The 144,179-nt window shown below is 48.0% G+C and overlaps 1 protein-coding gene across 3 annotated transcripts; it reads left to right on the top strand.

Moving 5' to 3' along the window:
• The first annotated feature begins 65,402 nt into the window (after window positions 1–65,402).
• On the top strand, window positions 65,403–122,788 carry Zfp64 (ZFP64 zinc finger protein). 3 transcript variants are annotated; one of them, XM_052184399.1, is made up of 9 exons: window positions 65,403–65,841; window positions 66,664–66,897; window positions 77,401–77,562; window positions 78,263–78,325; window positions 82,313–82,564; window positions 108,485–108,634; window positions 109,902–109,964; window positions 115,325–115,576; window positions 121,675–122,788. In XM_052184399.1, the coding sequence occupies exons 1-9, from the start codon at window positions 65,796–65,798 to the stop codon at window positions 122,370–122,372; spliced, it is 1,920 nt and encodes a 639-aa protein (XP_052040359.1). In that variant the 5' UTR covers window positions 65,403–65,795; the 3' UTR covers window positions 122,373–122,788. The 3 variants fall into 3 exon arrangements, with proteins under 3 accessions (XP_052040359.1, XP_052040358.1, XP_052040360.1); XM_052184398.1 differs by lacking the exons at window positions 108,485–108,634; window positions 109,902–109,964; window positions 115,325–115,576; window positions 121,675–122,788 and adding an exon at window positions 89,984–91,509 and having other exon boundaries at window positions 65,404–65,841; XM_052184400.1 differs by lacking the exons at window positions 65,403–65,841; window positions 66,664–66,897; window positions 77,401–77,562; window positions 78,263–78,325; window positions 82,313–82,564 and adding an exon at window positions 103,498–103,729.
• The last annotated feature ends 21,391 nt before the right edge of the window (window positions 122,789–144,179 follow it).

Raw genomic sequence — 144,179 nt, 5'->3', positions numbered from 1 at the left:
GGCAGGCTGCAAGCAGAGTGAATTCATAGCACCTGATGGAAGACAAATTGATAGGTGTCAGCAGTCTCCGGCGTCCACGCGTCCGCGGAACATGTGGATTCCGTGTGATATATTATTTATCCACCCCAACGCCTTCCACCTCATTAATAGCCCTGTACATTGGAGTCACACAATACTGATGATTCGTTTGGGACAGTTCAAAGGAACATGGTGTTTGTCTACTCTGATTCCATTATTTTCCTCATTTCCCCTTGCATCTTCCCATAAATTATTAAGCCTTGGACTGTTTATTTAAGGCTCTCATTTTAGTGCGTGTGTCCGGCTGAATTCTGTTTTTCTCCTCTAATGAAGGGAAAATAGTATGAGAATTTCCAATGGAGGTGGAGGGGGGCCAAATTTTAGATCCCCCATGCACGAGGCAATCCATAAAGGCCAGTGTGCCTTCCAACTGCACAGCAAGGCCATTTGATGAGTCTTAAAATCCATCTGAGTTACGCACCACATCACGCCAACAAATTAAAATGCAGCTACTAGGTCAAATCAAACACGATTTGCATGCGCCTACGGAGAACTAGATGAGAGAAGGAAGGACCAATACAAGTTACCCAGTAGGGAATACCGTCTCCAAAGGAAGGGAGCAGATTGGAGGTCAGTCCCGAGGAACCGTGAGTGAGTGACGGCCAGTTTTCAAGTCTGGTGAAGTGTACAGTTTAGAATCCATCCATGGCATAACCAGAGAATAGACACAAGGCCTACTGGGCTCGCACACAGAGATGAGCTTAAATATAAAATCAACTCCGTTTTTCTAAAGATGAACCCAAAGGCTCACATTTTTTAATAGATTAAAAGACATTTTAAATAATCTAGAGATGTTTCCCTAGGGAGTTTGCTGGTGTGTGTGTGTGCACGCATGGGTGTTTCAAGGCTTCGCTCTAATACTATAAGGAGAAGTAGATAATGAGTCCTGGCACAACTGGGATTTTTCAGCATGAAATTTTATAGAAGGTTTTATCAAAAAAAAAAAAAACTATTATTTTCTAAACATTACCATCACAAACTCAGACAGCAGGTCATGGCCCTCGCTGACAGTCTTCCTGGGAGATCGTTGAATCTTTCCTTGAGATTTCCACCTCTCTCTCTCTCTCTCTCTCTTTCTCTCTCTCTCTCTCTCTCTCTCTCTCTCTCTCTCTTTTTCTCTCTCTCCCCCCCCTCCCCTCTTTCTTTCCTCTCTCTCTCCCCTCTCTCTCCCCCTCCCCCTCGTTCAGTTCCCTCTTCTCCTGGCTCCTGTGAGACAGGAAATGGGAGAGATAGCACTCCTTCCCCGTGGCTGTGATAAACGATCACGACCAAGGTAACATGCAGCCCATGGTTCCAGAGTGTTAAAACCACTGTGGCAGGAGGCATGGCCAGGAGCTGCAGGCCTGGCAGGAGCTAGAAGCCGGGTGCTCACACCCTGAAATGCAAGCAGGAAGCAGAGAAAACAGACCACAGACGGGAAGTGAGGGAAGGACAGTCCCGCCCTCAGTGAAGTACTTCCTCCAACGTGGCTGCACCGCTTAAACCTAAACAGTGCCACCAATTGGTGACCAAGTGTTCAACACCAGAGCCTTTGAGAGACATTATCATTCAAACCACCACAGACCCCAAAAGGCTCATGACCCTTGCCCCGGGAAGTGACGACACTGGTGAACTTCAACCGTGGGATGTGCTCATCAGAAGCCTCAATGAAAGACTTCAAAGACAGTTCAGCCAAGGTGCACAGTCGGGGCTGCAGATCAGAGACAGAAGAGAAAACAAGAGCTCCACTGAAACGGGTAGAAGGCTCGCCAAACGGTCTCCACTGAGAAACGACAGCCTGAACTCCCCTCGCTCACCCCAATAACATAGCCATAAAGAGGGGAGAGGGGGATGGGCTCACACATGCTTGTAATCCCCAAACTGGGGAGGTGGAGAAAGGGGGCTCCGGGGTCTCACTAGCTAGTTTAGCCTCACCAGTGAGCTCCAGGCCAATCGGAGACCCTTTCTCAAAGGAGGTGGATGACGAACCAGAGGCTCACACACCACATTGTAACATTAAATAGCAAGTCATCCTGGTGGCCGGGTTTTGCCCGCCCCAATGGTTTATGTTCCTGTACTGAAGACACACGCTCATCTTTATATGTTAATATGCCTTAAACAGCATAAGAGCTGAGCCGCTGCCTAACCTCCATGCTGTTAGGATCCACCTCCAGCAGTAATTTCGAGTTACTACTTACTGAATTCTATGGTCTATCTTGGCTGCTCTAGACCCTGTTGGGCAGCCCTCGGGGCGGCGCTCTCCTGCCCTGCAATAATCTCAGGCAAGGCATCTCTCCACTCTTTCACACTCTCGCAGCATGGCGGAATCTCCTTCTTCCCCACTCTGCACACATTCATGATTATATGCATGAAAAGACATTCACAGAGTGAGAAATCGTGGGTCCACATCCGCCCCGCCACTGGGGTATGGAGCACTCCGCTTGGGCAGGCATCTGTGGAGGAGCCAGATGTGGGTCTGTGCTCTGTACCATTGCTGGGTGCTGGGCAGCGCCACCACAGGGGAGGTCAACTCTAAGCACGTGCTAAACTGCATTTACCCTGCTGCTGCCTCGGATCCTAGGCATTAGGGAAGCGCCTAGACACCACTCGGGGTGAGAAAACGCAGCCTAAGATATGGGAGGCCAGAACTGGGGTTCCCTGACTCCCATGCATCTAGTTGCGACTGGAAAACCACACAGAGAAGTTGGGAATGGAGTACTGGGGTCCACAGACCTGCAATGAGGCCGGGACCGGATGTTCCCAAACTCCGGGGCGTTGCTGCGTCCTGAAGAGTTGGGAATGGAATCGTGCGCGGGCTGAGGGCTCATGCCCGTGACTGGGGAAATGGGAGCTCTGGCTTAGCTCATTGGTGATTGATTGTCCCCAGCTTGGTAGCAGTTGTCTGGGAGTGCAGAGAGGCCTTCCGCCACTGCGGTTCTATAGGCAAAGGCCTTCTCCATGCTCCCCACGGTGGTTCTGATGAAAGAGGCAGTCCTTCTTTATCCGTATGGTTTATTGACTATTCATCACGGAAAATGGATGAAGACCTGAGATTAAATACCTTGTACAGGGAGAGATGTCTGGGAAGAGATGCTTATTGGCTGAACCATCGGGGTCTCTAGATACCTCATTAGCTTGGAGAACTCTGTTCTGGGCTATGTGACTGACACGGGGAGTGTGGACATGTGTTCTGGGCCAGGAATCTACTAGGAAGCACAGAGGCGCCTACCATCCCAGGTGGGTGCTGGGATCTCAGACCCACTCAACCTTACCAAGGTTCCTGGCATGCTCCACTGCCCCACAAGAAATAACTTTGGGGAAGTAGAAGATAATGGGATGGGCTAGCAAGATGGCTCAGTGGATAAAGAGACTTGCCACCAAGCTTGAAGGCAAGAGTTCAATCCCAGAATCTACATGGTAGAAGAGAACCTACTCCCACAAGTTGCTCTCTGACCTTTACCCTACTGTCAACACACACACATACACACACACACACACACACACACACACACACACACACACACACGAGAGAGAGAGAAAGAGAGAGAGAGAGGGGAAAGAAAGAAAGAAAGAAAGAAAGAAAGAAGAAAAAGAAAATTTAAAGATATAATACAGCAACTAGAAATTCAAAAGATAGCTTCAGGGGCTAGATACATGGTGTTTATCACAGAACCATGGTTCCTTCCCCAGCAACAGACAAACCAGTAATCCCAACATGGGAGAAGAGGCAAGAGGATCAAAAGTTCAAGGCCATCTTCAGCTACATAGGGAGTTCAAAGCCAGCCTGTGCTACATGAGACCCTGCCACTAAAAAATAAATAAAGTAACTTTTAAAGCTAGCTTGGAAAGCTATTATAAGGATTCTTCCAGACACAAAAGCAGTAGGAAAAGAAACAGAAGCACTAAGAAAATTAAAATTCAACATGAAGCACTCAAGTATTGGGACTTCTAGAAAGCAACAATAAAGAGAAATAAAATATTCAAGCAAACCTCCCAAAACCAGAGGGGAAAAATTCCAAGAACCATCAGTCTCTAAGACCACATGCAGAAAACTTGTTGTCAAGCTCTGTCCTCATAAACACAACTCTAAAGACAGCACAGGAGGGCCCCCCCCCAGAGTGCCCCCTCAGAGTACTCCACCCCCTCAAGGCCACAACAGCCATCCTGGGAACTGGAAAACAAAAAAAGACTCCATATCCAACTAAATTGTGACCTAATATTTAAAATTAGGATAATGTATGTTCAAATCTGACACCTTAGAAACTTAATCCTGTTGGGGTGGTGCACAATTTTAACCACAGCACTCTGGAGGCAGAGGCAGGCAGATCTCTTGAGACCAAGACCAGCAAGGTCTACAGAGCAAGTTCCAGGACAGGCATGGATACACAGAGAAACCCTGTCTTGAAAGGAAGGAAAAAAAGAAAAGAAAAAGGAAGGAAGAAAGGAAGAAAGAGAGAGAGAGAGAGAGAGAACCTTCTAGAACCCACTGATTTTCTGGGGGAATGAAATGTCTTTTCTCCTTCTTTCCCTCTTTATTTCTATCTTTTTTCTCTAGAATAAAAGTGGGCCGGTGCTGGAGAGATGGCTCAGAGGTTAAGAGCACTGACTGCTCTTCTAGAGGTCCTGGGTTCAATTCCCAGCAACCACGTGGTAGCTCACAACCATCTGTCATGAAATCTGATGCCCTTTTCTGGTGTGTCTGAAGACAGCTACGGGGTACTCATATACATTAAATAAATAAATAAAAACATTTTAAAAATGGGCCAATGACTGCACAGAAATGAGGGAGGGTTGCACAGAGGAAAGATGACAAAGGGAAGGAAGGAGGGAGGGAGAGGAAAGGGTTAATGAAACTGAACCTTAGCACCATCACTTGGGCCTGGAAGGAGCCCCTGCAGCCGACCCAACTTGCTGCCTCAGGAAGCCTCTCACAAGCCTCTCACCCTTAAAGTGAATCTGTTGTCTGCCTCTTCCACGGAATCTCCATAAATTGTGTGAAGTGATATTGACCACTCTCTATAATGACTTGGATCTGAAATGTCCCCCAAAGGCTGTCTGTTGACAGCTTGGTCCCTTACTGATGGTTCTATTTGGAGGTGGTGTAATCTTGAAGAAGTGACGCTTTGCTGGGTCATGGTGGTACACACCTTTAATCCCAGCACTCAGGAGGCAGAAGCAGGTAGATCTCTGTGAGTTTGAGGCCATCCTGGTCTACAGAGCTAGTTCCAGAATAGCCAAGGCTACACAGTGAAACTTTGTCTCAAAGAAAAACAAGCATAAAAAGAGGAAGAGGAGGAAGAAAAAGAGGAGGGAGGGGAGGAGGGAGAGTGAGGCCTTGTGAAAGGAAATTGGGTCACTGGAGTGTGGATGTGGGATAAGAGATCCCCAGGCCTGCCTCTCCCTGTCTCTCTTTGCTTCCGGGCCATCATGAGATGGTCAGCTTTGCCCTGACACACCCTGCTGTCAGGATTTGCTGCTCTGAGGCAGAGGCAAAGGCAGACAGGCCAGCCATCACAGACAGTGGAGGGCGGGGCGTCCGTGGGAGTCGCTTCTCTGCTTCTCCCATGTGTCCTGGAGACTGACCGCTGGTCAGTCTTGGGGCTGGAGAGATGGCTCTGCTGTGGACAGCATCTGCTGCTCTTCCAGAAGACCTGAGATAGGCTCTCAGCATCCACATCAACATAACTGCCGGTACCTCCAGCCCCCAGGGATCTGCTGGCTTCAAAGACACTTTAATTTTTTTTAATGTTTCCTTTGTTCACACTTCTTATATTGGAGATTTTACCACAGTGATGGAAATCCATTATTAACATGATCCCCTTCCTGACTTTACCAACCGCCCTAGGTTAGGACAAGAGGCAAGGAGGCCTTTGCACGTCCAAAGTCCTACTGTGCAATAAGTTCCTCTTGTATTTTGAAGCCCGCCCTGGCCCTTCCCACCGGTTTGAAGCTAATGTTGGCTCAGAACATTAAATGTTTTTTTTCTGTTTTTTTCTGGCTTCACGCCTACCTCACATTCAACTGGCCACCACACAGCTTCCCGTCTCCTCCCTGACTCCTCCCACTCCTGTCATGAAGTCCCACAGATCTCCATGCTTTCCCCTTCACTCTAGAGGTCTCCCAGATGGAGACATTTGATTTGGTCTCTTAAAGCCAGCAGCAGGACAAAATCCCACTTCTGACTCAAGGCCCAGCCCCGAGACGACCTGCGTCCTACCTCCGCCTGAAACCACTTCACATTATGTCGTACCACACAACTTCTCAAATGCTGTGCTCAGCCCACCCTACCCCATCTATTACCACCCCCACCCATCAAGTTCCCACACACTTGTAATGCACAAGGGATCCGCCACCCATTCAACCCTACTGTCCCCTCCTCCCTCCTACGTGGCCCCATTCCCTCTGCTGTGGCACTCTCTATCCTGTGACATCCTCCTGCGTGCCAACTTCCCACACTACAGGACCACTTTGTTTCTGTATCCCAAAAAAGACTTCATTGACTCAGGATGTGAAAGGTCTAGAAACGGAGCTTAGCACGGAGCCCAGGACTCCCACGGTGCTGTGAAGACTTGCTTGGCTTTCTTGCTTTCTTCCTTCATTTGCTTCACAATTCTGAGGTTTTCTCATCATGGCTGAATGTTCCAGCTACTTCAGTGCAAAGAGCCCCCTCTCACTTCAGTAGTTTCCCAAATAGTCCTGGGAGACTTTCTCATTGGTCAGCTAGATTGAGCATGCCTGTCTATGAACCAATCATTGCTGTCTTGGAAGACTTGGGCAATACTGAGTAGATGGATGTGAGAGAAATATCCACTCTGGGTGGGGCATGGGTCAGTGCAGCTGTTGCTGAGTCAGGCAGGCTGAGCTCTCGGGTGAACTGGTAAATATTTAACATCGGGATCTAGGGGTTGGGAGCCCTATGCCCATTTGCTAGTCTCCATAAGTATTCCCACCACGGCTGATTTCAAACTATTTACATAACACCAAGAGGCTTCAAAATGTCTTGATAACATACCGGTGGGCTCCAGTGAGCTGGTCAGAGCTGGTTCCATCACACCGTTGGCAGAGACAGAAGGGGAGGTGGTTTTTCTCCTAGCTAACCATCCCTACGGTGTCAGCTTCAAAATAATGGGAAGAAATGTTACTGCATGGTTGCTGGGAGGCAGAGAGAGCTGGGAAGAGCCTGGGCTGAGTTCCTGCTGTCTCCTCCATCCATGAGTAAGGGCCTCCCACAGGGCACAGAGAAGTTTCAGGAGCCTTTGTCATTCCCATAAAAGCAGGTTCTAGCAGGGAATCCACAAACGCTTCACCAAATGGTTGCTGTCCACTAAAGATTTTGGGATACAGAAACAAAGTGGTCCTGTAGTGTGGGAAGTTGACACGCAGGAGCATGTTACAGGATAGAGAGTCCCACAGCAGGAAAAGTTGACTGAGACAACACCAAATACTTTTTGTTTAACTACTAGTGTGGTAAGAAAGAGCATACAGCACAAGATCTCTCCTCCTGGGGCTGCTGTACAGTATTAACTAGAAGTACCATGTGGTAAGACTCATCTCTGGAATGTGGTGGTTACCTTGCTGAACTGACACTCCAGCCCTATTGAACAGTCACTTTCTGCCCCCAAGGGTCCAGGCCCTGTGTGATGCTTTGAACAAGCTTGGCCCAGGGAGTGGCACTATTTGGAGGTGTGGCCCTTAGAGTAGGTGTGGCACTGTGGATGTGGGCTTTAAGACCCTCATCCTAGCTGCCTGGAAGCCAGTCTTCCACTAGCAGCCTTCAGATGAAGATGTAGAACTCTCAGCCCCTCCTGCACCATGCCCGCCTGGATGCTGCAATGCTCCAGCCTTGATGATAATGACTGAACCTCTGTACCTGTAAGCCAGCCCCAATTAAATATTGTCTTTATAAGAGTTGCCTTGGTCATGGTGTCTGTTTACAGCAGCAAAACCTTAACTAAGACCATATGAACAGGCATTTTTTTCCCTTCTCCATTCCCTTGGCAATGGACTATTGAGGTTTTCTTCAGAACCCGGATACTATAAACAATGCCATCAGAAATACACACAAGTAACTGTTTCTTCAAAGTTCTGATTTCAAGTAATTGAAGATAAATGCCTAAAAATGGGATTTCCGGCCCATACAGACATTCTCACTTTTCTATTTTTTTGTAATCATGCCGGCTGACATTGCCACTCAGAATGCACTGGAGCCCCAAGCTCTCCACACAAGAGATACAAACAAGTACAACAGCTTCCTTCTGGCTTTGATTTGCACGCCTTAGATTCTCCTCCAAGTCATTTCAACCACAACCGAGACTCTCAGCAATCAGCCGTTCAGCTGCCTGAACAGGACATTCACCGATCTGTACCCCTAGCCTGTCACCACCTGCCTGGGAGTCAAAACCTGCTGGTACAGTTAGCTCACCTGTCTTCAGCTCCTCCAAGGTAGGCTTCCTCCTCCTAGGACGTAGCATCCTGAGCCCTGATAGTTAACCCTCATTAAAAAAACAAACAAAAAAAAACCTCTCTGAGCATCCCCTGGGGTGGGAGATGGGGAATCACCTCAGGGGAAAATCTAACGTTCTAGTCATCCCTACTGCTGAGAGTCATAGGGAATGTCCAGAAGCCTTCACCCTATTTCCCACCCCCACCAGTGGAGCCAGCAGCTTTGAAACCAAAATCCTTTCCTTCCCTTGAATATTACACAGAAACAGGGAGCTGGGTTTTCTGCTGCTATACTGTGACCATGAGGAGAAGGCCAAGTGGAGCACAGAAACACCAGCCGTGCGAAGGAACAGGGTTCTGTGTACAAGAGCCCTGAGCCAGAAGGATAACTGAGGGGCAGTGAGCATAGTCAGACTTCAGACCCCTTTGGAAGGTAGAATGGCTGAGAGGCCAAAGGGGACTCTATGAGGACGTGAAAGAGGCGGAAGCCGCAGAATCACCGTTGAGGGTCAGGGAGTCGGTTTAATGGGGCTTGGCCTGCAGCAGGCCAGCCTGACAGCCTGAGTTCAATTCCCAGAACCCATGACGTAGAAAGAAAGAATTGACTCTCAGAAGTTATTGTCTGACCTACACACACACACACACACACACACAGTAGGGGAAGACACAAGAAAGATAGACACACACACACAGACAGACAGAGGAGACAGACAGACACAGACAGACACCACAGAGCCAGACATACACACAGAGATAGACAGACACAGACAGACAGATAGAGATGGATGGATAGAGACCAAGTATAACTTGGAATATGAAAGCAGCAATCATGTCTGGACATAATGCCATGAGATTAGACAGATAAGAACCACCTGCCAAGGTGGAGAACAGCAGAAGCAGGGCTTTGGTAGTCATGGTGACAGCAGAAACTATGATGACAGACAGTCCTACTAGCATCACTTTAGTGTGCTCTGGGGCCTTGTGGAAAGTCTCTGTGTAAATTGGTACACTTGCATATTTGTCTGCATGCATGCAGCAGCCAGAAGTTGGTCTCAGGTATCCTTTTCTACCATCCCCACCTTCTGTATTGGGGCAGGGTCTCCTGGTTGGCCCAGACCTCACCAGCTGAGTTGGGCCATCTAGCCAGCTTGGTCCACAGCTCCTCTGTCTCCACCTCCCTCACTGGGATTACAAGCAGCTGCCACACCCACCTAGCTGTTACCTGGTGCTTAGGATCCAACTTTAGCCTTCGCCCTGGCACAGAGAGTGCTTTACCTGCTAAATTAACTTTCCTGAGATAGCCCTGGATGCAAAATACCATTCTTCCCAAGGGGCGACACATGCTCAAACATATCTGTGAACTTTCGGACACCACCCACTTCTCCTGCTGGGGGCTGACTGTTCCCACTCAGCCTCTCCCTCAGAGAGACAGTTTCTGCCAGTACAAGGTGGGGAAGTGTCAAATCCTATTAAAACTTGATTGCTAATTCAAATGCTATTGTGCTTGATACGCCTGTCGTGGAAAGTGCACAATGTAGCTTAATAAAATTGATAGAACTCCCTTTGAAGATATTTTTGTCACAGAGGCACTTGGTAAGAACTGCCTCTACCCGGTTCCTCTGCCTCTTCCACGTTTTTTCTAGTGATGTGGTTTCCATGAGCTCACGGGGCCCAGAAAAGCACACTTTCCAAAGGAGAGGTAGAAGCAGCCTTTCTTTTATTTTGCATAATTAGCCAGACGTCCTCCAGCCGCCTAATGATTCAGTTCACCCCAGTCATCCGGAAAGCGAATCAAAGCCATCCTGCATCTAAGCCCTGTGTGATCAAATAAATAATCCACAGAGGTTACGGAAACCAACTCAGAAGAGCTCATTAGAGATGCCAAGTCCAAAAATCAGTCTGTGCCCAAGTTCAATGAAGAATCTCAGCCCGGGGACCCAGGAGAGTGACAGTCATACTCACCAACAAGATAGGCAAGGCCAGTGACTTTGAGCACAGCCAGGGTAGAACGGAAGCAATTTCCCAGTGTGGATCCTGAGCAGGCTTGAGGGTGCCGGACCTAAGGCAGAAGTACACACAGACTACTGGAGCCTAGATTCTATGTCTGTAAAACAGAAGCCATAGTCTGATGCCATACTGCTGCCGTGAGTGCCAAGACCCTGGGTGGAAAGGGACAAATGCTATCTGAAGTAACTATGCAAGAGAACTTAGCAGACTCCAAAAATATGGAGCACAGAGGCTGGGGAGTGTGGCTCAGTGGGGAGAGCACCCGCCTTACAGGCTGAAGGCCTGGGTTCCAACTCTAGCACTGCGCAAACCAGGAATGGCGGTGCACACCTCTAACCACAGCCCTTAGGGTGTGGAGGCAAGAGAGCCAGGAGTTCAAGGCCATCCTCAACTGCACAGAAATTTCTACGCTCTAGGCCAGCCTGGGCTACTTGAGGCAGTTTCAAAAACAGAAAATAAAAACCAGAAAAATTTAAAAAATATTGAGGCTAGAGCTGTCCTCTAGGACACCTGGACTGCGGAATGTGACCCTCAGCAGGACCCCAAACCCTCGACTCAGCTCTCCCACACGTGAGTTTCATTTTCAGATTCCCAGACTCCCTGCCTCACCTTTTACGCTTTCGGTGAAAGTATACAAGCATCGGCCCGCCATCTTGTGTCCTTCCCGAGAGCAATGAAGCACTGATTGGCACACGCCCATCACACGGTCCTGAGGAAGGAACTGAGGCTTTGGGCAGGAAGAAGAACTGCACACTGGGAAATCAGATGTCATAGGAAGCAGAGTGCCAATCCTGCTGACAAGGGTGGCTGATCCCAGTGACAGGGAGAGAGAAGAAAGACATGGCCGCTATCTGGACACCAGCACACATTCAAGAAAATGACCGAGGTGACAGAAGGAAGAAGAAAGGGAGGGAGGGGGGAAAGGGAGAAAGGAAAGGAAGGAAGGGAGGGTGGGAGGGAATGAAAGAAGGAAGGAAAGAGGGAGGGAAGGGGAGGGAGAGAGGGAGGGAAGGGAGGACACACTGTACGTCGGCTGGTAGAACACAGTGGGTCTTCAGGAAGGGCCATCAGAGAAGAAGTAGCAGCTTTGACATTCAAATTCCGCAAACTATGATGTCCTGCAGCTTACTGAACTTTCAGGGATTGGTTCAAACCAGTTTATTTCCATCTTAAGTATAAATGGACTAAACAGACAAACAGGAAACCAAAAAAGGCAATCTTCCTCTTTTGCCAAATAATTATCTTTTTCCCCTTGTTTTTCTCTACTTTCTTTTTCTTAATTTTCTTTAACTTTTTGAGTATGGCTGACTTGTTTCACAAGCAGTCAGCAAAATCGAGAAGGCAGACCCCCCCCCCCCAGATTTCAGATACACACCTAGGAGTCCCCCAAAGAATAAAGGTCCAGAAATGGCTTTACAGATGTCACCCAATCAGCTCACCCAACCCCTGTTAGGAGGCCAGCTTCTCTGAGAGTTTGGGAGAGTTTTCAGTGAGACCCTAGGAGCCCAGGGGACGCTCTGTCCAGACACAGGGAGAGATCGTGTGCCAGTGATAGTATTCATCTGGAGACTCTGCGACTGTGTCCCTGCTAAACCAATGCTGCATGGTTGTGCACTTACACGAACTAAAAGTATCACTTACAGGAACTAAGTTCACTCAGATTGTGAACAGAATCTTCATTTCCTTTTTTTTTAATTGGAGATTTTCTTCATTTACATTTCAAATGTCTTCCACTTTCCAGGTCTCCCCTTCAGAAACCCCTATCCCATCCCCCTCCCCCTGCCTCTATGAGGGGGCTGCCCCACCTACCCACTCCCGTCCTCCCGACCTGGCCTTCCCCTACAGTGGAGCATCGAACACCCCCAGGCCCAAGGGCCTCTCCTCCCACTGATGTCCAACAAGGCCATCCTCTGCCACATATGCAGCCAGCGCCATGGGTCCCTCCATGTGTACTCTTTGGCTGGTGTTCCTGTAGCTCCCTCCATGGGGCTGCAAACCCCTTCAGCTCCTTCAGTCCCTTCTCCAACTCCTGCATCAGGGACCCCAAGCTTAGTCCAATGGTTGGCTGTGAGCCTCTGTCTTTGTCAGGCTCTGGCAGAGCCTCTCAGGAGACAGCCATATCAGGCTCCTGTCAGCAAGCACTTCCCGGCATCCACAATAGTGTCTGGGTTTGGTGTCTGTATATGGGATGGATCCCCAGGTGGGGCAGTCTTTGGATGGCCTTTCCTTCAGTCTCTGCTCCACACTTTTTCTCCATATTTCCTCCTGTGAGGAAAATGTTCACCCTTCTAAAAAGCTCTGAAGCATCCACCTTTTGGTCTTCCTTCTTCTTAGGCTTCATATGGTCTGTGAGTTGAATCTTGGGTATTCCGAACTTTTGGGCTAATACCCACTTATCAGTGAGTACATACCGTGCTTGTTCCTTTGTGACTGAGTCACCTCACTCAGGATGATATTCTCAAGTTCCATCCATTTGCCTGAGAAGTTCATGCAGTCATTTTTAATAGCTGAGTAGTACTCCATTGTGTCTATATACCACATTTCTCTGTTGAAGGACATCTGGGTTCTTTCCAGCTTCTGGCTATAATAAAAAGGGCTGCTATAAACATAGTGGAGCGTGTGTCCTTGTTATATGTTGGAGTATCTTCTGGGTATATGCCCAAGAGTGGTATAAGCTGGGTCCTCAGATAGTACTAGGCCCAATTTTCTGAGGAACCGCCAGACTGATTTCCAGAGTGGTTGTCCCAGCAATGGAGGAGTGCTACTCTTTCTCTACATCCTCGCCAACATCTGCCATCACCTGAGTTTTTTATCTTAGCCATTCTGACTGGTGTGAGGTGGTATCTCAGGGTCATTTTGATTTGCATTTCCCTGATGACTAAGGATGTTGAACATTTCTTTATGTGCTCCACAGCCATTTGAGTTTCTTTAGTTGAGAACTCTCTGTTTAGCTCTATTCCCCACCACCACCCCCCCCTTTTTTTTTTTTTTTTTTTTTTTTGGTTTTTCGAGACAGGGTTTCTCTGTGTAGCCCTGGCTGACCTGGAACTCACTCTGTAGACCAGGCTGGCCTTGAACTCAGAAATCCGCCTGCCTCTGTCTCCCAAGTGCTGGGATTACAGGCGTGCGCCACCACCGCCCACCTTATTCCCCGTTTTTTAATAGGGTTATTTGGTTCTGTGGAGTCTAACTTCTTGAGTTCTTTGCATATATTGAATATTAGCCCTCTATCAAAGGTAGGATTGATAAAGATCTTTTCCCAATCCATTGGTTGCCATTTTATCCTATTGACACTGTCCTTTGCCTTACAGAAGCTTTGCAGTTTTGAGGTCCCATTTGTCAATTTTTGATCTTAGAGAATTGTCATTTCCTAATGTACATGTGTTTGGATGGTTTTCTATAATAATAATAATAATAATAATAAATTAGTTGCTTTTATGTCAACTTTTTTGTTTTTTGTTTTTTGTTTTTTGTTTTTGTTTTCTTCAAGACAGGGTTTTTCTGTGTAGCCCTGGCTGTCCTGGAACTCAGGCTGTAGACCAGGCTGACCTCAAATTCAGAAATCCACCTGCCTCTGCCTCTCAAGTGCTAGGATTAAAAGCGGGCACGGCCATACCTAGCAAAGTCAAATAATTGTTTTATTTGAATACCTCCCATTGTCTCCAGTCACTAGAAGACTATTCAAACTTGCATGTATCTTCAAATGAAACCGTGGGGCTGGGGAGACGGCTCCATGGTGAAGGGCACTTGCTGTCCTTACAGAGGGCCTGTGTTCAGCTCCCAACATCCACGTTGGGTAGCTCAAAACAACCTGTAACTCCTGCTCCAGGAATCAGATGCCCTTTCCCGCTCTCTATAGGCACCGTCATACACATGTACACACACCCAAAGACACATACAGATGGATGAAAATAAATGTCATTTTAATGGAAATTCATGACAGTGTTAGAGCAGGATATCTCTTCTCTCCTCTCCTCCTCCTCCTCTTCTTCTTCTTCTTCCTCCTCCTCCTTCTCCCCCCCCCCGTCCACTTTCCCTCCCTCCAAAGAAAATCAATTCAAAAAACAGCAGGGATGGCAGTGACAGACGAACTATATGTGTAACAGGAACACTTGTTCTCTGTTCTACATGTTTCCTTATGGAGGGAGCATAATCAAGGAAACACAGCACAAAGGTATGCAGCACTTGATAACGAGCGAAAACTGCCAATCCCAGCTTTCTAGCTAAGAGAAAGGAATGGCCACAACTTGCTCCCTTTCTCACGCTGCACCAGAAACATGGAATCTTTGAAATAAGTATTTGACGGGCGTGACCTTGACCTGGGTGAGCTAAGCCAGGTCTGTGTGGATGCATACATAAGCTATATATTTCAATAAAATGTTTGTGAGGTCTGGAGACAGGGCTCAGTAGTTAAGACCACTAGCTGGTCTTGCAGAGTAGCTAAGTTCAGTTCCCGGCACCCACACCACCATTTGTAATTCCAGGCTCACGACCATTTGTAATTCCAGTCTCGGGGGTTCTGGTGCCCTCTCCTGGCCTCAGTGGGTACTGCACATACATGATACATGTACTCAGACACATACACATAAAATAATCTTTAAAAAAATAAAAACTCATTAGTAAGAGCCTGACATGTCCACATCCATCTGGATGCCTTTTACAATTGTAACTTCACTGACTTATAACTTATATGAAAAAAAAACCCAATAACACTTTATCAAGTCCCTATATAATTCCAGCAAATGCATACCACTTATTAATAATTATGGACACTGTCTCCTTTAGGGTTTTTCTGCTGTGAACAGACACCATGACCAAGACAACTCTTATAAAGGACAACATTTAATTGGGGCTGGCTTACAGGGTCGGAGGTTCAGTCCACTATCACCAAGGTGGGAACAGGGCAGCATCCAGGCAGGCGTGGTGCAGGAGTTGCTGAGAGTTCTACATCTTTATCTGAAGGCTGCTAGCAGAAGACTGACTTCCAGGTAGCTAGGAGGAGGGTCTTAAAGCCCACACCCAGAGTGACACACCCACTCCAACAGGGCCACGCCCTCCAGCAAGGCCACGCCTCCTAATAGTGCCACCCCCTGGGCGGAGCATATACAAACCATCACAGGCACCTTTATATTGATAGTTTAAGACCACTTCCTCCATTTGAATGAATGTCACTAAAGTCCCAACACCATGAGATAATTTTCAGCAGCCAATCCCATTGATGGGCAGCTGAGAACTTTGCTATCCAAGCAATGGGGCAAGGAGCGTCCCCCACACTCCTCTCAGGCCCCTGTGCAAACTTCCCCCACCCCCAAATCCCTGCAGGTGAAGCTGCCGATGGAGGCTCAGGGGAGTGTCGGATTGCTAAGCCCATCCCGAGGTTCTCCCAGCAACTCCACACTGAGGGGACCTCAAGTGTTTCTTTCCTGCCTGCTCGCTGGCACGGACAACTCCATCCCACACGAAAGTGGTACTTAATTTTATTTGAAATTTGTAATTACTGAGCTGCATCATTTTATATGCGTAATAGATTCTATGAATTGCTGGAGGCTATTAAATTTCATTACTTTACCGAGAGTCCATAGGGACATTTGTCGGGTGTCAGATCACATCACAAGTACCTTGTCTGGTCTCTTTCTCCCCATTTTTTTAAACTTAAATTTATATATTTATTTGTGTGTGTGTGTGTGTGTGTGTGCACAGGAAGTGCACATGCAACAGTTCGGGAGCGGAGGTCAGAGGGCAATGTGTGGGAGTTGCCTATTTCCTTCTACCACGTGGGTCCCCCCCAGGCCTTGAACTTGGGCCACCGGGCTTGGTGGCAAGCCCTTTACCCACTGAGCCATCTCACCAGCCTGTCTCACTGCCCTTCCAATCTCCCATTCTATGTTGCATGTAGTTTTATAAACACGATGCCACCTTTGCCCGGGAGCCGCTTCGCTCCTAGCCCACTCCCGGCTCCCTTTTCTTCCACCGGGCTTAGCACCAGGCTCTGCACTGCCAGCCCTGACCCGGCTTCTTTTTCCTACCCGAGGTCGCGTTACCAGCCTACTCCCAAAATCTTAGAATCAGAGGGTAAAGGACACGCAGACAGCGTTATTATAGAACTTTCAGGGCAGGCACAATTAAGGGGAGCAGAATCTCCTGCCTGGAAAGGCGTGACCTCATCAATTACTATCTCTGTTTCTCTGCCTGCCCTAAACTCTATGACCATCATCATCCAGACCCCGCCAATCTCCGAGCCGCCCCAAGGGCTTACATGATTGCAGTGCGCCCCATTTCTCCAAAGCCCCCCCCCTTTCCCCTGTGCCTCCTTTTCCCCCTAGGACACGGAAGTCCCGCCTGTGCCTTCCATCTAGCAATTGGCCACCGATCTTCTTTATTGACAAGTCAAGAACCAATTAGAGAACAAGAACTTAGTCACAGACCCTCCCTTACAATTCTAAAGTCAGCCCTTAGAGCTACAAGGAACACAAACAACCCCGATACTTCAAGTGAGCATTTTGCTTTTTGTTTTTCCCAGACAATCTGTGAGAAGAACAATTTTTTTCCAAAGTTTTTTTTTTTAAATACCTTGCACAGAACGGCTCAAGAGAGTGTCGCCCCTGCAGACTGCATTCACAGATCAGGCTCCCACACTGGGGGTGACACACCACAAAAGCCCCTGCAGTGATAGTCCAGAGCCCCAGGGGACCCCACGCGCTCTTACTGAGGTGCAGCCTGTGTTTCCATACTCAAACCCATCGCCAGCTCCACAGTAAGCGGCCCACGGTGTCTGTGTCCTAGAAAGGTGACACGTTCTGTGGTAGATGGCAAAGACACAGAACATGGAATAACACTCAAGCGTTGGAAAACATTAAAAAAAAAAAGGAAAATTGTAAAAGATTAAAATATAGTTGGTGGACTGGAGAGATGACTCAGCGATTAAGAGCACTGACTGCACTTCCGAAAGTCCTGAGTTCAAATCCCAGCACCCACATGGTGGCTCGCAACCATCCGTAATGGGATCTGATGCCCTCTTCTGGTGTGTCTGAAGACAGCTACAGTGTATGTACATATAATAGTAAATAAATCTTTTTTTAAATACTGTGTTAGTTAATAATAATAATAATAATAATAATAAATATAGTTGGTTAAATTATTTATTCAAAATGTATGGCGGCAGAGGGGCTGGAGAGATGGCTCAGATGGTTAAGAGCACTGACTGCTCTTCCAGAGGTCCTGAATTCAATCCCCAGCAATCACATGGTGGCTCACAACCATCAGTAATGGGATCCGATGCCCTCTTCTGGTGTCTGAAGACAGTGACAGTGTACTCATATACATAAAATAAATAAATAATTTTAAAAAACGTATGGCAGAGTCTGAGGCTTTAAGCGATCTCCAGTTAGAAAACAAATAGTCTATTTGTCCTCTGTATCTTTCTGGATACACTTGGGAAACATTTGGCCCCTGTCTTAATTAGGGTTACTACTGCTAACATCATGACCAAAGCAACTTGGAGAGGGAAGGGGTGTTTGGCATACACTTCCACATTGTGGTCCACCACTGAAAGAAGTCAGGACAGGAACTCAGACGGGGCAGGAACCTGGAGGCAGGAGCTGGCACAGAGGCCATGAAGGGCGCTGCTAGCTGACTTTACACAGTTTGCTCCGCCTGCTTTCCCCCCCACGAGAAAATGAACTAAGCCCGTCCACACCCATCATTAATCAGGAGAAGTCCACACCCATCACTAATCAGGAGAAGTCCACACCCATCACTAATCAGGAGAATGCCCCATGGGCTTGCTGCAGCCTGATTTTACAGAGGCATTTTTCTCAACGGAGGCTCCCCCGTCTCAGACGACCAGCATGTGTCAAGTTGACATAAAACTAGCCAAGACAAGCCCTTATTGTGGGAGGGGGGATGATTTTTACCCAAGATGAACACTGTCAATCAAAGATGACCCCCACCCTCCGGTGCTTAAAACATCAAGGGCTGGTGAGACAGCTCAACAGGTAAGGGTTCTTGCTGCCGGGCCTAAAGATCTGAATTTAACCACCCAAACCTACAGGGTAGAAGGAAAGAACTGACTCCCCAAAACTGTTCCCTAGACCTCCACACATATGCCGTGTGCGGCCAAGTACACACACAAACACGGACACATAAATAAATAAATGCAATGTTTTTTAAAAACTTTAGAGAAACATCAAAAGTAAAAGCAGAAGCTAAATTCTCCCTAAAGAACGAATAGGATTTTTAAAAATGAATAGAAACTTGTAGATCAGAGTCCTTTGGCCCACCCCTCCCATCCTTCTGCACAGAGATAATATCAGAGCTTTGCAAGGGAGAAGCATCTTGTGGTGTTGATTAACTTCTTGACAAATGTAGACAGGTGTGAACATTTCCATGGGGTTTTTTTAAGATTTTATTTCTTTATTTTATATATATATTATGAGTACACTGTCGCTGTCTTCAGACATACTACAAGAGGGCATCGGATCCCATTACAGATGGTTGTGAGCCACCATGTGGTCACTGGAAATTGAACTCAGGACCTCTGGAAGAGCAGTCAGTGCTCTTAACTACTGAGCCACCTCTCCAGCCCCATTTCCATGTTTTGATAAGCATACGTACACTAAATTTGTTAGGACTCTTCTATGGAGACTAGACAAATGTGTACTCTAGAAGAAGAAAGAAAAAAGAAAAGGCATAGCGATGCACACAGCTGTGACCTCAGATACTGGGGAGGCTGAGGCTAGGGGATTTGGGGTTCAAGGCTCCTCTGAGCTACACAATGAGATGTGATAAAGACAGGCAGGCCTGGTACTACATGACTACAGTTTCCCTGTCAGTAATTAGGACTCAGCCAAGCCTGATTTATCTTTCAGGGATAATCAGGCGCTTTTCCAACAGGATGGCAGGAGGAGCCTCAATCCCCACGCTCCTCAGCAAGTCAGTCACACTACAGACTCCGGGTATTGACACATATGGACCCTGCTGGCACACAACACCTATGGAGATAAACAAGAAACCTCAGAAGTGCAGCCCTGGTTCTCTGGGGAGTTCAGATTAATGGGACTTTTCCCGGTGGGGCTGGTTAGTTTTGTTGTGATTTTCCAACTGCTCTACCATGTGCACACACTTCAGTGGAGGTTTTGTTATATGTGTACATGTGCGCATGTAAGTGTACCGCCATGTGGAACGGCCCGTGTGTGCAGGGCAGAGGCCAATCGCAGGTGCTGTTCCTCAGCTGCCATGGAGATGGGTTTGGACGTCCATGCTCTCTCTGGTTTGGAGCGCACGAGTAGGCTGAGCTCTCTTTGGTCAGAAAGCACTAGGTATCCTGCTGTCTCTACTTCTCCAACTCGGATCACAAGCCATGACACCACACCCAATCTTTTTATGTGGGCTCTGGGGACTCGAGCCTCACGCTTATGTTCCAAGCAGTCTCATGACTGAGCCATCTCCTCCGTCCTCAGGGCTTTTATTTTTATCTTTTTGTGTTGTTTGTTTGTTTGTTTGTTTGTTTGTTTGTTTCGAGACAGGGTTTCTCTGTATAGCCCTGGCTGTCCTGGAACTCACTCTGTAGACTTATTTTTATTTCTTAATATTTATTTTATGTGTACAAGTTTGTCTGAACGGTTATATATGTGTGCAGTACCTACTGAGGCCAGAAGACGGCAGCAGAGAGAGACACAGTTTAGCAGGCCAAAAGGATGCTGGGAAGTGAAGGGGTGGGGGTCCTCTGGAAAAGCAGTCAATGTGCCTAACCTCCAAACCGTCTCTCTAGCCCCTCATCTTGCAGTTTTTAACAGTGATCAGTGTTTTTGCTGTGTAAATTTAGTGTAAAAATCAGTGTTTTGTGTAAATTTTGTTTGGTTGGCTAAAAAGAGGAGTCCAATCTACTAGCTTTTGTGACTTGAAATAAAAATAAATCTAAGTTCAGTAGTGTCTGTGCCACAGAGGGGAGTTGCGGGATTCAGAGGATGGAATAAGAATACAAGTCCATTTCCTCCCGGGATAGACAATGGAGGGGCTCAAAGGTCTGCTGTGTGATTGAATTGGGGAGGGGATGGAGGGGGGGGAGGTGCGGCACAGAATGGGGGAAGCTCCAACAACACGAACCTTTATTTTAAAACACCACTGGGGCTGGAGAGATGGCTTGGCTTGGCAGTTGAGAGCACTGGCGGGTCTTGCAGAGATCTCTGCGGGCATTTGTATACCTGTGGTACACATTCACACACTCACATAAATACACACAAATCTTTTTTTTTTTTTTGGTTTTTTCAAGACAGGGTTTCTCTGTGTAGCCCTGGCTGTCCTGGAACGCACTCTGTAGACCAGGCCTCAAACTCAGAAATCCTGCCTGCCTCTGCCTCCCAGAGTGCTGGGATTACAAATGTGCACCACCACCGCCCGGCACAAATCTTTTTTTTTTTTTTTAATGTGTGATGAGGGGCTGAGAAAGAGCTCAGAGGACAAAGTGTCTGCCACACAGGCACGGGGACCTGAGTTCCATTTGCACCACAGCGCTAGGAAGGCAGATACGGGAGCATCCCTAGGCTCACGCACTGCTCCCTAAACTCGCAAGGAAACCAGGTGCCCTGTTCTAACGGGCAAAATGGACAGCTCTGAGGTATGCACCTAAACCCTACACAGTGAATGTATGCACATCCACACACGTTACATACAAAACAGTTCATTGATTAAATGTTTGGTGCTTGAATTTTGTCAAAACATCTGTCCATGTATATTACATGGGTACTTACAAAAACCAAATAATAAATGATTTCGGGAACGATTTCTCAAGCATACTACGATGAAGACTTTTACACAATGCAGAAATCCATTTCTTAATGACTAGGGACCTAAATCTCAAAGGTCTGCCATATCGTTATCATAGGAAACGTGAGCTTTAAACTGTAACAGATTAAATAATGTGGAACTTAGTAAGACAAGTTAAATTATGACAAATTGCCAGGCGGTGGTGGTACAGGACTTTAATCCCAGGCAGAGTTCAAGGCCAGCCTGGTCTACAGAGTGAGTTGCAGGATAGCCAGAAGAGAAAGAAAAGAAAAGAAAAGAAAAAAGAAAGAAGAGAAAGAAAAAGAAAGAAAAGAAAGAAAAAGAAAGGAAGGAAGGAAGGAGGAAAGAAGGGAAGGAAAAAGAACAAAAGAAAAAGAAGAGAGGGTATGCAGAAGGAAGGGAAGGAGGGAGAAGTGGAGAGAGGGAGGGAGGGAGGAAAAGATAGGCCATTGATTTGATTTGAGTCATTTCATTTTCTGACAGTAGGGAGATATCATTTGCTTTTTTGGTGGGGTGGAGATGGAGCGACTTGGTACAGTTTTTTAAACAGTGTCTCATACAGCATGGTCTGAGTTGTGTCTAAAGAGAAAGGCTAAGGAGCTAGACTAATAATCAGTGGGGCTCGGGAGGGGCTCAGAGTTATCGTGCCCGCAGTATGAGCTTCAGACACAGCCCCCTGACAAGCAAATTCAAAGACTGTCCTGGAAACGATTTCAGATGACAAAAGTCCCTGGAAAACTGGACAGAGGCTTGTCCCCAGACCACACAGTCTCTCTTTGTCTCTTCACAAAGGATCTAAGCGGACAAGCAGATAGAATTAATATTTACAATTTATTTCCTTTGAGCGGTAATGTATATAGAGAAGCCCCAGCCCAGAGACCGGTGGGACTGCAGTAATTTAAACTTATGTCTTCTGCCTCTGCTGTGGCCGCACGCCAGCGGGACTTCACACGTACTGACGGATTCCGGGTCATGTTATACTTCTTAAAATGGAATTTCACACATAGAAGCTGAAAAATAAAACAGTGTCTGGGAGGAATTCTCATAACACGTTCAACAAGAATTGTATCAGAATTCATAGCCCGGGCCATCGTCATTTTTATTAGTATTTTTGTAAAAAAAAAAAAAAAAAAAAAAACAGAAAAAGAAAAGAAAGAAAATGTTAAATACACAACTAAAGAGCGCCCTCTAGTGAGGCACACTATGTATACAAAACACTCAGAATTTGACCTATTTCCAGAAAATGCTGTGTCTCGGCTTTGCTGTGGATAAAATCGACTGCGCTGAGAACATAGTCCTTTAAATCAGCGCGCTCTTTGTTAGCGCCGCCACCTCCATCAACCGCTCTCCTTTCCGACTGGAGTGAAATTCCGTGGCTTAGCCTTTTTAAAACATCCTTTTCTTCTTCAAGACTTCAACCGCGGGCGCGCATCACTCTGCTGATTCACCGGTCCCTTTGTTTGGAAATGCCAGCTTGCTACCCTGACTCCAGGGGCATCGATGATGGAGACGCATTTAGGGGCCTCCAACCCTCATCTCCTTCATGCTCAGGGCAGAGCTGCTACGTCATCGTAGGGGCTGCCTGTGACACCGCTAACGACCAAATTTAAAGCCCTCTTTGGGCAGAATGGAGGTGTAGAGCCGAATCCATCGTGTTTCAGCGGAGGGTCCCGGCCTAGCAACTTCCGGGCGGCCATTAATCTTAATCGGAACAACCCGTCAAGGGGAAAAGGTAAAGTATTTGAAGCTGCTGGGTCAATGCACTCTGGAGTAGTCAGAAAAGTCAACCACGGGGGGGGGGTCCCCAAAACAAGGTTCCCAAAGAGCCAGGCGCATGGAACTTTTCTGAGAGGGTTGTCTCCTGGACTTGCGCCCAGGGTCTACCCTTCCGCATCCTGAGCATATGAGCATCTCGTCTGTCTGTTTACGTTCTAACATCTGCCTTTCAGGAGGTCTTTCACTTAAATAGAGGAAGAACAGAATCATTCCCCAAGCACAAACAAACCAAGTAAATCTGATGAAGACCTGCTTGTTAATAGAGCGAGGCTAACATAGGAGAGAGAGGAGGCGGGGTCACAATGATGTCCAGAAAAATACAAATGAGGACAGCTGTTCCTACAGCTATCAGTGGGGAGGCTCCTCCAGGCATTAAAGGTAGATCTACCAGATGGCCCAGGAGGCCCCTCCTGGGCATAAACCCAAAGGACTCCATACGCTCCACAGAGACACTTGGATAGCCAGGGCAGCCGTTGCCCTATTCAGAACATGGAGGAAAAGGACCAACTGGATAGCCATCAACAGACAAGCAGCTATGAAGATGCAATACTACATATACAATGGAATACTACTCAGCTGTCATAGAAAATTAACTCAGGAGATGGAGAGACGGCTCAGCGCTTAAGAGCACTGACTGCTCTCCCAAAGGTCCTGAGGTCAATTCCCAGTGACCCCATGGTGGCTCACAGCCATCTGTAATGGGATTGGATGTCCTCTTCTGGTGTATCTGAAGACAGCTACAGTGTACTCAATATAAATAAAAAAAGAGAAAATGAACTCAGGAAAATGGGCAGATCTAGAAAGCATTAAATGAGGCAGCCCAAATTCAGGATAAAAAAAAAATACACGCTCCCTCATATGCAGGTCTATAATGCACGGGCGTGCATAGGTAAACAATGTGCACAAAGCCTTTACAACTTGGAAAAGAGAACGAAGAGAGGGTAAAACTGGCTAAAGAGGGTAAAAGAGGGAGATGCAGAGTGGGGAAAAGGGCGTAAGGGACACGAAAGGAAGAGCCCAGAAGGGGAGGAGGCACAGGAGACATGAGCCAGAAGGCAGGAGAGACGTGTGGGCCCGAGAGATGGCACGGCGGTAAAACCACTTACTGCCAAGACTCACCACCTGAACCCCATTCCCGGGGCCCAAAGAGAGAGCTGTCCCCTGCAGGCTGTCGTCTGACCTCCACACGTGTGTCATGCCATGCACATGCCTCATGTGCCCCACTCCCTCACACACACACACATACACACAAAATAAATAACAGAGAGCAAGACAGAATCTCACGTGCAGCACCGGCAGGAGCCACTGTCTTCGGACCATGTTCACTGTGCAGCCCAGTGCTGGGGAGAGGCTGACCAGCCTGCGCTGGGAGAATAGGTTACATATCATCGATCTGACAAAACCCTCAGGGCTTAAGGCAGAGAGAAAAGCCTACTTCCACTCGCGGGTTCAGAGATGCGGTTCCTGCGCTCAGCTGGAGCCACGTTAGAACAGAACAGCATGGGGGTGGGGTACTCCAGAGGACACATGCAGCAGGCCTGTTGACCGCATCAGGACCGGGAGGCAGAGGCGGAAGCCAAACACAGGTGTATTCACAGCCACAGCACAGAGAACCCCTCCCCAACCAGGCCCCCACTTGCACCATCTCGCCGTTCTCCCAGGGACTGCTCTCCAGTCACAAACCTACCAGTGCTTCATCTGTTGGGTCATAGCTCTCACGAGGCTCAGGGCAGGCTCAGGGCACAGCTGATGAGTCCCACCAGATGAGGACTAAGCCCTCGACAGTGCCTTGTGGGGGACACTTCATATCCAAACCATCACAGGTAGTTTGCCCACATTACCCCTCAGTGGAATGAGAAAGTTCTGGAATTGATACTTATTAGTTACTTTGATTTTGTTCTGATAAAATACCATGAGCAAAAGCAACTTACTGAAGAAAAGGTTGACCCTGGCTAATGGTTCCAGAGGGCAGAATTCTGAAACAGCAGGGAGGCTTGGAAGGAGGAACTAGAGGCTATCCTAGCAGTCAGGGAGCTGTGGGGGATGGGCCGGGATGACAGGAAGAGGAGTGACTCTATACACCTGTCAAAGCCTGCCCCCAGTGACATACTTCCTTTGGCAAGGTTCCACTCCCTAAAAGTTCCAATAATCACCCTCAAAAGTGCCACTGACTAAGGACGATAAGTTCAAATATATGAATCTATGTGGGGCATTTCCCACTCAAATACCTGTCATGCAAAGACAGCACACTTTGCCCATGCTCGTGAGGGCAAGATGGCTTCAGAAAACATCAGGATGTTGTTACAAGAGGAGGGAATTCTGGGTGAAGAGACAAGCACCAGCGGCCCAGGACAAGGTCATTGGCTCGCAGGACAGTAGGATATACTCAAAAGAAGCATGGTCCTACACAACTCTCTCACGCTTAGCAAATAGCAAAGCTCAGATTCTGAGCTGTGAACAGAACCGCGCTGGGAATCGGGAGGGCAGCGCATCTCGGGTCCGAGGTGCCAGGGGTGAAACTCCAGCCAACTACTGCTCCGGTTGGTGTTTCTCAACATGAAACATATCTGGGACCGTACCTGGGAAGAGCGAACCTCAGCTGAGGAATCACCGCCCTCAGAAGGACCAGTAGAGAAGTCTGTGGGGCCTTTTCTCCATTAAAGATTGATGTGGGGAGGGCGCCGCCCACTGTGGGTGGAGTCACCCCAAGGCAGGTGGGCCTGGCTTGCCTATGAACTCCTGGGCAGAACAAGCCATGGGAAAGCAAGCCAGTAAGCAGCATCCCTCATGGCCCTGGCTTTCACTCCTGCTTTGAGCTTCTGTCCTGACTTCCTTCATGAGGGGCTGTAAACCAGAAGGTAAAATAAACTTTCTCCCTCCAGTCACTTTTGGTCATGGTGTTTGTTTATTACAGGAGGAGAAGATAACTTAGGACAGCGGCTGCCCACCAAGTTACCACAGCACTGTGCCTCTCAGTAGCCACAAACGCAAAAGAAATGAGGGAGCCGACAGAGGCCCCCATCTCCTAGGGGTACCACAAGGGATAAGTCAGCACAGGGCAAGGGCTGAACAGAGTGTAAGGCACCTTGAGAGAAACAGGAACATCCTAAAGTGTCGAAGGAGGGGTTCCACATTTGTAAACTGCCCTCCTCCTCTTGTTACACTTACAGAAGTGATTGAGATGCCCAAGGCCAATGAGGAGCCCAGGAACCCAATGCTTACTGTCCCTTAAGGATGTTCTTCATCCTCTGTCTCATACCTGCAGTCTACTAGATGCCCCAGGGAGCCCCTGACGTCATGCCTGGGGCTGTCCTGATTTTCAGTTCTAGGAGGCCAGCCTGCAAGAAGATAGCTCCCTGCTGCACAGCGCCTTTCACCTGTGGCACTGGTCACGTGGCCAAATGGAGCTAACCACAGGGTTAACATGCCACCCTGCAGAGAAGCTCCCCTAAGGAGAAAGGTGAACTCAAATAGCTCCCGGAAGTCCCTGAAACAGAGCAGATTCACTAGGGGCCTCCCTGGCAGAATAAACAAAGCTGAGAGTTCCTCCCTGAGGAAAAGAAGCTGAAGTGCAGAGAAGACTCCCAGTAGTGAAAAGCTACAAAGTTAGTTGGTTGTCACTAACATTGGACACGAGGCAACATCAAGGTTGCAAATTGCAAATTAAGCCCTGGCACGTGGGCCCATAGCGGTTCTCTCAGTCCATCTATCCATATACCACAACACTCCCTCTGCTGGGAGCAACTGAAGACTGTGGAAGTGGCAACTGATATCTTCACACTGGTGTGAAGGCAGCAGTCCACACACTGGGTGGTCCTCTGCGGTGCCCACGCCTACCTGAAATAAGAGTTTGCAAGACTGTATTATCAACTGGCTTTTCCAGCTGATATCCTCACCTGCCCTGTTACCCAGTCACACTGGCTGGGTATTTCCCTTCCTGGCTGGGTCCCAGGTCTTGTGTGCAGGAGGAACACGCTTCATGCCCTTTTCCCCCCTAGTGAAGATATAAAGCCAGGTGAGTGCGACACGCCAGGAACGTGATGACAACCACCGAGAGAGTCCTAGAGTTGGGAGAGTCCTTCTCCACCTGTGAGCTCATATTCTAAATGACAAATTAACCAAGATCAGAAAACACTCACCTCCTGTGTTCTGCACACCCTGGGTGTGGTGGTTAATCACACTGATTGCCGTCAGAAGCACCTGGACTTCTGGTGTCTCTGAGACTGTCTCAAGGGTCCAGTGGAGCATGGCCACCCCTACGTGAATGGATTCATCCTGACGGACTTGGAATGTGACAGCATCATTGGTCCTTGGTAAAAGGTAAGCCCCGAGGAACCCAGGGGCAGCCTGCGATGAGAGTCTTCCAGTTTCTGTCTGTGGCTGGAGACAGTCCTCTGCCATAGGGCTCTATACCCAGGTGGCACAGGGTGATAGCTAGCCTCCAGGAGTGCATACAGGCCTGTGAGTGAAGGTAGGACCTCCACTGCTGCCAGAGGGACCCGCCCCAGAAGCCTCAGGACACAGGAACCCAGGGGCTGCCTGGGACAGGAGTCTTCTGATTTCCATCTGTGCCCAGAGCTGATCCTGGGTCATAGAGAGAGCTGGTCTCCCAGGAATACCCACACACCTGCGAGCACAGGTAAGGCCACTTCTGCTCAAATTCCTGGCCTAAGAGGGACATGCTCAGAGCAATCAGGACACAAGAACCAAGATCAGCTGGGGACAGGATCCTTCTGGTTTCTGTCTGCACCCCAGGGCTAACCCTGTACCACAGCTCTCCATACCTAAATTCCTCCTGGAGAGAACTGGTCTCCCAGGAGTACTGACTCACAGGCTTGCAGGAAAGACAAGCCATGGTCAGAGACAGCAAGACCAGCTAACACCAGAGATAACCAGATGGTGAAGGGCAAGCACAAGAACATTACCAACAGAAACCAAAGCTACTTGGCATCATCAGAACCCAGCTCTCCTACCACAGTGAGCTTTGGATACCCCCCAACATACCAGAAAAGCAAGACTCTGATTTAAAATCACATCTCATGATGATGATAGAGGACTTTAAGAAGGACATAAATAACTCCCTTAAAGAAATACAAAAGAACACAGGTAAACAGGTAGAAGACCTTAAAGAAGAAACACAAAAATCCCTTAAAGAATTACACGAAAGCACAACCTAACAGGTAAAGGGACTGAAAAAAACCATCCAAGGTATAAAAATGGAAATATAAACAATAAAGAAATCACAAAGGGAAACAACAGTGGAGATAGAAAACCAAGGAAAGAGATCAGGAATCATAGATGCAAACATCACCAACAGATTACACAAGATAAAAGAGAGAATCTCAGATGCAGAAGATACCATGGAAAACATTGATGCAACAGTCAAAGAAATGCAAAATGCAAAAAGTTCCTAACCCAAAACATCCAGGAAATCCAGAACACAATGAGAAGTCCAAGCCTAAGGATTATAGGGACAGAAGAGAGTGAGGATTTCCAAGTTAAATGGCCAGTAAATATCTTCAACAAAATTATAGAAGAAAACTTCCCTAACCTAAAGAAAGAGATGCCCATGAACATACAAGAAGCCTACAGAACTACAAATAGATTGGACCAGAAAAGGAATTCCTCCCATCGCATAATAATCAAAACACCAAATGTACTAAACAAAGAAAGAATATTAAAAGCAGTAAGGGAAAAAGGTCAAGTAGCATATAAAGGCAGCCCTATCAGAATTACACCAGACTTTTCACCAGAGACTTATGAAAGCTAGAAGATCCTGGGGGACCCTAAGAGAACACAAATGCCAGCACAGACTACTATACCCAGCAAAACTCTCAATTATCATAGATGGAGAAACCAAGATATTCCATGACAAAAACAAATTTACACAATATCTTTCCATAAATCCAGCCCTACAAAGGATAATAGATAGAAAACGCCAACACTGCCAGGCGTGGTGGCGCACGCCTGTAATCCCAGCACTAGGGAGGCAGAGGCAGGTGGATTTCTGTGTTCGAGGCCAGCCTGGTCTACAGTGTGAGTTCCAGGACAGCCAGGGCTACACAGAGAAACCCTGTCTCAAAAAAAAGAAAGAAAGAAAGAAAAAGAAAGAAAGAAAACGCCAACACAAGGAGGAAAACTACACCCTTGAAAAAGCAAGAAAGTAATCTTCTTTCAACAAACCCAAAAGAAGATACCCACACAAATATAAAAATAACATAAAAAATTAACAGGAAGCAACAATCACTATTCCTTAATATCTCTTAACATCAATGGACTCAATTCTCTAATAAAAAAACATAGACTAAAAGACTCAATATGGAAACAGGACCTAGCATTTTGCTGCATACAGGAAATGCACCTCAGTGTCAAAGAAAAACACTACCTCAGTGTAAAGGGCTGGAAAACAATTTTCCAAGCAAATGGTCCCAGGAAACAAGCTAGAGTAGTCATTCTAATATCAGATAAAATTGACTTTCAACCAAAAGTCATCAAAAAAGATAAGGAAGGACACTTCATACTCATCAAAGGAAAAATCTACCAAGAACTCTCAATTCTGAACATCTATGTTCCAAATGCAAGGGTACCCACATTCATAAAAGAAAGTTTACTAAAGTTCAAAGTACACATTGCACCTCACACAATAATTGTGGAGGACTTCAACACCTCACTCTCATCAATGGACATATCAGGGAAACACAAAATAAACAGAGGCACAGTGAAACTAACAGAAGTTATGGACAAAATGGATTTAACAGATATCTATAGAACATTTCATCCTAAATCAAAAGGATATACCTTCTTCTCAGCACCTCATGGTACCTTCTCCAAAATTGACCATATAATCGGTCACAAAACAGACCTCAACAGATATAACAAGACTGAAATAATCCCATGCCTCCTATCAGATCACTACGAATTAAGGCTGGTCTTCAATAGCAACAAAAACAACAGAAATCCCTCATACACATGGAAGCTGAACAATGCTCTACTCAATGATAACTTGGTCAAGGAAGATATAAAGAAAGAAATTACAGACTTTTTAGAATTTAATGAAAATGAAGGTACAACATACCCAAACCTATGGGACACAAGGAAAGCAATGCTAAGAGGAGAACTCATATATCTGAGTGCCTCCAAAAAGAAACTGGGAAGAGCATACACTAGCAGCTTAATAGCACACCTGAAACAAAAAGAACTCTAAAACAAAAAGAAGCAAATATACCCAAGAGGAGTAGACTGCAGGAAACAATCAAACTCATGACTGAAATCAACCAAGTAGAAACAAAAAGAACTATACAAAGAATCAACAAAACCAGGAACTGGTTGAGAAAACAAAAAAGAACGATAAAGCCTTAGCTAGACTAACCAGAGGGCACAGAGACAGTACCCAAATCAGCAAAATCAGAAATGAAAGGGAGACATAAAAACAGAAACTGGGGGAATAAAAAAAAAAATCATCAGATCCTACTACAAAAGCCTATACTCAACACAACTGGAAAATGTGGATGAAATGGACAATTTCCTAGACAGATAGCAAATACCAAAGTTAAATCAGGATCAGATAAACCATCTAAACAATCCCATAACCCCTAAAGAAATAGAAGTAGTCATTAAAAGTCTTCCAACCAAAAATAGCCCAGGACCAGATGGTTTTAGTGCAGAATTCTATCAGACCTTCAAAGAAAACCTAATACCAATACTCTTCAAACTATTCCACAAAATAGAAACAGAAGGAATACTACCGAATTCGTTCTATGAAGCCACAATTATGCTGACACCAAAACCACACAAAGATCCAACAAAAAAAAGAGAACTCCAAACCAATTTCCCTTAAGAATATTGATGCAAAAATACTCAATAAAATTCTTGCCAACCGAATCAAGAACACTTCAACGATCACTCACCACAATCAAGTAGACTTTATCCCAAGGATGCATGGATAGTTCAATATACAGAAATCCATCAATGTAATCTACTACATAAACAAACTTAAAGAAAAAAATCACATGGTCATTTCATTAGATGCTGAAAAAAAAACATTTGACAAAATTCAGCTTCCCTTCATGTTAAAAATTTTGAAAAGATCAGGAATTCAGGCCCATACCTAAACTCAGTAAAAGCAATATACAGAAAACCAGTAGCCAACTTCAAACTAAATGGAGAGAAACTTGAAGCAATGTCATTAAAATCAGGGACTAGAGAAGGCTGCCTCTCTCTCCTATCTATTCTATATAGTTCTCAAAGTTCTAGATAGAACAATTAAACAAAAAGAGGTCAAAGAGATACAAATTGGAAAGAAGTCAAACTATCACTATTTGCAGATGATATGATAGTATACTTAAGTGACCCCAAAAACACAACCAAAGAACTCTACAGCTGATGAACAACTTCTGCAAAGTGGCCAGATATAAAACTAGCCTTCTTTTTTTTTTTTTTTTTTTTTTTTGGTGTTTTGAGACAGGGTTTCTCTGTGTAGTCCTGGCTGTCCTGGAACTCACTTTGTAGACCAGGCTAGCCTCGAACTCAGAAATCCTCCTGCCTCTGCCTCCCAAGTGCTGGGATTAAAGGCGTGCACGCCGCCGCCGCTGCTACCACCCAACAATCAGTAGCCTTCTTTTACTCAAAGGATAAACAGGCTGAAAAGGAAATTATGGAAACAACACCATTCACAATAGTCACAAACAATATAAAGTGTCTTGGTGTGACTCTAACTAAACAAGTGAAAGATCTGTATGACAAAAACTTCAAGTCTCTGAAGAAAGAAATTAAAGAAGATCTCAGAAGAGGGAAAGATAGCTCATAGATTGGCAGGATTAATATAGTAAAAATGGCCACCTTGCCAAAAGCAATATACAGATTCAATGCAATCCCCATCAAAATAGCAACTCAATTCTTCATAGAGTTAAAAAGAGCAATTCTCAAATTTATCTGGTATAACAAAAAACCCAGGATAGCTAAAATTATTCTCAACAATAAAGGAATTTCTGGGGGAATCAACATCCTAGACCTCAAGCTGTACTACAGAGCAATAGTGATAAAAACTGCATGGTCCTGGTAGAGAGAGGCAGGTAGATCAATGGAATAGAACTAAAGACCCAGAAATGAATCCACACATCTATGGTCACTTGATCTTTGACAAAGGAGCTAAAACTATCCAGTGGAAAAAAGATAGCCCTTTCAACAAATGGTGCTGGTTCAACTGGTGGTTAGCATGCAGAGGAATGCAAATTGATCCATTCTTATCTCCTTATACAAAGGATCAAGTAGATCGAGGACCTCCACGTAAAACCAGATACACTGAAACTAACAGAAAAGAAAGTGGGGAAGAGCCTTCAGCACATGGGCACAGGGTAAATTTTACTGAACAGAATACCAATAGCTATGCTCTAAAGTCAAGAATTGACAAATGGGACCTCATAAAATTACAAAGCTTCTATAAGGCAAAGGACGCTGTCAATAGGACAAAACAGCAACTAACAAATTGGGAAAAGATCTTTACCAATCCTACATCCAACAGAGGGCTAATATCCAATAAAAACAAAGAACTCAAGAAGCCAGACTCCAGAGAACCAAAAATAGGGTACAGAGCTAAACAAAGAATTCTCAACTGAGGAATACTGAATGGCTGAGAAGTACCTAAAGAAATGTTCGACATCCTTAGTCATCAGGAAAATGAAAATCAAAACAACCCTGAGATTTCACCTCACACCAGTCAGAATAGCTAAGATCAAAAATTAGGTGACAGCAGGTGCTGGCGAGAATGTGGAGAAAGAGGAACACTCCTCCACTGATGCTGGGATTGCAAGGTGGTACAACCACTGTGGAAATCAGGTTGGTGGATCCTCAGAAAATTGGACATAGTATTATCGGAGGACCCACCTATACCACTCCTGGGCATATACCCAGAAGATGCTCCAACATGTAATAAGGACACATGCTCCACTATGTTCATAGCAGCCTTATTTATAATAGCCAGAAGCTGGAAAGAACCCAGATGTCCCTCAACAAAGGAATGGATGCAGAAAATGTGGTACATTTACACAACGGAATACTACTCAGCTATTAAAAACAATGCATTTATGAAATTCTTAGACAAATGGATGGAACTAGAAAATATCATCCTGAGAGAGGTAACCCAATCACAAAAGAACACACATGATATGCACTCACTGACAAGTGGATATTAGCCCAGAAGCTCCAAATACCCAAGATACAATCCACAGACCAAACGAAGCTCAAGAAGAAGGAAGACCAAAGTATGGATACTTTGGTCCTTCTTAGAAGAGGGAACAAAATACCCATGGGAGGAGATACAGAGACAAAGTGTGGGGCAGAGACTGAAGTAAAGACCAACCAGAGACTGCCCCACTTGGGGATCCATCCCATATACAGTCACCAAACCCAGACACTATTGTGGATGCCAACAAGTGCTTGCTGACAGGAGCCTGATATAGCTGTCACCTGAGAGGCTCTGCCAGTATCTGACCAATACAGAGGTGGATACTCTCAGCCAACCATTTGACTGAGCACAAGGTTCCCATGGAGGAGCTAGAGAAAGGACTGAAGGAGCTGAAGGAGCTTTCAGCCCCATAGGAGGAACAATATGAACCAAGTCTGTGGAAACCATTTCTTCTTCTTCTTCTTCTTCTTCTTCTTCTTCTTCTTCTTCTTCTTCTTCTTCTTCTTCTTCTTCTTCTTCTTCCTCTTCCTCTTCCTCTTCCTCCTCCTCCTCCTCCTCCTCCTCCTCCTCCTCTTCTCCTTCCTCCTCCTCCTATCCCTCCTATTACTTCCTCCTCCTCTTCCTCCTCTTCTCCTTCCTCCTCCTCCTATCCCTCCTCCTCCTATTACTTTCTTCCTCCTTCTCTTCCTCTTCCTCTTCTTCCTGTCCCTCCTCCTCTTCTTCTTCTCCTTCTTCCTCCTCCTCCTATTCCTCTTCTTTCTTCTCTTCTTCCTGTCCCTCCTCCTCCTCTTCTTCCTCATCTTCCTCCTCCTATTCCTCTTCTTTCTTCTTCCTTTTCCTCCTCTTTCTCTTCTTCCTGTCCCTCCTCCTCCTCTCCCTCTTCTTCTTCCTCTTCTCCTTCTTCCTCCTCCTCCTATTCCTCCTCCTCCTATTCCTCTTTCTTCCTTCTTCTCCTCCTCTTCCTCTTCTTTCTGTCCCTCCTCCTCCTTCTTGTCCTCTTCCTCTTTCTCTTCTTCCTTTTTCTTGATTCCTTCCCTTTGGGGGACTTGGGGAATGGGGGTTGTCTTAGAGTTACCATTGCTGTGAACAGACACCATGACCAAGGCAACTATTATAAGGACAACATTTAATTGGGGCTTGCAGGTTCAGAGGTTCAGTCTATTATCATCATGGCAGAAAGCAGGGCAGTGTCCAGGCAGACATGGTGCTGTAGGAGCTGACTTCTACATCCTCATCCAAGGGAAGCCTGGAGCAGACTTTCTCTCCCACCCTGGGTGGAGCTTCAAAGCCCACGTCCTCCAACAAGTCCACACCTACCCCCAACAGGGCCACATGTCCCAATAGTGCCATTCCCTGGGCTGAGCATATTCAATCCACCACAAGGTAAGTTCTGGCCTGCAGACATTCAAAACCAGCTGGCACAGGCACTTTTATAAATGGTTTCGTTTTGCATGAAGTCAGAGCGCAGGAAAAGATACTAGAACAGATGTTGACTTAATGATGCAAAACTCTTATGATGAGCTAGTAATCTGACTATCAAAGAGTATGAAATCAGTATGTCAGAGAGAGATTTGCACACCAGGTTCATCCTGTTCACCCACAAGATGAGCTATGGCATTGTGACATAATGCCCGACATACTAACTAAAAAGTCAAAGTGTCACGTAGTAGTTTTGTCCACCATGATAGTGAAGGCATAACTGAGCAGTTCACAGGGAAGCAAGGTAAGAGAACTGAGAAGAGGCACCACGTCCTCTGAGGACCCACTCTTGGTGACTGTTTTTTCCAGGTCTGTTCCATCCTCTATGCTTCCTGAATACCTGCAAATAACACCAGCTATTTTCGGATGCAGCATTCAAATGAGGACCCTGTGAGGGGTGTTCCAGAGTCAAGTGATAGCAGGTATCATCCTGAGAGGCCGCCGACAGATAAGCAATAAGAAGCAAGAAATGAGCCCATTTATATCCACATGGCAAACATGTAAATAGGCAGATATAAGCACGAGAAAGCTGTGGGCTTTGTGACTTATGTAAATGCTACCCCAGACATCAAAACACAATCATGGCCTGGAGAGACAGTCACCCAAGCATGCCTGCCTCAGTGTGATGCCCACAGCCCATCTTAAAGTCGGGGATGGGACATGAGGGTGGGACAGCTGAGTGCCGAGACCCCTGAAGGAGGTCAGGAGACTGAAAGATGCGGACTACCAGGAACTGTTTCTCCGGTTCTGATGGCTCCTGCCAGAGGTGTCTAACCAGGCCTGAGTCTGCCTCAATCCTGAGTATTCCAGAGGCCTCACCTAAACAGCCTTCCTGCCGCAGCTCCCATCTCCGGATGGCCAGACAGGAATCAGAGACCAGTGTTGTTTGCAGGACACTGACACAGCAGTCAGGTTTATTGGTGCTGAGGCCACCACAGTGGGTATGGCTGGATTGAGGGCTGACATTGGAACAGTGTTTGATTGACTATCAGTTTTCCAGGGAGCAACTCTTCTCCTATGCTACTGTGGGCTTTGCCCTGCCGGAGGCCATGGGGTGCTTCTGTTTGATGGCCGCCTTCCTCATCCTCTCTGCCATGTGATGCCCCATTGGGCCCTGCTGCCTCAACTCTTAGCACTAGGTAGATGACACAGCAACACCTGGCCTTAAGGGACCTGCATACTTGTGCACATGAGCCCGCCAGATACATACACATCCACAAACCCAAAATTCCCAGACTGAGCAACTATACCTCTGTAAGGGAAAAGCAGTTGATCGTAGAGCTGGAATGAGCAGGGCTGGGAGGCACAGTCGTTTAACTGAGAAATGGAAGGGTCTTCTGTAGGCTCCAAACAGAACGAATCCTGGCCTGAAGACCAGAAACATAATTTTCACCATCCCCATTCACAAGACAGGACTATTGAAACCTAGGTCGTTATGTAAACAAACAAACAAAGCAAGCCCAGGTGCTCTCTCCTGAGGAAATACTTCAGGCATTCATATAAATAATGCTTTCAAGTTTGAAAAATGAAACCAGGAAAGCAAGAGTTATACTCACAACACTTGACTTTAAAAAAAAAAAAATCCATTCCAGAAAAAAAAAAAAAGTATTCTCTTGGGTGCAAACACAAAGGTTAAGAAATATTAGCTGACTATTTATATATATGGCTTTCATATTTCTACCATAACACAAACAAAAAAGATGTTGCATAAATTAAAAATTAAAAATGACCATTCTTCCCCCTGAAGTATGTATTAAAACATGCCTGAGAGAAATAATGTTTTTAAAGAAGTAATGATATTAACAGAGCCAGCCTCTCTGGTCTGTGATTTGTTAAAGGGGGGGAGGGAGGGGGGGAGACCACTGCAAAATTTATGATACTGAAAGAATAACTTTCTATACTCAAAACATCTTACCTAGGGCTGGTGAGATGGCTCAGCTGCCAAGTCTGATTCCTGGGCCGCATACGGTGGAAGCAGAGAAGCGACTCCCACAGCTGTGCTCTGACCTCCACACATATACCATAGCTATGTGTATGCATGGTACACACATATATACACACACAGATAGACAAATTTAAATTTTTACACTTGGTTTGTTATAAATATTAAAATCAAACTGTTGCTAAATCACTTCCGACACAGTAGATGTTTGATTGGTAGTGCTTGAATTCGTTCCTTACCACGCCAGTTGGGCTGCCGAACAACTTGGCATTGCAGGAGTGGAACATCCGGGCCTGAGGGTAGCCAAGGTTTCCGGCTCACCTTCCTCTACACTGCCAGGGAATAGTAACATTTAAGAAGCACTGGAATGCATTTTTTAGTAGTTTTATTTTTATTCTTTTAAGATTATTTTTATTTGTATTTATGTGAACATGCACATATATATGCATACATGCCTACAGGGGCCCTGGAGGCCAGAAGAGGGCGTTAGATGATCGCCCGGAGCTGGGCTCACGGGAAGTCGCGAGCATCCTGACATAGGTGCTGGGGACTGAACTCAGGTCCTCTGGCAGATGTCTCCGGCATCTCCCTAAGCTGCATCTCTTCCCTTGTTATGTTTTCTGCTCTAATGTGGTAGCTGCCTGGCCATCTCCACGCCCAGATTACAGAAATGCAAATACATTCCCCAAATCTTACCCATGATTCAAAGTACCAAGAAGAACTTCCTCCGGGTGAGTTTTCATCCTTCCTCCCATCCTAATTTTAAGAGTCTGTTACTTATTTTCCTAGACACAGTCAAGAAGTAAGCAACTTGAGGAAGGGAGGAGGGAGGGAGGAAGCAAGAGGAGGAGGGAGGGAAGGGAGGGAGGGACGACTGACTTAGACTCATGGTTGAGAGTGCACAGTCTATCACAGGGAAGGAATGGAGGGGTAGAAATGGCTGAATGCTGGGGCAACAATACTGCAAGGCAGCTAGTTAGGTCACAAGGTGACTAAGCGGAAGGCTCACTTCTTACTCTATCCAATTCAGCCCACCCTCCCCAATGATGCACTTCCTCCAGCAGGGTGCAGCCCACCCTCCCAGTGACGTACTTCCTCCAGCAGGGAGCAGCCCACCCTCCCAGTGATGCACTTCCTCCAGCAGAGAGCAGCCCACCCTCCCAGTGACGCACTTCCTCCAGTAGGGTGCAACCCACCATCCCATAATACACTTCCTCCAGTAGGGTGCAAGCCACCACCCCATAATGCACTTCCTACAGCGGGGTAAGCCCCACCCTCCCCAGTGACGCACTAGCTGCTAAAGGTTCAACAATCTCCCAAATAGCCATACCGATTAAGGATTCAGTGTTCAAACACGTAGGCGCTTGGCCTACGCCACATTCAAACCACAGCAAATAATGGGTCACTAGTGACAAACTGGCCAAGGTAAGCAGAGACAGGAGGGGCCCCTGCAAGAGTCTCCCGGGAAGTCTGAAAACCCAGGAGCAAATGAGCAGTCAGGTTCTGAATCACAGCTGAGCACCCAGAAGCTAGATTGGTTCCTTCTTCAGGGATGTCAGTGCTAAATGATGACGTGCGCATCTCCTTCTGGGGTCCCATCACTCATAAAGCGCTCCGGGGCTACTGAGCTACAATAGTTCCACTCTGGGCAGCAGAGCAGGCGACAGACACTCCCAGGAGAGGTAGGAGTGTCTGCTGGTCTTTTCGTTCATTTCCCAACCAACAAGGTGATTCAAATAAATCTGATTCAGTCCTAAATCTGAGCGACAGCTTCTGAATCCGCCATGGCTTCCGATGCCACACCCCTGCCCAGTACCTCTGATGATGACCTAAGTTGGAATCAATTTGAAAACAAAAAGAAAAGAAAACTATTTTTATCATGGGATGAATCCTCCAGATAACCATGCACTTATAGCCTTGATCTAAAAGAACCAATGATTTTTTTAAGGTGGCTTAGGATACAGCTTAAAAAGTGCACAGCAAAGGCAAACATAAAAAAATTAAAAAATTAAACCAGGACAAGAACACAATTAGTGTATGTGATACAAAACTAGACAAGGTTGGATTTTTTTGTTATTGATACTACGTTATTTTTATTATTTTTAAAGGAGTGTGCAAGTGCGCGAGTCTGTGTGTGAGCATGTGCAAGCACTGGTGCAGTTACCTACAGAGGCCAGAAGAGGGCAGTGGAGTCCCGTAGAGCAGAAGTTATGGTCGTACTGTGCTGTCTGACACAAGTACTTGGAACCAAGCCCAGTTCCTGAATAAGAACAATCTTCATCACTAAGCCATCTCTCCAACTCCAATTCTTTATTTTTAATTTAAAATGTTTGTACTGGAGCTGGAGAGGTGGTTCAGGAGTTAAGAAAACTGGTTGTAGCCGGGTAGTGGTGGCACATGTCTTTAATCCCAGCACTCGGGAGACAGAGGCAGGCAGATTTCTGAGTTCAAGGCCAGCCTGGTCTACAGAGTGAGTTCCAGGACAGCCAGGGCTACACAGAGAAACCCTGACTCAAAAAAAAAAGAAAAAGAAAGAAAGAAAGAAAGAAAGAAAGAAAGAAAGAAAGAAAGAAAGAAAGAAAGAAAGAAAGAAAGAAAACTGGTTGTTCCTGCGGAGGACCCAGATTCAATTCCCAGAACCCATGTGGCAGTAGGATATAGCCACTTGCAGGCAAAATTCCCATGCACATAAAAAAATAAATAAATTTGTTTAAATGTTTGTGCTAAAATGCTTTAGGCAAGTGTCTCAAAACTGTTTTCTTTTTGAGACAGAGTCTCATATAGCCCAGGCTACCCTCTAGCTCTATATGTAGCCAGAAATGAACCCCTGAGCCCCCATCTCTACATCTCAGATACTTGGATCAGGCCTGTGACATCAAAGCCAGTTTATGGGAAATTATAGGTACTGGGAACTGACCAGGGTCTCTACTAACTGAGCTACGTCCACAACTCTTGCCTCAAACCTGAACTTTTCCTCCTTTGTTTATTGTGGACACCAGTTTTTTCAAACTACTCACCCAGACTGATGAAACGGCTTGGCTGGTAAGCGTGCTTGCCGCTCAAACCTGGAGACCTGGTTCAAATCCCGGATCCCACAGAGGAGCAAGAGAACTGATTTCCTGAAACTTGTCACCACCCGCCTTCCACATCCCTGTTGTCCACACACGTGAGCTTACACACACACACACACACAATAGCAGTAATTAACAATAATAAAATTACCCCAATTCTACACTGAGACACTGACCTGTTGTGGGAAATATTAAAAAGAACAGACTCATTCCCGCGAGTGTGCCTCCTCTGCCCCGGTGGTTACACATAGATATAAGCATATCAAATTATAATAACAAGCTATAGAGAGTTGCCATCTGTAGGGAATGGCTACTATTATTTATTAGGGCCATAGACTCAGGGAGTGCAGTGTTTGGTTGGGAGTCATCCTAGCAGACTCGCCATTCTGACATGGAAGTTTATATCCTTGGCCCGGAATGGGAGGCGCATTCTCAGGGTAACTACGCATCTGCAGATGTATTTGAGCATTGCTTGCTTTTTTGGAAGCAGATCATTTTTGCAGGAAGCCCCAGGGGGGAAGGGAGCAGGCAGGCACTGCGGTGTTGAGGACGAGCGAAGTTCTCTTCACTCTTCTGGACCAATCCTTATGTTTCTTTGTAGTTACTCTTTTTAAATTCAGATACGAAGTAACAGTTTTCACTATGTCACTTGCATACTTACATACTTCCCTTAAATTTGTTGTTCTGAGATAGTCTTGTGTAGCCCTGGCTGGCCTCCAACTAACTACGTAGCCAAGGATAACCTAATTCTCTTCCTCAACCTACTGAGTGCCAGGATTCTAGCCATGTGCCAGCACCTGGGGTCTGTGTGGTGAGAGGATAGAGTCCAAGTCTTGTTAGCTAAGCCACGCCCCTGGCCACCATGGTTCATTTCTGTTGGTCTTCCGCCCTATACTCCGCCCTCTCCCGTTACCCTCTTCCTTCCAGCCCCTCTCCTTTACTCTCTGGTCCCTTTTCTTTCTAGCCACAGACCCTCCAAAGCCTTTCTCCTTTCTCCTGCTTCCCCTCACCATCCCGCTCTCTTCCCTTCCCCCTCTCAGGGTTCCTTTCACAGTTGCATGACGCACCATGCGCGCGCGCACACACACACCCCACACACATACACACTACACATACACAAATTAAAATGTGCCCCGGTGTCACATAAAATTTGATATGCAAACACTGAGGAGGCAGGGCAGGAGGATCAGAAGCTCAAAGTCATTCTTGGCTGTGTGGTGAGTTGGAGCCCACAAGAGACTCTGTCTTAAAAAGATAGATGTGTGTGTATGTGTGTGTGTGTGTGTGTGAGAGAGAGAGAGAGAGAGAGAGAGAGAGAGAGAGCGCAGAGAACATAACTGTTACAGCATGATCCTCCAATGCACATGCAGACAGAGAGCTTCATAAATTTAGCATACATTCCTTTTATGATCAAATTAATATGGAGGTTTTTAATATGAGCATCATGAGTAAAATAAACAAGAGAAAGAAGAAAAGAAACAAATTACATGTTACAAAATAAGATCTCAAATTCTGGGATGGCAAATCTTCATAACCACAGACCTCTGAACTTAGTATTCTCACCTGCCTCTAGTTGAGTGGTGATCTCTGTCCTCCTCCCCTCAAAAGTGGGCAGCAGATAAAATGAAAATATATAGAGACATTTCTGGGGACCGTCTCAAGCTGAGAGCCCGGAATAACCACGATATCCACAGTACACTCGCAAGCATTTTCCAAAATTCTCAACACTAGGACTCAGGGGACATGTCCCCCAAGGTCCCTTGAACCTTGGTCTCTGAACTTCAAGCTCAGACCCATTACTGTGTCTCTCATCCAGGGACAGTTCTCATCCCGGTGGCTCCCTGAGCCCAGCAGTGCCTCTGTCTGGAGCTGAGGAATCCCAGAGCTCCACACTGAGCCACCCTTGGCTCAGGTACATATTGTCAGGGGCTGGGCCACACTGGTTCTGAATACTGTCTCCAGTTGGTCGAGCAGCATGGCAGATTCATGGAATGTACCTTACACACCGTGTACAGATATTGTGCATACGTATACATTAAAAGATTAGAAAATAGATGAGAAGCGGGGCGGTGGTGGTGCACGCCTGTAATCCCAGCACTCTGGGAGGCAGAGGCAGGCAGATTTCTGAGTTCAATGCCAGCCTGGTCTACAGAGTGAGTTCCAGGACAGCCAGGGCTACACAGAGAAACCCTGTCTCGAAAAAAAACAAATCCACAAAAACAAAAAAGAAAGAAAATAGATGAGAGGGAAAAAAACAGACAACGGATCCATCGTTGCAGCCGCTAGAACCCACGAAGCTGGTTTGCTTACTGAGACATGAGGCCTCTCTTAGAGGTGAGGTCTATGCTAACTACCACTGGGTTACAATCAGAACTTGTGGTAAATGCATGGCTTTGAGAAGTCCTTCACACACCAGCTAGCCAAAGTGCTGACAGGGACTGTGAGTGCTCAGGGCTGAGTGTGTCCTCTACTCACAACAGCTCCCCTCACCAAGAGCGATTTAAAGAATGTGTCATTGGAGCCGGAGGGTAGAGTATGGCTGCTAAACGCTGCCTCTGGACACTGCTCTTGCCCTCAGGAACTCACAGTTACCATGGTTTCTGTCACATGACCTAAAGGACAGTAAGACAGTCAACATTCCAGAACTAGAAGGAAGGGGCTCACAGAGCCCCCGCCTCCTGCGGAGGAGGATCAGTCGGTGGGAGCTAAGAAAGGAAGAGTTGGGCTTCTTCAGGGGTGTGGCTAGTGCCAGAGTGACCATGCCCACCCAGTGACTGGGCCACACCCAATCATGCACTTACAGCCAGCACTGACTGGACTCAGTAGGTCACAAGGGAGGGGGCAAGGAAGGGAAGGAGGAAGGGAGAGAGGGAGGGAAGGAAGGAAGGGGAAGTTGGAGGGGGTGGGGTGAATATGATTAAAATATACTATATACATATGTGAAATTTTCCAAAAACAAAGTTGGTTTTTGCCTTTTTTTTTTAATGTTCAGCCTTGGGGCTTTAGATAGAGCTCAGCAGTTAAGAGAGAGCACTTGTCACTCTTTCAGAGGACCCAGGTTCAGTTCCCAGCACCCTCATAGAGTTCAGAACTTTCTGTAACTCCAGATCCAAGGGATACGTGTTCTCTTCTGGTCTCCGAGGGTACTGCATGCACACAGTACACACATACATACACAGAAGCAAATCATACCACATGAATAAACCTAAAACTAAATAAATAGCCGTGGCGCTTCAGAGATAACTCAGGAAAGTTCTTGCCACATGAGATCGAGGTCCAAGTTTGAGCCGCAGAACCTACATAAAGAACCAAGCGTAGTGACCAGGGCTAATTACCTCATCATCTGGGGACAGGAGGATGTCTGAGGCTCACTGGCCGACCAGCCTAACAGATCAGGGAACTCCATCTACTAAGAGACTCTCAAAAACTAAGGTGGGGCAGCATCTAAGGAACAACACCAGAGGGCCAGTGCCCACGCACTCACGCCCACCTATGTGGAAATAAATAATGAACAAATGGTCAGGCTCAGCTGAGGAAGACTCTCAAGTGTATATATTTAAGATGACACTTAAGAAATGGGGGGAAACGAAGCCTCTTGTGTGCTCTCTCTACTTAGCTCTACAGAAGCTCTGACAAACAGGGACAGTTTGAGCCTCACCATGGCCAAAAGAGAACGTTCTGAGGACACACCCACCCCCAGTCCTTAGCCACCGACCTTTAGGCTGAGGCAATGTTCTAGAACTTTCTTGAGAATCTTTAACATCTTTTGGGAGTCGTCAATCATATAACAGACACTGCCAAACATAAACACAAATAATACATCTCAAAAGGAAACGGAAGCCTTGCTTCAGAGGGTGAGCCTTGGCTCTTGCAGTGTGACTGGCGCATTCCATACCCTCCCCCAAATTAATAATTACACATTTTAGAGAGGAAGTAGGCAGATTGCTGTTTTGACATAATTAATTTGACGTATCTTTACTGTTACAAAATCATCATCGCTGCTCAGCCGTGCTTTGATGTGTACGTGTCAATAAGGGGAGCAGGGGATGGGATTTGTAAGCCATTTCCAAAAGGAAAACCACGAATTTTTATGAGTGCTGCGTAAACATGGCAAGAAGTGTCCACATGGCACTTTGGAGAGATCCAAATGGCTTCGTCAAATGCAAGGGAAGGAGAATGCTAATTATACACATGGGGGGCTAGTGGGCTTCATTCAGCAGAACCCCTCTGCCAAAATTAACTCTCATTGGAGTTTTGCCAGAATGTTCTGAAATGCAACTATTTTGGGGACAAGGGATAGATAGGACTACACACACACAGGAAGAAGGACATTGGCTTTCTCCAGGAGCCAAACAAACTGGCACATGGCCACTGGATTTCTCAAACTCCAGAACCAGGAGAAACAAATGCCCTTAGTGCTCACTGGATTCTGTCTCAATACTTTCTTTTCCTTTTTTCTTTTTTCTTTTTTTTTTTTTTTGATTAATTAATTAATAGGAGTTCACTGTCACTGTCTTCAGACACACCAGAAAAGGGCGTCAGATCTCATTATAGATGGTTGTGAGCCACCATCTGGTTACTGGGAACTGAACTCAGGACCTCTGGAAGAGCAGTCAGCGCTCTTAACCACTGAGCCATCTCTCCAGCCCTGTCCCAATGCTATCATCAAGTGCATCTTTGATCTCATCCAGGACTGGAATTACTCATGCAGACTCCATCTCTGAAGCAGTCATGTGACCCTGGACAAGTCACTGCCCTTGGCCCTCATAGAGTCTGTCTGTACAACTGAAATCACGTGGCTATCACGTTGAAATACTGCAGTCATAGCTCTAAATTGCATGGACCCATCAGAGGGAACAGGACTTAACAGCCAATCAGGTCTAACAGACAGGAAACAACTTAGGGGAGGAAAAGGTTCATTGGACTTTACAGTTCCAGGCTGCAGTCTATCATTTTGGAGAAGTCAAGGCAGGAACTTAAGCATCTAGGCACATCACCTTCACAGTTAGGGGCAGACACAGACAAGTGTTTGATGCTGCCTGCGTGTGTCAGCTAGCTTTCTCCTCTCCTATGCAGTCCAGGCTCCCTGCCTAGGGGATGGTGCTGCTCGCAGTGGAGTAAGTCTTTCTTTCTCTTTCTTTCTTTCTTTCTTTCTTTCTTTCTTTCTTTCTTTCTTTCTTTCTTTCTTTCCTTCCTTCCTTCCTTCCTTCAAGATTTATTTATTATATGTAAGTACACTGTAGCTGTCTTCAGACACCCCAGAAGAAGGCATCAGATCTCATTACAGATGGTTGTGAGCCACCATGTGGTTGCTGGGATTTGAACTCAGGACCTCAGGAAGAGCAGTCGGTACTCTTAACCGCTGAGCCATCTCTCCAGCTCTAGGATGTCTTTCTGAGTCAATTAACAGTCAAGACTGTCAAGTCAGGCATGATGGCATACACCTTTCATCCCAGACTTAAAAGGCAGAAGCAGGTATATATCTGTGAGTTTGAAGCCAGTCTGGTCTACACAGAGAGTTTTAGCCAGCCAGGGCTATATTCTTGGGGGGAAAAAATGAAAATAGTTCCCGACAAACAGCCCCCAGACCAACATGATCTAGACAATTCTTCAATTAAGCCTCTGTTCTGAGGTGATTCTAAGTTATGGCAAATTTATATTTAAACCCAGTCACCACATTAACAAATGTATGGGAACTAAGACCTCACTCTTTAACAACCAATGGCAAAGACTAGATCTCAAGGGAGAGTAGAAAATATCTTGAGCCAAAACAAAAACAAAATACAATATGTACACCAAAGCTTACAGGATATATCATGACAGAAGTTTGAGTGTGAACACTGACATTTAAAATAAAAAGAAAAGGGGCTGGAGAGATGGCTCAATAGTTAAGAGCACTGACTGCTCTTCCAGAGGTCCTGAGTTCAAATCCCAGCAACCACATGGTGGCTTACAACCATCTGTAATGGGATCTAATGCCCTCTTCTGTTGTGTCTGAAGAGAGCAATGGTGTACTCATACACATAAATAAATTTAGAACTTGAATATAATACCTGAGAAATAATATTTCGCTATGTGGGATCAGAAACCAGAGAGGGCTAGATCAAGAGGAGCAGTTATAGGCCAATTATATCACTGCCTCCGAGTAAATTCCCATTACTTACAGGGGCAAAAGAGTTTAAACAAAACCACAATGAACGGAAGACATGACAGCGTCAAGGAACGGTTTTGGTTGTAGGGGATGAACCCTGCTGTCCTTTACTGGGTTGAGACCAGGATTTTGATCTAGCATTTTACACACTCTTGGTAGCTCCCACAAGGAGACCAGCCAGCTCCCAAGTGTAGATAGTATCAAGTCAAAAGTATGGGTTCCTAAAGCTGCCAAAACAAAATACAAGTGACTACGTGACTTAATATAACCAAAGGTTACCCTCTGAAGTTCTAGCAGCTGAATGTCTGAGATAACTGTCACCAGGGTAAGCACACTTCTCACACTTCTGAGGTAGAGCCTGTTTTCTGATATTTTTCTTAGCTTCTAAAGATACTGGCATCTTTGATTGGCCCAAACAGTGATCCTCCAATGTTTCTCTCTCTCTCTCTCTGTCTCTCTCTCTCTCTCTCTCTCTCTCTCTCTCTCTCTCTCTCTCCCTCCCTCCCTCTCCCTCTCCCTCTCCCTCTCTCCTTTCCCTCTCCCTCTCTCTCCCTCCCTCTTTCCCCTTTCTCCCCCCTCTCCTTCTCTTTCTCCCTCTCCCTTCTTCTCCCTCCCCCTCCCTCCTATTCCTCTCCCCTCCCCCATCTCTCTTGTACAAACACCAATCATCTTGAGTTAAGGACACATACTACTCCAGTGAGACCTCATCTTAACTTAGACCTCAGTAACATGTGCAAGGATCCTATTCAAAATAAGGTCATTATGACAGGCAATGCTTATTGTTAATTTGACAGAAGTTAGAGTCATCTAGGAAGGGAGAATCTCAGTGTAAGTCTGTGTAGATTAGGCGTGCCTGTGGGCATACCTCCTGAGGGGTTTTATTAATCAGATTTTACTAGTTGGAGGGATTGACTAATGGGGTCAACTGAGTGAGGAAGTCTCTGTCTTAGTGTTGGCAGCCTCCCCTCACGGGCAGGGCCTGCACTGAATGAGGAGCTGAGCACCCGAATTCCCTGTTCTCTGCTTCCCTTTCTTTAGATTTATTTTTAATTGTGATTGTGATTGTGAGTGCAGGCGATCTTGGGGACCAGAGGCATGGGATCACCTAGGAGCTGAAGTCACAGCTGGTTGTGAGTCACGCAGCGTGGGCTCAGGGAATCAAACCCAAGTCCTCTGTGAGGGCAGTTCTTGCTCCTAACCCATGAGTCATCTCTCCAACCTCTGCTGTTGGCTGTAACAGTCGTGTGACCCTTCTGACCTCTTGCCGCTGTGACCTGGACTCTAAGCCAGAAATGTGAAAATAGGTTATTTCGCCTTTAAGTTACCTGTATCACAGTATTTTATCATGGGAACCAAAAAACAAACCAAGACTCAACGTTCGCAGCAAAGAGGACTGGAAACTCATCACATCTTTTTTAGAGACTGATCTATAGATCAAGACACAACAGAAGCCATCCCCTAAACGAAGCCACCCAAGTCCCCTTAGGCATTTCAGGGTAGGGGGTTGTGGACTGGAAATGAAATGTCTCCGACCTGCGTCACTTCTTGGACACTTGGTCCTGGGGGGATGGAGATGCTATTTGGAGATTGTAGAAACTTTGGGAGATGGCTGAAGGGGGAAGGAGGGTGCTGGGGGCAGGTCCTTGGGGCATATAATTTACTTCCTGCTTCTTCCCCTTCCTGGTCCCCTTCCCCTACCTAATTACATTAGGTAATTTGGATGTGGGAACAGAAGAGTAATAAATACAGGAGTCGCAGAGGAAAACACAGGGAAGAAGTAGGTAATATATACACGGGGCTTTAGCAAGGGTGGGCTCTGGAGGCCTCATTGGGCTCTCTTCTATTTGGTTTTGTTTTTGGTTTTATCCCCCCTTTTTACCTTCTTATTCCAGACCTAGGTTTGTTCATTTGTCTGTTTATTTCTTGTCTGTCTGTCTGTTTGGTTGCCTTATCTTTAGGCAGACAGGCTAAGATTAAAGAACAGTGTTGAGGGGAAAACAAAGATGGCGGCAGCCGCCAGCACCCAGTGCAGAAGCTCCAAGGACTCTGAGGTCCTCAGATGCTCCAGAGGGTGAGGTGGTATCAGCAACGGAGTCTGCAGAGCCCACAGTAGCTCTGGAACAACTAAAAGAGGGGTGGGGGAAGAGGCAACTCTTACAGAAAGATGTCCTTAAAAAGAGGGTGACATTGGGAGGCAGAGGCAGGCAGATCTCTGAGTTTGAGTCTAGCCTGGTCCATAGAGTGAGTTCCAGGACAGCCAGGGCTACACAGAGAAACCCTGTCTCGAAAAACAAAACAAACAAAGTGGGTGGCAGACATCAGGGCAGGGCAGTGTGTAGGAGCTGGCACTGAGCCTGACCTGGGAAGCCCTACCTAGCTACAGCATCACCCTGACTCTGGGCAACAGCAGGATACAGGTCCAGCAATGGCCCAGCATTTATGTTGCTCCAGAAACCAGCAACCTTGAACTAGACCAAAGACTAGTTGGAATGGCTGTTTTCAGGTAAAGCTGTTTGCGGAGGAGAGGAAAGATGGCGGAACCATATGGTGAGTGGTGTGTGCTGGAGAGGGAGGAACTAGAGATGCAACAGAGGTGAGCAAGAAGGCTGCCTCAGACACAGAACTGAGGCGGCTGCTTGAGTAGCAGCAGCCTGGAGCTTTTACAGACTCAACCCTTCCCCGACCCCGATGGCGCCCCAAACGGCTGCCCAGACACACAATCATCCTGGCTCTGAGCAATGATGGGATGTCCAAGATGAAATACCATTTATTTTCTACATTGGACCTCCTCAAAAGACCTTTAAGGTCCGTGCTGGCCCTGAAGGCCATGTCAATGCCCATGGCCCGTGTCCTGGAGGCCACTGTGGCCCGAGCTGCAGCAGAGGGCTTATTGAAGTGGTCCGTGGCGCATGCTGACACTGGAGACCGGGTGGATGATCGCTGTCCATGCTGTGGCCAAACACCACGTGCAAGTCCGAGAACTGTGCTCCCCGCGACTGTAACCTCAAGAAAGCTTCTTTCACAGTGGTATTCGTGACTGCAGACTCACGGTTCAGAAAGAGAGACAGAGAAGGCTTCTGTGACAACCTCTAGCCCAACCCCAACCCCTTAAAAGTAACAGCCCGGACCGGAAGCCATCAAAGAGAACTCTTAGAAACTAGTAGAAGGATGCTGAGGGTTAAATCTTTACAGTTGATGGCTCTGGCAGGGGCGTGGGTAGAGGATTACTAGGAGTTTGACCATTCTCCAGTGAATGCACAGGCAGCACAAATAGACTTGTTTTGTTTTGCTTTTTTTTTTTTCATCTTCTTTTTGGGGGCTGGGGAGCTTATGGGGTGGAGAATAGACCTGGGAGGACTGGGAAGTAAATTTGATTAGATTGCATGATATGAAATTCTCAAATAATAAATCAAAATATCCTGTTTTTTAAAAAGAAGAGGAATAGCATACATCTGGACAAAAATGTTTTCTTTAAACATTTGTTTCATGTGCGTGACTGTTTGCCTGCATGTATATGCGTGCACCCTATGTATGCAGAGCCTATAGAGGCTGAAAGGGGTCTCAGATCGCCCTGCAACTGTAGTTACAGGCATTGCGAGCCACCCTGTGAGTGTGGGAATCAAACCCAAGTCCTCTAGAGGAGCAGCAAGTGTTCTTAACTGCTGAGCCAGCTCTCCATCCATTGAATAAGATTTTGAGGGGAAAATAATAGGGGTAGGGAGAGTTCCGCAAATCCGCTAACGAAACACAAAAATGAACAAATGAACTCAGAACAGGTGATACTTCAACTAAGAGATCGCCCTTGTGAAAAAAACAAACAAACAAACAAACGAGAAAAGAGAATTAAGTCAGAGATGCTCCCAGGATTTTGCTCCACGGATGTCGCTTTCTGGATGACCTGCACAGGATGTTGTTCCCTGGATGACCTACACCGGATGTTGTTCCCTGGATGACCCTCCCTGGATGACCTACACCGGATGTTGTTCCCTGGATGACCTTTCCCCGGATGTGGCTCCAAGGGTGCCGTTCCCCGCATGCTCTGCTGCACACGGCCTCATTAGCACCGATTTTCTCTTCTGGTGACTTCAAGAGGTAATGACAACCTTGAGTGTCCCACAGCCAAACTGGAATGCTGACCAGATCAGATCTTTGTGTCGTGCTTTCAGGACGATTTCTGTCATATTAATAGGAATTCGGGAACCTCGGCACATTATTTTAAACCACATAAGTGATCCCAGTATAAGAAGACCTTGCTTCAGTTCAGGTGGCGGGCTTCCCTCGGAGCTCTTTGTCGGTAGTGAGTTATTCACACATGTCTCCCCAGCCACCTTTTCATTTTAGACATCCTCCTCCTGCTAAGGTTTCTTCATATTCCCAAGCAAAGGACGAATATTAGGATTTATGCTTAAGGGTTTTTTCTTTCTTTCAAAACAGGGTCTTACTGTGTAGCTGTGGAACTTTCTATATAGACCACGTTGGTCTTGAACTCACAGAAATCTGCCTGCCTCTTCCATCTGAGTGCTGGGATGAAAGGCAGAGGCATCAACCACTCTGATCCTGAAACTTATTTACTTTTTATTGATTGATGGTTAATTGATTGGGTGTTTGAATGTGTGTGTGTGTGTGTGTGTGTGTGTACACATTACTGAGTGGGCCTGGAATTACAAACAGTTGTGAGTTGCCACATGGGTGCTGGGATTCTAACCTAAGTCTTCTGGAAGAGCATCAAGGACTCTTTTTTATTTTATTGCTTTGGGGGTTTTGTTGTTGTTTGCTTTGGTTTGGTTTGGTTCCTTCCCCCTTTAGTTCTGATTTTTTGAAACAAATTTTTTTATGTCACTTTGGATATCCTGGAAATTGTTTTGTAGACCAGGTGTAGACCTCTAATGTAGGGATCTGCCTGTCTCTGCCTCCCAAGTGCCGGGATATACCACAATGAAATATATACCACAATGAAGTATATACACCACAATGAAAAAGGGCTCCTAAGTACTGAGTCATCTCTCCAGTCCTTTAAAGGTGATTCCCAGGCCTAGCCTCAAACTCATAATCCTCTTCGGTCCACCTGTCCAACATATCCTACCAGTGTGGGCTACCACAATTGCCTTGAGACTTCATCTTGCACATATGTGTTTGTATGATATGTACATGTGAATGCTGGCGCCCGTGGGGCCCAGAGGAAGAAGTCTGATTCCTTGAAGCTAGAATAACAGGCAGGAACCGAACCCTGACCCCCTGGAAGAGCAGCAGATGCTCTTATCTGCTGAGCTATCTCTCCAGTCCCCGGAGTATTCGGGTTTTAGTTTGGTTTGGTTCTTGGGTTTTTTGTGTGTTTGTTTCTTCATTTGTTAAGTACTATAACAAATAACCCTGAACACACGGGCTTGAAGCAACACACATTTGCCATTATAATGCAGCCCCAGAGGCCAGAAATCCAAGATGAGACTCATCTGCCTGAAATCTTGGTATTAGTGGGGCTGCTTCCTCCAGGAGGCACTGGGCTCAATTCAAAAGCAAATCCAAATAACAGACCTTCCTAGATGAGAACTACTGAGTTCCAGATAGGTTTGTGCTCCCATCTGCGGAGCACTTGGCTGCGCATCACCCCATAGGTGCTGGGGGCAGAAGGCCGGCATGCGGATTCCCCCCTGGGGGCAGAAGGCCGGCTTGCGGATTCCCCCCCCCCCTGCCCCCCGGAGCTCCATAAGAAGTCTGCCTTTCCAGCTTCTACAGGCTGCCTGGGTCCCTGGCTCCTGGTCCGTCAGCAGGTCCGAATCCTGCGTGGAAGCCCACTTCACCTCTCCTCTTCCCACCTTCCGCCCTGCCCTCTCCCGTGTCTGTTCAGTCACCTCTCCGGTTTCCCTCACCCACCTTGCAATGGCACTGAGAGCACTAGTGACCTGGGGTGCTCCCTAGAGCCTTCGTTTAGTCACATTAACCTGACCTGGGCCTCTCCTCTCAGCCCACTGGGTGCGGGGGTTCCAGGCACGTGCAGCCATGTCCAGCCTTGCCAAGTTCGTTTGGCCATGTGAGATAATATATTCACCAGTTCCCAGCACACTGACCTTTCCTTCTTCCCTTCTTGGAGGGAAGACAGGCAACAGCACACAGTCTAGCCTTTAATCCCATGCCTGAGAGGGGGTCGGGTGTGGTTTTCCCTGCTGCACTCCTCCCTCCCTTCAGTCCAAATCTTGTCTCCACAGAACACAGCCTGCCTCTTAGGCTTCTAAAGTTTCAAAGTATATTTTAATTTTCCTTCCATCCTATTTGATTATTTAAACAGAGAAATGCCACCCTTGTTCTGTAGGTGATGGGTGTGTGCACTGTTGAGGAGACAGCTGTGCGGGATCCAGCATGGCTCCTTTGCCCAGACTAGCTTCACGTACGTAGACCTGTAGCCTGTCTTGGGCTACTTGGCTACTTGGTGGGTTTTTTTTTTTTTTTTTTTTTTTTTGGATTTGGTTTTTTCGAGACAGGGTTTCTCTGTATAGCCCTAGCTGTCCTGTAACTCACTCTGTAGACCAGGCTGGCCTCGAACTCAGAAATCTGCCTGCCTCTGCCTCCCAAAGTGCTGGGATTACAGGCGTGCGCCGCCACCACCCGGCTGGATTTTTCTTTCTTCCACCCTTTCAACCCCCTAACACTAGATAGGAAAGAAAAATGGACAAAGGGGAAAGGGGGTGATGTTATTATTACACTACTTCCCGTTGAGTAGGGACATCAAGTTCCTTGGGGCGTATTTGATTTTCATTATCAGGATATCTAATTTCTTCCTTCTCCTCTTCCTCCTCTTCTTTCTCCTCCTCCTCTTTTCTTTGCGCATGACTGCTTACAAACTATGACCAGGCAAACAGCAACAATAGCAGCCAACCAACAACCCACAATTTAAACTCCACACTCACAACAGAAGGAAGTGTTAACTCTTAAAATGCAAATAGCAGGGGCTGGAGAAACGCCTCAGCAGTTAACAGTGTTTGTTGCTCTTCCAGAGGACCTGAGTTCATTCCCCAGTGTGTTCCCATGTTGGGTGGCTACAGCTTTCTGTAACTCCAGCTGTAGGGGATCCAACTCCCGCTTCTGGCCTCTGTGAGCACTTGTACCCTCGTAGTGCACATATATACATATAGGGCATACAAACATGAATAGGAACTTCTGGGTGATGCTCAAAACAGTATCCCAGGGCAGTCGCGACTCAGCTGCCCTCTACAGACTGAGGAACTGTCTTTAAACACAGAAAACCAACAGATCCTGGCTTGTATTTGAACACACTGAGCCGTTTGCACAGCCAGCAGTGAGTAATTCAGATGAATGGCTGCATGGGAACTCAAGCACAAGATGTTTGCTTGTGTTAACTCCGATGAAAACAGAAACTACCGTACAGAGTACAGTGACCAGAGCACAGCCTCGGTCAGCTGGGGCCACTGGTTGCATGATGCAAACACTGAGTATTTATCTAAAAACACCCTGTTGGTCAAGTAAATGAGGGTGGAAGACTGCGTTTTCATAACATTTAGTAACTCTTGAAATCTGGTGTCCTTCCAACACAGGTGAGGATTGAAGCTAAATTCAAATGTTAAACAGGATAGAGTCTCTTTGTTCTTCTAAATCAGAACTAAGAAAGGGCCATTTCTGTGATGTCACACCTGGAGCTGTGTCTGACACTATAAATAGTACTATAAGTTCCCTCCATTGTATGAAACCAGTTTAAATTTGGGCTTCTCTGGAGACTAAAAGAATCCTGCCAAACACATCCAAGGCTCAGAGAATTTAACAGATAAGGGTGCAGAAAGAGCTAAAGAGAGGAAAGAAGGCACACAGTTTGGCAGATTCAGTATTCTGGGCGTGGTATGGTCCTTACGTACTTACACCCTTCAATACACAGCAGCTGTGGTTTCCTGCATAAGACTGTTCCCCTCAACATTTCAACATGGATATGGGGGAGCTCTTGAGACCCCACCCCTCCCTGAGGATCTTCAGGCAGTTAAGTTGCTGGGGATGGGAAGAGGTATTTTATCTTGTGTGGTAGCCACTGGTAAGGGGTACACACTCCTGTGAACAACTTCTCAGCCACCTGCTGTAAGCAATACTAATGAAGGTCACTGGAGGTCCCACAATTACACGAGAGAAGGAAAGGGTGGAAGGACAAGAAAGGGTGAATACAGTCAAGTCACATTACGTACATGTGTGAGACTGTCTCAATGAATCCACTTTATCAACAATTCTATATATTAATTAAAATATTTTAACTTTTTTGAGACAGAGTCTCACTGTGCACCCCTTAAACTCACAAAATATAGACTATAAGTCTGCCTTCCTCTGCCTCCCAAGTGTGAGATTAAAGGTGCATACTACTGTGCCCAGCCAACCAAATTAATAAGAAAAAGAATTTGGTTTGGTTTGTCTTTCAAGACAGGGTTTCTCTGTCAGCCTTGGCTTCCCTGGAACTCATTCTGTAAATTTAGCTGAGCTCAAACTCAGAGATCTTTCTGGCTCTGCTTCCTAAACATCGGGATTAAAGGCATGCGCACCACCACCAACAACAAAATAATATTGTTTGGCCTTGTTTTCACTGATGTTATTAAACTATAATCTAGTCTTAGATTTTTATAAGCCATAGATTTTTATGATGAAATACCACATAAGGGTCAAAAAGTTCCCAGTTCTCATTGTGGAATATGTTTATAGATTGAAGGGTTTTGTTCTGATGCTGGAAGAGCTTCAACTCAAAGCTGTGGTTTTTAAGGCTCAAACCTAACAGGTTCTAGTCTCAAATGCTGTTGCAACAGTTTTAGTCTCATAAAAGCTACTACACTTAAGGAATGCAAGTTGATAGCCAGTAACCTTATAAATGATCATATCCCTTAATGTGCTCGAAATTATATTTAAAGTCATGTTGAGAACTGATACAATTAATTATTTAGTTTTATTTAACCTTTTGCTTTATGTTTACTAGGTACAGTTTAGAACAGATAACTAGAAATAAACACAGATTGTCTAACCCAGATATACTTACTAAGTACCAGCCCTAAAACCTGTCAGAGAGCTGCTGAATATGGCATTAAACGTTTAAACTTACTATGACAGACAGACTCCCAAATGCTAACCAAACAGTGACACATTGCCCAAGGTCTCCAAGGAGATATGGGCACAGCCACAAAGGACTCCGCCTGGATTGTGGTATGCCAACCACTGGGAAAGACTGCCCCAATGCCTTGACCACTGCCAGGGCATGGCCTGAACTGTGGACAGAGGACATCTGGAGAACTGAATGTCTCATGTTGCCTAAAACACAGTGAGGTCACCTCTCCCACTTTCCTACCCCACAGAAAAAGACCTCACATCTTCTGGGCCTGATGGCCAGACAGCCTCTGCCCACAATGAAATGGAGACCACAGGAACCAGGGAGAACTGTCTGGGTATGGACCATGGACTAATCTCTGTCATTTTAACTGATACATGGCATTTAGAATATAATTTATCCTTCTCTGTTCTCTGATCACATTGATGGCTAATCTGTCAGTTGAACAGGCAACTAGCTCCTTACCCCAAGGTAATCTACCACCATGTTAGTTCATTAGTCAATTCATCAGCTGGTTAAATCTACCAGATCTCTTATTAGAAAAGCAAACAGGCTTGCCTTGCTCACAGGCTTCAGATTTAACCTTTTACTATTCTCTATCTAAAGGAACTCACGTTGCGGTGACTACTCCCAGTGATCACCTACCTGGTAAATAATTGGATAGGAAAAAGTATAAAGTTTATTAAGGTCTGAGAATATGAAAGCTTCTACCAAAGTGTTTGAGGGTCTAGGAAAGTATTTGAAAGTCTAGGAAGGTGTATGAGGTTGATAAATGCAAGTTATAAAGGGATTTATTTTTGTAAACTTAAAATTCTTGTTGCACGCCTTTAATCCCAGCACTTGGGAGGCAGAGGCAGGCGGATTTCTGAGTTTGAGGCCAGCCTGGTCTACAGAGTGAGTTCCAGGACAGCCAAGGCTACACAGAGAAACTCTGTCTCAAAAAAAAAAAATTCTTGTAAGCTTCAGGGAATCAACTCAGTTCTGCCTCCCACAGTCAGATGGACTTCAGATGAGTACTGTCAACCAATAGCCTGTGTTCCCTCCCACCTGCCTATTCCTGAGGGTGGGATCTATTCCCCTTTCCCTGGTCCTGAGACCCTACCTGCACCCTTCCTTCAATTACCAAGACCATGGGTCTAAGAGTTTCAAATTCACACCCAAGAAAAACTTTGTCTCCTAAACTCCTTTTCTCTTCTGCCCCTTAAATCCAGCTGTTCGCTCAGAATCTACATCCAGAACAGCTCCAAAACAGTTACCCACAGGTGCTCCAGCCCAGCCTCACAGACTGCTTCAATTGGGCCTTCATACTCCTGCCCTCAGATGGTTCCACCACCTGAACAGCAGTGAACCAACCAGCTCTTCCTGGACTTGATCAACAGTCCAACTTTTTGACCATACCCCAAAACTGCACCCCAATGTCAGCAGGAAGTAGTCATAGATGATATTGTTTCTTATTCATTTATTATCAAGAAAAGACTGGGATATCTCAGCACTTGGGAGGCAGATTTCTGAGTTTGAGGCCAGCCTGGTCTACATAGTGAGTTCCAGGACAGCCAGGACTACACAGAGAAACCCTGTCTCCAAAAACCAAAAAAAAAAAAAGAAAGAAAGAAAGAAAGGAAGGAAGGAAGGAAAGAAGGAAGGAAGGAAGGAAGGAAGAAAAATGGAAAGGAAATGAAAGAAAAGGAAAGGAGAGAGAGAGGAAGAAAGGAAGGAAGGGAGGGAGGAAGGAAGGAAGGAAGGAAGAAAAGAGTGGAATATTTGGTTCCTGACCCTGGGACCAGGGACTGAGGTGCATATTTCATGTATCAAAACAGACCTGGCTCCAGATTCTCCCCATATCCCTTGGTCCTGGCATAAATCTAAGGCTGTATTATAGTTTCATAGCATTAGCAAAAACAAGGCCAAACATTTTCAGGACAATGATCTTTAACCTTTTAATGTTGTAAACCTACAAAACTTAAGAGTTTAAAATCCCTCAATTGTGTTTTTAGTACTATTAAAGTAAGGCACCTTCTAAAGAGTGAAAACAGTGTAAAAATGTATCAAGACAGGACAGAAATAGTTCAAAAATATTATTTCAATTTAAAAGTGTCTTTGGAGACCTGCTTTCCTGATATGTTCACGTTATGTGTTGCTGCCCTTAGGCAAGAAGGCAGTAAAGCCATGATTTCCCATAATAGATGGCTGCTAGCATATGACTGCCCTTAACCAAGATGGCAGTGAAACCATGATTTCCCATAACAGATGGCTGCCAGCATGTGGCTGCCCTTTACCAAGACGGCGGTGAAGCTATGATTCCCACCATCTTTATCTCAAACCCAAGATGGCAACTAGTGGCGGGCTGTTTACCAACCATGTAAACGTTCCTCCTACCAGAATGGCAGGAGATTTAAAAATTATCAGGCCAGTCACTCAGTGGCACCGTTGCAGAGGGAGTCCGGGGAGGGCAGGGCTAGCTGGCACCTGGAGCCCCGCGCTCACTACAGTGAAGGGGACTGGGCAAGGAGCAAGAGCACAGTTCCAAAAACAGGACACAGGGAGTTCAAATCAATTTGAATAATGTTTTGGTTTATATCCCATGTCGCCCATTTCCCCAGGCTTTGCTGGGATCCCCAGACTGTGGAAGTGGCATTGCCAGTCAATACTTTGGGATCAAACAGTTTATATGGGGGGGGGATCAAATCTCTTTTTATCAAAGGTTCCCCCCAAACAAAGACGTTTGTTTGGACCGGGGCAAATGCTGGCACAGTCAAGACTCAGCAGAGAAAGCCAGAATGGTCCTGAATCCCTGGTGCTCCAAAGCTGCCGGGAGACAGGTACTCTTGGAGTCCGAAGTTACTATCTCTGGCGAAAAGATGGAGGAGAAGCAGTCCCTAAGTGGCCGGGAAAGACCTGGATCATCAGGTTGCAGACTCACCGCCTCCTGGGAGGAGCACCATCCGATAAAGGTCATCTCTCCACTGGTGAACTGAGCCAGTTCAAGCCAGATTAGATTATAGAAAGGGCAGGTTTATGGGGAAGCAGGCAGGTAAGTTCTCTGGCTTCAAGTCGGAAGCCAAGGAAATCACCAGGGGAAGGGAAAAAGAGAAGGGGGAGGGAGAGAAAGGAAGAGTGTGTGCACAGGGAAGAGAAGGAGAATAGAGAGAGAACAAGAAGACCAAAATGTCTGGATTATATAAGGAGAGCCTCTGTGGGAAGGACAGCCCAGCCACTGGGCTGGAAAGTTTAGGGTTAGGGCAGGGTATGCCAGGCAGGGACTGAAGGATTCTGGGAGAACATGGAGGCCACGTCTGCTTTGATATGTAAGTTTTGTACCTCAGTCCTAGTCCCAGGGTCTGAAACCAGACAATTATTTTAGAAGATTCCTGGTGGCTCATCGGTTAACAGCACTGACTGCTTGCTCTTTTGGAGGTCCTGAGTTCAATTCCCATCCACCCCATGGTGGCTCACAATCATCTGTAATGTGGATCTGATGCATTCTTCTGGTGTGTCTAAAGACAGCTACAGTGTATTCACATACTGAGAAAAAAAATAAACCTAAAAAAAAAAGATTCCCGGAACATAAACTACCTACTTCCTCTCCATTCAGACATCAGTATCAGTCTTCAGGTGGGTCCTCCCTTAAACAGCACCAATAATACTCCTGTCATTGGAGTAATCAAAAGGTGTGTACCAGCTGCCAAGGAAAATGGTGCCCAGGCCAAGGAGACTTGGTTAGGTGCCTGGTGGGAACTTGTAATAGATGTCCTGATGTCTGGCTTGATGTTACCGTGTTACTTCTGCACACTCCTCTCTGTGCCCTTTTACGGCAAGGGAGTGGGCCACGGAACATCGCTGTAATCACGCTGATGACTCCAGCATCATTGCTATGAAAAACACATGATGTTCTGTCTTACAGGCCTGATCATTTGAAGGCTCACAAGAAATTTCAACATTGATCAGTAAAAGCACAGAACATGTGTCTTAGTTGTGAAGAGACACTGTGACCAAGGCAATTCTTTTAAAGAAAAACATTTCATTGGGACTGGCTTACAGTTTCAGAGAGTTAGTCCATTATCATCATGGCGGGATGTATGCCAGCATGCAGGTAGATACGGTGCTGGGGCTATCTACATCTCAATCTGAAGGCAGGAAAGAAGAAAAGACGAGACCTAAAAGCCCGCCCCCATAGTGACACACTTCCTTCAACAGAGCCACACCTCCTAATAGTGCCTCTCCCCATGGGCCAAGAGTTCAAACACTTGAGTCTATAGGGAGCTATTTCAATCAGATCACCACGTTTGCTTGTAGATGTTTTTAAGGAAATGTTTACCCTGGGTGTCGATGGAAGAGTGTGTCAGAAGTGGTTTGTTACCTTCCACGGCCTTCCTGTGCTAGCCCACCTTCCTCCTGATGGTGCTCACCAAAGATAAAACCAGGTAGTCCATGAAAGGTCCTAAGAAAAATCGTGTATCTGTTAAGGGACAGGTCACTCCATTTTTATTTTTAGTTAAATAATGTTAGACTTTGATCATGTCCTTAGCTAGGGGGTCACCTTTTTTTTCCCTCAGTAATATTGTGGATTATACATTGTAAATTATTTCCATTGTTCTGAGAATTGACTAGCCATAAAATGTTTCATGAAATGTTAACTGTTTGACCAAAAATCCACAGCCTGTTCCTTGTCCATGATCATAGAAAATAACTGAAAAATTCTGGGGTTTTTTTTTTGGTTTGTTTTTTTCTTTTTTCTTTCTTAATCACTTCCTTGTCTTTGTTTCTGGTCTGGGCTACTTCATATTCCTGCCCATGGAGGGTGTGAGTCTATCCCAACCTCGAAAATAAAATTTTGCCTCGAAACATGTGTCAGCTCCTGGTTTTTGACACCATAACAGTGTCCATGGGAATCAGACTGAGTTCTCACACCAGCCTCTGGTGCATACTGAGTGAGGCATGGTGGTACACAACTGTAAGCTCAGCCCTGGGGGTGCTGAGGCAGAAGGATTGCACTTTTGATGTCAACCTGGACTACGTAGTGAGATGCTATCTCAAAAGTAACCCAAACCAATTGTTGGTATCGGGACCTCCAAAACATGTGACATCACATAGGCTGTTGCTAAGTCAACAGCCACCCTATTCCCAGAATCCACTTGGTTCACCTCCCACCCTTACCTGTGACTAAGTCACCATCCATATATAAAGAAAGCCCTCCCCACCCCCTTCCCTCTTCTCTTTCCGCCGCCACCTTGCCCTTTCCTCTCTCAATAATCCTAACGTGGAACTGGCCTGGTGTGGTCTTTCTAGAGCCGCCTGATGGTCCCAACAATAATAATAAGCAATCTAGCATTTGGCAACTAGAAGTTCCGTGATATGGCATTATTGATTCATTTCTAAAACCTCTTTTACATTTTTGTATTTTAAGAGAGCAACATACAGCCGCACAGCAGTAGGCTGTGTCAAGAAGCTAGGGCAGGAGGGTTACACCCTGAGGCCAGTCTGGGATACACTTTAAATTGGCTGGAGAGCTTGCTCAGTGGTTTAGGCTTGGCAGTGGAAGCTTGAGGATGCCTGTGGAGACCACATACAAATCCAGCGCCAGCCCAGCCGGAAGGTGCAATCCTGAGATCCCACAAAGCAACCTGCAGGATGGCCTCTAACCTCTAGGGGTGAGAGAAAGGGAAAGAAAAAGAAAGGGAAACCTAACTGCTCCTTGAACCCTGGAAGAAAACTTAGATTAACCGGGAAGTGTGTTTCCCTGGTCTCATTGTTACACAAAAATACACAGAAGGGATTCTCTCTGCTTTGTAGTCTCTTGGTTTAAAAAAAAAATCTTGACTATGCACATCCCTTTTGGGTATCTCTATAAAACAGTTTTAAGACGTGTGAAACTGGTCTAGAGATTGGTTCCTGGGAGAGAATCAGGGTCCCAGTTAGTACAATACAGGGAAACTGGGGTGGAGGGGAGTGGGGATGGGGCTGAGAAAGTTTGGAGAAGAAATGCGACCTTCCATTGTGTGCCCCGCGGTAAGGGTTGGATGTTTCCATGTCTCTTTAGCTGTACAAGAGAGGCAAACTTGTGTGCGCTTGCTTTGTGTGAAGTTATTTATTCCATGAGCACGCAGAAAACCGCAGGTGTGTCACCCAGAGTTTGGTGCTAGGTGGGACTCCAGGCCAGCTCTCAGGAAAATAAATGGTTGTGGACCTGCCACCCAGTCGGTAGCAGGTTCAGTCTTGATCTTTCCCATTACAGACGCTTAGCCAGGATTTTAAGTTTCAAGTGTGTCTTTGCTGACATTTATGTTTATGTAAAAGATTACAAGCCATTGCCAAACCTTAGCAAATGCATTTTAGAATGGGAATTCCCCTTGGCTCCCTTCTGGGATTCCAGCTAGAGTCACCTGGGGCATGTCTGGACCACAGGCCTCGGCATCCTGTTCCAGAACATCTGGGTGGTACCCGAACACGTGTGGCCTCGGAAAGTTCCCCAGGAGAGTGTGAAACACCCATCAGGCAGGCCACGTGTGGTCTAGACTCAAAAGCAAAACGAAAACTCCGGTGAGCCACGCCCTCCTCCAGCTGTGTCCTTCAGGGTCTGGCAGAGAAAAGAGAAGCCACTCAGAGAATGGATGAGAACTGAAAACCCAGAGACAACGAGAATCGAGATAAAGGGAGATGGTAGTGTTTTCTGAAACCATTGACCAAAGTCACCAGGGAGCAGTGAAGCTACTGACTGTGGGTCCATCCTGGACTATAGGGAGAGACACCGCTGTGGAGATCAGGCTAGAGATAAAGGGATCAATCCTAGACTTCTCCTTTCTCCCCACCAGACAGACCCACCACAACAGCAGAAGCCTGGATCGCAGAGGTGAGCACAGGGTCCCCCAGGATACAGAGCACAACAGAGGCCAGGGACCCAGCTGGCTCACCAGCCCTGGCTCCACTGAGCAAGGAAACATTAGTCCACCATTTGGCCACAGCTAGTCCCCACTGTTAGCCTTCACCTAGAAAAACAAGGGACAGGGGCTGGAGAGATGGCTCCATGGGTAAGAGCACCTGACCGCTCTTCCAGAGATCATAAGTTCAAATCTCAGCACCCACTTGGTAAGCGCTCACCTCTGCCTCAGGACAGCATAGGAACACTAGAGAGTCCACTTAAAGTTGATGGCCACTGTTGTCTTACTTTTAATTAATTAAAATAATATTTTTATGTGTATGGGTGTTTTGTCCACATGGATATCTGTGTACCTCATGCGTGTCTGGTGCCCAAGGAGCCCATAAGAGGGATTTAGCGTCAAAACCCAGGTTGACATGCCTCAGAAGTTAAAAATATGGCTGCTGCTTTTAAATGTCCCCTGTTTTTCTTTTTCTTTTCTTTTTTTAAGAATACATTTAACTTCCAAGTTTTATTTTATTTATTTTTAAGATTTATTTATTCTATGTAAGTACACTGTAGCTGTCTTCAGACACCCTAGAAGAGGGAGTCAGATCTCATTACAGATGGTTGTGAGCCACATGTGGTTGCTGGGATTTGAACTCAGGGTCTTCAGAAGAGCAGTCAGTACTCTTTACCACTGAGCCATCTCTCCAGCCCGCAGCTTTGCTCTGTTTACAAGAAGGGAAATGTGCTTCCACAGAACAAAGGCTTGCTGCCTCGGTTATTCTGGTTGCTGATTTTCTCACTGCTGTGACAGAACGCCACACAGAAGCAACTTGAGGAGATGGACTGCTTCTAGCTTTAGGTAGGGAAGGCGGGCCAGCTCTGTGGAGCTCTCTCCAGGGCACTGATTATGAGAGCTTGGGCTATATGGTAACATCAGAGAGGTCTACCCCCAGTGGCCTATCTTTTCCAGCTAGGCCTAATTTTTCAGGGTTCCACAATCTCCCAAAATAATAACACTAGTTGGACCGGGTAGTGGTAGCGCATGCCTGTAATCCCAGCACTCTAGGAGGCAGAGGCAGGTGAATTTCTGAGTTTGAGGCCAGCCTGGTCTACAGAGTGAGTTCCAGGACAGCCAGGGTTATACAGAGAAACCCTGTCTCAGAAAAAAAAAATAACACTAGTTGGGGGGCCAAATTGGGGGCTGAGCACTCGAAATGATCTCTAAGCTCATTTCAGGTCCAAGACACCCTCGCTTATAACAAAGTCCCTCTAAATCGGGTCAAAAAATTGTTCCACAGCAGGCTGTCAGAAGCCAATTAAAATTCCCATCACCCCCATACTCACCTTCTCCTTTATTTTAATGACTTTTTTTCTGCTCCCTCTATGATCAGGCAAAAAAGTTATTGTAAAGAGTGGCCAGACAGACATGGAGGCTACCCGTACTATTTCGTCATACAAACAACCTCTTCCTGATTCCCTCTGCCATCTACAAGATGGGGCCTCTACATCCGGGATCCAGAGAATCCCAGGAAGGTAATGTGCATCGCTGGTAAACTCTACCAACTCAACCCCAGACACTCGGTGAGCACAATTAATATCAGAGAAAATATATCCCGATTGATTACCCAACCCCTGGAGATAAGTGAAGTAGAAGAGGTAATTAAACACTCCTCCGAGGTGTGTTTGAAATCTTTGAAACCTGTCTCCTGCTTCAGACTCTGACCTCGCCTACTGTCTCCTTAATGTCACCCAATGTGGCAGCTTTGGAGATGGCTGCCTGTACGTTCTTCCTGGGACTAGCTCACAACTGCCTCTTATAACTTCTTTGGTGACAGTGACCCTGTCAAATAATACTCCCTCCCCATTCACCAACTACACTGAGCCTGGTGTCACCCTGACTCCATTTTATCATATCACCTTCTTTGGCGGGACAAACTGTCTTAAAGCATCTGGGACACATTCCCTAGACTGCAACAAAACCATAACCTTGATGCTTCATCTCAGCCCCAATGCCCTCCCATTCCTATCACCTTGATTCTTTGTGGTACTCAGGTCTATCAACCTAGTTGGTCAGGAGTTTTCATGCTAATATTTCTCTTACCCAAGTTGGGGGTGATACACAGAAAAGAACCCCTACTAATTCCGGTTGTGGACTCAATAGCTGCCCGACATGATACAAGTACAGTTCAAATCCTGCCCCTCCTGGCTTCTCAGACATAGCTGCGGGCATCGCCACTGGGATGGAGGCACGGGGCACTTCCCTGATCGTGTAACATCAATTTTCTCCCAGATTATCCAGGACCCCCCAACAGGTAGCCCAAACTAAACTCACTCTTCAAGGACAAACTGACTTCCTGGCTGTGGTGTTACCCCCAGACTGCTCTGATGGAGACGAGATCTTCTGACAGCTGAAAAAGGTGTCCTTTGCCTTGGAATGCTGCTTCTATGTCACTCAATTAGTACAGTCAAAACCAAAATTCAACAACTTCAAACAGACCTCCAAAGGAAAAACAAAGTGAGGTACAATTCAATGCCTCCAACCCCTGGACTTTTGAAAAGTCCATATGGAAGTGAATATTTTCCCCTTTATTCTACTCTTACGAATCGTACCCTCTTTTATCAATTTCTTCTCCTCTGGACTTTTTCCGATGACAAATTTTTTTAAAAATCTCTGATCAAACAACTAATTTACTGTTACGGGACTACGGACCGCTAGCCACAGAGCCTGAGTCTCAACCTGCTATCGAGAGTGCCCTGAAGTCCACGATCATCAATGCCCCGAACATGCGACCACCCCGGACAGCAGGAAATAGTCCAAGGAGCACTGCACTCGACATCACCCCTTTCTAGTTCTCCCTCTTTTCTATTGAACAAAAGGGAGGAATGTTCGTAATCAGACATTTCCCACCACCTGCCCCAGGGACCCTGCGACAGCCGGTTACATCATCAGTAGGCGCCAAGTTGAACTAAATTCCTTCCCTGCGCATGCGCCACCTGCCCCCCCCCCCAGGGGCGGTTCTTCTTTTTTTCCCTCCATCCTTGCTCTCCTCCACCCTTCCCAGAGGCAGCCAATCTAGGCCCCTCCCCCAATACACCGCTCAGAGTGAGTGATGTCTGACCCTCAGAGTGACTTTGTAGCTTACATCATAACAGGAAATAAGTAAGGGTTAGTGTAACCTTCTGGGTAAACTCAAGGTCAGTTCTTCAGTGCAAAATCCTCTGGAGGAGTTGCAAATAATTGTGAGCCACCTGATATGGACACTGGGACCAGAACTCCTTTATGAAAGAGCACGTGCTCTTAACCACTGAGCCTTCTTTCCAGTTCACCATCCCCAACCAGTTCAAACAAGCCCCACGAAGCGGAGCTCCAATGTCTTCTCCTACCCACTCTGTCACTAATTAATTAACTTATTTATTGTATATGCAGATGCGTGAGTCTGTTTCCACCAAGTGAGCTGGCAAGAAATCAGGCTTGGTGACGTATGATCTCCCTACTCCGGCTGAGCCACCTCACGGGCTCAACCCGGCAGCAGGGCAGAGGCCCCGCCCCGGTGTTGCTGCTGCTAGATTGGCCATAGCACCCCGAATTGGGGCTCCACTCTCCCGGGTCTGCAGCGCATCCTCTTGGCATCCGTGGAGGAATGAGGGTCTCCCAGAAAGCAAGGTGCAAAGATGCAAGGCAACCACAAAGTCCCTGGCATGCCCGGGATAGGGTGGAAGGATCCCGGTCGCTCAGGACTTCATGCCCAGGAACCTTCCCGGTTCCCCGGGAGAGCACAGCCTGGAAGCCCAGCTGGGTGCTGGAGGCCAGCGCCCTCTAGATAGCGGAAGTGGCGCTGGTTGTACATCCGTCCCCGCCTCGTAGAGTTGGGAGAAGACTGGCTGGTGTGGGAAAAATGCAAAGGAAAAGTCTTTGCATAAGCTAGAGCGAGCCGCGAGCGTGGCCCCAAGGTCTGAGGCCATGAACGCAAGCGGAGAAGGAGACACTTTTTCCGGATCGGTCCAAAGTAAGTGCAGGAGCCTGGCCCAGACAATCCAGCAGGCCCGGGGCCGGGATCGGGGTGACGGCGCACCTTGCACCCACGCCCCCGTCAGCTCCGCCGGCGTGCCAGGCTGGGAGCCGCCTTGAACTCGTGCAGTACCCTCCCGGAGAGGCACGAGCAAGAGAGACCACGCGGTACAGACTGTCACCGCCTCCCCTGCCCGCCGGGTGGAGTTTGGGGCACAGCAGAGAGAAGGAGAAAGTGGGGTGACCCAGGCTGACTGGTAGGGAAACTTCTGCCTCAGTGGCTCAGGTTGGAGCAACCCTGAGGGGCTCGCGGGCAGGTTTGCAAAGCCATCCCGGCACTCAGGGTAGGGGATGATGTAGGCATGAAAGACCTGGCTGGTTGGCTTGCTCTGAGTTTGGAATTCTATTATTTTCCTGACATCATATAAGCTAGTGGTATCTCTAGTGCCTTTGTTCCCCCCACGTATGGACCGGCCAGCTGCTGGGTCCATCCCCTGCAGGTCTCTGAGGGTGGGGCCCGGAATCCCAGGCCTGGAATCCAGGTCTGCTGCCTGGAGCCCCAGAAGTTTGAAAAGCCTTGGACAAGCAAACACTTGAGTCAGCTTGCAGATATGACAGCCACTGGCTCCCCAAACTTGCCTGAGTGTCCTCTGAACTCTGAACCCCTGTCCCCAGCCCATACCATGTGTCTTCCGGTGCTGTGGACTTAATGTTGTGTTTGAAGAGGGGGTGATGTGGGTCATCCATTGGCCAGGTATGCCCCTGCCATGAAGCTGGTCTGTTTGGAATTAATCTGTAACTTTTCCTTTGTCCCGTGAAGTCCCAGGAGGCACCACAGTGCTGGTAGAGCTGACACCAGACATCCACATTTGTGGCCTCTGTAAGCAGCAGTTCAGCAATCTCGATGCCTTTGTGGCCCACAAACAGAGCGGCTGTCAGCTGACCACCACGCCCGTGACAGCTCCCAGCACGGTCCAGTTTGTAGCAGAGGAGACAGTACCTGCCGCCCAGACCACCACAACAACCATCAGTTCAGAGACTCAGACTATCACAGGTACAGGGCGGGGAGGGGGGATGGAGAGAGGAGGGTGACTACAACCCCCACCTCTTCAGGGTCCGTTAGGAGGCTTGCCTGCTTTGGGACTCTTGGTCACTGATTCATCATTATTATTGAGGATGTTGGGACAGTGTTTTTCCATGTAGCCCAGGCTGGCCTTGAACTCAGAGATCTGCCTGTCTCTGCCTCTGCCTTTGCCTCCAGATGGCTAGGACTCATTATTTTTAACCAGCACCTCTGGGAAACAGGTGCCGGAGAAACAGCTGCCAGACCAGGTCTGGAAGCTGCTAGCTCAGATCATGTGAGTAGTGAGATATGTCACATGTTTAAATGAAACAAAGGCCAGGTTTCTAATCCAAACCTCAGGATGCTGAGAAGCAGGTCCTCGCAGATGTCTGGGGTGGGGTGTGCATGTGAGCCCTGTGTTGGCATCAGTGTGTGACAAAACAAAAAAACATTGTGTGGATTTTGGGTTTTATCTCATCTTGATTTTTTTTTAAATCTGTAAATGAACATCTGTCTGCCCCCCTTAAACAAACGCCCTCCTCTCTCCATGCAGTTTGTCAACATAAGTTATAGAGGCTTCAAAAAGTTGAATATAGACAGTCTGGGAAGGGGGGGGGGGGCGGGCATAGGCCTGTGATCCCAGTGTTCAGAGGTGAAGGCAGGAGGATCTCGAGTTCAAGGTCATCTCTGGCTACTTAGTGAATTCAGGGCCAGCCTGGGGGGGGGGGATTAATTAACGAAAAAATGTACAGAATGAAACCATCAAGAGTTTGGGGTCTGGGGCTGGATGCCTCACTGGTTAGGAGTGCTAGATGCTAGACCCACTATGGGCTGCTTACAGATGCCTGTAACTCAGCTACTGGGGATCCAATTCCCTCTCCCAGCCTCTGAGGGCATCTGCACACACGTGTGCATACACACAGGTACGCATAAATAAAAGTAAAATAACTCTTTTATGTTCCAGGGTGTGTGTTATTCACACACATCTACATACACCTACACACACTTGACACATATATAACCTGCGTAGAGTGAACAGACAGCATCTTTATAAACGTTCAGATCTCCAGCGTGGTGGGTGCTGTGGGAATTGAATGGTACAATACTTCTTCATTGGACCTGCCCTCCCAGAGAAAAGGAATAGTCAAGACTGCAATTGAGGTTACTTTCTCTGCAGAAAAACAAAGTCTAAAGATAAGCATATTAAGAAAAAGTCTGAGCCGGGCGGTGGTGGCGCATGCCTTCAATCCCAGCACTTGGGAGGCAGAGGCAGATTTCTGAGGCCAGCCTGGTCTACAGAGTGAGTTCCAGGACAGCCAGGACTATACAGAAAAACCCTATCTCAAAAAAAAAACAAAAAAGAAAAAAGAAAAAGAAAGAAAAAGTCTGCAACTCACGAATATAAGAATCCTTCCTATATAAAGAACATCTAAGAACCAACAAAAGTAGCAGAAAAGAAGCAAGTGGAAGACTCAATAAAAGATAGCAGATGACTTACAAGGGTGTGCTGAGCACATGGGGTGGGGGCAGTCCCCACCAGATGAGAGCAAGGTGGATTAAAACTAGTGTTCTGTATATAAAAAACTCCTGTGCCCTGGAACATTTTGTGATATTTTTAAAATTTTAATTCTTAATTTTTAAAAAAAGATTTATTTATTTATCTTACTTATATGAGCACGCTGTAGCTGTCTCCAGACACGAGAGAAGAGGGCGTCAGATCCCATTATGGATGGTTGTGAGCTACCATGTGGTTGCTGGGATTTGAACTCAGGACCTCTGGAAGAGCAGCTGGTGCTCTTAACCGCTGAGCCATCCCTCCAGCCCTTAATTCTTAAATTTTAAATCTTTAAAATTTACTGGAATACTAGGCTCAGAGGTGCCTGCCAGCAAGCCTGATGACCTACGTTTGATCTTGGCAAGAACCCAGTCCCAAGGGGTGTCCTGTGACCTCCCCCATACGTACATGCACTATCGAGTGTCGCACATGCACACACACACACATGAATAAATGTGAAGGAATGAATCGATAAACTATCCTTAAATCCCTTTAGTGGGTCTGTTTCTAAGTATCCTGTAAAACCTGACAGCAAATGAAAGCTGTTCATTACAGCTTATACGGTGCAGAAAGTCAAGGTTTTATATGTAGCCATCAGGAGAGAGGTGGGTAAACTATGTCTGACACGCCTCAAGCATCTGGGCCTCAGAAAAGGGACCTGATGTTCGTGTGACAGGACAGGTGTGTGCACATCAGGACAGGTGTGTGCACATGGAACAGTGTTAATAAAAGCTTCCAGGACAGGAAGCAAAATCAATGAAAGCCTATGGGGGTTTTATTAGGGCATAGCAGGGACTGTGGTAAAGTGGAAAAACCATGCAGAAAGCGGCTGTTCTCAGGGTCTGCCCAGTCTGTGCCCCACCATACATGCCCTATCACAGAGGCAGAGGCAAGAGGACAACCTTAGAGTTGGTTCTCTCCACCGTGGGAGTCTTGGGGTTTGAACTCAGGTTTATCAGCCAAGCCATCTCAACTGCCCAAAAGCACTGGCTGCTCTTGCAGAGGCCGAGTTCAAGTTCCAGCACCCACATGGTGGCTCACAACCATGGTCCAGGGGATCCAGTGCCTTTCCTCTGGCTTCCCAAAGGCATTTCGAGAACATGGCACACATACTTAAAGCCCACATACACATGCACCAACATGGCACACAAATTATACTCAACCCACACACACATGCACATAGAACAGTCTCTGGCAATAGCAGAATTTCACAAGTATTTTTAACGCCTCCAACATATGTGTCCAGAAAGTTTTCAGTACATGGAAATAAATCTTCAAGGAAGTGATCAAGAAAAAACAGAGAGACAAGAAGTCACCTAGGAGGTGGCTTCCTGAGACCTGCTGTGACTTGTTTGTATTTCAACTAGATAAGGGGAAACTGCCTGTGGGAAGAGATAGGTCCAGGAAGACCCCACGGATCCAGGGCTGCTCTGGACGAGTGCTTTGTCCCTTCTCCTCAAGGGCCTCTCCCTGAAGAGATTTTGACCTCCTGACCTCAAAACGCAAAGTCCCATTAAGAATTGAAAAACTGAATTGTGAGGATCTCTGCCACATGGAAGCACAGAGCTGTGACTGCCCGAGGCCTTTGGGACTCGGACATCTGTGCCTTTGTGTATCTGCTGCTCCCTCTGCTGGAAATGCCTTTTCCAGCTTTTCCTGCCTGACGCCACCTGTTGACCAGTGACATCTACACACACTGGCTCTGGCTTCTCTAGCACGCGCATGCCCTCTGTCGACCCTGTAGCAGGGTGAATTCCTTGCATTTTCTCCAGTGAACCCCATTTCTTAGCAACCTAGAGCCCTGGAAGGAAGTATTCCTCTGCCTGAAGCTCAAATTGATTCTTATGCTTATATCTGAGCTTCCTCATCTTAGCTTGGAGGCATTTTCTCAAAGAGCATTTTCTACACACACACACACACACACACTCACACACACACACACACACACACACAGGTGCCCCTTCAGGCCAGGTCATTTCCCCTGGTGAAATGATCATTGGAGAAGCAGAGTCCAGGTCCACCCATGTCTGCCCCAAAGATGAACATCTCAGTCTTAGACTCTGCACACCCAGCGGCGTCAGTGACAGTGGCCTTTGACAGGAGAATTTTTACTTTCTGGATCCAAACAGCTTAAATGTCCCATCCGTGGGAAGCTGACCCCACAACCAAATAGCAGGCCCCTCTTCACCTGCTCTCAGCCTACAGGTACCCCGTGGGTTCGAACAACCCTGGGTCCTCTTGGTACTCAGTTCAGGAATGGTACAGACAACAATCTAAGCCCCAGAAATAGACCCTAAGCCAAGAATCACATCCCACCACAATGGATGGCTCTGGCCACAGCCAGACCTCTTCATGCCTGGGCTGCCACAGGAATTCTGTGATAGTCCTCTTGGGCAGGAATGGCTGCCGGGGCCATTGTTCAAGGTGCAGAGTCTGTCATGTGCTAAGTACCTCAGGTGTCTAAGTGACTTAACTGTCTCTGCCCCAATCTCTGGACTCTGCACTGACCGCCACCCACCCACCCACACACACACCCACACACACAACCAGTAACTGTCAGTTCCAATACCCACTTGTAGATCACAGTCCTTGGGGGACTTATTTGACACCAGCACCCAAGCAGCACCTAGGAAGAAATCAGGATTTCTGAGGCAGAGATTCCAATGTGAGTATGATAAGCTCCCCAGGGGAACCAAGTCTCTAGCAGATTGGAAAGTCACTCACTTGGCCCAAGGCCTCAAGACCTGATGGCTCCCACGCCTGATACCACCCTTGATGGAGCCAGGCCTCTCTAACTCTCACAATTCTTACAACATGTCCCCCAACCCAGAAACAGGGAGGAAAAGGCCTATTTCCCAGACGAAGAAACTGAGGCCAGAGCCAGCAAAATGGCCCCGTAGGTAAAACCTAATATCCTGAATTCCATCCTGTGGAGGACTCACATGGTATAAGGAGAAAAAAAATTCCCACAAGCTGACCTCTGACCTCTCCATATGTGCTGTAGCACACGCATACAAACATAAATGTAACGAAGAAAGAAACTGAGATTGGGGAGGTGAGGGTTTATTTACCCCTCATTGCTCACTCTCTGCCTCAGGGCGACTCAGTGATCCCAGGTGACTAGCACTATCACTACAATGACCCCAGCTGGGGCCTGGCTGCCCCTGCAGGGTGTCACCCACTCACCCACCTTGACGTTCAGAGCAGCAGTGGCCATAGAAAATGAAAGAGTGGCCTTTGGAAAGAGAGAGAAGATATTCCAAGATGGGGTCTGGGGGTCGTAGCTAGGATATCGCCATGTCTCCCACTGGGATGCTCCTGAGAGGGATGCGGTCAGGATAGGAGGCAGCTAGAAGCCCACTGGAAGCCTGAGTCAGGAGGCCCACACTTGCCTTTCAAGAGGGTTATAGACATCAAATGAGCTGACCTGTAGAGGTCGGACAGGCACTACCCTAACCTACCCCCCACTCTGGGGGCTTCTCTACCACCGCAGCCTCCCAGTTAGGACAGCTGTGAAACCGAACATGAAAGGTCACATTTTTTCAAGCCCCACTGACCTGGTTTGAGTCCCGTATCTCAGAGAAAACCTCCATCCCACAAACAGGCATCATGGCCCCCTTTTGATCCCAGACATGAAGGTCAAGAGTTCAGTGTGCAGGGGATTTCAAGTCCAGATCAGGCCAACTTTAGTAGCTGGAGTACTGGTCAACCCAGAGCCACTACGTTTCCTCCTTCAGCTTTGTAACTTTATGAGGTAGACACAGAGGTGATCCCATTGACTGGAGGGGAAACTGAGGTGAGTGTGTCAGAGTCAGGGTCACTATTGCTGCCAAAGCAACTTGGAGGGGAAAGGGTTTATTGGCTTACACTTGCACATCACTGTTGACCATCAAAGGAAGTCAGAACAGGAACCTGGGGCAGAGGCCATGGAGGAATGCTGCTTATTGACGTGCTCCTCACGCCTTGCTCAGTCTGCTTTTGTTTAAAACAGCGATTAATTCTCAACCTATAGATCGCAAGCCCTTTGAGGACTGAACAACCTTCCCAGGGATCACCTGAGACCTCCAGAAAACGCATATTTACATTGCTATTCACAGCTAGCAAAATTACAGTTATGAAGTAGCAATGAAAATAATTTTATGGTGTGTGTGTGGGGGGGGGTGGTCACCGCAACACGAGGGACTGTATTACAGGACTGCAGCGTTAGGAAGGTTGAGAGCCACTGTTCTAGAACCTAGGGTGAGCTGGGCCCCTCACATAATTCTTTCATTAGGGAAATGCCCAGCAGTCTTGCCTACAACCCAGTCTTCTGGAAACATCTTCTCAGTTGAGGATCCTTCTTCTGACTCCAGCTTGTGTCAAGTTGACATAAAACTTGCCAGTACCACCGACCCCTTAGCTTGACAAGCTCGGCACATTTCAGTTAGAACCTTGCATTTACCATGTATCCCCAAGATGACATGCTAATATTAATATCACAATATAAAGCACAAATGACTTGAAAAATCCTGTAGTCCTTATGAATTCAGACATGATAAATGTTCTGTCCAGTCTCTTTAAAATAACCAACTTTGGGACTGGGGAGGTGGTTCAGCGGTTAAGAGCACTGACTGCTTTTCCGATGGTCCTGAGTTCAAATCCTAGCAACTACATGGTAGCTCACAGCCATCTGTAATGAGATCTGTCGCCCTCTTCTGGAGCGTCTGAAGACAGCTACAGTGGACACACATATAATAAATAAATAAATCTTTTAAAAAATTAAAACAAAATAACCAATTTCTTTAAAAATTTCAAATAGAGGGCTGGAGAGATGGCTCAGTGGTTAAAAGCACTGACTGCTCTTCTGAAGGTCCTGAGTTCAAATCCCAGCGACCACATGGTGGCTCACAACCATCCTTAATGAAATCTGATGCCCTCTTCTGGTGTGTCTGAAAACAGCTACAATGTACTTACATAAAATAAATAAATCTTTTAAAAAAAATTCAAATAGCTTTTAAAAGGTAACTTCTTTCAGCTGCGGGCTCCTGTAAAAATCAAAGTTAAGTTAAATACTTTAAGAGGGAAGAGGCAGTGCATGTCACAGTCTGAACAAAGCAAAGCCAGACTCCCAACAGTGCCAGTTAGTCAGTGTTCTATAGTCTGGGATTCACTCACGGTCTGACTCCTCGGAGGGGTTTCGGTTGCTTCTCCAGCTCCGCCCTCTGCAGCACACACAGCCTGTCTTTGGCTCCGACTGGCTCCACTCCACTGCTGCTGCTGGTCTTGGTGGTATTCCGTGGCACCGGCATCTTCAAAACTGCTGGACTCCTTGCTGCCACTGGGCAGCACTTTCACCAATACCCTCTCCCTGCCAGACAGTGCCAAGCCTCAGCTGATCTCCAGGAGCCCTTTTTACCTTCAAACAAGAACCATCTGGTGACTCTTATACTACCATGTCCGACTGCCAGCACAAAGCACAACCTTGGCCCTGTCTGGAGTACAGCGTCTGTGTGCTGCCTCTCGAGACACACATTCCGGAAGATTTTACCTCAGTGATGCTGGCCTCTTGTGAATCACCACTAACGTCTCAGCTCTAGCCGACCAACATCCCTTGTCCCGGCAAAGCAAAGGTTTCACTTTGGTGCGTCTGGTCTCTTGTTGATCACAGCTGATTCTTCACCCCAGCTGACCAGAACCACAGATTCTTCATGCAAATGGCCTGCGAGGGTCTTTGCTTCCTTCTGAGACGTCACAAGCCAGGCCTCCATCATCATCACTTCTCTGAACATCCTTATCCTCCAGGAACAGCTCACTGAGCTGTCAACACCAATGGCTTTCCTAGCCAAAGTCCATCCACAGTCCTCCCCAAAGCATGGTCCAGTCTGTAACAGCAATACTCCACTATCGTAGTACCAGTTTATCTTAGGGTTACTAATTCTGTGACGAAACACCATGACCAACGCAACTTAGAGAGGGAAAGGTTTATTTTGGCTTACACTTCCACATTGTAGAAGGAAGTCAGGACAGGAACCTGGAGGCGGGAGCTGACGCAGAAGTCACGGTGTATACCTGACTGGCTGTTCCAAGCAGTGCCTCTCATACCCAGGAGCTGTCATTTAGGATGCTTTTTAGAACCCACATCCGTGGGGGCACCCGCAGATGTCTGATTTAGTAGGTCTGGCATTCAGGCTGAGAATCTGCCGGTCATGAGTCCGGAGGTTCCAGCTGGGACCGGGCCCTGAACACACTACGCCTGTGAGCGACCTCTCAGGACATTCTTTCCGTTGAGAAAAGTGGAGGCTGGAATAGCTCACTTGCCAAAAGCCGTCGGAACTCAGGTGTCATTCGATGTGAATCAGTGACAGTCCTGAGGATGCTAGAAAGGTGCAGGTGGGCACACCTGGGCGAGCCAGAGATCAGAGTGTGTGCTTAAGAAGTGTGATAGAGAGCCAGGCGGTGGTGGCGCACGCCTGTAATCCCAGCACTCTGGGAGGCAGAGGCAGGCTGATTTCTGAGTTCCAGGCCAGCCTGGTCTACAGAGTGAGTTCCAGGACAGCCAGGGCTATACAGAGAAACCCTGTCTCAAAAAAAAAAAAAAAAAGAGTGTGATAGAGGGCTGGAGAGATGGCTCAGTGGTTAAGAGCACTGGCTGCAATTCCAGAGGTCCTGAGTTCAATTCCCAGAACGCACATGGTGGCTCACAACCATCTGTAATGGGATCTGATGCCCTCTTGTGGTGTTTCTGAATTAGTACAGCTACGGTGTATTCATAACATTAAGTAAAATTTTTTTACAGTGTGATAGAGGAAGAGTCTGAAGAGATGCGTGCTGTTGTTAAACCTGGGTCCTCCTCCCAGCCCCATGCTCCCAGAACTAAGACTCAGACTCAAAATATATTTACAGATACCTTGGCCATATAGCTAGGCTCTATCCTGACTAGATCATAACCAAACTAACCCAATTATTTTAACTACATTCTGCCACATGGCCTGCGTTCAGGTACCATGGGTCTCTCGTCACCTCTTTTCAGAAGTGACCCTCCTGCCTTCTCTCCCCCACAATTCTTTCTCCTCTCAGATGTCCCACTTCTCTTTCCTGCCTAAGCCATAGGCCACAGGCTTTTTAGTGGATAGGCGGTGCAACCATACAATACCTAGGATATTCTCTGTACAGGTGCATGGTGGTAGCTGATTCCTGCGTGCACAGTCTTTACTTGTTTTTCATTTGTTTCTGGGCACGTATGTGTGCCTGTGTGAGTGCACACCGTGCGTACACCTCTGGAGTTACGAATGGTGGTGAGCTGCGTCATGGTTGATGAGAACCACACCCAGGTCCTCCACAAGAACAGCCGGTGCTCTTAACCACGGGGCCATCTCTCCAACCCCTCTCATGATTATTTTTAAAGGGGTTCACATGCACTCCACATGGAATCGATGTTTCCCCATGAGGAAGCCAGCATGGGATGTTCTGGGCACCGGAGGTGAGGGCGGGGACTTTGATGTGATTTGAAAAAAAAAAAAGTCAAGCCAGAGCAGCTGCCCTTCAAGAAAACCTTCCTGAGGAGGAAGAGGAAACCACAGGTTAAAACCACAGCTGGAGAGATGGCTCAGTGGTTAAGAGCCCTTGCTGCCCTTACAGAGGACCAGAGTTCAAGTTCCAGCACCCACATGGTGGTTCACAGCTATCTGTAATTCCCATCCCAGGGGATCCAATGCTTTCTTCTGACCCACAAGAGTACGAGGCACACACACGATGCCCAGGCAGACCCACATTCGGGCAAAACACTCATATGCATATAATATAAATAAATCTTTAATAATGAGGGTTTGGGACATGACCTATTCGTATTAGATTCCCTCCTTACTGTGACAGTCTCTTAGGCTTCATTTTCGATGACCTGGGTGGCTTTTGGGGTAAAGTATTATGCCAGCTCTTATAAACTGGGTGTCTACTGTGCATCTTATTTAGCTGGGTCTGTGGTTCTGGAGGGAAATGACCTGTGGCGCAGATTTCTCTGGCAGAGCAGCGCTAAGTAGGGATAGCAGGTCTGGGTTGATTTAAAAGACAGGGAAGGTGGTTGCTGCCTGCTTACGTCCGAGGCTTGAAGCAGGCAGTGTTGGCTCTCAAGACTGTCACCGGGCTGGCCTCTCCACCTTGCCTGTTCTGATGAACATAGAACTCGGCCTCCCATGGGCAAGCGCTCTTAGTAAAGGAGACAAGCCCTAAACCAAGAACATAGTTTACAAAGTGAGCACAAATATGTGTGTGTGTGTATATACAATAAATACATATTACATAATTATCTATTATATAATTATGTATAATGTATGTAATATATTGGCATGATACATAGATAAATATTAAATGTATAATATATAATTATATGTTATGTGTAATTATATATATGCAAATAATTCAAGACTACTTCTACCTTATTTTTTTATGATATCTTACTTGATATTTTGGTTCATGTTTACTTTTACCTCCAAATTGCAGTGAGACTGGGGGGGGTGCCACACTCGGGAGAGTTTTGAGAGAAGTCTAAGACCCTTAGGAAAGTGCCTTGTGCATCCGCCTACCGTTAGCAATGTCTACATGGGATCAGTGTTAAGGACATTTACTGCCAAGAGATCTGAAGCCAGGGCTTCAGAGATGGCTCGACACTTAAGAGTACTTGCTGCTAAGCCACGGGGACAGGTTAGACCCCAGCATATTCCAACTCTTAGCGATGGCCTCTGGCCTCTGCATGGCGCGCGCGCGCGCGCGCGCGCACACACACACACACACACACACACACACACACGGCCAGTACTCTTAACCATCTTGCCACCTCTCCACCTCAGGCACTTGATTTTCGAATGAGAAAGGAAGGTTTTGCCACAGAGTTCTCTTGTACCCCATTGGCTAGAGTGAATTATGTCTGTCATCCTATGGAAATTCATAAGCCCTGCACTCTTTAGTTTCAGCTCCAGAGTTCGTCTTTGAGCATGGCTACCAAACGTACCTGCCCACGGAAAGCACTGACAACCAGGCAGCCACCGTGATCTCTCTCCCCACCAAGTCACGCACCAAAAAGGCCACAGCACCACCTGCTCAGAAGAGACTCGGCTGCTGCTATCCAGGTAAAGGGGCTACATGCATCACGTGTGCAGAAAGGGGTTCTTCTTAGGGTTTGTTTTAACGATCGGGACACTGAGGCCCGGCAGCGTAGATCTAGCAGACCCGGAATTCACTATAGAGCTTTGGTGGGCTTCAAACTCACGATTGTCCTGCCTCAGCCTCCAAGTGATGGAATCAAAGCCAGCATGCACAGAGTCTTTGAAAATTCTGTGGTTTTTCTTGAGATTTATGAATGCTTTGCCTACACACAGTCTGTGCCTCGAGTGTGTCTGGCGCCCACCAGTCAGAAGAGGGCATCAGATCCCCTGGCATTCGAATTACAGGTGGTGGTGAGCCTCTGTGTGAGTGCTGGCAACTGAACCTGGGTCCTCTGGAGGAGTGGCCAGTGCTCTAGCTGCTACCCCATGCCCAGCCCTCAGTACCCTGCTTCTCCAGAGTCGCTAGTCTCCCGTAAACAGGAGAGTCAAGTGTTTGTCTGTCTCGTTCTCTCACGCAAGCATCTTTCTAAGCCTACAGGCCGTGTCGTAAAGTGTGAGTCCGTGCATCCCTCTGCTGGCTTCCTGTGTTTTTTGAGGCTATGCCAAAGCAGTGTTGTGTGTCAGGCACAGGGCATCGTGTCTTTCCCATGTTGCTAGCAGTCTCCACACAATGAAGGAAGTCTGCCGTTCTCCTCTGAACGTCACCTTCCCTGGGCTTTTTCAGGTTGCCAGTTCAAGACCGCCTACGGCATGAAGGACATGGAGCGACACTTGAAGATCCACACTGGTGAGTGACAGGCGGTCATTAGCTAGGGTGCCCTGAACACCCAGCCTGTGAGGAGCTGGGGACCTAGCGATGCCAGACATGCAACAAGGCCCAAGCCTCACAGAGAGCAAAGGAACGTGGGTACAAAGTAAATTAAGATACCGCTTGTACCTGGGATTCGGGCAGAAACATATCTAAAGTCCAGCAGTGAGTAAGTAAGCGCTCAGCCAGGGGACAGGGAACTGCCCTGTGAGAACTGATCTGCTATACGTTATTCATTAGCATCAGATACAGATGGCCTCCATGCTGGAGGTGAGGTAAGCGTCTGTGTCTGCAAATCACACTAAGAGAGAGAGAACTTTTTCAGTGCTGGGGATCAAACCAGAGAATGCACACGGCACAACCACCTTAGATTTATTTTGTACATCTTCTGAAGTCATTGCTGCACGGCTGGCCTGAGGGTACCCTGACTGGCCAATTAGGGAGGGTACATGAGGTTCCTGCCCACAGAGCCACTACAGCACCCACCAGGGAACACCAGTTGGTGCAAATGGCAGTCCGTGGGCACAGGGAGCGCCAGGCAGCTGACAGAGCCGAGAGATGGCCTGTCCGGGAATTTGTAACCTGACTGCTAACCATTTCAGTAAAATGATTTTTTTGTTTTTTGTGTTTTTTGGATTTGGGTTTTTCAAGACAGGGTTTCTCTGTATAGCCCTGGCTGTCCCAGAGCTCACTCTGTAGACCAGGCTGGCCTCAAACTCAGAAATCTGCCTGCCTCTACCTCCCAGAGTGCTGGGATTACAGGCGTACGCCACCACCGTCCGGCTATATCAGTAAAATGATTTTATGTTTGCAATGTTGAGGGTCAGGACCATAAATGTGCTCTGCCCACTGAGCTATATCCCAGCTCAACAAAATTATGTGTTCTTGGGTTTTGTTGTTGGTGTTTTTGGTTTGGTTTGGAGTTTTGTGACAGGGTTTCTCTGTGTAGCCCTGGCTGTCCTGGAACTCACTCTGTGGACCAGGCTTGTCTTGAACTCAGAAATCTGTCTGTGGATATATTCTTTTTTTAAAAAATATTTTTTATTTTATGTATGTGAGTACACTGTTGCTGTCCTCAGACACACCAGAAGAGGGCATCAGATCTCATTACAGATGGTGTGAGCGGGTTGCTGGGATTTGAATTCAGGACCTTCAGAATGGTAGTGAGTGAGTGCTCTTAACCACTGAGCCATCTCTCCAGTCCCCTATTTTCCTTATTTTAAACTTTATTTTGCATGTGTTTATGTGCATCCACACATGCTCACATGCACACCACTGTATCCCCCTGTGAAGGGGATATCCTTGTGACGATCGGAGTCAGCCATCATGGTCTGTTCTTTCCCGCCATGTGTGGGTCCCAGGAATTGGATTCGGATCACTGGATATGATGGCAGGCGCCGTTAACCCTTGCGAGCAAGGTTGCATCGCAAGGTTGCATGTCTCTGTGCCGTTGTCTGTCTCTCTCTGCTTCCTTCTTTTTACTGGTCAGCTGGGAAACTGATCCAGTGTTTTACGGCTCATTCATCAAGTAAAATCACTCAGCCTTGCTGTTTAATGATGTGGAAAATATGTGGAAAATAACTGTAGAAAACCAAGTTAACAGGGAGTGGCGCAAAACCTGCTGGAAAAACAGAGTTCTGATCCTAGTCCCAGACTTATTTTATTTTAATATTGATTGGTTGATTATAGGTGGCATTCTGCCTGCATATATGCCTGCAGGCCAGAAGAGGACACCAGATCTCATTACAGTTATGTGGGTGTTGGGAATTGAACTCAGGACCTCTGGAAGAGCAGCCAGTGCTCTTAACCTCTAAACCATCTCTCCAGCCCACTAGCCAGCTTTTTAAAGAATATGAAACAAGGGCTCTTCCAAAGGTCCTGAGTTCAATTCCCGGCAACCAACAACCACATGGTGGCTCACAACCATCTGTAATAAGATCTGATGCTCTCTTCTCGTGTGTCTGAAGACAGCTACAGTGTGCTCACATAAATTAAATAAATAAATAAGTCTTAAAAAAGAAAAGAAAAAGAAAGAAAAGAAAAGAAAATGAAACAAAACAATCCTCAGGACCTTGGAAGAGTGAAGTGTCTAAATCAACGTGAGGGGCTAGGGGTGTGGCTAGGGGGTGTGGCTAGGAGGCGTGGTTCGGGCGGTACATCTCTAGCCTGATAAGTGTTCAGAGTCATTTTTGGCTTCTTAGCAAATTCAAAGCTAACCTGGGACTCTGTCTCAAAAAAATAAAGACATTAACTGGCAGAGTTTTTTGTATTAAAAGAAAAATAAACCCATATACCAAAGTTAATTAATTAAAAAGAGGTGGCCCAGTCGTAGAACACTTGTCTAGCAATCCCAAGGCCCTAGCTCATTCCCTCACAACAAACACACACACCTACCCCACGGGGCTGGTGAGATGGCTTAGTGCGACTTCCTGACAAGCCTGAAGACATGAGTTCGATTCCAAGATCCACACTGGTGAGGAGAAAGAACCAACTTCTGCAAGTTGCCCTCTGACCTCCATACATGCCCTGACGTGCACAAGCCCACACACAGACCCCCCTCCCTCTCTCTCTTCCCCTCCCCCTTTTTCTCCCCTCCTCCTCCCTCTCCCTCTTCCTTTTTCTCTCTCTCTCACTCACTCACACACACACACACACACTCAATAAATAGGGACGCTACAGGTCATAGCCCTTGCTATGGTTGATGTGTTAGACCAAGCTGCTGTACCAAAGACACCTAGACAGCACCTAGGCAGGATTGCTGTGTGTCCGTCACATAACTGCGCAGAGGGGTCAGGCAGCTGAGGAAGGCAGGCCACTGGGGCTCAGGGCTGCGAAAAGGGAATGACTAGAAAAGATGGCTGTTTCCTGTTACATTAATGTCCTTCAGTGTGTGTGTGTGTGTGTGTGTGTGTGTGTGTGTGTGTGTGTGTGTGACAGAGAGAGAGAGAATGTGTGTGAGTGTGAGTGTGTGTATGTGAGTGTATGTATGTGTGTATGTGTATATGTGTGTGTGTATGTGAGTGTATGTATGTGTGTATGTGAGTGTGTGTGTCATTGTGTGTGTGTGTGTGTGTGTGTGTGTGTGTGTAGCATAAAATAGTACTTTAGTATGGGAAAGATTTAAATATCAAAATAGGCAGTTAAGAAACTGTCAGGTGCCCAGCAGTGGTGGCGCACGCCTGTAATCCCAGCACTCTGGGAGGCAGAAGCAGGCGGATTTCTGAGTTCGAGGCCAGCCTGGTCTACAGGACAGCCAGGGCTACACAGAGAAACCCTATCTCGAAAAAAAGAAAAGAAAAGAAAAAAAAGAAACTGTCAGGTATGGTGGGTGCACACATTTAATCCCAGCACTTGGGAAGCAGAGGGAGGCAAGTCTCTGTGAGTTTGGGCCAGCCTGGTCTACATGGTGAGAGCCTTTCTGAAAACGGAGGGGGGGGCGGGGGGGGGTGGGATTGATAGCCAAAATTAATAATATGATAGAAGCTGAGAGAGGTGGACAGCACATTTATGCCAGACCCTCTGAGGTTTAGGGAACATGGAGTATCAGGACAGAAATAACATCCGCACCAGGAGGTGAGCGGAAAGGCTGCTTTATTTTAAAGCCTGGGGTAGTGAGCCTCGCCTGGAATACCAGCACTCAGGACCTGAAGGCAGGGAGGTTCAGGCCAGCCTGGATTACATAACAAATTGGAGGCCAGCCTGGGCTACAGGATCCATCTGGAAACAACACAATATTTTTGTTTATTTAGTTGCGGTGCACTTTTAATTAATAAGGAATTCGTACTCATCTTAGGGGGGGGGAAAGCTTGCAAATTCCAATATGCAGCGTATCCCACCGTGCCCTGTGCCTGTGAGGTCTCTTAAACAAGGCCGGGGCCTGCAGGTTAGTCCTCTTAGAGGTGTTGGGCGGCAGATGTTAACCTTTCAATCTTGTCTCCCCGCCGCGGCTCGCGCGTGCACCCAAAGGTGACAAACCCCACAAGTGTGAGGTGTGCGAGAAGTGCTTCAGCCGGAAGGACAAGCTGAAGACGCACATGCGCTGCCACACGGGTGTCAAGCCCTACAAGTGCAAGACGTGCGACTACGCGGCGGCCGACAGCAGCAGCCTCAACAAGCACCTGCGCATCCACTCGGACGAGCGACCCTTCAAGTGCCAGATCTGTCCCTACGCCAGCCGCAACTCCAGCCAGCTCACCGTGCACCTGCGCTCGCACACGGGTAAGCAGCGCTGCGCGGGCCTCCCACGGGCACCTGCCTGCCAGGGGGCAGAGCGGGAGGAGGTGGGGCGGGGGCCTGGTGGGTAGAGAGAGCACTTACCCAGCATGCATAGGGCTGCATCCTCAGCTCCACTTTCCAGGCACACGCCCTGTAATCACAACCCTGGAGAGGTGGAGGCAGGAGGATCCGGAGCTTTAGGCCGAGCTGGGTTATACGAGTACCTGGTCCCTGTTTTTAAAAGAAGACCTTTTATAAATTATTATTTTTAATTCATGCCTTGGCAGTACAAAGCCCCACTACCACATAAACCAGTGGTGGGCAACCTGTAATGTCAGCCCTTGAGAGGTGGAAGCCACATAATCGAGTTCGAGGCCAACCTGTAAGGAAACCCCGTCTCTGAAAACCACATTTTTAAAAATCCCTGTCATCGTTGTTACCATTTTTAATTCTCGGGGTTGGGGATGTGGCTCCATTGGTGAAATAGCCTGTGTGAAACCCCGACTTCAGTCCCCAGGCTTGTGTGGTGGCAGGAGCCTGTTACCTCCATAATCAAGAGGCAAAGGCAGGAGGATCAGGAGTTCAGGGCCATCCTTGTCTGCACACAGCGCGAGGCCAGCGTGGCCTCAAAAAAACAGTTTTAAAGGAGCCAAGATGACTGTCAATTCCCTTCCCTACCGCGCTGACCTACGGTAACGATGGAGCCGTTGTCAAGTTGATAGATTTCCGTGTGTTTTTATGTAACTGTGAAAGTGTGGAGTTGAGAGACTGTAGTCAGCATTACAGTCTGTCAGGTCAGTCGGTAATTTTTAGATGATGCTGTAAGACCCCCAAAAACCGAGGGCACCCCAGCACCCCATGCCTCAGGAGGTGACACCCAAATCACTCGCGAGAAACAGTCTTGATGCAATAGCATGAGGATTTCTTTATTCCAGAATTCTGGGTTCCACAGCCATACACCGCGCAGGGTTAGAGGACTGTGGACCCCGAGTGCAGAATTGGGACAGCTTTTATAAGTTTACAACAAAGCCCACGAATCACAAACCAATCATTTCTTAGCATGGAGAGCCCTCGAAATGCGAGCCAATCGATTTGTACCACTCCATAGTTTTTAGGCCAATCAGTTTAAATTATCGGGAGCCCACGCTCAGTGGACCAATTAGTTTCCTATTTTCTTGGAGTCTATAGCTGCATGAACTCCTGGATAGGTAAAGGCGTAAGCAGTTTACAGAAGCAAGATAAGCTTAGCTCATTTCCAGTTACCTTGTGGGGCCAGGATCACCTATTCAAGGCCTTTTTGCTAGCTATTAGTATATAGTTTTGCTATGCTCTAAACAAAGGGCGGGCTCTGGAATGTGACCTTTTACCTAGTTTCTAACAAAGAGCATAAAGAGCGGGCTCTGGAATATGAAGTGTTTGGGGCTCCTTAGAAGGCTGGAGTTAGGCTGTATTTTCTGTTCTTTCAATGCCTTGGCACTTTCTAGTGCACTTTGATGGCAAAACACACAGCAAGGGCTGAGGATGTGGCTCTGTGGTGACACTTAGTGCATGTGAGAAACCCTGGGCTGAGTACTCACTCTGCAAAACACAGTCACACACAGCAAAGCTGGCAGAGTCGGAGGCTCGGGTTACAATAGTGCTTCTTTTGACTTGTGTATCAGTAAGCTAATGATACAGCGGTGCCTCGTAACAACCATGTCTGGATGGTGTGTTATAGCAGGTATTATGTGCCTCAGGTCAGCAGGAGTTGCTATTGATGTTGGCTCAGACTAGCCACACTTGTAAGAAGGCTGGGCGGTCTGCCTACGGCTGCCAGGGAGCGGCTGGATCGTGAGTTTGGCAGCTGTGTGCTGGTCTCGGCTGGGGTGACCAGGCTGTGCTCCATCTGTTTCTGATCCTCCTCCGGGGCTGTGGCTGGCCCAGGCTTGGCTTCATCATGGTCACCACAGAGGAACAAGCAAGCAAGTCCAATGTGGAAGTCCAGCGAAGCCTCTGTTTGCACGTATTCACAACCAGCATGTTGGCGCCTAACCCAAGTCACAGGTGCCAGGGATGTAACTGAGCTCAGCCATGGGACAGGCTACATGGCCCTACAGAGTGCTGGGATTACAGGCGTGTGCCACCACCAGCCACCACCGCCCAGCTGTCTTTAAACTTTCTTATTTGGTCTTTCATCAGAGGACATGAACTTGGTTCAAAAAAAAAAAAGAGAGACAAAATATAAGTCACATGGCTACATAGTGGTACCTAATCTCACACAACGCCATCAAAGTCCGTTTCGGCTTACCTGGTTGAACTCAGTTGTATTAGTGACATCTTTAGATGCCGTAAAGGTGTCTCTCCTAACGGTTTAAATGCGTGCTAGGTGTGTCATCTTCGTGAAATATTCAATTTGTTTTCTATCTGCTTGTGACAATTATACAACTTAATGTTAGTAGTGCTGGGTTTCAGCTGCCGGTCAGCCAGATGCCAGGCCATCAATCATTTTAACTGAAAGTTAAGTAGCTCTGTGGTTTAAATGAGCCAGCAACGTTCCCTAAACCCTTCAGTGGGACGCTGGGGGCGGAGGGCGCAGTTACTGGCTACTGAAGAACTTTCACCATTTCTTTAAGAAATGCATTTAAGACCAGACAGTGGTGGCGCCTTTGATCCCAGGACTCGGGAGGCAGAGGCAGGCGGATTTCTGAGTTACAGGCCAACCTGGTCTACAGAGTGAGTTCCAGAGAAGCCCTGTCTTGAAGAGAGAGAGAGAGAGAGAGAGGAAGAAGGAGGAGGAGGAAAGAAAGAAAGAAAGAAAGAAAGAAAGAAAGAAAGAAAGAAAGAAAGAAAGAAAGAAAGAAAGAAAGAAAGAAAGAAAGAAAGGAAGAAAGAAAGAAAGAGAGAGAGAGAGAAAGAGCCAGGTGTGGTGGCACACACCTGTAATCCCAGCACTTGGGAGGCAGAGGCAGGCGGATTTCTGAGTTCGAGGCCAGCCTGGTCTACAGGGTGAGTTCCAGGACAGCCAGGGCTATATAGAGAAACCCTGTCTCAAAAAAAAACCAAATCCAATAAACAAAAAAAAAAAGAAAAAAGAAAAAAGAAAGAAAGAAAGAAAGAAAGAAAGAAAGAAAGAAAGAAAGAAAGAAAGAAAGAAAGTAAGTGCATTTAAGGACCAGCCAGAAATACATATACATTTAAGGCTAGGCGGTGGTAGCGTACACCTTCAGTCCCAGCGCTTGGGAGGCAGAGGCAGGAAGATCTCTGGGAGGACAGCCAGGTCTACACAATTAAGCCGATCTCAAAAAAAAAAAAAAAAAAAAAGCAAAGAAAACAATCAAAATATTTAGGGGTAGAGAGATGGCTCAGTGGGTGGAAACGCTCACTTCTTGTTAATGTGAGTTCAGTCCTCAGGACCCACATGGTAAAAAGAGAGACTGGCTCCCACAAGTTGTCCTCTGAGCTACACACACACACACACACACACACACCAAATTAACCAATTAGTAAATAAACAATAGTTATAAACACTGGGATGTAATTAAAAGAAATTAGACAAATATTTACAGGGTCAGAATGATGGCTTAGCTCTCAGCACTGCCCTTGCAGAGGCCTGAGGTTTGACCCTCAGCATGCATATGATGCCTCTCCGCCATGTAACTCCAGGCCTGGGGATCTGTGGGCACTGCACACATCTGCCACACAGACATAACACAGAATGGTCAAAGTAATTTTAAAAAGATGTTTGCGTTGGAAGTAAAAAAAAAAAAAGGTCGGGGTACAGTGATGTATACCTGTAATCTCAGCACTTAGGAGAGTGTAAATAGGAGTTTACAGTCACCTTCAGCTACATAAGGAGTTGGGGCTAGCCTATGCTACAAGAGATCTTGTCAAAAACAAAAAAAAACCACAAATCTCTAGCAAATCGCTGTTAACTCTTCAACCTGGCTGTGAGATTTGGCTATCATTTCTGCCCCGGATTTTTGTCGCTAACGGAACTGATAAAAAGAATAAAAGGAAAAGAAAGATGGAAATGTTTGTCATTCTAGTTTGAGCACGTGGAATTTGTCGCCCAAGGATCTCAGGGTTTCAAAGCAATCCATGCAGTTTGTGAAAAACCGATCTAGAAGAATCTGTAGTTCCGAGACCTGCCGCTAGGTGGCTACTCACTCGCCGCCAGGAGCAGGTTACCTGCTCCGATTCTTTCAGTGGTTTTATTTTTAATACCCGTCTCAGTGTAATCGGTTTCTTCTGGATTCCCGTGGTTTTATTTTAGTTTGTTTGTGCTATTTTATCTTCCTGTAGAAGGGTTCCGTGAGTTTTGCCAAACTTCTGGAAGGGTCGGGGGGAGTATGAAGGCAGGTCAATGATTACCGACAACACCAGTGAAAGGGCCAGGAGATAGCTCGCTCAGTCCGTGTTTGCCACTCAAGCACGAGGACCTGAGTTCGATTCCCAGAACTCAGCTGGGCATAGCGGCCGACAGCGAGGGCGGAGTCGGGAGAACCTCAAAGGCGCGCTGTTGGCCACCCTAGCCTACTTGTTGGCCCCCAGACCAATGAAAACCCCTTAGCTCAAAAAACACAAAGTAGGGCCTGCGAGTCGGGACACGCGCCTTCAATCCCAGCACTCCAGAGGCAGGGTGGAGTTCCAAGTTCGAGGTCAGCTCAGAGTACACAAAGACAGAAAGAAACACACACGCAAACACATACACATACCTCTGGCCTCTGCATACACCTACGTACCGTCATTTAAAAACTTCCTAGGAAATACATTGGGCTGTAAGGGCCAAATAGCTGCAGACACGGCCTTTCACCTATGCGTGGCTGAGGCTCGTTTTCTCTCTGTTGCTGTGTGAACATTATAACCTAAGGCAGATTGAAGGAAGAACGGGCTTACCCTATCCGTCCCAGGTCACTGAGGAAAGCCAGGGCAGGAACCGAAGCAAAACCCACGAGGGATCCGGCTGCCTGGCGCGCCACACCCTCTGGCTTGTTCTCGGCTGGCTTTCTGATGCAGCTCAGCCCCACCCACCTCAGGATGGTGATGCCAACAGGGCTGCCCCGCCCCCATCAAGACATTCATCACGGGCGTGGCCGTAGACCAATCTGATGGAGGCAGTACTTCAAGAGAGAGCCCCGGGTGTCTCTGAGTTGTGTCAAGTTGACGATTTAAAAACTAAGCAGGGGTGGGGGGCTGCAGAGACGACTCCGCGGGTAAGAACACTGACTGCTCTTCCAAGGGTCCTGAGTTCAAATCCCAGCAACTACAGTTGGCTATCTGTACAGGTGTAATGTACTCATATACATAAAATAGATAAATCTTTTAAAAATAAAATCTAAGCAGAGAGCTGGAGAGATGACTCAGTGGTTAAGAGCACTGACTGCTCTTCCAGAGGTCCCAAGTTTAATTCCCAGCAACCTCATGGTGGTTCACAACATCTGTATTGGGATCTGATGCCCTCGTATGGCATATCTGAAGACAGCGACAGTGTATTCTCATACATGAAATCATTTTTTAAAAAAACTTAAGCAGGGAAGTGGCCAGGTTTAAACAACTGTGCTGCCCAGCATGGGTAACCCAGGCTTCAGGCTTCAGCACAGGAAGAGATGGCCCTGACCCAGCAAGCTTTAGCTCTGAAGCCAGCAGGGGCCAGGGTTTGGGCCACAGCCTGGTGCTTCCAGCTTCCGGCTCAGGAGTTAGCTTGCCTGATGCTAGTGGCATTCGGCTATGTGAAGTGTTGTTTAGTTCGGGCATCTCCGTTTTCTGAGATAGAATTAAATCGACCCCTGCGAGTGACTCTTGTCGAGGGCACTGGGCAGCTCGGGGTGACGTTGGCCCCGAGCACGTGGTCTCGGAAGCCCAAGAGTGAGTGCGGACCACAAACCCATTGCCTGGTTTGGAACCAAGCCCTGCCACGTGCTGCTAGGTGACCGTGAATGCGTCACGGATGCAGTCTCAGGGCCCGAGTCCCGTGTATAGTCTACTCAGAGGATGTCGCCAACAGGGACAAGGCCACCCTGTATCGTGCTTGGCGTGGGTCCTACTGTCCCAGAACCAACCTAAGCCCCCGACTGGCTGTTAGCCCGCTTGCCTGCACAGTCGGCGCGGTCCTGAGGAAATGCCTCAGCCTATAAGAGCTCGGATGCTAGATTCCACATAAAGAGCCGTGGAGCACAGCTGTGGCCCCAGCACTGGGGTAGCAGAGACAGGCGGATCCCCGGGGCCCGGTGGCCAGCCGGGCCCAGTTTGTGAACTCCAGACCCCCGAGAGACCCTGTCTCAAGGGAGGTGGTCAGCGTTCCCGAGGGTGACCCCTGAGGTTGTCCTTAGACCTATGCAGACACATACTTACTGCATATACACACGAGCGCACACGGAAGCACACTGCGCTGGAGAAGAAGGCCCTTGCCTGACGATCGCTGCCCTCAGTGATTCAGAACTGGCACCGGGAGAGTGAAGAATTTGGGAAATCGCATCCACTCAGATGTTTGTAATTCAGTCTTCCCCGTCATCCTTCAACAAACACAAATTCAAAACAAAAAACAAAAACCAAGAAGCTGGATTCTGTGACTTTTCCCCACAGCTGGCAGTAAATGAAAAGTAAATCTTGTGCAATAAACACGTCTCTACTAATAAAAATCTGCAAGAATTATCCTTGTGTGTAGCCATCATGTGGGCGGTGAGAGGGACCTCATGAATGCAGTTTGCCACTGGCCTGTCAGGAATATGTTACTAAGTCTCTGAGGACGCTCGGTTCAATCAAAATTCAGAAGGACTAAGTTACACAACTGTCAGCCCCCAGCTAGCAAACTTTGTCTTAACTAAGCCTATGAGAAGGGGCTGGAGAGTTGTCTTAGGGGTTAAGAGCATTGGCTGCTCTTCTTAGAGGACCTGGGTTCAATTCCCAGCACATACACCAGTCAGCTCACAGGAGATCCAATACTCTCTTCTGACCCCTATGTAGAATTAGAAATGATATATATATATATATATATATATATATATAACAACTCTAAGGAAGCCAGCTGTAGTGGTGCATGTCTTTAATCCCAGCACTAGGGAAGTGAAGTAGGCAAATCTCTATGAGTTAGGAGCCAGCATGGTCTACAGAGTGAGTTCCAGGACTGCATAGACCCTGTCTTTAAAAAAAAATTAAAAAAATAAAGCTGTATGGAATAGATTTGTACACCCTATCTAGGACATTTAAATGGCTCTTTTCAAGATCCCTTTTTGTCCTGGGTTTTCTAGGGGTGGGGGTGTGCTGGCACTCGGTGATGGCTCGGGTTTGGGGACCGAAGAGAATCCCAAAGGCTGCTGGGAGCTGCAGCGAGGAGGGGGCCACCTTCCTGCCTTGGTATAAGCCATTTCTGGTATGCGCTTTGGGGGGAATCCTCTGTAGCTGTTAACCTGCCTGTTCTTACGGAAACTCACCTTGTGTTGACAGGGGACGCCCCCTTCCAGTGCTGGCTCTGTAGTGCCAAGTTCAAAATCAGCTCGGACTTGAAAAGGCACATGCGCGTGCACTCGGGGGAGAAGCCTTTCAAGTGCGAGTTCTGCAACGTCCGCTGTACCATGAAGGGGAACCTCAAGTCGCACATCCGCATCAAGCACAGCGGGAATAACTTCAAATGTCCGCACTGCGACTTCCTGGGTGACAGCAAATCCACCCTGCGGAAGCACAGCCGCCTGCACCAGTCCGAGCACCCGGAGAAGTGCCCCGAGTGCAGCTACTCCTGTTCCAGCAAGGCCGCGCTGCGCGTGCACGAGCGCATCCACTGCACCGAGCGCCCGTTCAAGTGCAGCTACTGCAGCTTCGACACCAAGCAGCCCAGCAACCTGAGCAAGCACATGAAGAAGTTCCACGCGGACATGCTCAAGAACGAGGCGCCGGAGAGGAAAGACAGCGGCAGGCAGAGCAGCCGGCAGGTGGCCAAGCTGGATGCCAAGAAGACGTTCCACTGTGACATCTGTGACGCCTCGTTCATGCGGGAGGACTCGCTCCGCAGCCACAAGAGGCAGCACAATGAGTACCAAAGTAAGAACTCCGACGTGACCGTGGTACAGCTTCACCTTGAGCCCAGCAAGCAGCCGGCCACGCCCCTCACCGTAGAGCATCTCCAGGTCCCCCTCCAGTCCAGCCAGGTGTCCCAGTTCAGCGAGGGGAGAGTCAAGATCATCGTGGGGCATCAGGTGCCTCAGACGAACACCATCGTCCAAGCGGCCGCAGCCGCCGTCAACATTGTGCCCCCCACCCTGGTAGCCCAGACCCCGGAGGAGATCCCGGGGAACGGCCGGCTACAGATCCTTCGCCAGGTCAGTTTCATCGCCCCTCCTCAGTCCTCCGGGTGTCCCGGTGAAACAGGTACCCTGAGTCAGCCAACCGTCCTGCTGACCACCCATGATCAGACGGCGGGCGCCGCCCTGCAGCAGGCCCTGATCCCCACCACCCCAACTGGGACCCAGGAAGGCGCGGGAAACCAGACTTTCATCGCCAGTTCGGGCATCACGTGCTCAGACCTCGAAGGCCTTAACGCTCTGATTCAGGAGGGGACTACGGAAGTGACTGTGGTGAGCGACGGGGGCCAGAGCATCGCAGTGGCCACCACGGCCCCCTCCATATTCTCTTCCCAGCAGGAACTGACCAAGCAGACTTATTCCATCATCCATGGGGCAGCACACCCTGCTCTGCTCTGTCCGGCCGACTCCATACCCGATTAGTATGGAGGGAGCGGTGACAGACAAGAGAAACTACGAGAGGAACTGTGGGAGGCCCCTGGGCCCTCGTAATAAATTGTATTTTATACGGTTTATGTAGTTTTTTTAACAGGGTAACAACGTGGAGACCATCCTTCAAGCTCTGTGTGATTCCAATATGGATTCGGAATTCACCGCAGTAGGACATTCGTTTGTTTTCCCACGTTTCGGATTTAATTTTTTTTCAACTGGAATAAAGGTGTTTGGGTTTGGGTTTTCTGGTGTATTCAGTTTGTGTAGGATAGTTTGTATTTGTGTGCTTCATTAGCTTCTCGGGCACCCCTTTCCAGAATTACACACGGGCAAACACAGACACAGACACACAGAGACACACACAGTGTGTCTGTGACTGTGTGTCTGTGTCTGTGTGACTCTGTTTATATGTTTGTGTATGTGTATGACTCTGTGTAAGAGAGAGAAAGAGACTGTGTGTATGTGTGCTTGTCTGTGACTGTGTGTGTGTGTGTGTGTGTGACTGTATGTGGGCAAGTCTGTATGTGTAAAGTATTTGTGTCCCTATATAGATACTTTTTTGTTTTTTTCCCAGACAGGTCTCTCTCTGTGTAGCCCTGGCTGTCCTGGAACTTACTCTGTAGACCAGGCTGGCCTCGAACTCATAAATCTGCCCTCTGCTTCCCAAGTGCTGGGATTACAGGCGTGCGCTGCCACGCCTGGCTGATGGACCATTTTCTAGTGAGTGCTGGAGATGAGGAGCCAAAAGGAGCAGCCCCTCACACCTGGTTAAAATACACTGAATGCTGATACTTTGTTGCCGTTCAAAATATGATTAGAGGGGTTGAAGGGTGACGTTTAATTTGTTTTTCATTATGTGCGTGTGTCTGTTAGTGTGCATGTGTCTGTTAGTGTGCGGGTGTCTGTGTCTGTTAGTGTGCGTGTGTCTGTGTCTGTTAGTGTGTCTGTGTCTGTTAGTGTGCATGTGTCTGTTAGTGTGCATGTGTCTGTTAGTGTGTATGTGTACAAGTACCCTAAGAGGCCAGAGAGGGTGTCTGATCCTCCAAGAGATGGAGTCACCAGTGATTCTGAGCTGACTTGGGGGCTGGGACAGGATCCCAGGGGCCTCTGCAAGAATAGCGCACGAACTCTCAACTGATTGTCCATCTCTCTGGCTCTGTGCTTTGTTTGAGAATCAGTGGGAGCTTCAATAGCAGGGGCTTTGGCTGTCTCGTGAACACCTCCCTCCTTCACAGATACCTACAGCCACCCCAACTGCTGTGTCTTTTTTTTTTTTTCTCCTTTGGATTTGGTTTTTTGAGGCAGGGTTTCTCTGTGTAGCCTTGGCTGTCCTGGAACTCACTCTGTAGACCAGGCTGGCCTCGAACTCAGAAATCCACCTCTGCCTCCCAGAGTGCTGGGATTACAGGCATGCACCACCACCGCCCCGGCTTGCTGTGTCTTTATTTTTGTTTTTGAGACAAAGTCTCACTCTTAGGCCAGGATGACCTCAAATAAGATCCAGGAGGACTGCTGCTGTGGCCAAGACATGATCAGGCAGTCCCACAACATTCTTAGACCTTTTTTTGTTGTTTTTGTTTGTTTGTTTGTTTGTTTGTTTTGTTTTGTTTTGTTTTTGCCTGCTGCCCACCCCCATGGTGCATGCTTGTAAAGTCCCCCAAGTCTGGGATTAAAGGCAGGAGGATCAGAAGTTCAAGGTTAACCTCAACTCTGTAGAACAATGAAGGCCAAAGGGGGTGGGGTTCGGGGTCACACCTTGTTTAATGCACACACTTTGTTCAAGTCCCTGGGGAACCCTGCCTTCTGAGTCTGTCTCCTTCCTCTGTTTTCTTGGGTTCTTTATCTGAGCACAATTCTTATTACATCACTGTCTCTGCTCTTTGCCAGAAATTCCCTATTTTCATATGAGCAGGAATAATGACTTGCTTACTCCACCTTGGGTAAAAATCAGAAAGTCCCACAGCATACAAGGTTCGAGGGACTCCAGTTGCCCACTTGGACTTCGCAAAACTTCCCTCACCTCCACACCTGTGGACTTATGTGGCGCGTTCTTCCCCTGCATGTCCCAGCTACGTTGTTTCCATTTTACAGAGCTGTTTGGAGGAACTGAAATCTGGGGTGGGGGTGGGGGGTGCGCAAAGCTGTGTTCCCTGGGGAGGTTGTTTGTTTGTTTGTTTGTTTGTTTGTTTTTTAGAGACAGGGTTTCTCTGTGTAGCCCTGACTGTCCTGGAACTCACTCTGTAGACCAGGCTGGCCTCGAACTCAGAAATCCGCCTGCCTCAGCCTCCCAAGTGCTGGGATTAAAGACATGCGCCATCACCACCCGGCGATCACTAGTTTTTAAGTAGCTCAGATTTGGGGAGGCGTATTTTGTCTCTACTCTTTAATGTTAATGGTTTGGGTCTGAGAATGTGACCCGGAAAATATGCAGGGTTTGTAATTATTTATTTTGTGTGTATGTAGGAGGTTGTTTTGCTTTCTAAGACAGGCTTTCTCCGTGTAGCTCTAACTGTCCTGGAGCTCATTATGTAGACCAGGCTAGCCCCAGAGTCACATGATCTCCCTGCCTCTGCCTCCTGAGTGCTGGGATTAAAGGGATGCACCACCTGCTCCGGCTTTACTCATTTTTATTTTGTATGTCTTCTGCCTGCATTCATGTCTGTGCACCATGTGCATGCAGTCCCTGTGGAGACCAGAAGATGGCACTGCACCACCTGGAACTAGAGTTATGGATGGCTGTGAGCCACCATGTGATGCGGGGAACTAAAGCGGGGTTCTCTACAAAAGCACTGAGCATGGTCAGCAACTGAGTCATCTCTCCAGCCCCCAAATCTGTCTTCTATGCCAAAGTGTTTCCAAAGTATTTTCTGGCACAGTGTATATGCCCACTAAAATCAATGCAATTCACGATTATTTTTCTACTTTAAAATAGTCCCAGAAAGTATTATAGTGTAGGAAGAGGAGGGGTTGGTTACCCACAGCCAGAATGGTAACTAATGTTCTAAGTAACTAATGTTCTCAGTAATGTTATTTATTGTTCATTAGCCCCTTACACACATTTCCTCTTAACTAATTTATTGGTATTTTTATATTGTGTTTGTTTTGCCTGTGTACATGTATGCTTGTATACCGTGTGCATGCAGTGCCCATGGAGGCCAGAAGAGGGCATCAGGTCCCCTGGGACTGAAGTTACAAATGATTGCAAATTGCCATGTGGGTGCTGGGAACTCAACCCAGGTCCTCTGAAAGAGAAGCCAGAGCTCTTAACTTCTGAGCCACCTCTCCAGCCAGACACATTTCCTCTCAATATCTGGGGAAAATAGTTTACAGATTAGAAATCTGGGGCTCATGGAGGTTAAAGGAGAGCTGGGGACATAGCTCAGGGGTAGAGCCCTTGCCTAGAATGTACAAGGTCCTAGGTTCAATCCCCACCATAATCAAGCACACACACACACAAGTAAACTGTGTGTTTCCAACTCTGTGTTAACTCTTTCCATCCCTGTAGGCATGGCCACTCTGACATTGCTATCCGTCCTGTTCTCTCAGGCCTGGGGTGATTAGGTTGCTTCCCAAACCTGGAGAGAGCCTGCAAGATATTTCTAGGGTTCAGCAGGAAATGAGTTGATGCCTCAGTCTGTTTAGAAGCTATAATCAGTTGCCATACATGGAGTTCTTACAGATAACAGAAAAACATCTCTTGTACCCCTAAAGACCAGGAAGTCGGAGGCCGAAACACCAGATACAGATGTTAGCATCTGAGCAGGAATTGTTTTCTCACAGACATCTTCCAGCTTTGTCCTCACCTGGGTTTTCTGAATTCTCTTGTTTATTTTAAATGCTATTTTTGTATTTATTCCTTGAAAATTCTGTGCACAATTAAGATGCGCCTTAAATATATCCACCCTTCCCTCTGATACATGGAGTCCCCTTATAAGGGCACCAATTCACCCAGTAGGGCCCCATCCTGGTAGCATAAACACTTCCCTTCTCAACATATGATTTTGAAGGAAAACAAACGTTTAGATCAAGACAGATGGGACAGAAGAGAAGGCAGTTTAATGGCGCTGAGCCATTGAACCAGTCACACAAAGTGCGGCCCACCCAGCGCCTGCTCCCGACTTTGTCCCAGCTAAGAACATTCCTTTCTGGTCTGTGGGAGATTTGGGGAGGGTGGGGGGAGCATTTGTTGTGTTCTTTGTTTCTGAGACAAGGTCTCAGGTAGCCCAGGTTGGCTTTGAATTCTGTGTAGCCAGGGATAGCCTTGAACTCATGATCTCCACTGCCTGTTGAGTGCTGAGCTCACAGCTGTGAGGCAGCCGTTCATGCGCTGCTGGGGATCGAACCCAGGGCTCTGTGCACGCTAGGCTAGCACTCTGACGACTGAGCTACAGCCCCAGCCCAAGAAGCCACTTTAAAAACATTCTTTCTGTATTGTCGTGTGGGAGTTTGGGGTACGTGTGTGCTACAGTGTGCACGTGGAGCTCAGAGGGGACCTTTGTGGGGTTGGTTCACTCCTTGCACTGTGGGTTTCCTGGGGCTTGGGAGGCAAAGACTTCTACAAAGCTCCTAGCTCCCCTCACCCCGGATTATTTTCCTTTTAATCTAAAAAATAATGTGCAGATGAGAATGTGAACCGGTCAAGCAGAGTTAGAAGCGAGTTTCACACTTCCTAGGAAGGCTGGACAGGATCCCGCGACCCGGCCGATCTGCGCCAATGCGACCCTCTGGGGAGCTTGTTAAAAATCCGATTCGGATCTCAGCGCTTCTCATATTTAAATCACCTGGGGATCTGGTTCAGCGCAAACTCTGGGTATGGAGATGCTTCTTTCTATACATGAACCAAGAAACCCGTGTAGGAATGTGCATACCTGGGTCGCTCGTAATTACCGAGGTGCAGAGCCCGCTGGCAGGGCGCGCCTCCAGGAGTGCGCGGTGTAGTCACACACTGGATCTTGGGGGGAATGAAAACAGACTCGGCTGCCTGTGGCAACATGTTCAATCACAGACGTCCAGATTCCGGGGAAGGAGAGACACTCAGTGAAACAGGCAAGACTGTGCAGTGAGTGTAGCGTGAGGTGATGAAATCTGTAAGTAAAGCTTACCTCCTCCTCTCCCCCCCAAAAAAAAGAGGCCGTGGAAGAGGCTGGCAAAGGAGGGAGAGGCCGAGGGATTTGTTGAATCCAAGAATGTGCCACACCTCAAGGTAGGAGGCATCTCCAAGGAGGTTTAGTTTTTGTTGTTTGTTTGAGGGCAGGGGTTGCCTGAACTGGCACAGCCATCATCTTTACATGTGGACCAAATTTTATTGTTTAAACTTTTGAAAAATGTAGGGTCTAAAAAGATGGCTCTTGGAGGGCCTGAATTCAGTTCCCAGGATCCATATTGTGTTTCTCCCTGATGCCTGTAACCTCAGCCCCAGGGACTCTCACACCTTCTCCTGAACCTACATTCGTGTCCACATACCCTACACAGACATATAGACATAGGCACACAGTTAAACATAAATATTCTTGATAAAATTTTTTTGACAAATATTTCCTGCGTGTGGACGTTTTGCCTCTGTGCATGTCTGTCCTGCACATGCATTCAGTGCCCGTGGGGAACAGGACACACAAGGGCATCAGATCTTCTATACCTGGAGTCACAGTGTGAGTGACCAGGTGGTTGCTGGGAACTGAACATGGCTTCTCTAGAAGAGCAGCCCATGCTCCTGACTGCTGAGCCATCTCCGCAGCCACCCCAACCTTTTAAAAAGTTCTTCTAATGAGACTTTTTTTTTTTTTTTTTTTTTTTGCTTTTTTCGTGACAGGGTTTCTCTGTATAGCCCTGGCTGTCCTGGAACTCACTCTGTAGACCAGGCTGGCCTTGAACTCAGAAATCCGCCTGCCTCTGCCTCCCAGAGTGCTGGGATTACAGGTGTGCGCCACCACTGCCCGGCTAAAAAGTTCTTTTTAGAAACTTAAAAGACTGTAAAAAGATCATCCCAACATGTCAGTCAACTGCATCTCCACTATGTTTTTACTTTCTCTGCCCTCATCCCTGGGATGGGTCACAGGCCACCTCTCGGGCCTCTCCTGCATTTCAAAGTGTCTCAAAATATGTGTGCAAAATCAGAGTTATGCTTCAGAGCCTATTGTGCGTGTGTTGATATGTATACGTCCAGTCACAACTGAGTCCCACGCTTCTTGTCCTTTGGATATTCCACGTGATACAACCTAAAGCGTTTTCCATATCTGTGCACATAGAAACCCATCATTTCTGTGTTCCCATAAATGTATATGGGATGTAGCCGGTGCAGAAATATGTGAATTCTGCAACTCAGAAGATTAATGTCGCCGGTTCTGGTGGCGCAGGCCGGTAGGATTTGCTGAAGGAGGCAGAGGCAGGTGGATCTGGAGTTCGAGGCCAGTCTGGACTACACATTTTTAAAAAAAAGAAAAAAAAGAAGATTAATGTCATCCCATGCTTTGAGTGTATTTCCATGGAGAGACAGTGTCTTGTCCAGTTAGAGTGGACTGAGTGCTCGCTGTTGTTATGGGTAAGTGTAACCAGCACTATTGTTATCAATAATTAGACCACGGCCTCAGTAGCAGACGTTGTCTGTGCCCACACATGAGGTTGTTCATTACAGTCCCCCCAACTGTCACACCATCGCCGTTTCGCTGAGGAAAAGTGGGAGGCTAATGGCGGCTTTCCGAAGATCACACAGGGCTGGAGAGATGGCCCAGCGTGCTGGGATCGGGGTGGAAACTGAGAAAAGTCACTTCAAGTGTAGAAGCTTAAAAACGAACGCTTTATTTTCTGAGTGCTCAGGGAGGCGGACGGTTCAGGATCTGAACCGTGTCCAGGAAGGGAGACTGTATGACATTTTTAAAGGATGGGAACCCAAAGTGAGGGGGGAGCTGGGGGCAGCTGCAGTGTGTTCCGGTTGTATTTTTGGCATTATGGGTTAAGCAAGGGAGTACCCGTTGGAGGCTGGGCCATATCTGGGGACTGGGCTTTAGGGTCCTTAATTCATTCTCCCAGACATTAGGTCCAGAGCTCATAGTGATATAGGATCAGGTCAGCTATTTGTAGATAATTAGGGCATACAGGTGATTGGCTATATATTTTTATAATTCATGCACCTTGGTTTATATAACAGTAATTTCTGTATTCTTTATGGATTAACAATTAAGAAAACATTCGGAGAAGCGGGATAGGTGTTCACTCCTAGACCTGGGAACGTGAGCTTGCTTGACCCTGCCAGCAAGATGGGGAAGCTGTCCCTGAGATGTCTGGACTCAGCTGTTTACAACGGACGCTGTTCAGCTGTAGTGAAGTCCCCAGTCCTCTAGAGCCTGGGACTTTGAATTTAGTTTCTCCCTATGGTTAAATGGAGTCTGAAACGAAATAGTAGCATTTAGAATAACTTTCTTTTGCTTGTTCCCAACAAGTGGCAGGAGAGGCTATTCTGGAAGCCTGAGGTACCCATATAAAAAGCCAATACCTGCAACCCCAACATTGGGGGTCAGACAGACTGGCCAGATGGAGGGTTGTTTGTTATTGATCTATTGAGAGACCTGTCTCAAGACAAGATTGTCAAGGTGATAAAGAAAGGCACTGGGCATCCAGTTCTGGCTCCACGTGCTCCTGAGTGGGTGTGAATAGTTACACACCAATGTGTGTGCAACACACACACACACCACAGAGGGACCAGGAGCATCTTCGTGTGAATCAGAGGTGTACTGTCTAACTTGGGTTTTGAGAAGCCATAGGGGTCCAAGCCCTGCCTGGAGTTTCTTCCCACAAAGCATTTCTCGTTGACCAGCTGCTCTTTCCAGACAAGATGGCTTGACTTACTGAGAACAGCCTGAGAGCCTTTGGAGAGGAAGGTGATGGGTCTCTCCGGGATGAGGAAGTAACTCCCGCGTGGTCCGGAGTGCGGGTGCAGGCTTGGGAAGCGAAGAGCAGAGTGTCACCTTACGAAGGACACCCCACACCCCCGCAACTTAGGTGTCGTCTCAAAACCGTCAGGGTTTCCAAGTGACTTCCTCTTCAGTTGGATTTTAAAAGCCCCTAAAGTTCAAAACTTATCCGCTTCTGACTGGCCTCAGTGGGGAGAGCGAGGGCTTCATCCTTCGAGGGTCTGAGTTCAGATGCAGGCAGTGGTGCCGAGACGAGCATACTCCATGCGCAAACATGCAACTGCAGCCGTGGGGAGGCCGGGGCGGAGACACGGGTGGACTGCTCGCTGGCCGAGCTCCAGACTCAGTGAGGGCCCAGTGTCGGGTAAATAAGGCGGAAGGAGGCAGAACAGGATACCTGATGTCCTCCTCTGGCTTCTGAACAGATGTGCACATATATCCCCATGTGGGGATGCACCCACATGCTAAAAAATTATCAGCTGATGTGAAAACGGCATGGAAGGTAACGATTGTGGCTCCCAAACACAGGACCTGCCTGAAGTTTCTTTCCACAATCTTTAGTCATTGGTCCTTGAAATCAAGTCATTAAAACTTGGTAATAAACTCAATAATAAGATATAGTGGAGGCTGGTAAGATGGCTCAGCAACTAAGAGCACCGACTGCTCTTCCCAAGGTCATGAGTTCAAATCCCAGCAGCCTCATGGTGGCTCACAACCATCTGTAATGAGAAACAAATAATCAATGGGCCAGAGCAAAGGTGGGGTGGGGCAGAGGGGGGCGGAGCGAGTGGGGGCGGAGCGAGTGGGGGCGGAGCGAGCGGCCAGAGCAAGAGGGAGAATGGGAAGGGGGACAAAAAGATACAGCAATAAACATAGGAGTAGGACTTTGAAAAGGTGTCAAGCAGGTTTGTAATCCCAGCACTGAACACTGAGGCAGGGGGATGGCTGCATGTTCCAAGACAGCCTGGGATAGATAGGGAGACTATCAGAAGAGAGAGGAGAGGAAAACAAATAGGAAATAAGGAAGACAGACAGACAGACAGACAGACAGGATCTTTAGATAAGTACTTTGTAAAATAGTATGACCTAAACATTAGATGTGGCCATACATACCCTTAAAGCTTGTATTCATTATTTTTATTTTATTATTTTATGTATATGAGTGTTTCTCCTGCACACGTCCATGCACCAGAGTTTCTGGTACCCAAGGAGGCCAGAGGTGTCATCCAGGCCCCTAGAACTAAAGTTACAGGTGGTTGTGAGCTACCTTAAGACAGTTGGTAACACTGTGTGTGGGGATGATGACGTCAGGTCATGGTCTCCTCTCCCGTGCAGGGATGGAGGGAGATTGGCGTGATCTTGTTCTCATCCTCTGTCCCGACATCCTAACATGGTGCTTGCATTCATTCAGGAGAAACCAAGACACCCGTGGGGAATATCCTGCCTGCTGGCAGCCCAGACTACACCAGCACAGGCCTGGCAGCCGCACAGCTACCCAGGAAAACATAGAAGAATAAATTATGGTATTTTCATCCCACGATCATCCTACATCTGTCAAATGGATGAACAGGGACAATCATCTGAGAGATCGATCCAGCAGGATATGGTGGTGCACGCCTCTAGACCCAGCACTCAGGAGGCAGAAACAGGCAAATCTCTGAGTCAGAGGCCAGCCTGGTCTACAGAGAGAGTTCCAGGACAGTCAAAACTACACAGAGATATAATCCTGCCTTGAAAAAAGAAAAAAGAAAAAGAAAAGAAAGAGGAAAGGAGGAAGGGAGGGAGGGAGGGAAAAAGGAAGGAAGGAAGGAAGAGAAAGAAGGAAAGAGGGAGAGAGAATCTTCCAGTGCTCACTAAAGATGAAAAGGGGGTTCCTCTGTCCTGTGAGATGGTTTGGTTTGGCTGGTGTCGGGCTGGCCTGTGGCCAAGTATAAAGTGGTATCAAGTATCTCTGAGGTCACCTCAATGTACCCTTTTCAAGTTTCTCAGGGGGAGCTTCTGTTCCCAGATTCTTCTCGATCCTGAGACAGTCTGGGAGACGCTACACCAAAGCATGTGTGTCTGTTCAAATGTCTGTGTGCAGGGCAGGGAGCAGGGGTTAGGGTTTAGTAGGCACCCACTAGTCCCTGTCCTGACAACCCGACTTGAGACAGGATCTCATTTTTAGCCCTAGCTGGCTGAGAACTCACTATGTAGGCAGGTTGGCCTTGAATTCAGAGAGATCCTCCTGCTTCTGCCTCCTAAGTGCTGGGATTAAATAAAGGCATGCATCATCATACCCAACCTGTAAAAACATGTAGTGTGTGGAGAGATAGCTCAGCAGTTCAGAGCACGTCCAGTTCTTCCACAGGCCCAGAGTTCGGTTCCCAGTACCGGCATTAGACAACTCAGAACTCCTTGTGACTCCAGCTCTGGGAGAGGGGGGAACCAACGCCTCTAGCTTCTAGAGACACCTGCACCCAAATGCGCACAAGATGCACACACATACACAGAATTTAAAATAAAATCTTTTAACAAGTTTTAAATCATTCTGCACAGATATGGCTGCACACATATATCAAAGAAAACTTTTGTTAGGAGAAGTCTCTGAGTTTAACCTTGTGACTTCACTCGGCCTTACCTACAGACGCCTAAAGAAGCTGACAACTGGGAGCCCAAAGGAAAGTTTTAAAAAAGTCAGCCCAGCTGGAGGCATGGCTCAGCGCTGACTGTTCTTCCAGAGGTCCTGAGTTCAATTCCCAGCAACCACATGGTGGCTCACCACCTTCTGTAATGGGATCTGATGTCCTCCTGTGTCTGAAAAAAGCTACAGTGTGCTCATATACATAAATAAGAAAGCCAGCCCAGCTTGTGCCCCCACCACACACACACTTTAAAGACCTGGCCCTAGGTTCGCCCCGCACTCAGAGCTTGTAAAGCCATCTTAACTTGCCACATCTTCCTTGATTTAAAAAATACAGAGTCGACGGGCGGTGGCGGCGCACGCCTTTAATCCCAGCACTTGGGAGGCAGAGGCAGGCAGATTTCTGAGTTTGAGGCCAGCCTGGTCTACCAGTTCCAGGACAGCCAGGGCTACACAGAGAAACCCTGTCTCGAAAAGCCAAAAAATAAAAAAAAAACAGAGTCTCAGGTCCCCACCGCAAGACCTCGCAGCTGAGACCGCCGGGTCTTTTTGAACTGTGGCCACCACGTGACTCTCAGGTTTGGGCAGGCTTGGGGCACAGCCCTGTTTAACTTCGCAGTCTGAAAAAAGTAAACACCTTGCGGGGACTAGATGGCTTCGCCGATCCTTGTTGGATGTCGTTCAGAAGGAGGGGTCCCCCTCTGGTCTCCGCAAGGTCCCAGCTAGTCTGAGCACGACAGATCAATTAGCCAAAAACCCCCGGGATGAGACCGCGCCTCAGTCACACAGTGGGTGGGGCCTGCGCCGGGACTGGCCCCAAAGGCCTCTCCTGTGTGGTCCTAGACCTTGTCCCGGGGCAGGAACAGAAGGTGGGATAAAAGTAAAGTCACAGGGCTCGCCTCCTGAATCCAGGACTTCTAGCTTCTACTTTTAAATGTGTGTGTGTGTGTGTGTGTGTGTGTGTGTGTGTGTGTGTGTGTGTTGTCCCATTTGAGGCTAGAAGACATCTTACAGGGACGAGGGACGAGTTCTCTCCCGCTGAGCCATCTTGCCAGCCTAAACCTACTTTTTTTTTTCTTTTTAATCACTGACTGCAGGAAAAAGAGTGCACCGGGCAAACAGGAGACACCCTTATTCTTAAATTGTGTACTTGGATGCGCAGGTGAGAGGACGCGCCACGAACCCTGGCCCTTCTCCACCTTCGCCTGCACTTGAGAAAAAAAAAATCCCTGCGAGTTTTTGTGAGAAATATCCCAGTTACCGCGGTCCCAGGCTGGACCAATTAAGAGAGAATGTAAAAGCTCTCCAGCCCGCGTGGCAGCGGCCACGGCCTCACGTGGGAGCTCGTTAGAAATACAGACGTTCGGGCCCCACCCCAGACTCCCCGAGTCAGAATCTGCATTTTAACGAGCTCCCCAGCGACTCGGGGAGCACATTAAAGTGGGAAGAGGGCTGGCGCTTCTGCAATTTTAATGAGCCAACGAATCACCTGGGATCTCGTTAAAATTCAGACTGGGTTGCTCCGACCTGAGCGTGCGCGCGCATCACCTGGGGAGCTTGTTAAAATGCAGATTCTGCAGTGGCGGGGCCGGGGTGGAGCCGGAGCTCGTGCGTGGGAGCGGGGTTCCCGGGACCCCTGAGGTCCTGGCTGCCGCCCAAGCGGCTGTCAGGACGCTTGATAAATCGCCCTACCGGGCTGACGGGCGGGCGGCAGGGCCGGGACATGCGCGATTCGGCCGCTGTGGGGGTGTGCCTCCAAAGTCGGGAAACGCGCGCTGCTCCGGAGGCCACTCTCGGGGACCCTCCGGGAGCCTCGTCTTCTGCGCCATGTCGCGGCGCAAGCAAGCCAAGCCCCAGCACCTGCGCTCTCAGGAGCCGCAGCTCGAGCGCAGCGAGCTCGGCGGAGTAGCCCCGCGCGCAGCCGGGGAGCTGGGTGAGTAGCCGGGGACACCAGGGAGAGTGGCTCCGGCGTCCCGTTTCTCTGCTGTACTCCCCACCCCGGAACTGTGTAAGTGTCGGGTCTGGACGGGGAAAGGGGCGCGTGTAATAGTGCCGGGAGCTTCTAGACCCCGTCCTGGGACTTAAGGACAGCTTCTCTGATGTCCCCCAACGCTCCGCAGTCCCTGGACCTCTCCAACGGGTGTCAGATCTAGGAGGGGGAGGTTAGAGTGCCTGAAATAGTGCAAGCCGCTTCCAGTTCCAGCCCAAAGACCTGAGAAGAACTGCTCTAATGTCCCTAACCCTGTACCCCGGGAGGTGTCAGATGAGGGGGGTACGTGGAATGGTGCGCCAAGCTTCCAGCTCCAGTCCTGGGACTTGGAGAGAGTTGCTCTGATGTTCCTGCTCCCGGACCCCCGTAAGTGTCAGATCTGGGAAGGCGTGGGAGGGAGATCTGTACGAAGGTATGCAAAGCTTCCAGCTCCAATCCAGAGACGCAGACCTGGGCGGGTCAGCGGGTCTTTGTGAATAACAATTACACCCTTCCGGGGCCGCCGCTACTCTCCGCGAAAGCGGGAAAAACGTGTAGAGCCGCCAGTTTGCCTCCCACACTCGACCGAGGGATGCTTAGAGCCGGGAGGCGCTCTGCGGGGTGCGCGGAACCTGGAGTCTCACACCTGGGCTCCTGCTTCCGCTGCGTGGCCGACCAGGTGGACATGCTGGAGACACACTTGCGCTTTCACGAGTGATATCCAGGAAGGGACGAAGCAGGCAGGAGCCAAGGACAAGACATCAGCTCTTCACACACACACACACACACACACACACACACACACACACACACACGGTGTGGGATGGGTTTCAAGTGTGTTACACCTCTCAGAGAGGGAACCTTCTTCCAGGGACCTGACGGATGAATGAGGGATGAGCGACAGGGGGAACAGTGTTGTGACGTAGGTCAGGGCAGCTGCTGCGAGGCAGAGGCCTGTCGGAAGTTGGGGTGCCTCTGGGAAGTTCGCCGAGCCATAGGGGGTGGGGGAGGGGAACCGCACCGTTTGGAACTAGGATGCTCTCCCTCTCCCTTCCCACCTCTGCCAACCCCGTGGACCAGTTGGGAACGGTGAAGTAACTCCCCCGCCCCCTCGGACTACCTTAGGTCATGTGCTCTCTTCCCACTGGAGGATCCCCCTCTTCTGATGAGCCCGGGGAAGGGGGACATTCCTCAGTCACTTTCAGGTACCTGCCCCTAGGAAGATTGGGTTTCTAAGGCGTCTCCCTTTGGTTTTCTTTCCCTTTGGACTTTATAGATTCCTCCTGTCCCCTCTTTCTGAGGCTGGGGGATGGGGAGAGGATTTTTCAATGGACTTTATGCCTTTCTCAGTCGGCTGCTTCCCAGCAGGAGGGGGGCTGGGTGGGGTACTCTCCGCTTTCCTGGTCTCAAACTCCATTTCCACATCCCAAATCCACCTCTGGGCAGTCTCCTGTGGGCTCCTTGAGCAAATATCCCCCTCTGAGAGTGGAGGGGAGTGGTTTGAGGGCTCTTCTAAATAGTTCGTATTCTAAAACCTAGTCAGTGTGTTGTGGGGTCCAGTTAAATCCAACATAATTCAAGCACCGGGTCAATGCAGCCGACAAAAATTTATGGTAATCAAGCCACTCAGTCAGGGCCACCGAACAGACTGGGGAACTGAACGACTACAACCCCGAAGGGACTTTGTAGAACGTATTTAAAGGATGAAACCATAAAGAGGGGGAGCTGGGTGGGCTGTAGCATTGTCTGATTATATTTTGACATAAGGGACTGAGCAAGGGAGTTTCCATCACTCAGCACAGGAGTGGGTCCCTGGGCCTGGGAACATGAACTTAGTTTGACCCTGCCAGCAAGATGGAGAAGTTGTCCTTGAGACGGCTGGAGTCAGACTACTGTCTCCTTACAAGTCGTCCTGAGATGTCTGGACTCAGACAACTGTTTCTTTACAACAGAAACTGTTCAGCTATTGGGAAGTCCCCAGCTCCCCTAGGGCCTGGGACCTACAGTTTAGTTTCTCCCTATGATTAGTGGAGTCTGAAAATGAGATGATAGTATTTAGGATAAGTTCTTTTGCTTGTTCCCAACAAGGGTACCATAAGCCAGCCACCGTGAAGTCCAGGCATCACAGACTTAGCAAAAGCTGGGTGAGTTAGAGAGGGCCCTCCCTGCTTGGGGCAGAAGCAGAATACTGCAGGAAAGAATCCCAAATAACCCAGGCTAGACTTTGAAGTCTAGTGTGGGAAGCAGAACTGCTATCCATCCCTGCAGCAGCACTGGGGGAGGCAGGGACAGGATCCTGGACTCACTGGCCAGCCTGTCTAGCTAAACTGGTGTGCTCCAGTTTGGTTGGAGATCCTGTCCCAAAGAAATAGGACAGAGAGTGACTACAGAAGAAACCTCTGGCTTCCACATGTGTGCAAACCTTCACACACATGAACACATGTGTACTGTGCACACCTTCACACACAAACACATGGGTGCACACCTTCACACACATGAACACATGGGTGCACACCTTCACACACATGAATACATGTGTACTGTGTGCACACCTTCACACACATGAACACATGGGTGCACACCTTCATACATAAACACATGGGTGTATACCTTCACACACAGTAATACATGTGCACTGTGTGCACACCTTCACACATATGAACATGTGTGCACACCTTCACATACATGAACACATATGTGCATGCACACAAAGCCATGTGGGCTCTCCACACTGTTCTGTATTAGGGATAGTTATACCCAGTTTTATGCAGACCCACTACTCAGGTTTGGCTCAGTGACAACCATGTTTCTCCTCCCTTTAATTTTGGTTGAACCAAAATGTGGTACTATTCAGCATTGTCAACATCCATCCCTAATTTAAAACCCAACACAGGGCGTCTCACCATCTCCAGTGGCTTTTGTGGCATGCTTGATTCAGGAGTCAGATAAGGCCCCCATGTGTCAGGTCTCAGCTTGTGGTAGTCTCTGGTTTCTCTCTCCATCTCCCTTCTTTCAAGCGATTTGCTGAAATGTTTTACTGGAGAGCACAATGCCTCACGGGTGGCCTGTGACCCATGGGTGAACTGAAGCAAAGTAGCACCTTAGTAAAGAGAGCCTAAGCGTTGCAGAACGGTGGTGTGGGCAGGTGAGATGGCTCTGTGTGGAAGGGCACGCGTTACCAAGCCTGACCCCAGAATCCGCATGGTGGAAGGAGAGAACTAGCTCCCACAGGGTGTCTTCCGACTTATCCATGAACCCCACATTTACACACACAGAATAACTGTAAAATAATAATAATATTAATAACAGTAAATAACAAAACAGCTTGGTGCCTTCAGTGTTCTGCTGTACCTAATAAGAATTCTTGGGCTCTCCTAGAGTGCTGGGGTTAAACGTGTGCCCTACTCCTGCCCAGCTGGGAAGATTTTTTTTTTAACACTACATCTTTAGGGGAGGCAGAGGCAGGCAGATCTCTGCAAGTTCGAGATCAGTCTTGTCTACGTACTGAGTTCCAGGACAGCCAGGGCTACTTGGTGAGACCCTATCTAAAGACAGGGAAAAACCTACATCTTCAGTAGCTAGAAAGATGGCTTTGGTGGTTAGGAGCACTTGCTCTTGTGGGGCACCTGGGTTCAGTTCCCACCCACCCCCGTGGAGGCTCACATCTGAGTCCAGTTCTGGGAGATCTGCAGTGTTCTGCTGGCCTGTCAGCTCGGCATGCACTCAGTACATGTATACATGTAAGCTAAATAATCATACACATCGAATAAAACTAAACATATCTCTTACAAAATAAAAGGGAAAGAAAGCTACATCTTTGAGAATTGGAGGAGCATGGCTAGACTCACAGTACTTGGGAATCAGAGGCAGGAGGATCACTACAACTTCAAGACCAGAGTTAATCTAGGCTGTGTGGGGCTAGCTTGATGTTTGAGAAGTGCTCTGCTCACTCGTTATTTCTCCAGAGGTATTGGTACATGGAGGTCTTTTCTTGTTTGTTCTTGGAAACAGAGTTTGGTTTGGGGTTTTTTGGTTTAGTTGTTGTTTTGTTGTGTTGTGGTTTTTTGAGACAGGGTTTCTCTGTGTAGCCCGACCTCTCCTTGGACCCTTCTATAGACCAGGCTGGCCTTGAACTCAGATTTGCCTGCCTCTGCCTCCCTGAGTGCCGAGATGGAAGGTGTACAGCACCACTGCCTGTTCTTATGTAGCCAAGGCTAGCCTTGGATTCACTAGGTAGCCAAGGATGATCTTGAACTTCTAGCCTGTTCTTCCCAAGTGCTGGGATCACATGCCTGCACCTCCAGGCCTGGTTTGTGCACAGAGAGGGATTGGCCCAGGGCTTCCTGCTTGCTAGACAAGCGCTCTACCAACTGAGTCCCCACCCCAGCTCTGGCCTTAGGAATTCATTTTATTTTTATATGTATGTGTGTAGTTGTGTGTCTGTGTATGAACTCAGGGGTGCAGGTGTCTGCAGAGGCCAGAGAGTTCATCAGATTCCTTCATGCAGGACAGGCAGTAATGAGCAGCCAGACCTGGGGTGTGAGCCCAGCTCCAGTCCTCTGCAAGATCATCTCTCTTTCCAGCCCCTGGTTTTCATATTTTAAAGTACTTTTTGGGAAACTGTCGAAAGATGAAAGCAGCTCAAAGCTACCCTCCCCTCAGACTCACCGTGACAGCTGTCACTCAGCAATCAAGCCAAACTTCCTGTCTCCATTTCAGCCCCCGCACTTGAAAACGATGTCCAGAAACCAGCCGACCTCCCTGCTGAAGACCGAGACACCCAGCAGGCTCTTGCAGTGGCTCTGCCCTCTGAAGCAAAGGAGAGAACCGCCACCCTTGGAGAAAGGACATTTAACTGCTGCTATCCAGGTAAAGGGTCAAATATAGTGGAAGGGGCCTATCCCTGCCTCGTACTGGTGCAGGGAGTCTCTGCACCTGCACCTGCATACCCTCCAAGGTCCCTCAGGGTTGACCCAGGTCCTCTTGGGGGTGGGTTCTGTCAGTCCCACATTTATAGAGCTCCTCAGGAGACTATAATTGAGTTCACAACTGTTCCTCAACTTAGAGTGGAATCTTGCTTCCATAAAACCATTTTAAGTTGAAACATCTAGAATTAGGCTGGAGAGATGGCTCAGTGGTTAAGAGTACTGACTGCTCTCGCAAAGGTCCTGAGTTCAATTCCTAGCAACCATATGGTGTCTCACAACCATCTGTAATGAGAACTGATGCCCTCTTCTGGTGTGTCTGAAGACAGCTACAGTGTACTCATATAAATAAAAGGAACCTTTAAAAAAGAAGGAAGGAAGGAAGGAAGGAAAAAGAAAGAGAAAGAGAAAGAAAGAAAGGAAGAAAGAAAGAAAGAAAGAAAGAAAGAAAGAAAGAAAGAAAGAAAGAAAGAAAGAAGAGAAAAGAAAGAAAAATAGAAATATAGAAAGATCTAGAATCTCTGTACTCAGGAGGCAAGAGGCAGGAGGATTATTGCAAGTCTAACAACAGCTTGGTAAGATACAGGGTTCCAGTCTTGCCAGACACTATTAAGAAAGAAAGAAAGAAAGAAAGAAAGAAAGAAAGAAAGAAAGAAAGAAAGAAAGAAAGAAAGAAAGAAAGAAAGAAAGAAAGAAAGAAAGAAAGAAAGAAAGAAAGAGAGAGAGAGAGAGAGAGAGAAAGAGAGAAAGAGAGAAAGAGAGAAAAGAAAGAAAGAAAGAAAGAAAGAAAGAAAGAAAGAAAGAAAGAAAGAGAGAGAGAGAGAAAGAAAAAAGAAAGAAGAGAAAGAAAAAAGAAAGAAGAAAGTGTGAGGGCCAGGGATGTGTCCCAGAGGCACAGTGTCACAAGGATGTCAACAGTTCTGGGTTTCATCCCTAGCACTGCCAGACAGAAGAAAAATGAGAGATGCACCTGATACCCTCGGCCCCCAAACCTCCAAGCCACGTGCCCTCACCAGCTTTAGTCTGCTGCTGAGCAGGGCTGCCTAACGCAGAGCCTGTTTGGTGATGGAGAGTCGGCGGGTGCTGTCCTTGCTTGTCATCTGTTGACAGCTGTACTGAAAATGGAGGCATGGGTGGGCAGGCGTCCATTAGGGGTAACCATGGCAATTCTGGGGCTGGGCGGTTAAGAGCGAGCTTTTCTTCTCTTCTAGGCTGTCATTTCAAAACCGTTCATGGCATGAAAGATTTGGACCGCCATCTAAGAATCCACACAGGTATGTGTCCATTCACACACACACACACACACACACACACTGAGAGAGAAAAAAAGAGAGTCTTTCTGCCACCGGCTTCTAGTTTAGTGGGTGGGGTGGGCTAGGAGGAGGAAGGATGGGGATGTGAAGATGCCCTTGACAACGCGTGGAATGCAGTCAAGTTATCGCTTCAAGATGCCTCTCCTCAACCAGTTACAGAGGATCAAAGAGAGTTGCTAAAAGGAAGGAGGGTCTGGGTCCGGCCCACTGGCGTGTCCAACATTTTGGCATAGTCTCAGAGCATGGTCTATAAAGTTCACACTCCAGAATCACATGCTCAAATTACCAGAGTATGGCGGGGGGTGAGGGGGGTTGCATCTCAGAATGTTTTATTGGTCCAGGTTCGTCGCCATTTCCTGCTGTAGGGTAGCGGGCCCCAGGACGGACCCACCTGTCTCTGAAACAGACTCAGTTAACTTCAGCCCAAGCACTCCCAGCCACTGCCACACCCCTTTGTTCTGCTGTCCTCTGTGACTGATGCAGCTCTGCTGTGGGGAGCTGGGGGCAAAGGGTGGTGCCCCAAATCCCCAAATAGTTACTGCCTGTCTCTTTAAAGAATAAATCCTCTGAGAGCCTGTCTGGGCCAGAGCCTAGGTTCATTTGCCATTAATGGAACCAAGTTGAAAGAGCAGCCTCTAGGTCAAAAACTTCCAGAGTCTGGCCAAACAGTTATTTTTCTTACACATTTAAAACATAGTAAAGATGCCGGGCCGTGGTGGCGCACTCCTGTAATCCCAGCACTCTGGGAGGCGGAGGCAGGCAGATTTCTAAGTTCGAGGCCAGCCTGGTCTACAGAGTGAGTTCCAGGACAGCCAGGGCTATACAGAGAAACCCTGTCTCAAAAAAACCAAATCCAAAAAACCAAATAAATAAATAAATAAATAAATAAATAAATAAATAAATAAATAAATAAATAAAACACAGTAAAGCTTTGGAAAGGAAATCTTCACAGTGATCACAGCAAAGCTTCAGGAGACCTCTTTAGCAAAGCAGCTCCGAGCCTTACCACAAAAGTGAGTTCTACTGACTGATAAAGGAGGCTCTGTAATCTAGGCCTAGGGAGAAAGGATGTATAATAAACATAAGCATGGATTCTATCTCTGGAGGATTCAAAGTCCTTGGAGCCTCTTTTTTTTAATTAATTAATTTACTTATTTATTTATTTTATGTATATGAGTGCACTGTAGCTGTGCAGATGGCTGTGAGCCATCATGTGGCTGCTGCAAATTTTTAATTCAAGACCCCGCTTGCTTCGACCTAAAGACTTATCTATTATTATATCTAAATACAAAAGCTGTCCCCAGACCCACCAGAAGAGGGTGTCAGATCTCTTTACAGATGGTTGTGAGCCACCATGTGGGTGCTGGGATTTGAACTCAGGACCTTCAGAAGAACAGTCAGCGCTCTTAACCACTGAGCCATCTCTCCAGCACAGAGCTTCCTTCATGAGGAAGAGTTCTATTCACAGAGAGACAAAGCTCGGGATCAGGGCCTAAGGTTGGCTCCACAGAATAGGGGAAGGTCACCAGGTTGTTAGACAACATCCTCTCCAGTTTTCAGGGTGAACATTTTTTCCCTTGAAGAGAAAAAGCCAGCACGGTTAATGGTTCTGCACGTACACCTGCAGGCAGGGAGAGGGCGCCAGACCCCATTACAGATGGTTGTGAGCCACCTTGTGGTTTCTGGGAACTGAACTCAGGACCTCTGCAAGAGCAGTCAGTGCTCTTAACCGCTGAGCCACCCCTCCAGCCAGTTTTGCTCTTTCTAATGCTTTCTGTAAGATGTGCATCCTACATTAAATACAACCTGATTGTTTCCTGCATGGTTTTAGAGGCTCTGTCATCTCTGGGACCAAGGCAGTTGGTCTCAAGCTGTGAATTCTTTCAATGGAAAACAAGATTGAGGCACCCCTCCCTCTACCCGTGGCCCAGGAGTACGTCCTGTGTGATCTAGTGAAATGAGCAGAGATTTAATGATGCTGCCCTCGCATCTATAGAGACAAGGCATGGCTCCAGAGATTTGGACCACTGACCAGCGTATCCGTGGAGCTACAGCGTGGAGGTCACAGAGCCTCTGGATCCCTGTTAGTTTCTCTTGCCGATGGACGGATAAGGAGCCATAGAAGCCTCTTAATGAGGAAGATCGTACCTCACCACAGCAGATGAAGCAGCGGGCATCCCTGGACACATGCAGGGGTTGGTTGAGGAGACACTAACAACTCAAGGCCAGGAAAAATAGCCAGGATAGTTTGAGCACTCGGCCTGAGCTGGGGGTTGCACTGCTGCCATCTAGTGGGCAGAAGAAAACTACACCCAAAATCGATTGGCCCTGGGTGTTCATTACACCAAGGGTGACCTGCTAAGTGGGCACTCTCACGATGTGTAACTGCTTGATACAAGCATGCTGGGGATACAGGGAGCTGGAGACTGTCCAATCCTTGAGGTCAGGGGACGGGGTGCTTCCTTGAGATCATGGCATCTGGTTTGGCTCTTGGCATCTCTTAAGTGTCAGGAAGTAGGAGGGGACAGGGCGTGGCGGTGGACTCCTGTAGCCCAGCACTAGGAGACTGGAGATTAAGAGTTTAGCTTGGTGGTGGTGGCGCATGACTTTCATCCCAGCCCTTGAGAGCAGAGGCATGTGGATCTCTGAGTTCGAGGCCAGCCTGGTCTACAGAGGACAGCCAGGGCTACACAAAGAAATACTACTTTAAAAAAGAGAGAGAGAAGCCAGGCAGTGGTAGCACACGCCTGTAATCCCAGCACTCTAGGAAGCAGGGGCAGGCAGATTTCTGAGTTCAAGGCCAGCCTGGTCTACAGAGTGAGTTCCAGGACAGCCAGGGCTGTACAGAGAAACCCTGTCTCGAAAAAACCAAATCCAAAAAAACCAAGAGAGAGAGAGTGTGTGTGTGTTCAAGGCCTCACCTACTATAAGAATTTGATCCGTGTGATAGTTTCCCACAACTTTCATCCCAGCCCTTGGGAAGCAGAGACAAATGGATCTCTAAAAGTTCAAGGCCAGCCTGGTCTATAGAGAGAGTTTCAGGACAGCCAAGACTACACAGAGAAATCCTGTCTTGAAAAACAAAAACAAAGGAATTTGAGGACAGCCTGCTCTATGTGAGACCCTGCAGTGGGGGAACGCGGAGCTTAGCAAGGAAAGGTAGTTACCACCACCAAGCCAACCTCCCAGTGGTGAGAGAGAATGACGCCCACATACTGTCCTTTAACCTCCACACATACACCATCACACACACACACACACACACACACACACACACACACACACGGGAGGGGACAGTGAGAATAAATGAATGTCATTTTTAATAATGAAACTAAGCTAGGAAGTCCTGAGGAGCTCGCAGAATCCCTCCCTCGGGGGACCTGGCCAATGGTGGCCTAGCACTAGAATGCCAAGGTAGGTGTGAGACCCTTGTTGAGGACCCTTCCGCACCTGAACACCAAAGGCCTCGGTATCAGTTACTTCTCTGTCGCTGTGATAAATCATGACCAAGGTAACTTATAGAAAGAAGGGTCTGTGGGGGCTTACATTTTCAGAGGGATAAGAGTCTGTCCTGGCAGGAATGTGTGGCAGCCAGCGGCAGACATAACAGCTGGAGCAGGAAGCTGAGAATCCTGAAGCAGAGAGCACACTGCAAATAGCACAAGGGCTTTGTCTCAAAGCCAGCCTCCAGTGATGCTCTCCTCCAGCGAGGCTGCACCGCCTAACCCTCCCCCCACAAACACCACGGCCCACCCGCGACCACCTGCTCTCACGCAAACCACCACAACCTCCAACAAGCTTAAGTCCTCTTGCGATTTCTACATTAGATATGAAAGCTGAAACATTAAGTAAATACTCATCATCTTAATAAGACATCTTACCGAGCAGTAACAAGGCAAAGCCTGATGGGAAACGCAGCCGCCTTGGAGCGCCCTCTGCTGGAGAGAGGACTCATCAGCAGGTTCCAGTAGCCACAGTTGCAGGCAGTCCCTTGCGGTGTGTCTTGTAGCTCCAGGCTGGCACACACAGGTGTGATGACATTCTGGCCAAGGGTATGGCTGGAAAAGTGGACTCCCGACCATTTTACATCACCAGAGCCCAGACTCTTGTGAATTCTAGGCCAGTACTCTACCACCGAGCGACCCGACCAGCCGTGACCGTGGTGGTTGGTTCTCTTTTTCTAATCCATATTGTTTCGTAGAGCGGCTTTAAGAATGCACAGAAATCGAACCAAAAGCAACTCCCGGATACTCCTACTTCCCACAGCCTCTCCTGCTCTGGGCATCCCAAAGGAAAGGCACATGTCACAGCATGCCTGCGTGGGCACAGCATTGTCACCCGAGTTCCCTGGTTTACATGTTGCAGGATATTTGATCCCACTATGAACGCCAAGATTGTCTTATTTACTGAAAATACCTGTTGTTACTTACAGTGCAGCTCAGCCCTCAGCACACACATCTGATTCCAAACAATGAAGGTAAAGTTAGTTTGTAGAGAGAAGCAGCCATGTTTAAAAGTGATGTCCAACTGAGGTGCAGACAAAGACAGGTCAGAGAAGGGTTTGAGAGAGTAGGGTCTGCCCAGCTCTCGGGAGAGGGCAGGGCAGAGCAGTGCAGACAAAGAAGGGGGCAGTTTCATTAGGACAATTGTACACAGACGGGTTGGAGAGAGTACAGGGCAGACACAGGTCAAGGTAGGAGGAGCCAGGAGATTAGAACGGATTGCCAAAGTTAGTATGAGACCAAGCAGAGCAAACAGTTCAGGAGAGGCCAAGAGAGGAGCCAGACTGAGTCAGTCAGCTTGGAGAGGAGTTTGACCCAGAACGGCTGAGTTGATCCAGCCAAGCCAGAGCTCAGAAAGAGCTAGAAAGGGTGAGCTTACCCAGCAGCAAGTCTCAGACGCTGAAAACATTCTGGGCCTAGATTAGATTGTATGGAGGCTAGAAGGTCAGCAGACAGAGGCAGAAAGCCTGCCAGAGCGCTCTTAACTCCAGGAGAGTAACAGTTTCACCTTCCGGTGGCACGCCCTCAGGGCGGTGCACTTTCGTGGTTCTGAGGCAGGGTATCCTGTATCCCAAGCTGGCTTCCAACTCCATGTGTTCCTGACCGTGGATGCAACGCAAGCAGCCACTTCAAGCTACTTCCCCTTGGTCGTGGACTAAACCTCTAACTGTGAGCCAAAACAAAAACACAAACAAAACAAAAAACCCTTTTCTCCTTTAAGTCGCTGTGTCCTGGTATTTTATCAGCAACGGGAAAAGAAAGCAAGACATCACCCCGACCAAGACAGCCGTGTAACCCTGACTGCTTTTGTGTTTGAAGGCGACAAGCCACACAAGTGTGAGTTCTGTGACAAGTGCTTCAGCCGGAAGGACAACCTGACGATGCACATGCGCTGCCACACGAGTGTGAAGCCACACAAATGCCACCTGTGCGACTACGCGGCCGTGGACAGCAGCAGCCTCAAGAAGCACCTGCGCATCCACTCGGACGAGCGGCCGTACAAGTGCCAGATCTGCCCCTACGCCAGCCGCAACTCCAGCCAGCTCACCGTGCACGTGCGCTCGCACACGGGTAAGTCCCTCACAAGGGGGGGGGGATTGCTTTCATTTTCCTATTTATTCGCCTACACTTCCTCAACATGCAAGCATCTGCCATGAGTTGTTGGTGGAAATAAAGTAATTTGTTGTCTGGCCCGATGTGGTTTATTTGGGTCTTTGCCAGAACTATAGTTTTCAGTGGGGAAAAAAAAGGAAAGATGGAAGGGGCGACGGCAGGTCCTGCATATGAGAGGACTCTGACAGCCCAGGGGGGATAGGGAAACCGGCAGGACCACACAGGTGGCTCACAACCATCCCTAATAAAATCTGGCGCCCTCTTCTGGAGTGTCTGAAGACAGCTACTGTGTACTTAGATACAATAATAGATAAATCTGCAAAGCAAGCACGGCCGGAAGGAGAGGGCCCAGCCAGAGCAAGCAGAGCCGACCAGAAGGAGCAGAAGTCCTGAATTCAAATCCCCAGCAACCACATGAAGGCTCACAACCATCAGTACAGCTACAGTGCACTCATATACATTAAATAAATAAATAAATCTTAAAAAAAAAAAAAAAAAAAAAAAAAGGCCAGGCAATGGTGGCACATACCTTTAATCCCAGCACTTGGGAAGCAGATTTCTGAGTTTGAGGCCAGCCTGGTCTACAGAGTGAGTTCCAAGACAGCCAGGGCTACACAGAGAAACCCTGTCTCAAAAAAAACAAAAGAGAGAGGGGAGGGAGGGAGGGAGGGAGGGAGGGAGAGAGAGAGAGAGAGAGAGAGAGAGAGAGAAATGTGTTTTCCCAGTGGGACTCCCTTGGAGAAAACAAAGTTTCCATTTGCAAGCGGTTATCAGTAAGCAGCTTCTGGGTCAGGGCCAGCAGGGGGCATGCGTCCGCCTCCTTCTGTCACTAAGGCTCCATGCAGACCCTGTGCAGGCCAGGCTGCCTGCGCACTGCCTCATCTCCACGAGTTGTATATGTGCTGCCCTTGATTTAGAGCATTGGCTTGTGACCCCTGTGGAGGTCACAAATCTCTACGATTCGTAACTGTAGCAAAGTTACAGCTATGAAGTAGCAGTGGCAATGCTTTATGGCTGGGGGGTCACCACGATGTAAGGGACTGTATGAAGGGTCACAGGTCAGGAAGGTTGACTCCCTAAGCGGGGGACACACGGACACACGGGCTTTACCTGGGACTGAGTGGGCTGAGCAGTGATGCCACTGGGCACTGGCTTCTCCCCGGAGCTCAGTGTGGCCTTGGATATCTGTACCCCATTTCCAAGCCCACAGTGCTCAGGGTACTCAGACGTCCGCAGGGAGGGCTGGCTCCCAGGACCGCGTCTAGCTCCTCCGTCCGCTGGACCGCAGCTTTCTTTACTCGGTCTTGGGATCAGACCTACTCCCTCACTCTTGCCCATGGGATAGTTTTGCTGGTTATAGAATTACATGTTCAAAGTCAAGCACTTTGTGACATGGGCTCATGGATCCCAGCCTGGCCTTGGTCTCCACCTCTGATTGATCTCCACTACTTTTAGCTCTCATGTGCTGGGACTACAGGTGTGAATCATGCCTGATTTATGTGGCACTGAGGATGGAACCCATGGCCTCATGCATGATAAATAATTTCTCTACTAATCTAGCTAAGTTCCCCAGCCCCTCTCTCTCTTTTTTTTTTTTTAAGATTTATTTATTTTTTATATGTGAGTACACTGTAGCTGTCTTCATCAAATCCTATTACAGGTGGTAGTGAGCCACCATGTGGTTGCTGAGATTTGAACTCAGGACCTCTGGTTGCTCCAGCCCCGCTCATTCCAGCCAAAAGATTTATTTATTAATTATATGTAAGTACAGCCAGGCAGTGGTGGTGCACGCCTGTAATCCCAGCACTCTGGGAGGCAGAGGCAGGCGGATTTCTGAGTTCGAGGCCAGCCTGGTCTACAGAGTGAGTTTCAGGACATCCAGGGCTATACAGAGAAACCCTGTCTCAGAAAAAAACAAATCCAAAAAAAACAACAAAAAAATGTAAGTACACTGTAGCTGTCTTCAGACACACTAGACAAGGGCATCAGATCCCATCACAAATGGTTGTGAGCCAGTTGCTGGGAAGTGAACTCAGGACCTCTGGAAGAGCCATCAGTGTTCTTAACCACTGAACCATCTCTTCAGTCCCCATATTTTTTATCTTACTTTTGTTATATTTTCTGTTTCTCTCTCTTTGTTCTGCAGGCCCCATACATACATACATACATACATACATACATACATACATACATACATACATATAAAATGCTTCCAGTTCAGTATTTTTGTGGATTCCTCAGTGACTGAGTCTCTGCTCCTCTGCCTTCTCCTGGGCGCTTTTTCTTCTGTTTGTTTTGTCTAATTCCAAATGTATCGGGTTTTGTTTTATCTTGTTATATTTAATTGCATCATTATTATTATTATCCTTTAGAGCATGTTTGTTCTCTAGTAGGTGGGGGAGGGGTAGCGAGACTGTAGGGGGTGACGGGGAGGGGCAGCTGTAATCCGGTTATAATTTGTGGGGGAGAAAAGGTCTGTTTTCAATAAAATGGGGAGGGGGAGTAGAGTTGCTAGTTATTCAACAAAGCTTTCCAGAAATTTAAAAGGGGAGCTAGAGGATGAAAACGCAGAAATTAGAATTATTATTTCTGAATAGTCAAGGAAGAAAATTAAATGATAAAGAATCTCGGAAGGCGGGAAATGGTGATACACACTTTTAATCCCAGCATTTCAGGAGGCAGATCTGGGAGTCTGAGGCCAGCCTACTCTATATAATAAGAGTCAGGACAGCCAGGGCTACACAGAGAAACCCTGACAAAAACCAAAAGAAGAAAGGAGGGGGAAGAGGGGATGAGGAAGAGGAGGGAAGGAACAAATGAAGGAAAGAAAGAATCTTGCATTCTAAAACACCAAGAGAGTGAAACAGCTTCCAGGATGCAAGCCCAGGTAAGAGAAGTGGGAGTCCCTTCCTCAGATTCGCTGAGAAAGACTTTCAAGTGATACAGGCTCCCTAGAGACAGTGAAGAAATGAATGCCCTCAGACTTGGGTGGCCTTTTTATGCAAATTATATATATACCCATATACATACATATATATTTATATATACGCATACATATACACACATACACATATTATACATGCACACATACACATATATAATGGTGTTTTGCCACTTTGTATGTATGTATGTATGTATTATATACGTGCACCGTGTATCAGTGCTCATGGAGTTCAGAAGAGGGCTCTGGATCCCCTGAAACTGACTTATGGACAGCTCTGAGCCGCCATGTAGGTACTGGGAACCAAACCCAGGTCCTCTGAGAACAGAAAGTGCTCTTTACTGCTGAGCTGTCTCACCAGCCCTGAAGGAACGATGTGAAGACAGAGTTCTCTGCCCAGCAACACTGTCCCAAGTGCAAGATCAGAACAGAAGCATATTCAAAGACTCGAGACTTTCCTCTGGGCCACCATGATAGAAGTTATTAGAAGATACACTCGTGGTCTGGAGAGATGGCTCAGCGGTTAAGAGCACTGACTGCTCTTCCGAAGGTCCTGAGTTCAAATCCCAGCAACCACATGGTGGCTCACAACCATCTGTAATGAGATCTGACGCCCTCTTCTGGTGTGTCTAAAGACAGCTACAGTGTACTTACATATAATAATAAATAATTAAAAAAAAAAAAGAAGAAGATACACTCGTGCAAAGTGGGGTGGTAAACTCTGTCAAGTACACCAAATGAGATAGGAATCCAAAGAGTCTAGATGACTCCACCATTGTGCGAGATGACATTTCCTCAAGAATCAGAGTCCAGGGCTGGAGAGATGGCTCAGTGGTTAAGAGCACCAACTGTTCCTCCAGAGATCCTGAGTTCAATTCCCAGCAACCACATGGTGGCTCACAACCATCTGTAATGGGATCTGATGCCCTCTTCCGGTGTGTCTGAGTGTACTCACATAATAAAATAAATAAATCTTTAAAAAAAAGAAAAAAGAAAAAAATAGAGAGTTCAGTCAAAAAAGCAAGCTCATCGTGCCCCCAGAGGAATGTGTATACAAGGAAGAGAATCATTTCTTTCGGCAGTAGTAACACCATGCACAGTGGCTTGGGGGAAGGGGGGTGCCTGTAGTCTTGGGTCAGAGTTTGACTCTAGTGGTTGCACATATTTGGTCCTAACCTAAATTATTTATACTTTAACTTGAAAATGGAAATATGAACACAAACCAGGGCAAATCACAGACAGAATGGGAATTTTGTGTCTTTTAAAATATGTGTATGCATATGCCTCTGTGTGTGTGGTACATGCCTGTGTGTGTGGTATATGCATGTTTGTGTGTGGTATATACATGTGTGTAGTATATGCATGTTTGTGTGTGGTGTATACATGTGTGTATGGTATATACATGTGTGTGTGGTATATGCATGTGTGTGTGGTATATATGTGTGTGTGTTATATACATGTGTGTGTGGATATTTACCCATGAGTCAGGAGGAGGCTAGAGGGGAGCACTGGGTGTCTCCTACTGCTCCCCACAGATGTTTTTATTTTATTATTATTTTTTGAGACAGTGTCTCCCACTAAAGCTAGCACTTGCCAATCAGCTGCTCTGGGGAGCCTCCTGGCTCCGCCTCCCAGCACATGGGATCATGGGTATGTACTCTCACACCAGGCCTTTTACCCTGGTGCCTGGGATCCAGACTCAGGTCCTCCAGGTACATCACCCACTGAGCCATCTCCGTGGCCCGTTTCATTTTGTTTCGTCTTTTAACTGATATTTTTGGCTCTCTGAGATAAGATCTCACTTAGTAATTCTGACTCAAACTCATGGTGATCCTCCAGCCTCAATCTCCTGAGTACTGGGATCACAGACATGAGCCACGATGCCTGGTAATGAAAGCAAACATGCCAGGCAGAGGTGTCGCTCACCTTTAATTCCAGCACTCAGGAGGAAGAAGCAGGTGGACCTTTGAGTTTAAGGCAAGCCTGGTCTGCACAGTGAATTCAGTAACAGCCAGAGCTACACAGTGAGACCCTGTGTGTGGGGGGGGGGGGAGGGGGGGGAACAATGTACTTGAATTTACGTGTATAAATAAAGAGACTCCTGACAGTTGGACAGCTGGTGGGAAGAGAAGGAACATTCGAAAGAAACTCTCATTCTGGTGTGCCTCTGTTTGTCTTAGATGGTAATGCTGGAAAAAAAAAATCAGGTCGTTGCCATGGGTACACAGCTGCTAGGTAGGGGGAGCAGAGATGACTGATGAACTTTTCATCAGCCGATAATGACTATAAAGTCGCCACTTCCAAAATTACCAAAACCTCGGCAAGGCCTTCAGAAAAAAGACGAAAACTGACCCACCGCAGAAAGCCGTGGGTCCTCACTAATTGTCCCCAGTGCTTGGCGCCACCTCTGAATGTTAACTTTATAGAAAACTTCCATTCTGAGCCAGGCACAGGACTTAGGAGGTCCAGTACTTAGGAGGCAGAAGCATGCGGATCTCCGTGAGTTCAAGGCCACTCAGCCCTACAGAGTGAGTTTCAGACAGCCAGAGCTACAGAGTGAGACCTTGTCTTGGGGAGACAAAGATTCAAAAGAGAAGGTGTGTACTTGGAAAATTAAAAAGGTTATTGATACATGCTGAATAACTGTTGCATGCCAAACACAATTGTAAGCATCTCTGTAAACTTTTGTAGCTACTGTTTTTAAGGTTTATTTATGTGTATTTCCTGTGTATGGGTAGTTTGCCTGCACGTATGTCAGACCAACCAGTGCTTTAACCACTGAGCCATCTTACCAGCCAGGTGTCTTTAAATCATATTTGGAGAACGCAACATGTCTTGCATTTCTAGAACTCAAGTGTCATTGAGTGTGGACTTGTGGGGTGGAGGGTGGTACAGGAGTTTGGGCCCCGCCACTTGAGCCCTCTGAGGACCAGTCCCATCTATAAAATGGGCTAACAGTATGACTGATTATACATGGTAAGTGTTGTCCGTATCAGGAAGTTATAAGCCAGAGTTCAGAAGACACACCTGTCTCCAGGCCAGGTATGCGGCACATGTCTAGTGGAGAATTCTGTTTACCTGCCCTCTCTAATGTCATCACGCCTTCCATTGCTAGGGGACACCCCCTTCCAGTGCTGGCTCTGTAGCGCCAAATTCAAAATCAGCTCGGACTTGAAGCGGCACATGATCGTGCACTCGGGGGAGAAGCCTTTCAAATGCGAGTTCTGTGACGTCCGCTGCACCATGAAGGCGAACCTCAAGTCCCACATCCGGATCAAGCACACCTTCAAGTGTCTGCACTGTGCCTTCCAGGGCCGGGACCGGGCCGACCTGCTGGAGCACAGTCGTCTGCACCAGGCCGACCATCCCGAGAAATGTTCCGAGTGCAGCTACTCCTGCTCCAGCCCAGCCGCCCTGCGCGTCCACAGCAGAGTCCACTGCAAGGACCGGCCCTTCAAATGTGACTTCTGCAGCTTCGACACAAAGCGGCCCAGCAGCCTGGCCAAACACATCGACAAGGTGCACAGGGAAGGCGCCAAGACAGAGAACAGGGCCCCGCAGGGCCAGGCTGGGCATGGGGAGAGCGGTCCCCACCACACGGTCAACATCGTCTCCCAGAGGGCCTTCGGATGCGACAAGTGCGGTGCCTCCTTTGTCAGGGATGACTCTCTGAGGTGCCATCGGAAGCAGCACAGTGACTGGGGCGAGAACAAGAACTCAAACCTGGTCACTTTCCCCCCAGAAGGCATTGCTTCCGGGCAGCTTGGCCCTCTGGTCTCTGTGGGGCAGCTGGAGGCCAGCCATGACCTCTAAAGAAGCATGGGCGGTCTCAGGAATCTGAACAAGGCCGATGCCAGCCCTTCACGGTGACACCGTAGGGAGGACCGTACCGTACCTTCTCTTCTAGAGCTGGCAGCCCGTCCTCCCCAGCCTCCAACAGCGGAGCCGCTAACCCGCGAGGGCATAGGTGTCAGCGCAAGGCCACGGGACGATTTGCCCACAGCTCCGTTCCTTCTATATAAGCATTCCTTGGGGAAAGTCGCTGCTTGTGAGCTGAGATGGGAAAACTGACTCGGAGGAGCTATTAAGCTGGCAAGGCCACCACACTGCATCTGAACTGAGCTGCGTGGGGGGAAGAAAGGGGTCTGTGCTCGTCAGGGAGCGTGGTAAAATCCCGTCTTAACCTGGGTAGCGGCTGCTAGTGTTAGCCTTATGTATTTGTGTGATTTCTTTTCTCTGTTTTTTTTTTTTTTTTTTTCAATTAAAAAAAAAAAGCAAACACTTCTCCCTGGAGGCTTGTGAGCGTCATTTCCCAGGGAAGCAATACGCAGTTTGAGCTGATGGTGGCGCCAAAGATCAAGCTAGCCCTAACTCAGCCTCCTCCGGTAGTTACAGAATTTGAAATGCAAATTGAGGAAGAAAGGTCCAGTGAATCCTGGGCGGGCTACCGGGGTGCGCAGTGAGTGGAAGGGAACTCAACTGGCATCTTTCCCAGCATTGGCTCACCTTGGCAACTGAAAACCTAACCTAATCCCCCAGGCTCGATCTGTTTGTTACTCGATCTAAAGCTGGGAAGTTCCAGAACCCAGACTGACCTGTCAGTCATCCAGAATGTTATGTTTTCTTCCATCACCGCCCTTGTTTAATATGTTTGCGTGAGCTGGGTATGGTGGTGTACTTCTATAATCCCTACACTTGGGAGGTAAAGGCAGGAGGATCAGGAGTTCTAGACTAACCCCGACTGTATAAATCCTTGTCTCAAAATAGTTATTAGCTACATGGTTGGGCTTTTTGGAATTGGCCTAAATAGATCTGGTGGTAGGAAAGGAGACAGGTTGGGAATTTTCTGTAGACTGAAGAATATTTTAAGGAATCACTAAGACATGGGCTGAGGGCATGACTCAGTAGTAGAGCATCTTCCTAGAATCCCCCAGTGAGGGCTGGGGTGTGGCTCAGGGGTGGCGCCCTGACTAACTTGAAGTAGCTTGTTCTAGGACCATGGCACTGTAATTGTGATGCCTTCTGCAGCAGGAGCCAACAGCATGAGGACACTGTGGAACAAGATGACAAGGTCAAAAGGCACAGACTCAGTCAAGTAATTCCTTAGCACTGCCCTTAGCACAGATGACAAGTGTGTTGATTGTCTCACTGGGTTTCGGTCCTGTGAGCACCCGGGCCACTGTGGAGAGTCTGTTCCTGTCACCCATTGTCATGAATCTCATCTGCATTTCTAGAAACAGAAGGCTGTGGACTTTTCAAGGAGCAAACCAGAGAAGGAAAATATGCAGCCGCCTTCCACCAACCAGGAAAGAGGTCAGCCTTCCCAAAGGATTAGGGCCCTTAGACCCAACCTGATAGCACTTAGCAAGCTTGGTTTTGTTTTTGTCTTTGAGATAGGATCTCAAAAGGATAACTCTCACTATATAGACCAGGCTAGCCTTGACCTCACAGACACATCTGCTGCTGCCCCAGCCCCACCCCATCCTCACCCCCACCCCCTAAATGCTGGGATCAAAGGGGTACACCACCACATCTGATTCGCTTAGCAAATTTGGATTCATGGTACACAGAGGGAGCAGGAAGTTTGGGGTCAGTGCTGAGTGCTTTAGGCACTGAGGGCCTGCAATCTTTTTTCAGATATTTACATTTTATTTGTGTGCCGTGTTTTGCCTGTGTGTGTGTGTGTCTGTATCACGGGTGTGCCAGGTGTCTATGGAGGTCAGAAGGCATCAGATCCCCTAAAACTGGAGTTGCCGTGGCTGGGAACCAAACCCATGTCCTCTACAAGAACACCAGGTGTTCTGAACCGCTGACCTGTCTCTCCAGCCCCAGCTCTGTGCCTTTTATACAAAAGCAACCAAAGATGGCAATACCAGAGATGATCTAGTCGTCATGGAAACAGGTAATTAATTCCCTGCCTTTCAACCAAGGTCGTCATCACACAGGAGACTAAGGCCAGCCTGGGGTGTGGGTGACTTGTCGTTTTCTATACACCTGATGCTGATGTACACCCACAATCCTAGTATTAGGTGGGAGGGGGTGAGTTCAAGGCCAGTCTGGGCTACAGAAGGAGTGGAGAGAGATACAAAGAAGGGCCATAGAGCCCTTGGAAGCACGCGGGAAGAATTGCTTCCGCTGCTGCAGCAGCCAGACCTCACACTGGAGTGTTGGCCTCCTTTTGTCTTATTTGCTCCAGCTGTGATGTCTTCCCAGGCAGAGCTGGTAGTGAGCAAACTCACTCTCATTTGCTTGGGGTTTCTGGCTGCTTTACAGACAACATCCAAGAAGGAAGCTGCCTCAGCTCTTTCTTGGGTTGTCCTGGCCGCCCCTGTGCTCCTGGATCCACTCCAGAGCTAGAACCAGGAGAGGTAAGCGTCCGGTGAAGGGGTTAAGGGGCAGCAACCCAGGCTCTGGAAAGAAATTGGCTGTAGGTCATTGGTTTGGGTTTCTTCTTCCTCACCTCCTCCTATTCCTTTTCTTTTTTAGACATTCTTACATATCACGTTTCTCAGACTAGCCTCTAATTCACTATGTGGCCAAGGAACCGCGTACTCAGGATCTTCAGCCTCTACCTCCCGAATGCTGGTGCTACCGGCAAGCAATCTACCAACCAGGCCACATCCCAAGCCCCCCCCTCCCCCCCGCTCTGTGTGTGTGTGTGTGTGTGTGTGTGTGTGTGTGTGTGGTGTGTGGGTGTGTGTTTGTGTGCTGTGAGTGTGTAGAGATCCACCATGGATCTCAGATGGCCATCCAGGCTTTCGAGACCAGGTTTCTCCCCGAAGTGCTTTAGCTAGAGCTGGCCATCAAACCTGAAGGATCCTCCCGTTTCTGACCAAGCTCCCCAGAAACCCCAACCCCATAACTCCTGGCTTTTTGGTTTCGAGAAACTGTCTTAAATAGCCCAGCCTTGAACTTCCTATGTAGCTGAGAGCAATCTTGAACTCCTGATTCTCCTGCCTTCTCTCCTTAAATAAAGTAAGAAATATTCATACACACAAACCATCAAGATTTCATGTTTACTTATCTCAGTTGTATGCGAGAGACAGAGAATACATGCCACTTGAATGCAGAGCCACGGTGGCCAGAAGGCATGGGCTTTCTCGGGGCTGGGAGCTCAGGCAATGGGAACCTGACATGGGTGCAGAGAAGTGGACGTGGATCTTTTGGAAGGATGCATCAGTGACCGCTGGGTGACCTCTCCAGCACAGCACTCCTGGCTTCTTTGGGCTCTGGGGACAGAGCTTGAGTTCCCAGACTTGTGCAGTGTCACTTCCAACCAAGCCATCTGTGGTAGTTTGAATATGCTCATGGGAAGTGGCACTACTGAGAAGTGGCCTTGTTAGAGGAAGTATGTCACGTGGAGATGGGGTTTTGAGGTCTCCCACATATGCTCAAGTTTGGCTGTGCAATCTGAGTTCTTCCTCCTGCACCATGCCTGCCTGGATGCTGCCATGCTCCTACCTTGATGATACTGGACTGAACCTGTAAGCCAGCCTGGATTAAATGTTGCCTTGGTCGTGGTGTCTGTTCACAGCAATAAAACCCTAAGTAAGACACCATCTTTCTAGCCCCTAATTTTGGGTTTTAACAGGTTTGTGTTCTAAGGTTTGTCTTAATCACTGGGGTTTCAGCTCCAATTTTACGATGTGCCTGAGGCAGGGCTCGAACCCACGTACAGTTGCTTTTCGGTCCCTGCCCAGAGCTTCCCAGGTTGTCTCTAGAGTAGTAGTATGTCTTACAGCTCCTGTAAGCTCCATGCTCCTGTCTGTCTTTGTGTGTCTGAGACCAACGTTCAAGAGTTGATTCTCAGCCGGGCGGTGGTAGCACACAATTTTAATCCCAGCACTTGGGATGCAAAGGCAGACAGATTTCTGAGTTTGAGGCCAGTCTAGCCTACAGAGTGAGTTCCAGGACAGCCAGGTTTACACAGAGAAAAAACAAAAAACAAAGAAAACAACAACAAAAAAAGTCGATTCTCTCCTCCTACCACATTATTCCATGGGTTGAAATGTGGCTTAGCTGCAAGTTCCTTCAGAGCTGAGCCCTCTCACCAGCCCCTGATGCATTTGTTTTAGCCTGCGTGAGGTCCTTAGATTGACAGATCTGGGCAGTAGTTAAAAAAACTATCCCAAGGAAACTTTAAAAAAAAAAAAAAATGTACTTAACGGAGAGTGTGTGTTCAGTACATCCGGCATGGCAGCCTGGTAACCCGAGCACCCGTGTGATGGGTGACCAAAAGCTGTCAGCCTCCCCGCCTCTGCGGCACCTCCCATGCTGGATCCTGTTCATCTAAACATCAGCGCCCTTCGACCAGCAGCCGGCTTCCCTCAGGCTCTGGGAATCCCTGCTCTGCTTTCTGGAAGCCACCTGCTGCGGTAAGCAGGTTAGGGGAGCAGGGGAAACCCTGCCTCTGTGGAGTTCACCTCTGGCTCAGGGCTCTCTGTCTTCTTCCTGGTCTGCATCTCCCACACTAGGGCGTCGCTGACAACCTAAACTCTAAGGACAGAGGGCGCACCTCTTCCCCTGCACACAGCTAGAAAGTTGCGCTTCAGTATTCCTTGGCCTCCATCCCATCTCATGGCCATTATGCCGCAAAGGATGCTGGGATCCTTTGCGTGTGATCCACTCCCTGTGATGTGTTAAAGCCTGGAGAGATTCTGGATGGATGCGTGCCATCTACACTCTGAGGTGGGCCATGTGGGCTTGTTAAGGCTGGAAATGCCCTTCTCCTTTGTGTGTCTGGGATTCCGTGTGCACGTGGCAGGCCCTGGGTGAGGTGTGCACATGCGCACCCAGAGACCAGGGATCGACCCTTATTCCTCAGCCCTTGTCCATCTTTTTTATTTATTTTTGTTATATCACCACGCCTGTCTACTTCTGCATCTTTGGGTGTCTGAGACTGTGTCCTTCTGTCTGTCTCACTCATTTGCTCGCTGGGGGGTTGGGGGGGGGGGAGACGGCAGTGAGCGCCACCTCGTGGGGGTAGAGATCATAGCACCATGGACAAGAGTTGGTTCTCTCTTCCCACGATATGTTGCCAAATATGGAGGCAGACGTGATTTGGGTTTCATTGATGACTTTATAGATGTCCGCAGGAAAACAGAAGAATCAAACTGTGTGCCTGGCTTAGGCTCTTGACGCCCTCAGCTTCCTAAGCGGAATCCTCTCTCTCTGTCTCTGTCTCCTCCAATCCTCTGGGGACCCACAGCCTGCCAGGTTCATGTCCGTCAGCACACAGCACCCCCTGATGTAACTGTAACTTGGCAAGGAACCTCGTATAGCAGGGAAACGGATAGCTTAGCCTCTGGTGTCTGCATGATCTGTGGTTTGATGTAACAAAACTCTCCTGATGCGGAGCGGCCATTAGTGTGCTGTGCTGGGCCTGACTTTGGAGGAATGAGTTGCTTTTTTTTTTTTTTTTTTTTTTTTTTTAAAGAGACAGGGCTTCTCTGTGTAGCCCTGGCTGTCCTGGAACTTGCTCTGTAGACCAGGCTGGCCTCAGTGCGGTGGTGTCTTTTTAGCCTGGTGTGGCGGCACACACCTTTAATCCCAGTGCTCTGAAGGTAAAAGCAGAGCTCCGTGAGTGAGTTCGAGGCCAGCCTGCTTTACAGACTGAATCCTAGGCCAGCCAGGGCTACAGAGTGATACCCTATCTCAAAGAGAGACTAAACAAAACCACACAAGGTAAGTAAAGGCTGTGGGAATGGGTGTGTGCATTGACCCATCTGTATTAACACAGAGAGCAGCTAGAAGGCAGAAAGGAAAAAACAAAACAAATAAACAAAAACCAAGGCAGTGGCCCTGAACTCTCCTGAGAGGATAATCCCTTATAGCCTGTCCTTTTTATCTTTTCTACATTTCTGTGTGTTTATTCTACGTGCACATGGGTAGGCGTGTTAGTGCGTGTGTGCCATGGAATGTGTGTGAAGATCAGAGGACAACCTGCTATCGCTTCTCTCCTTCCACTGTATGGCTCTGGGGATCGAATTTGGGTCATGAGGCTTTGGCAGCAAGAGATTGACGGTTGGGCCACACCACCAGCCCCACAGCCTTATGCTTTAGATACACAGAGGAGCAGTGGCTGAACTCAGTGACAGAGCATTTCCCTGGATTCAGTCAGTCCCCGAACTAGCAAAAACGTGTGTGTGTGTGTGTGTGTATGCACATGTCTGAGCATTGTGTTAAAAGTTATAAAATAGGGGCCGGAGAGATGGCTCAGTGGTTAAGAGCATTCACCGTTCTTCCAAAGGGCCTGAGTTCAATTCTCAGCAACCACCCAGCAGCTCACAACGTACTGGTGCCATCTTCTGGTGTGCAAAGCACATGCTGACAAAGTACCCAGTACATAAAAATGTAAGTTTAACGATGGCTACCTCTGGTAAGTGAAGCAGATACCGAGAGAAGACTTTTTTTTAAATGGCTTATTTGGATTTGGTTTTTTGGAGACAGGGTTTCTCTGTGTAGCCCTGGCTGTCCTGGAACTCACTCTGTAGACCAGGCTGGCCTCGAACTCAGAAATCCGCCTGCCCCTGCCTCCCAGATTTCTGGAATTACAGGCGTGCGCCACCACCGCCTGGCTGAGAGAGAACTTTTTAAAATCTCTTTATGTTTGAGTGGGGTCCACATGTACAGTAACAGCAGATGCCTGGGGCAGCAGGGCTGGGGCATGGCTTGGAGCCTGAGGGCCAGAGCAAAGGCGCCCTCATCCTCATCAGAGAGATCATCCTGTTTGCCCAGAGAAAGTGGGACGGGGTCAGTAATGCAAAGGTGAATATTAGCCTGACCCCTGGCAGGCTCTGTTAGGCGCGGCCACCGCTTCCTCTGGGGAAGATTTCTTAAGACTGGCGATGGCCGTCAGGAGGATTGGGACAGAAACAAGGGAGGGGTGATCCCAGGCTGTACCTCACGTTTTCGGGCAAGGAAGAGAACAGGCATCCAGAGGTCAGGGTCCCACGTGTTCTCCAGGGACATCCAGGGGGACAGTGTAGCAGCCTCCTCCCAAAATTGGTCCAGGCCATGAGTCTTTTAACCTTGAGACCATGAGTACCCAGAAGGGTTTTCAGAGCTCTAACCTGGGGTTCCTTGATGGTGGCGGGGAGGGAACCCATGATGACAAGCACAAGACAAACAGATATGACAAATAAGACAGGAGCGACGAAAGTCACAGTGTACTTAGGAGCTGTAGCTCAAATGCCTTATGCCTGGACAGTGTATCTGGGAAGGGAAAACAAGTTCGGGAGCCGATCCCTGGTGCAGCCACCTGGGAAACCAGTCCCTGGGTCGGATCAGGATGAATCCAGACCAAAAGTGAAAATGAGCAGGACAAGGACAGAAAAGATGGCCGCCACACACTCACCTAGACAAAGAGGAAAGATGGCCGCAGCACGCTCACCTCGGCACGTACACCTAGACAAAGACAAAGAAGGCCGCAGCTCACCCTCGAACAGAACCAAGACCAAAAGCGAGATTACCAGGACGGACAGACAGCAAAGACAAAGAAGACAGACAGACATGAGGTCCATGTGCTCCCCCTCACAGGACCCACGGCAGAAAACACTAAGGGGCCAACTCACCAGCGAAGCGACCGAGCCAGGGGGCCAACAGCAGCCCCATGAGGAGAAGAGCAGACCAGGCCGCACGGCCCTTGCAGCAACAGGCAAAAAATGAGTCCCCAGAAGAGGAGGTTCGCAAGCAGCCACAAAACGAGACAATGAAGTCGTCCAACACCCACGCTGGGCGCCCGATTCTGCCTGCGCCCTGGACTACCCACTGCCCGACCCTACCTGCTCCTCCTGGTTGGAGGTGAGGTGACGCACAGTCAAAGACACAGACTCCGGGAGCTGGTGGGTGAGCCCTCTGAACACTACTGCAAGCTCCTTTAGCACACACTACCGTCCTTCCTCCCACAACCCCTCTCCATACTAGTCCCAAGAAAGCGACTCTTCTAAACAGCAGTTCCTGATTGGCTGGCATTGCTTGCGTCAGCAATCCTTGGTCTCAATGACGTCCTCCTGCTGCACGCGCTATTGCGCCTGCGCCTGCACGACTACAGCGTTTACATGCCGCTCCGACAGACCTACACTCAAAGCAATAGACAATCAAAACCGTGAAAGAAATGAAGCTGGTCATGGAGGTCCATGCCTGCAACCTAGGACTTAGGTCACCGGAAGCTTTGACGGCAAGGGCCTTTGTCACTGAACCACCTTGCCGGCCCAGTCTCTTGAACTGTTGCTTTGATGAGTTGCAGTATGTGAGAGCTTATGTGATGTCTGAAGACTCCCTTCCCGGCACTTCCCAGTCCAACAAACAGCATACTTCCAACTCTGTCTGAGTGTGTGTATGTGTGCCTGTCCGTTTGTGCCTGTGCATGTATGTGTGTGCTTGTGATACCAGATGCACTGGCTGGTTTTGTGTGTCAGCTTGACACAAGCTGGAGTTATCACAAAAAAAGGAGCTTCAGGTGAGGAAATGCCTCCATGAGCTCCAACTGTAAGGCATTTTCTCATTTAGTGATCAGCAGGGAGGGCCCCTCGTGGGTGGTGCCATCCCTGGGCTGGCAGTCTTGGGTTCTTTAAGAGAGCAGGCTGAGCAAGCCAGGGGAAGCAAGCCAGTAAGGAACATCCCTCCATGGCCTCTGCATCAGTTCCTGCTTCCTGACCTGCTTGAGTTCCAGTCCTGACTTCCTTTGGTGATGAACAGCAATGTAGAAGTGTGAGCTGAATAAACCCTTTCCTCTCGAACTTGCTTCTTGGTCATGATGATGTTTTGTGCAGGAATAGAAACCCTGACTAAAAAAAATTGGTACCAGAAGTGGGGTATTCCTGTGACCACCTGACCATGCTTTGGGGAGGACTCTGGAAGGACTGTGGAACTTTGGGCTAGAAGATCCATTCAGTGTTAAGAGCTCTGCGGGATGTTCTGCAGGAGCTTGGAGGATAATGTTGAGAACAGGGCAGAAGATGAAGGCCTGCCTGGCTTGTGAAATTTCAGGGGGAAGGTTAAAGACTCTGATCAGGACCATTGCTATTTTGATTATGACGATTATGTGGTTTGGATTAGCTGGGGCTGAAGAGTCATCTGTGATTAACAAGATACTAGAACTACCTAAGCGAAAACTTTGCATTACTGGGACTATTGATGCTGGTTAACTGGAACTAAGAAGGTAGCAGTGGGGGGCTGGAGAGATGGCACAGCGGGTAAGAGCACTGACTGCTCTTCCGAAGGTCATGAGTTCAAATCCCAGCACCCATATGGTGGCTCACAACCATCCGTAAAGAGATCTGACTCCTTCTTCTGGTGTCGGAAGACAGCTACAGTGTACTTACTTACATGTAACATGATAAATAAATATTTAAAAAAAAAAAAAGAAGTTAGGAGACCAGGATCGTTGAGGTGAAATCTTCTGGGAAGTGTTTTCTGAGAGCACAGAGGCTGTGTTCCAGAGATAGCCAAGGTTGTACCTTGTGCTGTGGCTAGACTTGGTAATGTGTAAGTCACCCAGGTGGTACAGGTTTTGAAGGCATGAAGGGGTCATAAAGAAGAGCTGAGGCTTGGCACTGTGAGAGGCTGCAGAAGGACATTGGTGAAGGTGCAGCCTCAGTTGCAATTGATGGTATTGATGGCTCAGGACTGAAGGGGTCAGGCATAGGAGCAGAGGCTTGTCACCATGAAGAGAGCCTCTGAGAGGCTACTAGTGAAGCCTAGTTACAGCACAAGATAGCAGTGTTCTGTCGATGCCAGTGCCATGAGATGACCACCAAGAACAGCAGCAGCAGTGGAGTACAGGCAGCTGGAGCCTAGAAGACAAGCTGTGTGCTACAAAGGACAGAGCTGGAGAAGTGACCCACGCCCTTGGAGGAGCCAGGAAGATCGTGAGTTGGATCCCAGACATTGAACCATTGGAGTTTGAGTTTTGCTTTTGGTTGTGACTGTGTCCTGATATGTTTCCCTCTTGAAGGAAGAAAGTATTTTAGTGGAGCCCACAGTTAAAGAGACTGAATTTTTAAAAGACTTTGAATTTTAAAGATATTGGACATTTTAAAGTGATTGAACTTTTAATATGTAAAGACTGTGGGACTTTTAAAGTAATTTAGATCTTGGGGATGAATAAGAAATTAAGGGTTGAGGCTTAATAGTGATGTGTTTGTGTGTCAAGTTGACAAGGGGTCAATTGTACTGGCTGATTTTGTGTGTCAACTTGACACAATCTGGAGTTATCACAGAAAAAGGAGCCTTCCTTGAGGAAATGCCTCCATGAGATCCAGCTGTGGGGCATTTTCTCAATTAGTGATCCAGTGGGGAGGGCCCCTTGTGGGTGGTGCCATCTCTGGGCTGGTGGTCTTGGGTTCTATAAGAGAGCAGGCTGAGTAAGCCAGGGGAAGCAAGCCAGTAAGGAACATCCCTCCATGGCCTCTGCATCAGCTCCTGCTTCCTGACCTGCTTGAGTTCCAGCCCTGACTTCCTTTGGTGATGAACAACTGTGTAGAACTGTAAGCTGAATAAACCCTTTCCTCCCCAACTTGCTTCTTGGTCATGATGTTTGTGCAGGAATAGAAACCCTGACTAAGACACCAGGGAACTGTAATACCTGAGCGCTCAATCTCCAAGTGAGGAGAACTGCCTCCTTCAAGTTGTCATCTGTGGGGGGAAAAGGAAAGGGGAACGAACGGGGTCAGCACAGCGGCAACGGTCCACATATGAGAGAACTCTGGCACACAGCAGAGTCCACGAAGGGGGATAGGGAGCACCGGCGGGACTGCGCACGCCGTGCCAGGGTAGGGAGTGCTGGCAGCTGAGTACCTATGGAGCATGAGGCTGCCTGCCAGAGGTCTTGCTGAGAAGGCGGTGCCTTTCTGGCATGGGCCTCCCAGGTACCTGTTAAGGCAGCTTGGTTGGCTGTCTGAGAGAAGGCTCGATCCTTCCCTGGCGGCTGGAAACGCTGTGGCCTACTCCGTGCTTCTGAGCGGCAGAATTTAATAAGAAGGGACAGTTCATAGTTTCCATGCTTTATTATTAGAAGAGTAAAAAGAGAAAAGGAGATAAAGAAAGAGAAGAGAGAAGGTAGAGGGGTGGCCATGACCACGTGGAAAGAGGGAAAAGAATAGAGAGAGAAGCCAGGCGGTGGTGGCACACAGCAAGCCTTTAATCCCAGCACTTGGGAGGCAGAGGCAGGTGGATTTCTGAGTTCGAGGCCAGCTTGGTCTACAGAGTGAGTTCCAGGACAGCCAGGACCACACAAAGAAACCCTAGGGGGCGGGGGGGATAGAAAGAGGGGCAGAGAGGGGTGCAGCCAGAGAGGGGAGAGGGGTGAGAGACAGAGGGGGCTGAGGGAGGGAGCAGGATGAGAGAGCAAGGAGAGGCAAGAAGCCTCTAGTTACTGTGGGCTGGGTTACCTGGTTGCCAGGTAACCGAGGGGCGGGGAAAGCCTGGCCTTAGCCACGTGGAGCACAGCCAGAACACTAGGGGGCCTGGAGCCAGGGGGCGGTGACCGAACTCAGCCCGTCCCATGCAGGTGGAAGCTCCGCCCACAAGGTCGTAGGTCGAAGGCCACCCCTCACCGGGGTTCAAAGTCGCTGCTCTACCTGAAACCAGGCTGCCTGCGCACAGCCTGACGACAGCCATCTGGCAGCCACATGCACCTGCATTCATACACATACGAGACCCCCGCCTGGGGTCCCCTCCTGGGGCCCCTCCTGGGGTCCCCTTCTGAGTCTCGTTGATAACCCGAAAATTCCAAGGAGAGTTCAGTATCTTCCCGGGGGGCTATTTATTCTGCCCAGCTCTTCAGAAAGTCTTGAGGTGAAGAAGCCCCTCGGTCCGACCTAACTCAACTGGAGTGGGCGGTGCCACCTAAGCCAGCGTCTATTCTCTTGAGCAGAAGGAGTTTTCTCTTAGTGTGCCTTCGCTGTTGCTCTGCGACCTGGTAGTATGGGTGTGTGTGTGTGTGTGTGGTTTAGGCCAGAGATTGGCACCCGGTGTCTTCCTCAATTGGTCTCCACCTTAAAGTAGTAGTAGTAGTTAGTAGTAGTAGTAGTAGTTAGTAGTAGTGGTAGTTAGTAGTAGTAGTTAGTAGCAGTGGTAGTAATAGCAGCAGTAGGAATAGTAGAAATAGCAGAAGTAGTAATAGTAGTCGTAACAGTAACAGTAGGAATAGTAACAATAGCAGCAGTAGTAGTAATAGTAGTTGTCATAGTAGTAATAATAATAGCAGTAGTAATAATAGCAGAAGCAGCAGTAGCAGTAATAGCAGCAGTGTAATAGTAATAGTAGTCATCGTCATAGTAGTAATAGCAGCAGTAGTAGTAGTAGTAATAGCAGTAGTACTAATAGCAGCAGTAGCAGTAGTAATAGCAGCGGCAGTAGCAGTACTAGTAGCAGTAGTAGGAGCGAATGCTATGTGCTGGTCAGAGCCTCCTGGTACCAGAGGAGTCCAGAGGCACCGGATCTTCTGCAGCAGGAGTTCTGGCAGCTGCGAGCTATGCCTGATGTGGTTGCTGGGAGCTAAACTCAGGGCTTCTGAAAGAGGAGTCTGTGTTCTTAGCCACTGAGCCATCTCTCCAGCGGCTCCACCTTTGCTCTGTCTCAGAATCTGCTCGACTGGCTGGCCAAGCACCCCTACAGATCCACCTGCCCTCCCTCCCCAGCACCGGGGTCCCAGGCCACTGTGCAGACTTTATGAATGTCAGGAATCTGAACCTCTGTCCTCACACCTGCGCGGCAGGGGCTTAAGCGATCTGAGCCCCTGCAGTTGGCTTTTTCTCCCTTTCTTTTTTCTTCAGCTCAGACTGGAATAGTAGGTGACACTCGCCCCTTAGTACCCGTCAGGGCAGAGTCTCAGAAGAATCTCTAGTTGCAGAGGCCAGAGTCGTGGCTTTAAGTCGTCCAAACTGGCTTCAGACAACTTTTGACTTGCAGCTGGTGAGGTCCCTCTTGGTGACATTATCCCCATGTGGGGTGATTTAAGCCCCATTTCTTTGAAAATGAAATTTGAGATTATGAAGGCTTATTCTCCCTAAACTGATTAGTAGGGACCAGAAGCCAGAGAAGGCCTAAGGTGGCCAAAAGGCTGGGATGTTCCTGAAGTTTCCTGCCTGACCCTGCCATTCCAATCATTGCCCCAATTCCAGTGGGGGACAGAGAAACTTCTGGATAATTAAAAAATAAATATGATGTGACCTGATTTAAAAATGTAGCATCCAGGGGCTGGAGAGACAGCTCAGAGGTTTAGAGCACCGACTGCTCTTCTGAAGGTCCTGAGTTCAAATCCCAGCAACCACATGGTGCTCACAACAATCTGTAATGAGATCTGACGCCCTCTTCTGGTGTGTCTGAAGACAGCTACAGTTTACTTAGATATAATAATAAATAATTAAGAAATGTAGCATCCAATATTAGAGACATAGATTTGACAGAACAAGTCCAAGCTTATAAAGCAACTGGGTCAAAGCAACAGTTTAAAAGATACTCAGTGGGATACTCCGTGGGATGCCCAAAGGGCGCAGTGGTATGGGGGCTTGCTATCAAGGCTGGAGGCCTGAGTTTAATTCTCAGGACCCACATGGAAGAATAGGAGGAGGAGGAGGAGGAGAAGGAGGAGGAGGAGGCAGAGGAGGAGGAGGAGAACTCACTCCCGGAAGTTATTCTCTGACCTCCAAGCCAAGGCGGGGGCTTGTCTGACATCAAGCACCTTCACCTGCTGAGCCATCTGGCTTGACTTATTTCATTATTTAGAGGTGCAGAGTCCCATGTAGCCCAGGCTGGCCTCAGACTGGCTGTGTAGCTGAGGATGGCCTTGAACTTTTGATCCTCCTGCCTCCGCCTCCGGAGTGTCGTGTTTTCAGTTGTGTGATGCCACGGCCAGCTTACTGTATTCAGCTTTCAGGAGGAGCAAGGTGGAAGATGAATTTTAAAAAAGAGATGAGGCGTGAATTAGCATAAAAAGGTGTGGAGGCTGCCGCTCGAGGGTGAGTGCTTGCATTTGCCTAGAATATATACATGTGTACAAATATAAATACTCACATGCATGTAAGTTTGCAGTTGGGTATTGAACACCGCCTATTCTACGCTTAAGTTATTCTTCCCTACCCCACCTGGCTCTTTTCAATTGTGCAACATGTCTCCATATGTTGTCCAAACTGTCTTTTGAACTTTCAATCCTCCTGCCTCAGCTTCAGCCAAGAGTACAAGCTGACTCACCAGACTCAGTGCTGCCTCTTCTTTCTCCCCACCTTCCCCTCCACTCCCCTGTCCTGAGGATTTGTTTGTTTTGGTTTGTTTTTGAAGATGTATTTATTTTTATTATTGTATAGTGTGGGTGCAGGTGCATGTGGAGGCCAGAAGAGGGCGCCATGTCCCACAGAGCTGAAGTTACAGGCAGTTGAGAGCTTCCGGTGTAGGCAGTGGGAACCAAACTTGCTTGTGATTTCTGCTGCATCCTGTGGATGGAATTAAGGGAGTAACCCTCCTCCAGAACTCCAGTACCCACGAGGCTGAGGCAGGAGGATCACAAGTTCTAGGCTAGCCTGGGCTACTGCGATGATGACTCCTTGCCAACTTGACTCGATTTGGACTCAAGCAACAAAGGAGCAGCTGAGGACACCCTAATTGAAGAGGGAAGACCCAGCACCCTATATGTGGGTGGTGCCCTCCAGTGGCAGCCCAGATAAAGGAAGCCTGAACCGGCCAAACTCTACGTCTTTTTAAGTATAAATCAGATCCCATTACAGATGGCTGTGAGCCACCATGTGGTTGCTGGGAATCGAACTCAGGACCTCCGGAAGAGCAGCCAGTGCTCTTAACCGCTGAGCCATCTCTCCAGCCCCAAGCTCTGGCTCCTTAATGCTGCTGCAGCCAACGCCGCCATTCTCAATGTGGAATCCGAGCAGCTTGTGGATCGAGCAGCTTCAGGGTTCTCAGCCTCCCCAGGAGGAGACAGCCGTTGTTGGGAGTCCTAGACAGTATTGTGCAAGCCAATCGACTACAGCCCCTTAATACAACCTCATTCTATCGGCTGACACAGCTACACAGCAAGACCCCGATACCAAAAACCCAGCAAGCCAACAAATGGCTCTGCGCTCGTGGTCCTCAGACAGAGGCTGGGTTCTAGTTTTTGTCTCCAGCTTTGGGCCCCATGTTTGTGTGCTCCGCCGTTTGACTGATCACGCTCTGGGTAAACAGCAGTGGTGCTTGCTCTGGGGAGGGAGGCTTGCTAATGTACAGCGAGGTTCACACGGGGCCTGTCCCTCCTACACGCCCTGCCCTGGGTCATCCTGGAGGCCCTTCTTCATGTTCCCCCAGGATCCTTCCTGCTACACACAACCCCAGCTTTAGGAAGGTGGCTCACACAGTAAAGTGGACCTGAGTTCGTATCCCCAGCACCCATCTGAAAGCGGGGTACACACATACCCCATCTGTAATCCTAGCACCAAGAAACAGGCAAATCCGTGAGGCCCACTGGCCAGCCAGTGTAGCCAAATCCCTGGGCTCCAGGTTCAGTGAGGGACTCTGGCTGAAAATAAAAGAACTGAAAGCCCAGCCTAGTGGCACTCACCTTTAATCCCAGCCCTCAGGAGGGCAGAAGAAGCAGGAGGATCTCCGTGAATTCAAGGGCAGCCCGATCTAAGCTGCAGAGTGAGTTCCAGGACAGCCAAGAATACACAAGTGTCTCCAAAACAAACCCACCAAACCTTCCGGCATGCATGCAGTACCTAGAGAGGCCAGGAGAGGGCATCAGATCCTCTGGAACTGGCGTTACCAGAAGCTGTGAACTGCCTTATATAGAGGCTGAAAACCAAACCCAAACAGGGCAGTAGTGGTGCACGCCAGTAATCCCAGCACTCTAGGAGGCAGAGGCAGGCGGATTTCTGAGTTCGAGACCAGCCCAGTCTACAGAGTGAGTTACAGGACAGATAGGGCTATACAGAGAAACCCTGTCTTGAAAAACCAATAAATAAATAAATAAATAAATAAATCTCTTCCAGAGGTCCTTCTTGTACAACCACATCTCACAACCATCTGTGATGGGATCCAGTGCCCTCTTCTCTGCCCTCTTCTCTTCTGGTATGTCTGAAGACAGCTACAATAAAATCTAAAAAAGAAAACCAAGTTCTAGTCCTTTGCAAAAGCCTTTTGACTAAGCTGGGTTTTGTTTGTTTGTTAGTTTGTTGAAACTTGGCTTATGTGTCCCAGGCTACCCTCAGACTTACATTGTACCTGTGGATGAATTTGAACTCCTGATCCTTTTGCCTGAACCTCCCAGGTGCTGGAGTTACAGACCTTTACCCCCATACTCAGTTAACAGTTTCAAGTGTGTGTGCACGTGTGTGTGCACGTGTGTGTGTGTGTGTGTGTGTGTGTGTGTGTGTAGTATCTGCCAGCATGTATGTCTGTGCATTGTGGGAGTGAAAGGCACTCTGTGGTCTGGTTGAGCGAGGCTTACTCCGGAGACCCAGTAGAATATTCTACAAGGGACGGGACCGTGAGCCGTGCTCCCAGATACTCAGGCTCCCGACACCAACTCCATACTCCTGACTCCTGGACTCCATAACCCTGTGGCCATCAGTCACAATGTAGGCCCACGCCCCTAGTGTTCTGTCTGGACTCCACCCCACAGTCACCAGGCTCCAGCCAGTTTCCCCCCTCCCCCACTGTTAACCGACTAGCTAACTGGGCCAGCTCCCACCGGTCTATCGCTTCCTTTTCTCTTTACTTCTGTCTTTTCTCTTCTTACTTCTTCATAATAAAGCTTTGAAACCATGGACTGTCTTGTCTCATCAAAACCCGCGCCGTGTGGGAGCATGGAACAGGCCTCAGCGTCTCCAGCTACAGGAAAGGACCAAGACTCTTTGCAGCCAGGCTTCCTCTGCAGGTACCGGGGCAAGGACCCTCGTCCCCGCTAGCCGGGCAGGCTCCCCTCCGCAGGTACTCAGGCGCCCGCCATCCCGGTGCGGGTATGCTGTGCGGGCCCCGCTCGTTTTCCCGGTGCCCGTGATGATCAGAAAAGACCATGGCATCCTCTGGAACTGGAGTCACAGATGGTTGTGACCTGTGGTGTAGGTGATGGGACCCAAATCCCCGTCCTCTGGAAGGACAGCCAGAGCTCTAACAGCCCAGCCGTCCCTCCAGCCCCAGCTTCAGATTTCGAAAAGAAAATCCAATAACTTTGCAGTTTCCTCTGAGGTTTTGTCAGGTTCTCTCTCAAGTAACTAGCGTTAGCTCCGATATCCTGCTAATGTGAATGTTTATTATTTCAAACTGGGGCGGGCGGGGGCGGGGAGGGCAGGTTGAAAATTGTTCCCTTCTTGGGAAAAATAAAAATAAAAAGGTTAGCAGAATTGTCATCAGTAAGCTCTCACCAGATAAAGGAAGGGCCACCCTTTTGACCACCCCTGTCTCAAAGTTCTTGCTGTAGGCCAAGGAGACCCGGTGCCTTAGTAGCCCATGCCGGAGGAGGCACCGACTGAAACAGGTGATCCCAGAGCCTTGGATGAAATGGACGAGTGAACAGTGAGCCAAGGAGCCCTAGGTGCAACGCTGGGGACTGGCATGTCATCAAAACTTGGCTTTCCTGGTGACAAATGGCACCACGGGGTGAGATGGAACAATCGCCTTCCTCCACAGGAAGCTTGACACGTGATGACGGCGTGACGACTGGGGGCTGGACACACTGCAATCAGTCCAGAAATCTGAGATGCTTAAATGTGCCATCCCTGGATCGGCCTATGAGACCACGCCCCCTGGCCAGCCCCGCCCCCACCCCATTCCTTGCGATTAGCAAGTGCTCTGCGGGCAGCCTGGTGTTTTTCCTTCAATTCCAAAGGGATGATGGTGGCGCATGCCTTTAACCCCAGCGCTCAGGAGGCAAGGCAGACTAATCTCTGAGTTCAAGGCCAGCCTGGTCTACCTGGCTAGTTCCGGGACAGGCAAGGCTACACGAAAAAAACACTGTCTCGAAAAATAAAAACAAACAACAGAATGGACTGACTGGACCAGGGAAAGAATGTTTAAGATACATGTGTAAAGGCAGGCAAGATGGCTCGGTGGGTAACGTAAGGGCACTCGCTGCCAAGCCTGGTGAACTCACAATGTATGTGCGAAGATCTACTACCTAGATTTTAAAGTGGTTTTGGGGAGACCTAGTGATTTTTTAAAACATTTTTATATTCTTAGAATTTTTTTTAAAGATTTATTTATTACTTTTTATTTATTTATTTATTTGAGTACACTATAGCTGTATTCAGACACACCAGAAGGGGGCATCAGATCCCATCTCGGATGGTTGTGAGCTACTATGTAATTCCTGCAGATTGAACTCAGGACCTCTGGAAGAGTAGTCAGTGCTCTTAACCACCTAGCCATCTTTCCAGCTTAAATTACATATTTAAAAAAATATTCATCTATTTTTAATTTATGGCTGTGATTTTTTTTTTCCGAGACAGGGTTTCTCTGTGTATCCCTGACTGTCCTGGAATCTGCTCTGTAGAGCAGGCTGGCCTCAAACCCCAGGACCCACCCACCTGTCTCTGCCTCCCATGCTGAGATTAAAGGCCTGTGTATGCCTGGTGTCCACAGAGGCCAGAACTGGGTCACTGATGATTTGGAACTGGGGTTACAGGTAGTCTTGTGCTGGGAACAGAACTCAGGTCCTAGTGGGGGAGGGGGGAGGGGAGACCACGGTGCTCTAACCACTGAACCACCTCTCCAGCCCCTACCTGTATTTGCTTGCTTGTTTAGGGCAGGGGGTGTGCACCCTGGTGTACATGTAGAGGTCTGAGGACAACTTACAGATGCAGAGATCAGTTCTCTCCTTCCATTGTGTCAACCCTGGGATTGAACTCAGTTCTTCCACCTTGGAGGCACCTTTAACCCACTGAGCCCAACACTGCATTTTCCAAGAAACATTCTTTTTATGCGGAAGTTCAGCCGACACGCTGTGGTTTCTCAGACTCCAGTGTCTGGTGGCCATCCCTGAGTCTGAATGAGGTAAGCTATCTCTCCATAGTCAGCAGCATAGCACTGACTGACAAAAAGGTTTCAACCTTAGTAAAAACCCAGGTTTGAGTGTATTTGTATTTACCATCTCAAGCTCACTGCTACGAGACACTCACTTGTTTCTTTTATTTATTTTTGAGATATATTCAGATTTATGTGTGTGAGCATGTACCTGAATGTGCATGTGCCGTGTGCAAGCAGATGCCTTTGGAAGTCAGAAGAGGACATCAGGTTCCCTGGAACTGGTGCTGGGAACTGATCCTAGATCTTCTGCAAGAGCAGCCAATGCTCTTAACCACTGAGTGAGCCATCTCTCTAGTCCCCGCTCACACACTTTAAATGGAAAGAGTGTGATTTGTGCAGAGAGGCTTCTTTTTATTTTTAATATTTATTTATTTATTTTATATATATGAGTACACTGTAGCTGTACAGATGGTTGTGAGCCATCATGTGGTTGCTGGGACTTGAACTTAGTACCTCTGCTCACTCCAGCCCCGCTGGCTCTGGCCCAAAGATTTATTTATTGTTATATGTAAGTACACTGCAGTTGCCTCCAGACACACCGGAAGAGGGCATCAGATCTCATTACGGATGGTTGTGAGCCACCATGTGGTTGCTGGGATTTGAACTCGAGACTTTTGGAAGAGCAGTCAATGCTCTTAACTGCTGAGCCATCTCTCCAGCCCCAAGAGGCATCTTTTTCATGTTTGATAATCAGATATGTCAATAATTGGATGACCTATATAGAGCAGTTTTCCAGGCATTTCCCCTTGAATCAAAGAATCATGTTGTAAAATCCTGCGTAGGTAAAAAAAATGTGTTCAGAATGCCAGGTGGTGGCCATTTTTTTTTTCTAGACAGGGTTTCTCTGTTTAGTCCCAGCTGTCCTGGAATCCACTCTGTAGACCAGGCTGGCCTACAAACTTGGAGATCCAACCGCCTCTGCCTCTTGAGAGCTGGGATTAAAGACACACACCACACCAGCTGCTTGGCTGGTGGTCAGTTTTTATTTTTAGTACTGGTGATACAACCCTGGGCCATGCTTGTGTTAGACAGGGGCTCTCCCACTGAGCCACACCCTCAACCCCGGAGGAGAGAGATGGTAGATAGGTAAGCAGGTAGGTAAGATGGTAGATAGATAGATAGATAGATAGATAGATCGATAGATTTGGTTGGGTGGGTGGGTGGGTGGGTTTTTTTTGTTGTTGTTTTTTGGATTTGGTTTTTTGAGACAGGGTTTCTCTGTGCAGCCCTGGCTGTCCTGGAACTCACTCTGTAGACCAGGCTGGCCTCGAACTCAGAAATCCGCCTGCCTCTCCCTCCCAGAGTGCTGGGATTACAGGTGTGCGCCACCACACCCGGCCCCTACATGGTTGTATTCACTCAGCCCTACATGCACCCTGTTTTTTTTTTTTATGATTTTCAATAATGATCAAAGTCACAGACACCCATACATATTTTTATTTTATTTTCCATATGTTTATATGCCTGGGGGTTTGTATGCCACAGGGTGTATGTGGAAGTCAGCTCTCTTCCTGCCACATGGGTCTCAGGGATACAGTGCAGGTCACCAGCCTGGGCAGGAGGCTCCTTCACCTCTTGAGCCAGCCCCACCTGCCCAACCCATCTTCAACCCATGAGAAAACCTAGAGCCACCAAGACGAGATTTTAATATGCTGCTCAGAGAAATCCTCAGAACTACAGTGACCTGTGCCGCCCTCCCTGGCAGCAGAATGAAAAGCCCAACACCCTTTTCTACAGTCCTGCTGTGTGGCCCAGGCTAACACTGACCTCATGTGTAGAACATGTTGGCCCTGACATCATGGCTCTCCTGGTTCAGCCCCAAGTGCTTGGCTGAGGTGACAGGTGTAAGCCACAATGGTGCAACTGCTCTGTCCAGTGCCATCCATTCAAACTGTGTCCCACTGCCCTCCAGACATCTTAATGTGTCTGCGATGTTTCATACCAGACTTCGTGTAAAACAGACCAAGAAACAGATCTAGGAAGTGATTTCCCACCTCCCCCACCTTTGTGTGTGTGTGTGTGTATAGTTTCCATGTGTGTAGGCACCACGTGCCTGTGAAGGCCCAAAGTTGACATCAGTACTTATCCTTGATGCTCTCTCCTGTCTAATTCATTGAAGCAGAGTCTGTCAATCAAATCCAGAGTTTTCTGACACTAGCCAGCTTGCTCTGAGGACCTGGTCTCTGCTTTCTGAGGCTGGAATTACTGGTGCACTATACACATATGTGTGTGTATATATATATATACACACATACACACACACATATAGTATGTATATCTATACTGTAGGTATTTATATGGCTTCTAGGAATGTTAACTCCAATTCTCTTGCTTACAGCGTATTTTACCAGCAAACCATCACCCCAGCCCTCTCCCCCTCTTTAGCAGCCTGTAGTGCTGTCTAAGAGATTCTGGAATTTGAAGGCACCTAAGAACTGCCTGATCACAGGGTTTCCTTGAGTTGGCAATCATGCTCTGGAACTAAGTAGCCTCTCTGTTTGTACAATATTGCAAATTTATAAAATGCCACTAATAAGCTGAACAAGGCACAGGCTTTTGATCCCAATACTTGGGAGGCAGAGGCAGTCAGATCTCTGTGAGTTTGAG

Source organism: Apodemus sylvaticus, chromosome 5, assembly GCF_947179515.1.
Source record: "Apodemus sylvaticus chromosome 5, mApoSyl1.1, whole genome shotgun sequence".
NCBI lineage: Eukaryota > Metazoa > Chordata > Mammalia > Rodentia > Muridae > Apodemus > Apodemus sylvaticus.
Note: the sequence above shows the minus strand (reverse complement) of the source record. Positions and strands in the feature narration are given on the sequence as shown.

What these genes read in the sequence shown, in the direction of transcription:
- Zfp64 (XM_052184398.1), top strand. Translation starts at nt 65,796, where the DNA reads ATGAACGCAAGCGGAGAAGGAGACACTTTTTCCGGATCGGTCCAAA. An exon ending in TTTTTCCGGATCGGTCCAAA is followed by an intron (nt 65,842 to 66,663) that starts GTAAGTGCAGGA and finishes TGTCCCGTGAAG; the next exon opens with TCCCAGGAGGCACCACAGTG. An exon ending in AGAGACTCAGACTATCACAG is followed by an intron (nt 66,898 to 77,400) that starts GTACAGGGCGGG and finishes TGCACTCTTTAG; the next exon opens with TTTCAGCTCCAGAGTTCGTC.